The 144,179-nt window shown below is 34.5% G+C and overlaps 11 protein-coding genes and 1 long non-coding RNA gene across 13 annotated transcripts; 9 read left to right on the top strand and 3 right to left on the bottom strand.

Moving 5' to 3' along the window:
• Positions 1 to 2,969: 2,969 nt before the first annotated feature.
• Positions 2,970 to 5,257, bottom strand: LOC145317842 (uncharacterized). The gene is made up of 4 exons (XM_080159114.1): positions 5,027 to 5,257; positions 4,729 to 4,806; positions 4,425 to 4,495; positions 2,970 to 4,112 (listed from the first exon to the last, which is right to left on the bottom strand). The coding sequence occupies exons 1-4, from the start codon at positions 5,041 to 5,043 to the stop codon at positions 3,865 to 3,867; spliced, it is 414 nt and encodes a 137-aa protein (XP_080015240.1). The 5' UTR covers positions 5,044 to 5,257; the 3' UTR covers positions 2,970 to 3,864.
• An 11,157-nt stretch (positions 5,258 to 16,414) lies between these two features.
• Positions 16,415 to 17,629, bottom strand: LOC145318383 (uncharacterized). Its single transcript, XM_080159677.1, has 2 exons — positions 17,102 to 17,629; positions 16,415 to 16,865 (listed from the first exon to the last, which is right to left on the bottom strand). The coding sequence occupies exons 1-2, from the start codon at positions 17,189 to 17,191 to the stop codon at positions 16,545 to 16,547; spliced, it is 411 nt and encodes a 136-aa protein (XP_080015803.1). The 5' UTR covers positions 17,192 to 17,629; the 3' UTR covers positions 16,415 to 16,544.
• A 7,094-nt stretch (positions 17,630 to 24,723) lies between these two features.
• Positions 24,724 to 27,205, top strand: LOC145317840 (uncharacterized). Its single transcript, XR_013879131.1, has 4 exons — positions 24,724 to 24,816; positions 25,047 to 25,114; positions 25,543 to 25,659; positions 26,451 to 27,205. It is a non-coding gene; the product is annotated as an uncharacterized LOC145317840 (long non-coding RNA).
• A 41,793-nt stretch (positions 27,206 to 68,998) lies between these two features.
• On the top strand, positions 68,999 to 71,428 carry LOC145317838 (tRNA wybutosine-synthesizing protein 5-like). Its single transcript, XM_080159112.1, has 5 exons — positions 68,999 to 69,485; positions 70,015 to 70,268; positions 70,507 to 70,643; positions 71,097 to 71,165; positions 71,254 to 71,428. The coding sequence occupies exons 1-5, from the start codon at positions 69,163 to 69,165 to the stop codon at positions 71,410 to 71,412; spliced, it is 942 nt and encodes a 313-aa protein (XP_080015238.1). The 5' UTR covers positions 68,999 to 69,162; the 3' UTR covers positions 71,413 to 71,428.
• LOC145317833 (uncharacterized) lies at positions 71,427 to 74,054 on the top strand. The gene is made up of 3 exons (XM_080159107.1): positions 71,427 to 71,554; positions 72,064 to 72,313; positions 72,568 to 74,054. Exons 1-3 carry the CDS (start codon positions 71,462 to 71,464, stop codon positions 73,980 to 73,982), a joined length of 1,758 nt encoding a protein of 585 aa, XP_080015233.1. The 5' UTR covers positions 71,427 to 71,461; the 3' UTR covers positions 73,983 to 74,054.
• On the top strand, positions 74,025 to 88,806 carry MED17 (mediator complex subunit 17). Its single transcript, XM_080159106.1, has 8 exons — positions 74,025 to 74,330; positions 74,864 to 74,952; positions 75,516 to 75,879; positions 84,169 to 84,956; positions 85,297 to 85,471; positions 85,949 to 86,145; positions 87,140 to 87,256; positions 88,336 to 88,806. Exons 1-8 carry the CDS (start codon positions 74,075 to 74,077, stop codon positions 88,363 to 88,365), a joined length of 2,016 nt encoding a protein of 671 aa, XP_080015232.1. The 5' UTR covers positions 74,025 to 74,074; the 3' UTR covers positions 88,366 to 88,806.
• LOC145317835 (isocitrate dehydrogenase [NAD] subunit beta, mitochondrial-like) lies at positions 88,745 to 104,627 on the top strand. The gene is made up of 6 exons (XM_080159108.1): positions 88,745 to 88,897; positions 89,841 to 90,059; positions 90,767 to 90,937; positions 91,315 to 91,525; positions 94,933 to 95,124; positions 103,765 to 104,627. Exons 1-6 carry the CDS (start codon positions 88,806 to 88,808, stop codon positions 104,017 to 104,019), a joined length of 1,140 nt encoding a protein of 379 aa, XP_080015234.1. The 5' UTR covers positions 88,745 to 88,805; the 3' UTR covers positions 104,020 to 104,627.
• scaf6 (SR-related CTD associated factor 6) lies at positions 104,570 to 109,752 on the top strand. Its single transcript, XM_080159105.1, has 9 exons — positions 104,570 to 105,098; positions 105,627 to 105,830; positions 106,130 to 106,344; positions 106,590 to 106,782; positions 106,884 to 107,049; positions 107,407 to 107,822; positions 108,460 to 108,578; positions 108,731 to 108,875; positions 109,364 to 109,752. Exons 1-9 carry the CDS (start codon positions 104,622 to 104,624, stop codon positions 109,448 to 109,450), a joined length of 2,022 nt encoding a protein of 673 aa, XP_080015231.1. The 5' UTR covers positions 104,570 to 104,621; the 3' UTR covers positions 109,451 to 109,752.
• On the top strand, positions 109,720 to 114,343 carry LOC145317836 (GPN-loop GTPase 1). Of its 2 annotated transcripts, XR_013879130.1 has the most exons (8): positions 109,720 to 109,932; positions 110,287 to 110,419; positions 110,851 to 110,917; positions 111,330 to 111,428; positions 111,716 to 111,873; positions 112,223 to 112,579; positions 113,895 to 114,095; positions 114,221 to 114,343. XR_013879130.1 is itself a non-coding variant. In XM_080159109.1 (7 exons), the coding sequence occupies exons 1-7, from the start codon at positions 109,751 to 109,753 to the stop codon at positions 114,024 to 114,026; spliced, it is 1,128 nt and encodes a 375-aa protein (XP_080015235.1). In that variant the 5' UTR covers positions 109,720 to 109,750; the 3' UTR covers positions 114,027 to 114,275. The 2 variants fall into 2 exon arrangements, 1 of the variants encoding a protein (XP_080015235.1); XM_080159109.1 differs by having other exon boundaries at positions 113,895 to 114,275.
• Position 114,344: 1 nt separating this feature from the next.
• Positions 114,345 to 116,083, top strand: mRpS16 (mitochondrial ribosomal protein S16). The gene is made up of 3 exons (XM_080159113.1): positions 114,345 to 114,706; positions 115,527 to 115,657; positions 115,965 to 116,083. The coding sequence occupies exons 1-2, from the start codon at positions 114,391 to 114,393 to the stop codon at positions 115,610 to 115,612; spliced, it is 402 nt and encodes a 133-aa protein (XP_080015239.1). The 5' UTR covers positions 114,345 to 114,390; the 3' UTR covers positions 115,613 to 115,657; positions 115,965 to 116,083.
• On the top strand, positions 116,057 to 121,612 carry LOC145317837 (uncharacterized). The gene is made up of 10 exons (XM_080159110.1): positions 116,057 to 116,214; positions 116,525 to 116,698; positions 117,273 to 117,343; positions 117,752 to 117,832; positions 118,703 to 118,754; positions 119,225 to 119,418; positions 119,777 to 119,836; positions 120,085 to 120,190; positions 120,824 to 120,977; positions 121,346 to 121,612. Exons 1-10 carry the CDS (start codon positions 116,118 to 116,120, stop codon positions 121,431 to 121,433), a joined length of 1,077 nt encoding a protein of 358 aa, XP_080015236.1. The 5' UTR covers positions 116,057 to 116,117; the 3' UTR covers positions 121,434 to 121,612.
• Positions 121,613 to 126,645: 5,033 nt separating this feature from the next.
• Positions 126,646 to 140,237, bottom strand: LOC145317828 (uncharacterized). The gene is made up of 6 exons (XM_080159102.1): positions 140,047 to 140,237; positions 130,386 to 130,757; positions 129,575 to 129,667; positions 127,989 to 129,174; positions 127,753 to 127,891; positions 126,646 to 127,146 (listed from the first exon to the last, which is right to left on the bottom strand). Exons 1-6 carry the CDS (start codon positions 140,089 to 140,091, stop codon positions 126,864 to 126,866), a joined length of 2,118 nt encoding a protein of 705 aa, XP_080015228.1. The 5' UTR covers positions 140,092 to 140,237; the 3' UTR covers positions 126,646 to 126,863.
• Positions 140,238 to 144,179: the final 3,942 nt, after the last annotated feature.

Genomic DNA, 144,179 nt, shown 5'->3' with positions numbered 1-144,179 from the left:
CTGCAGGATGTGTGACCAGAAGTGTCCGGAAGGAATTCAATTACGGAGTTTCAGAATTTAATTTTTACAACTTTGAGCCGTGGGGCTGGTGCTGGATAGTCTCTTCTCCCCTCTTTATCTCTTCAGGCGTAGGCCCTGCGTTAGAGCACCGACAGGTATTCTTAAAACGTTTTCAGTATGCCGGCTTCAAACCCGGTTAATATCCGCTGGTTTAGAACCGGTTCTCAGCCATACATAGCCTCAAATTACAGACAGTTTACCACGAATAATAAAATAAAATCAATGTCAGTTTTGTAAGCCTTGTCAGTTCTATTTATTCAATATTGACAACCCAACCAGGGCTTCAGAAGATTTAATATGAAATTTGAAAGTTGGTTGGCTGTTTCACTATGAATATCTAAACTGTCTCTGTCTCTGAAAAGTTAAATATCACAACTTGCTAGATATTTATTCTTTTTCTTCTTTTGTTTCTATATTCATTCTATATTCTATATTAATACCTTCTATAGAGTAACTGTTGAGTTGCACTATAAAACTGATTTTTCTAAATACTTTATTTTCAACGTAGCAACTCTTTAATTAAAGTGAGTGTCAAATAAATTGGTTATTACTGTATAACACTTTACTTTTATCTATCTACATAATAGTACTTGATTTTTTTCCCTATCCTAAACTATAAAGAATTAAGTTGTACGTATATATGATCAAAAGAAAAAATGTTTAGATCGAAGTTTGGTGCCCTTCCAGGGCAGGTTTTAAACTATTTGACGAGTCGATTCTCCATCCCCCCCCACTCACTTAGACAAATGCACATACGAGAAAAAATATAAAGTTTATATTCGCCCTGTAGCCTCCCCCCTTTTCTTGTTAACATTTCGTTTTAATCACCCAAAACCAGAGGTTTTGCCATCATTCGTAACTTAACCCAATCTTACTGAAATACTCTGAGCTATACAATAAATATGTTTTTATTCTGAAGTTGAATAATATCAAATTTGGACAAATTTTGTTTACATTCATTTCTTTGTTTGCTTCTTCCATTTGTTGATGAGGTTACTTTGACGGTCCAGTTAGAGTCAGAGCCGTATTATTTGTTGATATGGTTACTTTGACGGTCGAGTTAGAGTCAGAGCCGTATTATTTGTTGATGTGGTTACTTTGGCTGTTCAGTTAGAGTCAGAGTCGTATTATTTATTGATGAGGTTACTTTGACGGTCCAGTTAGAGTCAGAGCCGTATTATTTGTTGATATGGTTACTTTGACGGTCCAGTTAGAGTCAGAGCCGTATTATTTGTTGATGTGGTTACTTTGGCTGTTCAGTTAGAATCAGAGCCGTATTATTTGTTGATGAGGTTACATTGACTGTCCAGTTAGAGTCAGATCTGTATTATTTGTTGATATGGTTACTTTGATGGTCCAGTTAGAGTCAGAGCCGTATTATTTGTTGATGTGGTTACTTTGACTGTCCAGTTAGAGTCAGAGCCGTATTATTTGTTGATGTAATTACTTTGACTGTCCAGTTAGAGTCAGAGCCGTATTATTTGTTGATGAGGTTACTTTGACTGTCAAGTTAGAGTCAGAGCCGTATTATTTGTTGATGTGGTTACTTTGACTGTCCAGTTAGAGTCAGAGTCGTATTATTTATTGATGAGGTTACTTTAACTGTCCAGTTAGAGTCAGAGCCGTATTATTTGTTGATATGGTTACTTTGACTGTCCAGTTAGAGTCAGATCTGTATTATTTGTTGATATGGTTAATTTGACTGTCCAGTTAAAAAAATTCAGTATCAATAATGCGGCCCTGGAAAATGATATTATATCCGTCCCCCCCTCCATTACCCATCCGCACGCACACACATACATACACACACAGAATCATCCATACAGGGATCTAAAGGGATGAGACAAAGACCAATAAATTGATGCAAACCCCTATTGATAATACACACAAATTTATCCCTTTTGTAGATTACATTTAGTGGTTGAAACGATTGCACACTCAACTTAATGAACCAACTAATAATTTTTTTTAAAAAGTCTCCAAAATTGTTAGTCCAACGAATAAGAAGAAGTTATTTTAAAACTTTGGGGACTAGAGTAATAAAGAGCCCAATGTCCCCTCCCTCCCTGAATCCTACATATATAGAATGGAAATTTGAAAGTCTTCTGGAGAATTGGTTTTATTTTAGTTTATGGTCAGCAGACAACCCTACAGGGTGAACCCCAAAACACTCCCCAAATACACTGCAAATCATCAGGGAATTGTCATCATTTTGTGGGACACCCAGTATTTATGCTCTCTCGGTGCGGAGAAAATTTGGTGGCCAGCGTCGGAAATAGTTTGATATAAATGATCTGTCACAATGGAGAATCCCAGTATTTACTAAAAGTAAGGCGTATAGCACAAGTCAAGGGGATGGGGGGGGGGACTGTTCAGACTCCCCCCCATTTCAAATGTAAGTGAGACTACTATTCGTTTTTCGTATGATCCGACAAAATAAGAATATAATTTTATATTTGTATCTATTCTTTTTTTTACAGCGAGACTTTTTACATTTAGGGTTTTATTTTATATAGGCTGAAAAAAAGTACGGGCCAATTTGCAAAATAGTACAGAAAATAGACTGAAACCTTCAAAAGAATGAAATATGGAAATAAAATAGACTAAAACCATCACAGGAACCATGTGAAGCTCACCTGAATTAGAGACACAATTGGTTCAGTAGTTATTGAGATCATAATCTTCAGACAAAAATTTCTTTCCACTTTATATAATAGGAAATATCAAATAAGATAGATCTACCCAGGTTCTAATTAATACCATAAAAACACCTAGGTTTTACCACCTTTATGGTAAAATTTTACCAGCCTATACGATTTAAAAGGTGGTAAAATTTTACCGTAACCGTGGTAAAAACACTTTTTGTGGTACTCTCTGACGCTTTTTACCAGCGATTTTTACCACAATTATCGGTAAAATTTTACCAGATTTCCGGTAAAATATTACCATTTTAGGACGCAAATTTATACCAGATTTTGACCAATTTTTACCACTTTTTTGGTAAAATCTTACCGCAAATTTCTGTAAGATTTTACCGAAAAAGTGGTAAAACTGTTCAACACCTGGTAATATTTTTGCCCTAAATTGGTAAAATTTTACCAGAAATAGGGTAAATATGGTAAAAATTTACCAAAAATTGTGGTAAAAACGGGTGGTAAAAATCACGAGAAAGTGGTAAAAAACGACTGACCTTAATTATAGAAAAACATCGCACGTATAAATCGCAAAAATAAAAAAAAAATTGTTTTCATTTTTATCTTTATTGATTGAAACAACACTTAAACATATTTTTTTACATAATGATTTACATAGGTACGATAGCGCGCTACTATATAGGTATATATTCACAGAAATTTTCTTAATTAGTCTAATTCTAGACGTGGTTTAAATGACCAAATATTACATAGTTTTATTCAGATACTATAACTGCATGTTTAATCGGTTTAAGCTGAGAAATTAACACAAATTATACATAGGTTTTAAGCTGAGATCTGGATTCTAATTGTACTTTATACTAGAACATTTTTATACACAAGAAATAAATATATTACGAAGTTACTTTCCATTAATTTAAATTTTCAAAAATTTGCTATAGGAATAGCGGTTTCAAATAATATTATATGAATATTCTCATCGTCAGAACAAAACTGTCAAAACTGTCATATAGATTAATGTACGTACAAATTAAAGGTGGTTAAACATATTTTTGACTCAAGATATCTTGATATATATCACTTTTTTATCACAAATAGTTTTTACGCGTATGCATATATGATCTGACTGGAAGGACTATTATACATCAGCTTACTTTTGTCCTTCTTTTCTTTCCTTTTGCCTCTTGTGAAAGAACACGCGGCAGTCAGCACACAACCAGGTGCATTCTATGAGTCTTGTGTTCGTTGGCAGCTCGCTTCGGGGACTGCGTCCATGGGCGCAGGTCTTGATTTTCCCCGGTGTTGATGTTCTTTTGCGCCTACTCAGTTTTGATGCTGGCGGGATTGTAGGAGGGGGTGGTTCAAACATCTCCTGCTCATCATCTGACACTCGATACACTGAAATTAAAATATTTTTTAAAATTATTTTTTTGTACAAAAAAATAGTTCAATTTTACAATAGTTTTTTTTTCTAGCCTAACCTAACCTAACCTAGTGTATTAATAGAAAGAGTAATATTTCTAGTTTTAGCCTAACCTAGCCTACCTAACCTAGCCTAGCCTAGCCTAGCCTAGCCTAGCCTAACCTAACCTAACCTAACCTAACCTAGTGTAATAATACAATGTATTACGGCATTTTCTTAGTGCCTAGTACAGAAATGTTTCACTATATGCTTTGGGCACAGTCGCTAGTATAAATATTGTACTATACCTGGGCTTTTTGGTCCTGGATTCTTTATGTTCTCATAAATGATATCAAAATCCGGTTTGTTTTCCATATCCCTGAAATTAAACAATCTATACTACAAAGTAAAACGATTTTTGTTTGTATGTAGCGAAGGATCTTGCTAACCGCTGAACCGATCGGGTTCTTCTCATAGGTACCGGCAAGGGAAGGGAGTGGCAAAAGAAACTTTAAGGATATACTTCATATTAGAGGGTTTAGCGTACAGAAAAATCATTTACAACACAGTCGCCAGGATAAAGTAGTAAAAACAATTTAAAAAAAATCTTACTTTGCTGGTGTTTCCATAACAGTGATTTCCTTAACCTCGTTCTCATCCGAATTTCCTGGAGAGCCAGCTGTTTTGTTCCTGAATTAAACAATATATATATAATAATCTATTTAAATTAAGTAGTCAACTTTTTGGTTCCACATTTACCCCTTCCACCTTACCCAGCTAGAGGCGTACTTGCTAGTACTTGCTTTTAATAAATAAAGGAACACGTTGAATTTGTCTTTACAGAAAAATCATTTACAACACTGTCGCCCGGATAAAGTATGAAAAAAGAATATTAAAAGAAATATCTTACTTTGCTTCTCCTTCCATAACAGTGATTTCCTTAACCTCGTTCTCATCCGGTTTTCCTGGAGAGCCAGCTGTTTTGTTCCTGAATTAAACAATATATATATAATAATCTATTTAAATTAAGTAGTCAACTTTTTGGTTCCACATTTACCCCTTCCACCTTACCCAGCTAGAGGCGTACTTGCTAGTACTTGCTTTTAATAAATAAAGGAACACGTTGAATTTGTCTTTACAGAAAAATCATTTACAACACTGTCGCCCGGATAAAGTATGAAAAAAGAATATTAAAAGAAATATCTTACTTTGCTTCTCCTTCCATAACAGAGTCTTGTCCGACCTTCTGGTCATCCTTTTTTGCCGGACATCTCTCGGATTTTTCCCTGAATTAAGCAATCATTATTTTAATTAAATAGTAAACTTCTTTTGGTCCAAATTTACCCCTCCCACCTTACCCCTAGAGGCATACTTGCTAGTTTTGTAATATATAAAGGTGAATTTGTCTGTACCGAAAAATCATTTACAACACTGTCGCCCGGATAAAGTATGAAAAAAGAATATTAAAAGAAATATCTTACTTTGCTTCTCCTTCCATAACAGAGTCTTGTCCGACCTTCTGGTCATCCTTTTGTGCCGGACATCTCTCGGATTGCTCCCTGAATTAAGCAATCATATTATAATTAAATAGTAAACTTTTTTTGGTCCACATTTACCCCTCCCACCTTACCCCTAGAGGCATACTTGCTAGTTTTGTAATATATAAAGGTGAATTTGTCTGTACCGAAAAATCATTTACAACACAGTCGCCCGGATAAAGTATGAAAAAAGAATATTAAAAGAAATATCTTACTTTGCTTCTCCTTCCATAACAGAGTCTTGTCCGACCTTCTGGTCATCCTTTTGTGCCGGACATCTCTCGGATTGCTCCCTGAATTAAGCAATCATATTATAATTAAATAGTAAACTTTTTTTGGTCCACATTTACCCCTCCCACCTTACCCCTAGAGGCATACTTGCTAGTTTTGTAATATATAAAGGTGAATTTGTCTGTACCGAAAAATCATTTACAACACAGTCGCCCGGATAAAGTATGAAAAAAGAATATTAAAAGAAATATCTTACTTTGCTTCTCCTTCCATAACAGAATCTTGTTCGACCTTCTGGTCATCCTTTTGTGCCGGACATCTCTCGGATTGCTCCCTGAATTAAGCAATCATATTATAATTAAATAGTAAACTTTTTTTGGTCCACATTTACCCCTCCCACCTTACCCCTAGAGGCATACTTGCTAGTTTTGTAATATATAAAGGTGAATTTGTCTGTACCGAAAAATCATTTACAACACAGTCGCCCGGATAAAGTATGAAAAAAGAATATTAAAAGAAATATCTTACTTTGCTTCTCCTTCCATAACAGAGTCTTGTCCGACCTTCTGGTCATCCTTTTGTGCCGGACATCTCTCAGATTGCTCCCTGAATTAAGCAATCATATTATAATTAAATAGTAAACTTTTTTTGGTCCACATTTACCCCTCCCACCTTACCCCTAGAGGCATACTTGCTAGTTTTGTAATATATAAAGGTGAATTTGTCTGTACCGAAAAATCATTTACAACACAGTCGCCCGGATTAAATAGAAAAAAAGAAGTGAAAAAAATTTCTTACTTTGTTTGTGTTTCCAAACAAGCGATCTCCTCTTCCAAAGAAGCAATTTTTTGCTTTGCTGCCCCAAGGTCTTGTTTTAATTTCTGCATTGTCAAGCTTGGGAACTTATCCCATCCATCGTCGTCCCTGAAAAATAAAAAAAAATAATACTAAAGTAACAGGATGTCCGTGTTTATGTACCGAAGGATCTCGCTAACCACTGAACCGATCGGGTTCTTCTCATAGGTACCGGCAAGGGAAGGGAGTGGCAAAAGAAACTTTAAGAGATATACTTCATATTAGAGGGTTTAGCGTAGCTGCTAATTTGAAATATCAGGGGTGTATATCCTATATGGGATCCCCTGTTCAGGTGGTGGGGGGAAAATAACTAAAATATGTGTGGTAGGAGGTATTAAACCAAAAAATTTTAGTTCTTTAAATATTTCTCCATTTCCGTCCCTACTTGGTGAGATAAAAATAGGTGGGAAAAAAATACAAAATTTTGTACCACGGGAACAAAATAAATCTTGTGCGTAATGTACACCCCTGAATGAAACTATAATTATTCGCCATAACAATAATGTTTATCCTACTCTTTTCAATCCGGCTACTACCACCTTCCGAACAGAAATAGAATGGTAATAAAAATAAATAAACTTACGTAGTGCAATCCAAAGTTAGGTTCAAATCTTCTGTATCAGACGATTTAGGAGGGCTATCAGGCAGGTCAGGCAGCTCAGCAGGCAGCTCAGGCTCAGACACACTCATTTCGTTCTTCTCTTTTTCGCTATCACTGAAATATATAAATATATATTATATATCCCAGGTAATCGGACCTTTGCCCAAAGAAGTAATTACCAAAAAATATGTAATATGTATTTATGTAATTATGTTGTGATGGATTGTCGAATCCGATTCGATGAATGGTTACCAAAATATAGCTAGGGACGGACGGACGGACAGACAGACAGACAGACATCATTCTACTTCGTTTTATACATATTAAAATATTACTCACCCACTTGTGGTTTCCGGCTTCTGTTCTTCGTGCTGTTCGTCTCTCTCTAAGTCGGCTGCTGCGGCTGACATGTCGGACATTCTATATTAAATTTGAAAAGAAACAAATTATCACTGGTAATTAAATTTTCATGAATAAAAGTCCAAAAAACTGACGTAGGGAATTTTAATATAATAGGGTCCAGCAAGATCACATATTGGTATATCTTATATTGTAAACAAGTATATAGACAAATTTCATTTACAAAAAGTTAATACAAATTTGAAACGTTCTCTTTTTTAATTACAGCACATAAACCTTACGGATTTTACCATGGAAATCTACCACCCTATTAATTAAAACATTCCCTACGATAACTGTTATATATAATATTTATACAAAATTAAACAAATATATAAAATTAACAAAAGCTAATTGTGAATAGTTTTTTTTCCTTAGTTTAGGGGGTAAACTACAACTGCTATATACTGAATTACAAAAAATGCAACAGATTATACAACAAAAAATTTTCAGTTTAAGCTCTTAACTTTAAGCTCATTAAACTTAATTGGTGGAAAGGGGTAGTTTCACAAAATGCATTTGAACTTAATTTTGTGAATTGCATATTTTTCTTTGTTAAGATGGTAAAAGTACGTGGTAGAAAATTTAACTTTCTTCAAATTTATGCCATATAAATAGAGTTTAAACACATTTAAACAGGTTAAAATATACGGTTCACTAAATTAACTTCAAATGCATTTTGGGAAACTACTCCTTTCTAGATATTATAAAAAAAAGTTTAAGATGAAACTTATGAAATATAAAAAAAATTACATATAAATATATATATACGTAAAGTCCTGGAATTATTGGGATTGACTGGGACCTATCAGGTCTTCGTCTTGTTCTTCGTCTTGTTCTTCGTCTTGTTCTTCGTCTTGTACTTCGTTTTCAGATGTTTCTTCCGACGTATAATACTTGTTTCCATTCTGCGGTGCGCAGGGATGTATATTCTACATGGTTCGGATGTGTAATATTTTTTCCAATTCTGCGCAGGGATGTATATTTCATTAAATATAAATAGATGGAGGAAAGAAAAAAAGGTAATAATTAAGAAAACTGAAAACATTTGTAAATTTTAAAAATTTTTAGCCGTGGACAAACAATATTTCTTGTGCAGAATATACACCCCTTTCCCGAATCAATGTAGCTGCCAAACAAACTGTAATTGCTTATGTTCTGAGCACATTGTTGAGAACTTGCTCTCTGTGGTGGTCTGGAGCTTGATCTTTTCTTCTTCTCTAACTCAGCATCTTCAGGCCTATATCCCTGTTCCCACAATCTTTGCTGCTTCATGTTGGCCTTTACTAGTTTGTTGGTATCTCTTCTTGTCCGAGCCTCACCACGCTGGCCGAAATCGGGCAAATGTGTATTTGTTCTGTTCAACATTTGCTGCATCCTAATTTTGTTAGGTTGCTCACTGAGTTGACTATAACTACAACCTGGCTCTGGACTGAGTTGACTATAACTACAACCTGGTTCTGGGTTTACGTCTTCATCAGGATTTGATGTGCCTGCGCAACTTTCAGCATAATCACGGCTTGAATTTTGTGCTCTGCTCGTGCTTGCTCTGCTCTGGTTTCTGTACAACACCGCATCAATTTGATTCCCAGATGGAAATGTTGTTTGTTTTCTGGGACGTTTAGGAACTTCTTTGGTAGGCTTTGGCTTTTGGGCCACTTTTGCTTTTGGCCTGCGTCCAACTTCTTCTTCTTCACTACTACTACTGCCAGTTCCAGTGTCTGGGTCTGATTGATGACCTTGATCTGTATCATCACTTTCTGGTGCTTCTTCTTTGATGTCAGAAATTAATTCACCTTCTTCTCCATCTTTCCGCCACGATGCTTTTTCTCCTACAAAGAAATAAAAAATGTTAAAGCAAATGTACATAATTGTAGCTTCAATATTATTTCCATACCTATATGAACATTAGTTACTATTAATCAGATTCAAATGAAAACAAGCAATATTTTTTACCCTATATTTATATGCCAATCAAAGATAAAAGGGGGAATTTTGCATTGGCAGTTGCTTTATAGGGGTACAATATGGAACTGTGAAGAAACGGCGTCGCCACCGCCGAGAACCGCCAATAAAAGCCCCAAAAAAATTCGGCTGGTTTTAGTTTTGGTTTCAAAAAGTGTCACTTTCGCCCACCCCCCCCCCCCCATTTATTCCATTAAGACCTGTAACTTACCTACAATGTTGATGAGTTCTAAAATTTCCCTTTGGTTGTGTATAGAAACATTTGAGCCTACTGCAACAACCTCATAATGACCCAGGTGGTTTTCAATTATAATGGCAAGTTTGGGTAATATTATTCCACATGGATGTATCCGAATTTCCTTACTTGCGTTGCCGTCATTCTTGCCCTCAATTCTCTCAACCTCCAAAATTTCGTCACTCTCGTTTCTGTCATCTTCGTTATCCACCTCGAATGATGGTTCATTTGAGTCCAGCTGTAAACTTCTCTTGGTTTTTGCTTCGGCTTCCAATGCGGTTTGCCTTCGCTCCCGGTTCTTCTGTGGAATGATCGGCACATCATCTAAATAATTATTATAGTCATTATTTCAAATAGTATAAATGTTACCCACCCCCCCCCCCCCCCCCCTCCAAGAAAATAGCTTAAAATCACCGCAGGACCAATACACAGAAGAGTAGAATCCGATCCCCAGGACACAATTAATACCATAAAAAACCTAGTTTTTACCACTTTTATGGTAAAATTTTACCAGCCTATACGATTTAAAAGGTGGTAAAATTTTTCCGTAACCTCGATCGATTCAGTGGTTACTGAGATCTTAAGCTTCTGACGGCCGGACAGACATTAAGCTACTTAGTATTATAGATAGCGGCTGCGCCCATACAAATTTTAGCCTAAAACCCTGTCAGGGCCTGTACGAAGTTTCCCTTAAAACAAAATTAATGCACAGGGTTTTTATCTAAGACTACTTCTCAACTAAAATATTAATAAACTTAAATTTAGGTGATACAGTTCCTACGTTTTTCAAACTATAAATAACAATACCTTCGGCATCCTCATCATTCTCATCACTGCTGCTTTCCTCCACGACACTTGTTGCCTTTCCAGTCACCTGTCTCTCGTTACTGTTGCCTGTAAATAATTAATTTATACATTAATTTTATACGTTTCCAAACAAAAAGCAAACTGAAAACATTTTTTCCACCCCCCCCCCCCCCTACTTGGTGAAAAAAAAATTTTAAAAGGAAATGTGTTGTAGGAGGGATAGAATAAATAAATCATAGAGTTCTTTAAATATTTTTCCATTTTCCCCCTACTTGGTGAAAAAAAACTAGGGGGGGGGGGAAGAAAAATTTAAAAAAAATTAGTAGCAGAGGAAAAAAAATCTTGTGCAGTATATACACAATACGAGGAAAGATAAAACTTATAAATAATAATTAATGTTCAACAAATATGTACCTGTGATTGAATTATTTCGTCCAGAAAATTCGTTCTGTCTTTGCAGTGGTGGCAAGTTTGGTGGTGGTTCATCATCTTCCATTGGCACGGTGTCATCAAGATTTTCCAGATTTTGGGCCTCATCGTCTGTTTCACAAATAATTATCTTCTTCGACTTTTTCGTGCACTTTCCTTTTCCATGCTTCTTCCTTTTGGAGCTTGTGAGGTTTTCAAATAAATTTACAAAGGATTTATTATTGGACTGGCTGTTGACCATTGGATCATCATATAATCTACGTGGCTTTACTGGTTGCTTTACTGGTTCTGGAGTTACTGCTGGATTCTCCGCGGGTGGTATGCCAAACTCATTCCCAATCTGATCATCATTTGAATTCATTTCAACGTCGTCGTCGACATTGCCTCTTTCATCAATTACAAGCTCACCATTGTTGCTTTCTTCATCAGCAATGTTTTCCATACCATTTTCTTCAACAGCATTGCCTTCAGCATCATTGTCTTCAACAGCATTGCCTCCACCATGATTGCCTTCACCATCATTGTCTTCACCATCAGTGGATTCATCAGCAGTGGAATCATCAGGAGTGGAATCATCAGCAGTGGATTCATCAGCAGTGGATTCATCAGCAGTGGTGTTCATTCTTCCCAACTTTCTTTTTCTGGAAATTACTGCTGCTTTCTCACTGGCATTGTGAATCTTTGTCTGTTCTTCACTCATTTCTGGTTTCAAATTTTGTGTGGCGTACGTATAATACATTACAGCTCTTGCTATAACCTTCGAATTACTATGGACTGTCTTGAAAAATTGCTTGGGGTTCTTTGCTTTCTCAATGTCAGCATAATTTTTGATCTGATATGAAGTACTCGACCTGTCATTGTTTCTTTTCAAGTAAATCTGGTTCTTTCCTTGAACTTCGTGGGGTAAGCAACCCATTGAGTAGCCACCTAACATGTAGTAAAATTTCTTGTCTTCGGCTGTAACACCTGGTGTTGAAGTTGTGATTGTCTTCGGTTTAATACGCCGCTTAATTCTTTGTATCTCTGCAGGGGCCAGATACAATCCACACATCTCTAAGGCTGATAGTTTCTGTGGCTTTTCCTTCTTGTCTTTCTTGCCTTTCTTCTTGCTTGTCTCCTTGCTTGGCTTGAGTTCAAAAACCTTTTCGAAATTGTAGATGGGGTATGACAATACGCGTTCTTGTTTTCGCGTTACCAGCGCTCTAAATAACCTCCAGATGACAGGATCATCATTATCAATCATATAATCTTCGGCTCTCTTCATATTTTCACAAAAACCATTCGCGTCCTTGGTAAAAGTGTGTTCGAAATTGCGCTTGAACCTAGATAAAAAAAGGGTTTATATCAAAACAGTCTCAATATATAACATATATCAAGAAAAGATGAACTAAAAGTCTTGCCACATAAAAAAATACATGGTACAAAATTGAAATTCTTTGAAACATATGCCATAGAAATGTAGTTTAACAATTTAACAAGAATACAATATGCAGTTAACATTTCGTGAAACTACTTTTTTAACTAAAGAACATTGAAATGCATTTTGTGAAACTACCACTTTCACATTTAATAGACGCGGAATAGATGCGATAAATAATTGAATTACCTACAAGCTTGTACGTGGTTCCTCACTCGAAAGATGTCGCTTGAAGACACATAGGTTCCTGTTCTCCACAAATTTGGTGGGATAGCTTCATGTAGGTACGTGGTGTTAAGCACTAACTTACAATGATCCAAGAAACGTTCCACTGAAATAATAATGAAATTTTGAATTAACTATGCATAGGTACATGTTTATTATTGTACCAGGGGTGTATATTCTGCACAAGATTTATTTTCACAAATAAAATATATATATAAAAAGATTATTGTACATGGTCACCTGCTAGCAAGAATAGGAATGCCCCTTTTATTTGGTTTATTTCCCTTGCCCCCACCTCCCTTCTCCCTGTTTTACACGTTTTCTCATCATGTCAAATTTATAAAATAATATTTACTTACCAGTTTCGTCATCAATAAGTTCCGGAGCAGTCCAAAAGGCAGCGGTGATGCGGGCGTCAAAGGTGAACTGCTCGAACACGACATATATGAAGGTGATGGTGTCTCTGCATACTTTCAGTAAGGTTTGCCAGTCTTTATGCACTTTCAGTGGGTCATCGAAATTTTGGATGAAAAAGACAATTTCTTCTCTTCGCATATAACCATCTTTTTTCAAGGGGTCATGGTTCTGTATTCTTTCTTTGTAAAATTCTGGTGAGAAAATACGGTCCACGACAACATCCTGATTCTCACTAGGCCCTTTATTCGCCTCCTCCTCAAGTTGCTCATCCACATTGGTCAGTCTTCTTAGATCAGTCACCAAGGTTTCCACTATTTTTCCGGTTTTCTTCATGACTGTTGTCAGCGTTACAGTATTTTCAGCCATATCTCTTGATACACTGTCTTGCAGGTCTTTGATGTCATTCTTTAGTAATTCATGGTTTGTCGACGATTTGTTTGCCAAGTTTCTGATGGACGCATTAATGGGCTCTATTTGATTTCTTAGGTGTGAGGCGAAGTAAGTACGTAGCTGCTGAAATTGGTTCTGAATTTGGTTCATAACGGCCCTGGTCAACAAATCCTTAAAATTAAACATATTAAACCACATATTTTCAAGTCTTGGTATTTTAAAAACTACGTGGTAGAAAAGAGGACTATCCACAAACAAGAGCAAGTGATCCTAAGCATCTTCCATCATTTTTGGACTTTGACAAACAAAAAAACTTGGTAAAATTTGACCAACTTTTTGGTAAAAATTGACAAGGTAAATTTTTAGGCTAAGTCCAGATTTTTGGACTTTGACCAAAAAATCAACTTGGTAAAATTTGACCAACTTCTTTGTAAAAATTTACAAGGTAAATTTTTATTGGTCAATGTTTACCAAAAATTTAGTCAAATCTTACAAGTTATTTTTTCCAGGCTAAGTCGATATATATCCTAAATAATTGTAATTTGTATCCTCTGGATGACAAAATGAAATAAAAATAATACCTCGCTTTCTACCATCTCTACGGTTCTACCAGAAGGGGCAGATGATCCCTGGGGTCGTGATGACTGGGACTGGGGTCGTGATGATGTTGCAGGAGGAAGTACAGCTCTCTCGGTCCGTTGACTCGCGGAGGGGGGCCGTGGCCGTGGAGATGGAGGTGGGGTAATCCTTATTGGAGATGTTGTGGTTCTAGTTGTGTTCTAAAAATAATATAGATAATTATTGTAAAGCATTACTTACCGAGGATTATAGTTTTAAACAACACCGGCATTATCCTGTTAGGAATTTTTTTCTTCTATTTTTTAAAACTTTACCCTCCCCCCCCCCTCTCCCGACAAAATGACTGTGTTAGGTTAGGCTAGGTTAAGTTATATGGTTAGAGGGACCCAATTTGTTCAACGGTTAACAAGATTTGTTGGTACAAACCCACAAACAGACATCATGTTAGTAAGTTTAGTATAACAACAAAACACCAACAAACCAAAAACCGATAACAATAAAACTTAAAATCCTACCTTTGCTGTTGTACCTTTGCCACCTCCAGTAGATTTGTTACTTCCAGGTTTGGAAATTCCAGGTTTGGCACTTCCAGCTTTGGCACTTCCAGCTTTGGCACTTCCACCTCTGGCACTTCCATTAGGTTTGCCACCTCCAGTAGGCTTGTTGTTCTAAAACAAGAAATAATTGTTGTATTTACAATGCATAATAAGATATTAGATAGCAGTGGCTACGCCCCTAGAATTTTAATTACTAATATCAAATGTTAAACACACTGTGGAAAATTAATAAATAATTATACTTGGTCAATAATCTTTTGTGGTCTGTTAAGCATGAACCAATAAGGTTTTCCTTTCGATCCGGTAACATGCGAATTTATAAGTTTTAAGAGCGAAGGGTAGCAGCAATTTGTACAATAGTAAATTAGGCCTTAAATATAATTTTTACCTTTCCAGAACTAGCACTCTTTCCAGTCCTCGTCATTTTGGGATCTAGCTTGGTCAATTGCCAGTCGAAATTACGCTGTTCTATCCAGGTCGTTGGCATGGGCAATTTGCATAGTTTTAAATCTGAAATGTGTAGACAGAAATTAAAATTTTATGTAAAATTAAATTAAATTGCAAACATGTACTCTTTCAAATTACAGACTAGACTTATAACACTTTAACTTCATACCCATCGATGGCCAAAAAGGTAGGGTTTTGCTAAATTAAGTTGAAATGCCTTTTTTAAAATTAGCTATAAAAAATAATTTTAATGAAAAAAATATTTTAAAGTACATTTCACATAAATTCCAAATAAAGAGGGAAGGGCCTTCAGTTGAATTTTACAACATTTTACATACATATTATAACAAAAGGGGGGGGGGGGAAGTGACACTTTTTGAAACCAAAACTAAAAGTCAAAGGAACTGAACTAAAGAAACAGTTACAGATCTGACATTTTGCATGGCAGTTGTTTTATAGGGGTACAATATGGAACTTTTAGTTTTGGTTTTAAAAAGTGTCATTTCCCCCCCCCCCCCCTTTCTCTGCTTTCAATGTACAAAATTAAATTCCGATAGGAATTACGATGGAGACATCTTGATGCAACAGGTGTACGGAGATACATGCTACTCTGTACTTCAGTAGGTTGGAGGCTAGTTGTGTTGGAGGATGGCTATAGTCTTCGGGATCGTCAGTCTTGCCTACTCCTAATACCAGGGGTGTATATTTTCAGTGTTTAAAACCATAAAACTTAATTCATATTTCCTAGACCCCCCCTTTACCACACTCTCCTCCTGGCATGATAAGGGAATTACAAATAAATTGTGGTAGGTTAAAAAGGAATTAGATGAAATGTATAGTTCATGAAATATTTCTATACAACAATTAATCATGTGCAAAATATACACCCCTACCTATTATTCTGGAATCTTCAGGAAAGGTGTATGCCGGAAAAAATGTCCTCACTTTGTGGACCAACCATACTGTTTTATCACGACGGCAGTCTGGGACAAAGTAGAGGTCTTGGCAGTCTGTATAGAATTGATTACTCTCGAACTTTCGTTTGTTGGCATTCCTAGTTCCGCTGACAGCCAGCTTTTGATTTATGTACGGTTTCACTGTGTGAAATATCAACAATCTAAATATGTCATTTATGTCATTAATGGCTGTTAAACGGAAAGGTATGTTGCTGGTGAAATCGTTATAGCTTAAGTGTTTGAAGCAATACACGGAAAGAAAGTTATGTTACATTTTTAAAAATTACATTAAAATTTGTAAAGAGTGGGGGGGGGGGAGAAGTGACACTTCTTGAAACCAAAACTAAAAGTCAAAGGAACTCAACTAAAAAAAAATAGTATTACCTGTTTGAAACCTCTTTAAGGCCAAAATTATAGCCGTGGATGTAAGTTGATATTACATGATTGGCACTTTCGAAAGCATAACAACTGAACGCCATGGATGGTCCAAATCGGCGGACATGTTCCGGCATATGGTAAAGCATGTGAGTATTGTAACTCAAGCACGATTCGCCGTACATCTCCGCCAATTTTGAGTTCAGGACCATTATCATGGTCTTGAGCTCAGCCACACGTTCAGTTGTTATATGCTCTTCGAGACTGCGCAATATGTGGAATAAAAACTTGCATATCAGACGTTGTTCATCTTTAAGATTTGCCAACTGGAAAAAAAAAACATTGTAATAATTTAAGGTAAAACTAGCTGTTTCGCCCCTAGCCTCTAGGGGCTTCGCCCTATATACTTATTGGAAGTCCACCCTCCTCAATAGAAATATATATATATATATATAATATAGCACACGTGCGCAAATTTAAAAAGAATGTTATTGCTATACAATATAATGAAACTGAAATAAGCTTTAAATTCTAAAAAGATTATAATATGGTAAAAACCTACCTCTGCATAAAATATCATATGGTAGAAGCCCAGTACTTTGAATTCAGAACTTTTCAAATTGAGGGCTAGCTTCTTCTCTGTCAGGCGCATGATGGACGTACGGGGAACGCGATCAAAATCGCCAACAAGCTTCAATTGATCGTTGATTTCATCTATAATTGGAGTTACTGCAGTTCATGGTAAAATATGGGTGATAAGGAGAAAATTTTCAAAATTTAAGTTCTTTAAACTTTTCAAACTAACACTCTTTTAAGCGGCATAACAAGGCGTACAAATAATGTGTAATAGACATAAATCCAAAACTGCAGAATTTTATCGCAGTGCCGAGAAATGCGCGAAGAAAACACCTATTTTACGCGTCATTTCTTTAGTCAAATGCAGTACATCCCTGTAATTCTCTCCATTTGAACTAAGTCTTCTTCTTCCAATTCTGGATAACTATTACGTCCTTTCTTCAGGTACGTCATCACTTTCTTTACATAGCCCAGGTGCAACGCGTGCATCGGATCACTGGGGCAATCTTGTATTAAATCCAAGCTTGGGTCAAGGTCAGAAAAACTGGTTTTCATGTTCTGATTATTTTCCTCTAACTTGCGGAATTTCTCGTCAGACCTCGGCGTACCCATATTTTGACTGTCACTGGGGTAAAATACATTCATTGATTCGAACAATACCAAGTTCTTTTGACGGAGATAAGTCTGTGAAAAAGCCATCCCTGGAAGGTCACAGTGTGGGCATCCATTTTTTGATCCATGGCCAAGAAGGCCGAATACATCGGCTCTGGCAACGGCATCGTGGATGATGGTTCTACATTGAAAGGTATGTCCAGGTAATCCTTCTTGAATTAGTTTGTTGATGAATCGGGTAACATTATCCAGAAAGTTGTAACTGTAGGGACGCTTCCTCGTCTTCTCAAATATGCTGACTGGCAATATAACACTGAAATCTTTGTTGAAGAATAACCTGAAATAATAAAGAAGAATTAATAATAATAGCATTTAATACCTTAGACTTAAAATTGTAGTCACTGATTTATAAAACGTAAAGGCTGGTAAAATTTTACCGTAAAAGTGGTAAAAACTAGGTTTACTTATGGTATTAATTAAGTCCTGGTATACAGTAAGACAGATTTTTATATATGAATGCAATAGAAAAAAGTATCAATTGTAAACTTAGTTTTCTTTCTTATTTGTTTATTGAATGGTTTCCTAAACTTTGGCTTTAAAAATCTGGGCTGTCAATTGATGTAAAACAAATATTTTGATATCCTTTGAAATATAGGCTGCCAATCCTAAAAAATACCTTTTCGAGGGTCATGCTGTATATGAAAAGAACTTTATCCCAACCCAACCCTTTCAAATCCACAATATATTAATTACTTACCTAATCCAGACAGTATAATAGGAGATATGAGATCCCTGAGCTGCTTTCACTCCGTCGCCCGAGATGTCAAAAGTTATATGATCATCAACGGCCTGTTGTCCATTCAACCGTTTAAAGTCTGTGATGGCGTCTTGGAGGATCTCATAGGTAGGGAATCTGGAAAAAGAAATATATTTTTAACTAAAACTTGCATAATTCAAAGAAATTTTGCACCATCGGGCTCCAAATAATATTACGATGAAAAGTAATGGAACAAGGATGACAACATCCATAAAAACCAAAGCACTGAAACGGTACGACAAACGGACATTAACAATTGTGAAATATCTGAACTGAATTTAAAAATATTAAAGTCGAACCAAAATTGTATGTAAGTAAATTTGTTAAAAAAAAATGCTTGAAGAAGGATAAGGTTTATGCACATACTTAAATTTTAAGGAATTAATTATAGAGTGGCTTCGCTTATAATATTGTTCTGAAGTTGTCGCAGGAAGCAATATACCAAAGAATGATCAAACTGATAATTAGAACACTTGAAAGTTTGTTGTTAAAAAAGGAGAAAAATCGACATGTTTAAAATGGACGTACGGAAATTCTGGTAATGATTATAGAAATGCTACGCTTTCTAAATCGTATATAAACATACCTGCACTCAATCAGTGAACCAGGAGCATTTGTAGGATTATATTTGTTTTCTTTGATTTCAACTTTGTATTTGGGTTTGAATAATGTATTATATGACGGAAATTTGAAAATACACAAGCGTTTCAGAATCGCCAGGATGATTCTAACTTTGTTGTGAGAGATGGGGTTGTCTAGAACACAAACGCTTCTGAAATCATTAACAATTTCTTTCTCAAGTTCTGTAAGATGTTTGAAGGGATCCCCGTCATGATCGCCATCAGGTTCGCCATCAGGTTCGTCATCAGGGTCATCGTCATCATCTGGGTCAAAATAATCTTCAGGTATATCAAACAATTCGACGTGTTCCCAGTCCTCGGCATCTTGAATGCTGTCATTGTCTGCATCATTATTATCGTTGGTATTATTGTTGTTAATATTGTCTACAACAATATTAATGTAGTCCGTTTCTTCAGGATTGTTATTTAATCGCTCCAAAACTTGGTTTGCGTAGCATTGATAACATATACTTTCGGTTTCCTTTGTGAAGTTGGTAATGCAGCCTGTACAAACTTTACCTAAAAAAATACGATGTTAAACATGATGTTTTATAGTTATAAACCTTCCCGGGACCTATGTGAAGATACCCTGTAAAGGAGAACCCAATCGGTTCAGCGGTTAGCAAGATCCTTTTGAACAGACACACAGACATCCTGTTACTTTAGTATAAGGATAATGCCGTAAAGAAAAACTAGTCAAATTAGAAAGTTAAAAAATTAAAAATTCCAGAAAAAGTAGATAAATGTAGAGAGTGGGTGAAGGTGGGTTAGGTTAAGGGATCCCATGTAGAATATACACCCCTGGAACAAGGATATCTTGAGACAAACTTAACTAACGTTTGATCAAACCAATTGTTTGAAATTTAGATTGAAAGGAAAATAAAAAACAAAAATTGGGAGACAATGTTTGTGGGAATTTGGACAAACAAACAACAAACAGACAGACCGACATCGTTCTACTTTATATTACAGATATTGTAGGTTACCTTTTGACGATGCAGTTTCGTTCTCATATTCCACATCCATCAAATCCTCCTGCTGTTCTTCTTCTAGTAATGGCTGACTGTCTTCACTTTGTTGATGTTTCTTGCGCCAGTATTTTCTGTTTCTCGTTGCATTACAGAAGAGTTTTCTTATGGACCTCAGTTTATGCTGCAACTGGAAAAAGATTACATAATTAGTGAATTACTTATTTAAAATAATATAGGGGAGTTGTTATGGATCGTTATTTGGGCAAGCTACACGTGTCAATTGATTACAGTACATATGACTATACTGGTGTAAGAGCAAGCATGTTTATAGTGCGCTGACTGCAAGTGAAAAATAGAAATTAAAGTCGAGCATAGATTATACTTTAAGTACAGTAATGAAAAGTAAGGTCTCATCTTAAATATGTAGAAATAATTAGTTGTAAAAAGTCACCTGTACATTTTTCCTCTTATCTCCACTTCTTATACGCTTCAGTAGAGCTTTAGAGAGTGTACCAATCAAATTGTCTCCCATTTCAATAACGTCTAACAGGGGTGTATAGGTAACTCCTGAAATAAGAAGTATATGTTATAATCAGGGATGTATATTCTGCATGGGATCCCCTGCTCAGGGGGGGGGGGGAAATAAAAAATAAGTGGTTGGAGGAAAAAAAAATGTAAAAATTAAGAAAACTGAAAACATTTTTTCCATTTTGCCCCCCTCCTTGGTTAAAAAAACTAAAAAAATGTGTGGTAGGAGGGATAAAATAAATGAAATATAGAGTTCTTTAAATATTTTTCTATTTCCCCCCCTACTTTTTCAGAAAAATCTAGGGGGGAAAAAAAATAAAAAATTTTGTAGCAGGGGAAAAAAAATAAATCTTGTGCAGAATATACACCCCTGGTTATAATAATAAGGTTATTACTTGTTTACATATAACGAAAGAAGGAGAAAGTAAAAAAGGGGGGGGGGGGAGTGACACTTTTTGAAACCAAAATTAAATGTCAAAGGAACTCACAAAATAAAGAGTTAGAGTTACAAACATAAGAAAATACCCTTATTTATTCTTTGATTGTCTATAAAATTAATTAAACTTACCTATCAAAATTGTGATCCAATTATACATACGTCATCCAGCGTTGGTCTGACATTTTTTTACTTTGAAAAAAATAACTATATACAATATACATAAAATTTTGTTTGTTCCAGTCCTGACCTGGATAATACCTATATAAATTTCCTGCCTTCCCTGAAAAGCCGACGAACGCATATATAATCGAGCCCCACTGGTCGTGACTTTTGCAGAATTCTGCAGTTGCATGGAGTTTTATTATAACAACAGTGTTGAACCCAGAAAATTTGTTAATTTGCTATAAAATAAATAATGTAAAACAACGAAAACAACATAACAAAAATATTAAAAAACAAAAACAAAAAATAAAACATATCAATTAAGATCTCCTAGAGAGCTATAGCCAGAAGCTTAAAAAACTGTACACGTGCATACGTAATCGTCGGCTTTAGGGGTAAATAATGTTTATTAATGTTTATATGCAGGAAATTATATATCTGCACGACCAGTGGGGCTCGATCACTGTCACCATGGGTACTTAATTATAAAATATATGGGCGCTGCAATCAAAGAGAGGTTAACGTAAATGTTCTGAAAGAACAAATTGATGTTATCCTCTTAGGAAATACCCCCCCCCCCCCCTAGAAAAACGGCCCCTGGCCTCTACCTAGCCGTATAACTTAACCTAGCCTAACCTAACCCAGCAATTTAGTTTGGGGGGGGGGGGGGATGGGGAGTTAAATAATACAAACAAAATTTTCTAAGAGGATAACGCCACAAATTACAATTAAAATTCGCTTTCAGCATGGATATCCGGAGGCTGGATGAAATCGCCGGCGGCGAGCTCGGCTTCTCCTAGCTTCTCCTTTCTCTTCCCTGAAAGGAAAGAACATTGAATTAAAAATGAGAAAACTAAAGCGTTTTTTAATGAAGAAACTCAAAGAATTCTGAAACATTTTTTGGTTAAAAACAATTTTTTCCCCTGCTACAAAAGACAACTAGCCATGAACAAGAGCAGGTGATTTGAAGCAACTTCCATCATTGATCCACTTATTTCTTTTTTCCCCCTCCCCCCCCCCCCCCGGAGCAGAATATACACCCCTGCAATAATTTCGTAGTTTTTACCTTTCCTTATTCTTTCCTGCTCGTCAGAATGTGAAGAACTCATGGTCTTGAATATTATCAGGGCCGAGCAGGTTAATCTAAATTAAGAAAAGAGATGTGTTACTATGGGTTTTATTTAGAAAAAAGGGCTGACGTTGGTGAGGAAAGGTGCACAGTCGGCTTCATGGTCAATGACATATCTCTCGGTATCATCCAGGCGGGGTCTCTCGTTCTCGTAGAGATTCTCGGGCATAGGTTCATTCTTCTTTAAGTGTGTCTCTACCCAACCGTGATGGTATAACAGTTTTACTATTTCAACAGCGTCATCAATGCCACATGATTCTTCTTGAACTCGAATATTTAGCTTGGAGAAGAGTCTCAACATCCTAACCATGAGGGCGTCCCATCTGTCATGCAGCTCGTGGTATTCGTATGGATTCATCCTAATTTGAGGAATGATTATTTTGTTTGTCTTGTTTATTTTTGGGAGGGGTGTGATTAATGTTTTTTAACTTTCCGGTATTTTATTTGTCCTTAAACAAGGGGGGGGGGGAAGGCCTGGAGCTCCGGAACCTGGAGGCCTATCCAAAAAATCTTAAAACTTGGGAAAATTCATCATATAAGAATGATTTTATCCCTAATAACCTATACTCTCAGTCCAAAGATAAAGCCTATACTCCCTGTTTACGCAAATGTGTCAAAACTTCCCCCCCCCCCTTATTTATTTAAAACAAATTTTGTAGCAGGAGAAAAAAAATAAATCTTATACAGCTAATATACACCCATACCTGTTATTATGATGTACGCGTACCCAGGTGATTGACTTGAATAGCCTGTTATTCAGAACTATCTGAAAAGGTAGAATATTTAAGAAATAAAAAATTACAAAATAAAATTAGCTCGTATTCATTCGAATCCGGTGGATAGGAACAGGTGTTCTCATTCATACGCAAAAAAACTAGGTAACTAGCATATCGTATTATATCCATGGTTTTCTACGAATATAAAAATCTAAAAGCATAAGATTAAAAACAGTTATTTTTAGCCAGTGCCTCCGGCACCTCTGGGCAAAAAAGTAGTTTCATTCTTATAATTGTACTCCTATATTTGCGAAAATCCGTTTATACTACGATGCAAGAAATATATTTATTAATTTTACATTTAAAAAAGTCCTGTATATTACGTAAGCTAAAAAGAGTCCCAAAAATGGGAGAAAAAACGAATACGAAGAATATTTTACAAAGAATTCTCAATAATTAATGATAAAATTTGAATTATAAAACAGAATGTTACATATTAACTTAAAAATTCACTGTAATTTCACTAAAAATGATTACTAAAATACAAAAATGCACCGTAGTCATATAGTGCAGTTGAATATTGCGCCGATGGAAAGTTACGGTTGCCAACATACAGATTGAATAGGTGGCAAAACACTTTGCAAGACAGTTATATTTTTAATCGTAAAAATGCAACGAATAATAACATTTCATGAATTATATAAGTTATGCAGTTTTAATTAATTAACCGGTAAAATATTAAAATGATATTATATACATAAGGTGTTTTTTAAAGTTTGGCAACTTTGTCGAGCACGCTGATTTGATCTTCTGAAAACAGGGTTACGAAAGTTAAATTAATGTAAATTTTTTTTAATGTGAATGTAATATATTTTTGCAATGACTTAAATGAAATATCATCGATAAAATATAAAAAAATATATTGCAATGGATATAAAAGAAATATTTTTCAATATAAAGTTGTATACCTGTACAGAGCATGTGCATGAATGCCGCTATACCGATTGAAAACTATTGTAAACAATGAGTGTTATTTCAAGTCTCTTAGAGAAAATACGTGTTATATCCAAGTATGATTGACAGGAGATGGTCCATCTCACAAGATTTATATGAATGTCATTTAAGAATTCTAGAGAGCTGATATTCAGAAGTTTAAAAAAGTACGTGTCCACCTTCAGTCTTGGCTGTTAGTATATGGACCCTGCAATCAAAGAGTGGTTTGCGTAAAAGTAAGTGTTTAAATAATTTTAATATAAAAACATTAATAATATAGGACCTTGAGCGTACGGTTTTAGGCTGCCTTCGATTAACGGTTTAAGTTTTACTAGCGGCTATGCCCCTTAGAAGCCTCTAGGGGCACTTAAAGTAGGAAGAGAAAAGTCGAGGCCTCATCCTATTTTTAATTTGAGTTTCAGCTATAGATTAAAATAAATAAAAAGCTTCGTTGTAAAAGAGAACAATATTAATATATTTATATAATAGGATAATTGTTTTAAGCCTTTTTTAAGCCTTTTTGATTTGATCTAAGAAACACTTTTTATCCTATTCATAATATTAAATAATTCTTTAAGGGGTTTAATATATATAAATGTAAAAGAAATATTAATAAATTATATTTAAATTGAATATTGTTTTTCAGGTTCAGCAACACTGATTCATCAGAAATAACTATTTGGGCGCTGCAATTAAAGATTGGCTCACATAGAAGTAAGTGTTTAAATAATGTAATAAAAAAATCAATATAATATAGGACCTTACGCATGGTTTTAAGCTGCTTCGATAAACTGTTTGTTTTATAATTTTTTAAACCTTTTTGATATATGATATAAGAACGACTTTTTATCCTATTCTTAATATTTAAAGTATTCTACTATTAATATATATAAATAATAATAGAAATATTAACAAATTATATTTCAATTAATATTGTTTTTCAGACTTAACCAGGAATCAGATTCGTGAGAAAATATATGGGCGCTGCAATTAGTGAATGGTTTACATAGAAGTAAGTGTTAAAATAATTTTAATAAGAACATGGATATTTTAGGCCATGTTATTAAGACTATCCTTTAACGAAACCTTTTTAATTCAACCTTGCTACGAAGCCTTGTGTGATGGTAGAGTGTTTGAGTTCTTAGGGAACCACACTAATTACATAATATTATCTTGAGTTAGACAGGTTTTATAAGCTGTAAACAGACTAATACAATTAGATATGTCATTATCTTTAAATTATTTATTATAATCTATATAATAGCACCTTTGAAATAAGCTCATATTATATCCAACCTATATTCGCCCTTTAAGGTTTATGATTGTTTTAAGCGTAACGAATTTTTATACCCTTAATAGAAAGATATTATAAGATGTGTTTTATGTAAAATAATATTGAAAATATATATAAATTATATTTCAATTAATATTCTTTTTCAGGTTTAGCTTCGCACACAGCTGGGTGTATTCTCTGATTATAAGCTGACCGCAATTCGATCGTGGAACATTTCTTGCACCAACATGAAGCTGTTGCCATCAGAAATTCATCCGTTAAAAGTAAGTGTTTAATTTTAATTATTTGTAATAAAAGATAGTTGGAATAATCCTACACGCAACTACGGCAACACCTCGCCCCCAAAAGGTAGTTTCCATGTATACAAGCGTAACAAATATGAAGTTAATATACACAGACACACATCGAACAACCTTCATGAAACTGTATACTAAATTATATTAACAATTAAGCTATTGATAAATTTATTAGATAGATATTAAACTGGTTAGACAAAAGTTAATACATAAAAATAACGTACTAGATAGGTAGCTATTTAAAATTAGATTTTACTACTTTATATTATTGAAACAGTACATTCAGGATATTATTAAAATCTAAACAGCATTACATTCATCCTCGTGCATGTTTACTTCGTGAAGAACAGCTGCCAGTTCGGCAGCCTGGGCAGCGGCGGGCAGCAGAGGGGAAGGACGGCAGCAATTAAGATGTGTAGTAATCCATCCATGCTGATATAACCTCTTACAAACCTCCCTCTGGATCTCGACATTGTCAGTTCTGGCTCTAATCTCTAGACTCTCTCTTAAAACTAACATACGACTATTTAATTCATACCATAACTCCAAATTCCCGTTATAAGACATTCTTAGTTTCTCTCAGTCTGGTTATGTATTGATAACTGAATTAAACTTTCTCTAATAAGCAGGCACGTACACAAGCTGTATCTACTTTCTCCATGAAATTTTCCCAAAACAGTTAACTTTCCTTTTTGTAAGGCCTTTTTGATTTGTTAATCCTTTAATTGCTTAATTTAAAAATGAATATTCTTTTTCAGGATTTTGGAGTTGAACCAGTTTTGAAGTGTGGAGCTTTGCAGTTCCATGGAGAACAACTTGAGTTCCATCTCAACATGTAACAGTCACAGATTATACAAAAAATTTCATTATTTATTATGACGACAATGTTGAACCGAGAAAATTTGTTAGTCAGTTAAAATTAACAAATAATTTACAGAACGATACTAATAAGTTTTATTATGACGACAATGTTGACACCAAACATTCCACAAGCTAAAATTCTAAAAAATATTGACTTTATTAACAAATAAAGCGTATTGATTACAATCCGCCCAATCAGTGTTTATTATGACAACAATGTAGAACCGAGAAAATTTGTGTCAGTTAATTAAGTTCTACTCGAGAGCTCCAAACATTCCACAAGCTAAAATTCTAAAAAATATTGACTTTATTACACATTTGACAGGTGTATGGTATGTTATTTACAGAAACGATACTAGTAAGTTTTGTAGTTTCAGTATTGACCTGGATAATATCTATATGACCTGTTATGTTATAATATGAAATAAATTCTAAATAAAATCATTATCATCATATTTTATTAATTTCATATTCCATATAACGAAAGCAAATAGTGCTGAGTAAAAGGATGTTTGTTTGGAAAGTATTAGGTCTGAATATTTCCTCATTATATTTTATTTGCGATTTTTATCATTAAGTAGAAGGATGTTTGTTTGGAAAAATCTGGACTTAGCCTAAAAATTTACCTTGTCAATTTTTACCAAAAAGTTGGTCAAATTTTACCAAGTTTTTTTTTTTGGCAAAGTCCAAAAATCTGGACTTAGCCTAAAAATTTACCTTGTCAATTTTTACCAAAAAGTTGGTCAAATTTTACCAAGTTTTTTTTTTTGGCAAAGTCCAAAAATCTGGACTTAGCCTAAAAATTTACCTTGTCAATTTTTACCAAAAAGTTGGTCAAATTTTACCAAGTTTTTTTTTTTGGCAAAGTCCAAAAATCTGGACTTAGCCTAAAAATTTACCTTGTCAATTTTTACCAAAAAGTTGGTCAAATTTTACCAAGTTCATTTTTTTTGTCAGAGTCCAAAAATCTGGACTTAGCCTAAAAAAATACCTTGTCAAATTTTACTAACTTTTTGGTAAAAATTGACCAAATTGCGTTTTTTTGTCTAAGTCCGAAAATTCGGACTTAACCTGAAAAATAGAGTTGTAAAATTGACCACATTTTTGGTAAAACTTCCAAAAGTGGTAAAATTAAAAAAAAAAAAAAAAAATTTAAATTTAGGCTTCATTGTATAGAAGTCATTATTTTAAAGTACTACAACTGATTATGAAGAGCTGTTTTTAATTTAAAACACAAAAAACGGGTTTTTTTGTTTCGTCAAATTTTACAAAAAAAATGGTAAAATTTGACTAATTTTTTGGCTAAACTTTTTGCTGGTAAAATTTACCACGAAACTGGTATATTTTACCAGGTTGACCAGCTTTACCACTTTTCTGGTAAAACGATTTTTTTTTCTGGTATTTCGTAGAACCTGGGTAGGGTTAAGCCTAATTGAAGGTTTTTGTTAGTAGCTAAATACAAGGATCACACAAATTTATAAATGTCAGGAATAAATAGTATAACTATTAAGTGTAAATAATCTATTTAGCTTAACATGGACTTATTAAATGTATAATCATTTACTTGTTAAATGCAAAGCTTTTCTATAATAAGGGCCGGTCCGGTAATGTTTAGCTCTTGGTAATTTAAGCATGTTAGAACTGTACTATCATTTTCAAACTTGACATGGTGATTTCTGTAGTAGTTAGGTAGGATTTAAAAACGTAGCAATTCAGTAAAAGTTACTGTGTGTCCATTTAAAAAATGGTGATTTTTATTTCTTTTAACATCAATTGTTATGTGATATAACTATCCTATTTATCTAACCTTTGGTTACTAGCCAAAATAAGAAGACTTAATATTTTATTTCAAAAAGAAATTTATTCATCTTATTTTTTTTTATCTCATTTTAACACTTATATATTTTGCTATAAATTAATTTTATCTTTAGCATTTAAAATAAATTTTTTTTTCATCTATTCCCTTAATTCCTTGGAAAGGGTTAAAAAGGGTTGAAAGTTCAGCAATATGCTTCAGACACAAAAAAGGATCTCATTTACATATTAAAGGTGGAAGGGATCAGGGATCTAAAGGGATAAGATAATGGCTGATAATTTGATGTACATCCCCAATGATAATACACAAAATTATCCCTTCTTTAGAATACAATTAGTGGTTGAAAGTTTTGGACACTCTACTTAATAAACCAAACAAAACAAAACTCATTAAAGTCCCCAAAGTTGTTAAGCCTACAAATAAGAAAACGTTATTATTAAACTTTAGGGGCTAGTGTACTAAACAGCCCAATGTTACCACCCTCCCTGACTTTTTATAGCACAGAGGGAACTGGAAAAAAGGGCTGGGAGGCCAAAAAAGTGTGCATTTGAATGGAACCATTTTTTATCGTCATTGAAATGAAGTTTTTGTCTGCTTTTTAGACCTCCCCCCCCCTCACAACCCTTGGGTAGAGAGGAACGGGGTAAAATATAATCATTAAAAAGGAGTGGGTTTATCATAGCAAATACTTACAAAAATATTCATTAATCAATAATAAAAAATTTAATAACAGACGCATGAAAAATAAGTAATAATATAAAGAATTATAATTTCTTTTTCAGTATTGCTTCGAAACCGATTAATATCCATTGATTAAAACTGGTTCTCAGCCACACTGAAAAATCATGTATAGCTTCGTATTACAAACAATTTTCCACGAATATTAAAATAAAACTCATGAAAAAATTTTCATTTTCAACAAGAACCCTCGGCTTTTCGGGGCTAACAAAACTGATTTAATCTTATAATTTTCATTTTAATATCCGCGGAAAGCTGTCTATAATACGATGCGATAAATAACTATTCTACGGATAATATTTTGCTGTGCTAACCCATGGCATGAAAAAAGGGTTAAATGGAAGAATATTTTAGGAACTCTAAATTTACATATGATAAATAAATTTCACTTTTATAGTACGCAAATTATGCGTCAAGTTTTAAACTTTGAAATATCTTCAAAGTTTGTTTCTGTGATTTTATTTTGTGCAGTTTTATGGATTAAACTTACTTACAACATTTTAAAAAACCAAGCTTTTATATAATTAGGGTCGGTCCCTCCGTCCGTATCGGTTAGCTCTTTTCGTTTAGACATGTTATAATTGTCCTACCGATTTAAAACTTTGCATGTTGATTCCTAAAACAATTATGTATAATAAAGAAAGCGAAGCAACCTTATAGTATTTACCAGAAAACCATTTTTAACCCAATTTAACAATTTTTAACAATAGAAAATCAAAGTTTATACTATATAATGTATTTTTTTCTTCAATTTATCCTGTCTGTAGTTTAAAATTTCGTTAACTACCTGAACCGATTGAGTTCTTCATTTTGGCTTCAAATTGACCCCAGGATGGTTTTAGGCTATTGTTTTTTAGTTTCTTTCTGCTTTCCCTACAGAGCCCCTGGATACTAGGGGCTCATCCACTAGTTACAGATAAAGTACCCTTACTAATAGTTCAAAGATTATCAAGGAATCTAGATAAGCTCACATAAATTTTCATTTTTTTAACTGTTAAACAATATAAATAATAAAAAAATTAAAACCATTATGAATTTTTTAAAAGGAACTTTTTGTGTTTTTTAATGGCGTTTTACATGATAATTGACCTTCAAAGGTTACTTTTTATTGTTTTTTTTTTAAAGAAAATTTACATTAAAAGCACATTAAATTGGCATTGAAAGTTATTTTTGTATCATATACTATCACAGAGCGCGTTTTTGTGTGTTAAAGGTTTGTGGTTAGTGCGTGTGTGTGGGCCGCCGATTCAGCCAATCAGAAACGACTTTGTTATGTGAAGCAACCAATAGGATTACAGTATTTTGCACTCTACGCAGCTTGCATAGGGGGTTGAAGATTTTTTTTACATTGGCATTTTTTTTTCAATTTACTCAGTTACATTTTGGCTTTTGGTCTGCAAAGATATCATCATGTAACAGACAAAAAAATTTGAATTTAAATTAAATAAAAAAAATTGTAAGAATAGCTATAATATAGGTTATATTTGGTTATTCAAGGTTTAGATGAAGTTATAGATAGTGGTTAGTTAAGCTATGATAAGTTTTAGGCTACCTGCAGCGGCTTTGGTGCACTTTTATTAACCATTTATTAACTCAGTTTCTCCAAATTTTCTGTCATTTTGCCAAAACAAAGATAAATAAAATGTCATACACTGGTTTTTAAAGACTTGCTTTTTCAAATGTTAAGCTTAACTTAAAATATAAGACTTTGATATTAGACTGAATTCTAACACCTCCCCCCCCCCCCCCAATCCAAAAAAAGATATTTTGAAAATGTAAACATTTTACTAACTCCTTGTTTGGGTTTGAAATAAAAACGAAAAAATAATTTAAAATTTTCTTCCCAGTACGGCATTTAATTACAGACAATTTTCCACAAATATTAAGGGAAAAAGCATAAAATTGATACCAGTTTTGTTAGCCCGGAACTTCGGTTCCTCGTTGGATTTGAACCATTCTCAGCCATACTGAAAAGAAATTTATAAATTACATTGTATTGCAGGCAGTTTTCTATGAATATAAAAAAAATCTTGCTATAATTTTATCATTTTTTATTTTATTATCCGTGGAAACCTATCTATAATACGATGCGATAATTATAAAACTTTTTAAAAATCCGTAAAATTATAATTTAAGTATTTTGAATTCTCGTTTTCTGTGCGTAATAATATTGATTATGTGTCCAGAGCCCGTACACATTTCTATTGGGGGGGAAATATGGACCAAAATTAAATGAAGTTTGGGGGTAAGATGGGAAGGGGGTGGGGGGATATTACTTTGTAAAAGAGCTGACCATTAGTGAAATATAAGATATAAGATCGGGGGAAATTTCAGAAAAAAGAGATTGGACTATATTTTTATTCTGAAAAAATACCGAGATCTAAAGGGATAAGACAATGGCCGATATATTGATGTACATCCCTAATGATAATATACAAAAAAATTCTCCTTCTTTAGATTACAATTAGTGATTGAATCTTTTGGACATTGAACCTAATGAACCAACCAATCAAAATTCAATAAAAGTCCCCGGAAAAAATAATATTTATTCAGCATACAAGTGTTGTTTTATTAAATTATCAATTATAAATCCTAAAATAATAGGATAAATAAAATCTGTAATTTGATATTGACTAAACTTTGGGGCTTTTATTGTATTTTGACTGGCCGGTTCATTAAGTTGAGTGTCCAAACGTTTCATCCAATAATTGTAATCTATTGTTCGGAAGTTTTTTATAATCATTGGGTATGTACATCAATTTATCAGTCATTGTCTTATCCCATTATATTCCTGCCTTTTACCTTAGAATTACAATTGAGGAGTAAATTGGAGGCGGGAGAAAAGATGTAGTTTTTAGAATGAGTTCTATTGGTCTTATGGCTGAAAAAAGTTGGAGGGGGGAGGGGGTTCATTTAGCTGACCACATTAGATTCTGCAAAGAAGAGACATAGAATAAAATGAGTAGAACCCATATTTGTGGGAGAATGTTTGTTTATTGCAACGTATTATGGACAAGACAGCTTTCCGCGGATATTAAAATGAAAAATTATAAGAATAAAACCAGTTTTGTTAGTCCCAAGGGGCTAAAGACTCTGACTAACAAAATCAGTATAAATCTTATGATTTTATTTTGATATTCGTGGAAAATTGTCATGATTTTTCAGTTTTGCTGAGGACCGGTTCGAACCTAGCGAATATTAATCAGTTTCGAAGGCATACTGATAATATTATTATTTTGAATATCTGAAAACTTTTAATCTTGTACAAATGGTGCTGTTATAAAACTTCACAATAATGACAAAAGATAGTAAAGTGTAAACATATGATGTACAGACAAAGAGAGTTGTAAAGCAGAAACAAAATAGTTTTTATTTACAGACATATTGAACAGCAAAAATTGTAAAACATTCAACCATCTATCATATATAGCGGCTGAGAAAAACAAATATTTTCGTCAGAAATGACCACCATTGTTTTACTGACGGACAGACGGACAAAAGAATTGTAAACTGGATGCTCATTTATTCACCCCCTAATGGTTTCATACCCCCCCCCCCCTGATGAATCTCTGTGCAGGTGTCTGATTTTATCTGTTTTAAAACTTTATTTCTACATTATATTATTCAATGTGAAGTGAGTTATTCATGTTATGAAATGATATTGGTAAATATATGTACCAGAGAGAGAGTACAATGGATAGTAAAACCATGGATGAAAAACACCATAATATATGTATACGAAGCTTCACAAAATGTCTAAAAAAATCAGCCACGTGACGTCATAAAAATGAGGGATTATTATCTCTTTTTTTATGGATTTTCTTTCCCTCTTCTCCTCTTATCGCTCATTGTTATGACGTCATATAGCTGATTTTTTGAGACACTTTGTAAAGCTTCTATAGGTATCAGAGAGAACAATGGATTGTAAAAACAAGGATGACAATATCCCTAAGTAGCGAAGCACCTTAAAACTAAAGCGCTTTATGAAATAAAACATTAATTTTCATTTTTCAAATTTTAAGCTTCAAAGTTTTGGCAATAATTTAACAAATCTTTCTATTTTTACTAAAATGTATAAGAATTCAACTAGTTTTCTTTAAAAATCTTTGCATGAAACCAACCAGCAAATACCAAAAAGTCACTAAAACTGACTGACATAGAAAATTATATAGTAGAAGCGCATTTATCCAAGGATTATTGATAAAAATCTTCAAAATCAGATTTCTTATATAAATTACATTTTTAAAGATTTCAAGGTTTTTAATAGCGAAGCTTTTCTATAATTTAGGGTCGGTCCGTCCGTCACAAACGGATAGCTTTTTTAGTTAATTTAGGCATGTTAGAATTGTCCTATCGATTTCAAACTTTGCATGGTGATTCCTTTTAAACATGTTGATTTTTTCACATTTTTTTTACAAATTTTTATTTTAAACATGTTGATTTTTTTACATTTTTTTTTACAAATTTTTATGTGATTTAATCATCCGATTGATCTGATTTTTGGTAGGTTGATTCCTGGGACAACAAAGTATAATATTATAAGCAAAGCAACTCTATAATCAAGTTTGATTATTCAGTTCTGACACTATATACGTGTTAATATCCGTTTGTCCTACCGTGTCAGTGCTTCGCGTTTATGGATGTTGTCATCCTTGTTTAAAAACAGATTAAAAAAATTTGGGTTCTAACAATGTTTTATCCATAAATTTATTGCATCCAATACCGGAGATATTTTATAAATTGTCCAGTCGGAGGGGGAGGGGGGGGGGCAAGGGTGGTGGTTGTATTATGTAAAAAAGGGGATATTATTATCTGAATACTGACCACCAGGGGGAGGGGAGGGTGGTTGTTGTATGATGTAAAAAGGGGATATTATTATCTGAATACTGACCACCACATCAAGGATGAGTAATACGGAGCCAAAAAAGATACTGGGGGGGGGGGGGTATATAAAGGGGGGTAAGTGAATTGGATGGGGCAATAAAAGAGAAAAAAATACGGGAGCGTTAATGGTCGCCGGGGGGGGGGGGGGTGGAAATGGAGGGAGGGGATAATTATTATCTTTTAGAGAGAAAAAATGTTTGGGGGGGGGGGGGGGTTGAAGAGGGGGTCTCGGACAAAACAAGGAAAAAGTTGAGTATAAGATTTAGGACAATGGAAAATGAATTAATATTCATCACGATTGGCCCGCACAAAATTATTACTTTGGTAGATTGTAGTAAGCAGAAAGATTATTTGCAATTTTTTTTGTCCAATTTTAACTTTCCTACAAAAGTTAAAGTTGGTAAAGACTGAATATAATATATATAAGTTAAAGAGAAGTTTTATTCACCACTTAATGTCCAATTTTTCTACGAAAGGAGATATGTTTTTTTTTTAAGAAAGATAAAACAAAAACAGAATAAAATCTTGTCAGTTTTAGTTACAAAATTAAGTTTTTTGCTATTTTCATAATTTTATAACAAAGCTTTGAATTTCGAACGGTCGGATTTAATCATCCTAACCTAGAATTGATTATATTATTTTCTGGTGATAATTTAGTCACCTACCTACCCAAAGAAAAGATATCTACTGATCCGATACCGACTTTAGCAACATTTGTTTAGCTAAAAAGCTTAATTATTTCAAATAAACACTCTTCCACAAATTTTAAGAAGTTTTATTTTATTATATATACCAGCGGCCACGCCCCTATCATCGAGAAGCTATGTATTCGAAGGAGTAACATTGTTCTAAAATAGCTGAAAACCAAACTCATATTCAAGAAATAAATACCCTAAAACCATTCAGGGACCTGTAAGAATCTTCCATAAAATGGAGAAATCAGTCGGTTAAGTCGGTAGTAATCAAACTCTTAAACTCCAGACAAAAAACTAAGTACTTAATATTATAGTATTTGAGCCACATTCTTAAGGAAATAAATCACCCTTTCCCCACTCTCCCAAGAGTTTTAAGGGTCCTAGAGGTTAGGTACGCAGCCGCAAGGTAGTTTTATAAAATCTTATTTTAACTGTAAAAGTGGTGGTTAGTAAAATTTGAAATAAAAGGGGAAAATATGGTAACTTACATACAGATATTCCAATTTTATATACAGAAATAAAGGCTGGGTTGCACACAGCAAAGAACCTTTATCCTCATCCTAAAATAAAAAGTAGTAAGCTTTTTTTTGTCTGTAGATTAAGATTTCAGTAACAACTGAAACTATTCGGTTCTCCATTTCAGGGAAGCTTTACCTTGTTTACTGGGATAGTTTTAGGCTATTTCATTTTACATATGATTTTTAGGATGGTTTTAGGCTATTTGGTTAAGGCCTTTCCTATAATACATAGTAGTTTTAAAATGAAAATAATTAGAACAATTCGTGTTCAAATATTTTTATAAGGTTAATGAAATTAAGAATAACCAGGCTCATTTTTAACTAGTTTTGTCAATAAATCACGGAGTACGACATTTATATTAAAAATCATATTGGTTTCAAGCATTTTGTCTTTCATTTTTTTTAAAGTTCCGTCATTAAAAAAGAAGTATACATTTAACTAATTTACTTTAAAAATCAGCATAAAAATTATAAAAAAAATCAGGGAAACTTTAGCGTACATGAACCAATACCATAAAGAGTTGAAATTTAGAGAGAGATAAAGGGGTAATTTACTCTGTGAGGTTTTATACAGTATCGGAGGTGGAGTAATGTTTTGGGGGAGGGAGGGGGGGGGGATTTTAGTAGGGGTGGGGGGGGGAGGGGGAAATGTATAAACAACTACGGACTAAGGAAAGGTAATTTTTGCAAAGAATACTTTTTGAACATCTTTTAAAAGTATAAATAGGCTTTTTTACTTTTACTAAATGATTTTTTGTATGTAGTACATTTTAATTGTCATAGTTTAATTTGATAGAAAATAAATTATGCATAATATGAAAGGTATGAAATATGATGTCTGTCTGAATCCAGTTTTTTTTCAAATTTATTAATCCTTACCTTTTAGGGAAGCTTTTTACTGCCAAAATTGTATAGTTTATGTCAACATAAGTATGTAGTTATAAGTCTATTCTTACCCCAGGGGAAAATTTTTTTTTTATGGAGAGGGCGTATTTTAAAACTTTTTCTTGTAAAAAGTATAATAAAAAAGGGGGATGGGTCGAATTCAACCCCCTCCACTTCTAGTATACCTAGAGGCCTCTATGGGCGTAGCCTTTAGTTACAAAAATGTGACTACTCTACAAATCGTACTCCATGGTGGTGAACTTCATTGGTATGAAATATCATATCCATCGTAATGGAAAGGTTTTATTGTAAGGATTGGATTATTTGGATTCCCGCCAAGGGATTGGGATATGCTCAAATTTTTATATCATTTCAAGTCAAATTCAGGGACTCAGGGGAATAGATAACAGTATGGCTTCGAAACCGATTAATATCCAGGCCTCGGGGCTAACAAAAGTATTTTAATCTTATATTTTTTTATTATTATAACCGCGGAAAAATGTCTACAATACGATGCGATAAATAACTATTCCATAATGCTAAATGTTACTTTGTAAGCTTATATATGTCCCCCACCACCCTGAACAAAATTGGACATGTTTAAGAATTCTTTGCACAAGTATTTATATTGGTATATGCATTTACTATGATAATGGATATATTATTACATGGATGTTGCACCAGATTTTCATGTACTCTGATGAAGTAATACTTGCAGCTGGCTAAAATACCTCCCTTTACCACATTCCCTTCCCTTCTACTGGATGAACGAATTGACCAATAAATGAGGTTCATATTAGCAAGCTAAATAGAAGACAAATTTTCCACTGTCAATATATCCACGTATATTCTATATCCATTTTACTAGGATAAAAATCAGACTTGATAGGAATAATTGGTGGAATAATATAGGAGTTTGTTAGGAGTAAAGCTTTTCTATAATTAGAGACGGTCCGTCCGTACGGCCGTCGGTCCGTGACGAATTGTTTTTATCGTTAATCTAGGCATGTTATGAATGTCCTATCGATTTCAAACTTGATATTTCCTGCAGGGACGTCCAAGGGTGATTAAAGGGGTGATCCCCCCCCCCCCCAAAGAAATTTGAGGGTTCCGTAGGATTCCTGTAACAATACAATGTATTTTTTTATAATTATTATAAATCATCTATAATAATTATAAAAAAAAATTTAAATCAGGCACCAGAATCTTTCTAAAACAGTATAGTGTATCTAAGTAATTATGCATTTAACTAACATAAATTTTGTTTAGACTTATAAATAAATATTTTGTTAATTAAGTTTTAACACTCTATGAGTCTACAAGTATTATTGTTCGTTCGCCCTAAGCTTTGCTTATATAAATGTTGCCATCCTTGTTAATATAGTTATACAATATGCATATTTACTGTTTTAGTAAAGATTTGTATAACCGTTAATAACTCGTTAACCACTGAACCGAAGTTCTCCAATGCGTGGGAAATCTACACATAGATCACAAATTGTATTTTGGGATGATTCTAATCCACGCTTTTTAAAAAATTATCATGCTTGTAACATTTAGTTGAGGTTAAAATATGTGGTATTCAAATAAGATTAGCCAAGCAAAAACTTGATAATCAATGCAAAAAACGCGAAAATTGAATATTTTGAGCGTTAAAATGTATACAGCTGCATATGGTTATTCTCACTTTAAAAAAGTATTCTTTTTTTACGGCGAGATTTAAATATACGAAATTTATATATGACATATCAACATACAAAGAGAGGGGTAGGTTTCTGGTAGAATCCGTAAAGGTGTGTGTTTTAAGGCTTAAAAATAGTCAGGGAGTAAGGGAGGGGACAATGGATCGAATATTCAATTTTTAGGAGTCTCAGACTTTGGGGACTGGCTTAAAGGGAACATGCAAGAATTTAGCAGTTTCTAACCAATCTTGGGGACCAATTATGAATGACGTCACGCAAAATCATGCATAATCTCGCGGCAAACTAGCGCGTCAACAAAAAGACAAACAATAACAAGCAGACAGAATATTTTGATTTTGAAAATTATTTTGTAAAATGAATCATTACATTTTTTATATCTAATTCTTGTTTAATGTTAATTCATTCCGATTAGTGCGTTGTAGAAAGAAATTATATTAAGATTATTAGTTATTATGAGCAAAGCCTTCCTATAATTAGGTCCCGCACATTTGTACGTCCGTAACAGTTAGCTCTTTTCGTTACTTTAGACATGTTAGATGTTTCTTATTGATTTAATGTAAAGGCAAAAGTTTTTTTGTCTTTAGCTTAATATTTCTGTAATTAATGATCCGATTAATTTCAAAATTTTAGGGAAAATTCACGACGTCCTGAGTTGTTCAAGGTTTGTTTATCATTAAAATCTCAAGATGGTGTTATTTTATTTTTCTGTCCTGGATGATAAGAGCGCAGCTACCAGTTATCCTAAGATATGTTACTTAAACCTTAAGATCTTTAAAATTAAGATGTACTTATGTTCTCAACTATTTTATTTATGTAGTATGAAATTTTGATGCAAGGTATCTCATTTTTATTTCGTTAAATGAAATAACTTGAGTTAAAAGTTCTGTAGGAAGGTAATTGTTTTAGTAAATTTTGTAATATAATTATTTAAAGGCTTTTTCATGTCTAAGCTTTTTAATAAATACAATAAAAACATTTGGGTAAAAGATGTTGTAAAAGTAAAATGGTATGTTTTCTTAATTTTCCGAAGTTTAAAGAATAACAATTATGGAAATGAATTGTAAACAAGGGCTTTGATCTCTAGAATCAAAGGCTTGTAGTAATGCATCAGTTTAAGGATGGTGCATTTCGAATTAAAAACAATTCAAAAAGTCAAAAATTTCCACTAAAGGTTGCTATATTGCAAATACTTGTTTTATCTGGAAATATCTGAGTTTTCAACCTTAAAGGGTCACAACTATAAAATTGAATTAACTGCCCATTGTCCCCTCCCTTACTTCCTGAAAAATAGTAGTGGAACGATAATATTCACTAAATATGTGTATTTCTTATTGAAAAAACTATAGACAAAATTTTTTTTTTAAAGTTAACATATCGTTCTACTACTGTTTTTAGCTTATAACACATAACCTTTACGGATTTTACCAGAAACCTACCCCTCTCTTTATTGTTAGCGTCCCCAGCATCTACACATTGAGGAATAATGTACCTGAATGAAGTTTAACTGTGTTGTTCCAAACTCCAATTTTTCAGTCACTAAAAAAAACGTTGAAACGTTTGTCTCCCAACCAACCAATCAAACGTCAATAAAAGATCACAAAGTGGTTAAGCCAACGATTGTGAAAACTTGATTATTGAACTTTGGGGATTAGTATAAAAAAACAGCCCAATGTCCCCCCCTCCCCCCGTCACTGAATATGAGCTCAGAAGCTCAGAAGCTAAAATCTTTGGATAGAATATGATTTTCATAAGTGTGTGTCATCACATTTGTTTGGGTAATGACTTGTAAGCCATCACCATCCAGGGAGGGAGGGGACATTGGGCTGTTTATTACACTAGTCCCCAAAGTTTTATAATAACGTTGACTTAACAACTTTTGGGACTTTTATTTAACTTTGAAGGGTTGATTCTTTACATTGAATGTTTAAACGTTTTAACCACCAATTGTAATACACAGAAGTATAATTAGGAATGTACATCAATTTATCGGCTATTGTCTTATCCCTTAAATCCCTGCTTGGAAACTCTCATCCTCACTCCCTACAATTGTAAGTGGTCTATCACTTCCCCCCCCCCCCCTTCCAATTTTTTTAGTAACAAACAAAAATGCCCAACTGTCTGTCCGTCTGAAAAGTTTACGTTAAAATATAAACTTCTCCACAGATCTTTAAGAAATAAGACAGATTTAATGTGGTTATTTCTCCAATGCGTTTAGTCCATAATTTCTTAGCTACTATTAAATGAATATAACAATTAATCATTATCGTATTGTCAGTTTAATGGATATACACTATACAGTATTTGAATCTCATCTATGCTAAAATAATATTTTAAGCCAATGAAACATGCAATTGCAATAATTCATTTAATAATTTGTAGGTAAGACAATTCCGCGGATACGATCAAACACCATAGTTATTATAGTGGAACATAGACGGAACATTTTTAACTTTAGAAACTAAATTGTTTTATATGAAAAGATTTTTGAACAGTTTTTAGTTCGAAGATTTTTTTTCTCTCAATATTTTCGAAAACATTTACAAAAAAATTGAAAACCTAAAACTTCCTAAAACATTGAAATCTCAAAACATTGGAAACCTAATCTTCATGGAAATCGTTAAAACATTCTAGTGCTTATAAACTGGCGCAACTTTTTACCATGCACAGTTAGGGCTTCTCAGACAAAGGTCGTGCTATAAAAGGGTTGGTTGTCTGTTGGATGTTATCTTAATACTTATTTGTTAATTGGTACTTTTATTCTAAAAATTGGACAAACAGACTTTTTTTGTGGCATTTTTCTTGACCTTTAGTCAGTTATACGTAAATATAAATTTTATCATAAGTAATAACAGTTTTTAAACACATTTAGAAATAAAACTTTATTGCAATCATATACAGTTAAAGAGTGAGAAATAGAGAGAGTGAGTGTGTGTGTGAGTGCGTGTGTGTTAGTGTGTGTGTGTGTGTGTGGTTGGTGTGTGTGTGTGTGACTGTGTGTGTGTATGGGTTCATGAAATGTTGAAAATAATATTTCATATCTTTCATGTCCATATAAACTAGAGGAAATATAGAGTAGACTAAAATATTTTTTGTACTTCCATAGTTTTTGTTTGATGTGTTTACGCCGGTATTCTTGGTAGCTATCAAAAAGTGGGTTAAGAAATTACTTTAAAGGAATGTCATTATCCTAACAAAATTTCTTTCAGTCTCCTAAAGAAGATAAAAGTGTACTAAAGTTTCAATATTATGAAAAGTATTGATTTTAAATTTTTAGAAGCACTGCAACTCTATAATAAAGGTCTTCTATTTTTCCGCCTGGCCAAGTGTATTGCGTAAATTTGGATTTTATTTTTAGCAAAATAAATTTAATGGGGTAAATGGGGTGATTGTTGTTTTAGACAGCTACAAGTTTTACTTTATTAGAGTACATGATAATCTGGTATAACATCCAAGAATTTATATAACCATTTTTGTGATTATCAATAAATAAAGTTTGCTTTACATGGTCTAATAGGTCCTTATATATAAGTGGAAAGAAATAAAAAGGATAGAAGAGAAAAATGCGAGGCACTTTAGAAATAGCTATAAAAGAGAAACAGAAAAAAAAGAGAGAAAAAGAAAGAGATAGAAAGGAAAAAAATTTTTTTTGGTTTTCAAAGCAACGAAAATGGTCAAGATGTTTATTGATCAAAGCACATATTTCAATAAAAAAAATTGTATTCTTATTTTATTCCTAATAGTACTGAAGCATCTTCATGAACGAGTATAAATGAAAAGAAGAAAATGTTAGAAAATTTAGCATCGCGTTGCAGACCATCCTATTTGAAGACAAATGCGCTAAAATTACCCGATGTTATAACATTATTAATGTTTTTTGTTAGTAATGGAATCATTAACATTTTTACAAGCAAAAGAAAGTTTGAGCGATTCCCATGAAGATTAGGTTTCTCATGTTTTTTTCTCAATGTTTTTGAGAAAAAATCTTCGAACTGAAAATCATCGAGAAAAAAATCTCTAATATAAACATTAAATATTATTAATGTTAATCTTTCTAGTGTTCCGTGTAAAAACATAAACTATTTATGCCGATTTTTTAACATTAAAATTCCTTTAATAGCCAACAATAATTTTTCTTTGCTGTTTTATTAAAAAGTCTAGAGATTATGTTTGCATAAAATTCCAATATTGGGCAGTTTCAAAACTCTTACCACCTCTCTGGGAATGGTTCCACTAGAATTGCTCCTATTACATAAAATTCCAATATTGGGCAGTTTCAAAACTCTTACCACCTCTCTGGGAATGGTTCCAATAGAATTGCTCCTATTACATAAAATTCTAATATTGGACAGTTTCAAAACTCTTAACACCTCTTTGGGAATGGTTCCACTAGAATTGCTCCTATTACATGAAATTCCAATATTGGACAGTTTCAAAACTCTTACCACCTCTCTGGGAACGGTTCCACTAGAATTGCTCCTAGTACATAAAATTCCAATATTGGGCAGTTTCAAAACTCTTACCACCTCTCTGGGAATGGTTCCACTAGAATTGCTCCTATTGCATAAAATTCCAATATTGGGCAGTTTCAAAACTCTTACCACCTCTCTGGGAATGGTTCCACTAGAATTGCTCCTAGTACATAAAATTCCAATATTGGGCAGTTTCAAAACTCTTACCACCTCTCTGGGAATGGTTCCACTAGAATTGCTCCTATTGCATAAAATTCCAATATTGGGCAGTTTCAAAACTCTTACCACCTCTCTGGGAATGGTTCCACTAGAATTACTCCTATTACATGAGATTCTACCAATTATTTGCACCCATTTATTTCTCTGGCCTCTACAGGGAGCCTATATTTTTTTCAGGGAGGGAGGGGACATTGGGCTGTTTATTACACTAGTCTCCATAGTTTTATATAACGTTTTCTTATTAGTTGACTTACCAACTTTGGGGACTTTTATTGAATTTTGATTGTTTGGTTCAATAAGTTGAGTGTCAAAACATTTTAAGCATAATTGAAATTTACAGAAAGGATAATTTTGTATACATTTATTGGGATTGTATATCAATTTATCGGCCATTGTCTTATATCCCTTTAGATCCCCGATAAATTTCAAATCCTATCAAATACTTATACAAAATGACTAACTATTACTAACCTTACTTAACCTAAACTAACATCTAAAATACAAATGTGTTAAATGGATGCAAAGGGATAAGACAATAGCTGATAAATTGATTTACATTCCCAATGCTGATACACAATTTTTCCCTTCTCCAGATTACAATAAGTGGTTGAAACGATTTAATATTCAACTTAATGAATCAACAAATAAAAATTCAAGTAAAGTCCCCAAAAGTTCTTGATTCACCTAATAAGAAAGCGTGATATTAAAACTTTGGAGACTAGTGTAATAAACAGCCCAATGTCCCCTCCCTCCCTCTGGGTGCAATATCTTGTATGGGTGTAATTCTGAGTAGAATCTCTAGGTACATCTGGACAGGATTACCTACACCACATTATAACACCAATAAAATTGCTCCCTTGTCCACAGAGCTCCCATTTACACCTACTCTCACACACACACACACACATACACACACACACACACACACACACACACACACACAGAGACAACACATTATTTTAAAACCAGGGCTATTATTCCCTATGGAAGTAAGATGTCTATTGTATATGGGTCAAATATAAATATCAAAGCCTTTTATTTTAATAAATTAAGGGAACATCTAAACCTATTAAAAAAGTTTAGGATTTATTTAGACAAAGTACATATTTATGTATTTCTTTACAGTTGTCAAATATTCGTAAAATACAAAAAGTAAAAGAGTTCAAATATCATAACCAACAAACTAACAAACAAACAGGTATTTTCAAGGAGGGAGGGGACAATGGGCTGTTTATTTCACTAGTCCCCAAAGTTTTATAATAACGTTTTTTTATTCGTTAACTCAACAACTTTGGAGACTTTTATTTTATTTTGATTGGTTGGGTGTCCAAATGGTTCAACAACTAATTGTAATCAACAGAAAGGATAATTTAGTGTATAATCATTGGGGATGTACATCAATTTATAGACCATATCCCTTTAGATCCCTGCTTAAAAATGTAATTTATAAATAAAGTATCAAAAAAATAATTTGTTGATTCAAATATTTTTTACTTGCATAGTACCTCTTTAAGTCACTAATGTTTGCATGAATACATTCTAAAATTCTTATATTTTACCATGGTGTCTTTAAAATTTCCCCTGTTATTCCACGGTGTAAGTGATGTCATCATTGATTTAAAAACTACTCCAAATTTCCACTGTCTAGTTGATGTCATCTTTTACTGCCTTTAATTAGATACCTTTACTTTAAATTATTGAGAAGTGCTGTACACGAATTAGAATTGTAAGATCCAAAGTGCCTAGATGTCCCCTTTGCAAATCTAATAATTTACTAATGTGTCTTTAAAATATCCCCTGTTAATCCACTGTGTAGTTGATGTCATCTGAATCTAGTGTTATCAAGAAAAATTACATCTCAGATAGATCTGAATTGGTATGTTAAAGTCTTAAAGTGCCTTTATTTAGAATCCTTTACTTTATATTATTGATAAGTGCTATAAACAGCTGAAAATTGTAAAAGCTAGATATCACTTTTACAAAGCTCATTATTTACCATTGTGTCTTTTAAATTCCCCCTGTTATTCCACTGTGTAGGTGATGTGTTATGAAGAAAGATTACATCTTAGATAGATCAGAATTGTTAAAGTTTTTTACTGCCTTTTATTTGACATCTTTTTTTGTAATTGAGAAGTTCTATACAGAGCTTTAAATTGTTAGATTCTAAGTGCCTAGATGTCATATTTACAAATCTTAATATTTACTATGGTGTCTTTAGAAATTCTCCCTGTTATTACACTGTGTAGTTGATGTTATCTGAATATAGTATTATGAAGAAATATTACATCTCAGATAGATCATAATTTTTAAGTCTTTAACTGCTTTTCTTTACATACCTTTACTTTATATTATTGAGAAGTGCTATACACGAATTAAAATTGTAAGATCCAAAGTGCCTAGATGTCCCCTTTACAAATCTCATTATTTACCATAGTGTCTTTAGAAATTCTCCCACTATTCCACAGTGTAGTTGTTGTCATCGGAATCTTGTAATATGAAGAACAATTACACCTCAGATAGATCAGAACTGTTAAAGTCTTTAACTGCATTTCATTAGATACCTTTACTTTATGTTATTGAGAAGGGCTATACACGAATTAAAATTGTAAGATTCAAAGTGAATAGATGTCAATCTCATTATTTACCATTGTGTCTTTAGAAACTGTTATTCCACAGTGTAGTTGATCTGAATTATAGTGTTATGAAGAATGATTACACCTCAGATAGATCATAATTGTTAAGTATTTAACTGCCTTTCTTTACATACCTTTACTTTATATTATTGAGAAGTAGGGTTGGGCCGGATACTTTTTTGGCCGGATACCGGATACCGGATATCCGGCTGATTTCAAACGCCGGATATCCGGTAACCGGCCGGATATCCGGTTATCCGGCCAAATTACCGGATATCCGGCCGGATAACCGGCCAAATTACCAGATACTAAAGTAGCAAAAAAAATTTCTTCAAAAATCTTTTATAAATTTACATAAAGTTAAACTTGTTCAGAAAAAATGTTCTTCTAGCTTCAATAATAAGAAAATTATAGCCATTTAAAATTTTAAAAAGCAGAGATTTTTGGTGTAAAGTATAAAAAATTTTAGAGCCGGATATCCGGCCGGATAGTTTCAATATCCGGTATCCGGCCGGATATTGAAAATGGCCGGATATCCGGCCGGATATCCGGCCCAACCCTATTGAGAAGTGCTGTACACGAATTAAAATTGTAAGATCCAAAGTGCCTAGATGGCACCTTTACAAATCTTACTATTTACTATGGTGTCTTTAAAAACTCCTCCAAGTTTTCCACTGTGTAGTTGATATCATCTGAACCTCAGTGATCTAAAGGGACAAGATAAAAGCTGGTGTATTGATGTACATCCATAATGAGGCTACACAAAATAATCCTTTCTGTAGATTATAATTAGTGGTTGAAACGCTGGGACATTCAACTTAGTGAAACAAACAATCAAAATTCATTAAAACTCCCCAAGTTGCTAACCAAACAAATAAGAAAGAGTTATTATAAAACTTTTGGGACTAGTGTAATAAACAGCCCAATGTCCCCTCCCTCCCTGTCTGAATCTAGTGATATGAAGAAAGATTACATCTCAGATAGATATCCAACCAGAGGATAGGATTCACAAACAAACACAGATTATCCAGCGGTATAATGGATTTAAAATATACGTGGATATTATGACAGGGGAAAAAATGTTCAATTTAGGTGGCTAACATGAACATCACATATTGTTCAGTTCAGTGATATACAGTAGAACTGGAGGAGTGGGTAAAGTGGGTGGATCATATAATAGTCAGCTACAAGTTTCACTTTATTTCAGGACATGATAATCTGGTTTAAGATCCAAGTAATAATAAATCCATAAGCAGTATCCATTCTTGAATGGATTTTACTTGGTACATTTTTTGTTTGCGGCTTTTGAAATGTTGTTTATGAACTTTTCTTTTTAAAATTCACCTGTGTGTCTGTATGTCAGTAGCTTAGAATTTCTCTAACCACTAAACCGATATTGTTTTTTTTATAGTGAAGCTTTCTGTAGGCCCAGGGAAAGTTTATTACTTTTTGGTGGAGGATATTTCCATCTTCAACGAAGAATCTGGAAAAAAATACTTACCCCCTCCACAGAAAGATTTAGTTTTACTTTTTAAAACTAAAAAAATCGAAAGAAAAATGTCGACTTGCCCCCCACCCCCTTCTCTAAAGTCCTCCTAAAGGACTGTAGGGGCGTATCCTCTAGTATTTTTTTAAAAGGAAGTATTTTTGTCTGTTCTTTTCGGGGCTAAAAAAAGATGCTGTGAGTATTGGTGCAAAAAATATGACGTAACAAAAAATATTAGCCAATGAGAGGCCGTTATTGACCAATGGTAAAATTTATAGTGGACTCTCATTGGCTAATTTTTTTTGTTACGTCATATTTTTTGTACCAATACTCACAGCATTAAAAAAATGGTTTTAATCTTATAATTGTACATTTTATATCCGCGGAAAGCTGTTTATAATACGATGCGAGAAATAACTATTCTATTTTCCTTTTTTTCATTCTCCTTCATTTTTATATTGTTTTATTTCTTTTAACTCTCTCTCTCTGTGTTTTTATCTCCTTTATAGTCAGTGATGTTGGTTAGTGTGTTCTGTGATAAATGATCCGTCAGAGTGGGCCCAGCAATACCACTAACAGGAGTCAGTGTGGGCCCAGCAATACCACTCCCAAGAGTCAGTGATGTTGGTTAGTGTGTTCTGTGATAAATGATCCGTCAGAGTGGGCCCAGCAATACTCCTCACAAGAGTCAGAGTGGGCCCAGCAATACCACTCCCAAGAGTCAGAGTGGGCCCAGCAATACCACTCCCAAGAGTCAGAGTGGGCCCAGCAATACCACTACCAAGAGTCAGAGTGGGACAAGCAATACCTTTCACAGGAGTCAGTGATGGCCAAAGGGCCAAGCAATACCACTCCCTAGAGACTTTACCTTTACTCTCTCTCCGTACCCCCCAGAGAATATTTCTAACTTTTAACCCATTCTTATCTTTTTTTTCACAGTAGAAAATATTTGGTTCTAATTGGAAGTACTAGAAACTACAATTTCAAATTAAATTTGTATAAATTTGAAAACTGAAGACTTTTTAATAAAAGTGGGAAATATAGATATGAAAATACGAAACAGGTACTAAGTTTCCTTCCTTCCTTTTTAGGGGTCATCGTAATAATTCTATTTCTTTAACCTTCCAATTAATAGATATCACCTCTAGTAAAATTACCCCACAACCCCCCCCCCCCCCTCAATTTTTTTTTAACTAGAACAAAATATTTAAAGACCCTCCCTCCATTTAAACTGCATCTTAGAGACCAAGTGTAACTTGTAGAGTAGCTTCACCAAGGGATCCAAAGGGATAAGACAATGGCCGATAAATTGATGTACATCCCAAAAGATGATACAAAATTACCCCTTCTGTAGATTATAATTAAGGGTTGAAACGTTTGGAACTAGATGAATCAACCAATCAAAATAAAAGTCCCCAAGGTTGTTGAGCCAACGAATAAGAAAACGTTATTGGGGATTAGAGTAATAAACAGCCCAATATCTCCTCCCGTCCTGAAGTTTTCCACTGTGTAATATGTTATATTGAATCGGTGGTGGTCAAGAAAATGAAAATTGTCCGCGAAGAAGAAATGAATATTCTAAATTGGATGGATGATACTTGGGATTGTATACTGGAAATGGCGTATAGTACTATGTTTTTACAGAAGAAATTATCTGTAATATTAGGAATTGCTTTTCCAGTATGGCTTCGAAACCGATTAATATCCTCTGGAATAGAACCAATTGTCATCCATACTGAAAAATCAAGTATAATTAAAAGAATTGATACCAGATACTATATATGTGTCCAGGTTTTTGTCTATTTTGTTACAGAGGAATGAACGTGGGGGTCTGATTTAATAAAGATTAATTATTAGTTATTTATTGCATCGTATTATAGACTGCTTTCCGCGGATAGTAAAAATATAATTGTAAGTTTAAGAAGGCTCGGGCTAACAAAACTGTGATAAATATTATGATTTTTATTTTATTATTCGTCGAAAATTCTCTGTAATCCAACGCTATACATAATTTTTCAGTATGGCTTAAAACCGGTTCTAATCCAGCGGATATTAATCGGTTTCGCAGTCATACTGGAAAATTATTTTCCATTTACAGATGTTGACATAATTTATTCTCATCCCTCTCTGATATTTCCATGTCTTTAGAGATAAACTTTTATATGTCTTTCTGTGTGCTAATGTGGTTATGTGTGTGTATGTGTGTGTGTGTGTGTGTGTGTGTGTGTGTGTGTGTGTGTGTGTGCGTGTGTGTGTGTGTGAATGGGTGGGATCAAGGATTCTATAACAACTTGTCTTCACCTTCAACAAATGACCCTTCCGAATTCCAATAAGAAACAAATTTTCATTTCACATCCAAAGCCACCCCCCCCCTCACCCCCCTTAATGGCCCCCTTGGACATGCACCGCCTTCCCTTTTGGGTAAGGACCGAGAATAACACCTCCTCTCGGAGACCCCCTCTTGTTTTGTGTCAGGGATTTAAGGATACAGTTATAGAAGAAATTTTTTAGCTTTCAAAATATGAAATCAAATTAAGATATAATGAAAGTTTTTCATTTTCAGACATCTAGAAAATTTTTTGAGACAGCGCTAAATTGCACCAAAAAATGACGTCATACGATAAAATAACTAATGAAAGCCGAGTATAGGCATTTTTTACCATTTGTCAAGTACAATGTATACTGGCCAATCATTGGTATTTTGTATTGTATGACGTCATTTTTTATCGGACACTATACGCTGTTTATCTTTTATTTTCAAATATCTTAAAGAATTTTTTTTAGTCAGATACCTTGTCCCCTTTATTCTGTATTTTGTAGTGAGAAAAGATATAGAGATATTCCATTTGTATTGGATAAACTCTTAACTTCACTAAGTTTGACATGAGAAAAGATATAGAGATATTCCATTTGTATTGGATAAACTCTTAACTTCACTAAGTTTAACATGAGAAAAGAAATAGAGATATTCCATTTGTATTGGATAAACTCTTAACTTCACTAAGTTCGACATTAGAAAAGAAATAAAGATATTCCATTTGTATTGGATATACTCTTAACTCCACTAAGTTCGACATGAGAAAAGAAATAAAGATATTCCATTTGTATTGGATAAACTATTAACTCCACTAAGTTCGACATGAGAAAAGAAATAAAGGTATTCCATTTGTATTGGATATACTCTTAACTCCACTAAGTTTGACATGAGAAAAGAAATAGAGATATTCCATTTGTATTGGATAAAACTCTTAACTTCACTAAGTTTGACATGAGAAAAGAAATAGAGATATTCCATTTGTATTGGATAAAACTCTTAACTTCACTAAGTTTGACATGAGAAAAGAAATAGAGATATTCCATTTGTATTGGATAAACTCTTAACTTCACTAAGTTTAACATGAGAAAAGAAATAGAGATATTCCATTTGTATTGGATATACTCTTAACTCCACTAAGTTCGACATGAGAAAAGAAATAAAGATATTCCATTTGTATTGGATATACTCTTAACCTCACTAAGTTTGACATTTGAAAAGAAATAAAGATATTCCATTTGTATTGGATAAACTCTTAACTCCACTAAGTTTGACATTAGAAAAGAAATAAAGATATTCTATTTGTATTGGATAAACTCTCAACTTCACTAAGTTTGACATTAGAAAAGAAATAGAGATATTCCATTTGTATTGGATATACTCTCAACTCCACTAAGTTCGACATGAGAAAAGAAATAAAGATATTCCATTTGTATTGGATAAACTATTAACTCCACTAAGTTCGACATGAGAAAAGAAATAAAGGTATTCCATTTGTATTGGATATACTCTTAACTCCACTAAGTTCGACATGAGAAAAGAAATAGAGATATTCCATTTGTATTGGATAAACTCTTAACTTCACTAAGTTCGACATGAGAAAAGAAATAGAGATATTCCATTTGTATTGGATATAATCTTAACTTCACTAAGTGCGACATTTGCAAATGTAAGTTATGCTTAAAGATATAGGGTGGATGGGTCGTCCCATCCAAGACAATTTTTCCATTTCCTTTTATTCTCTAAATTTTTTTTCTCAATTTATTTTTTTAAAAATATTTTGTTTTTCACATAGGGGGTATAATATACAATATTTACCTTTTGGGACATAGCCCTTAAAGCCACTATTCTATAATACTAACCAGAAAAATTTATGTTTGCCTGAAGCTTAAGATCTAACAACTCAACTGACCAGTTTGTGTTCCTTTCAGGGAATATGTGTGGAACAGTCTGATGTTTTTTAAAAATCTTCCCTCCAACTAAAAAAATTTTTTTGTGGAGAATTTAAAAATATTAAATCATAGGAGAGGGGGAAGTGGCATCTCCCATTCACCTGCAGGTTAGGGACACACCAATAAGTATCAAATAAAGCTTTTGAAAATTATTTTTAAATGGCTAGTGCCATGCCTAAGATATTCAATAGTATATTCTAAAGATATATTTATACTTCTTTACATACAATTGTTGTCAGGGAAGCTAGGAGAGGACATTGGGCTGTTTATTACACATGTCCCCAAAGTTTTACAATAACGTTATCTGATTTATAGACTTAACAACTTTTAGTAACTTTCGATTGGTTGGTTCATTAAGTTGTTGTAGAAACAATTCAACATCTAATTGTAATATACAGAAGGGGTAATTTTGTGTATCAATTTAGGGGATATACATTAATTTATCAACCATTGTCTTATCGCTTTAGATCCTTGTATTGTTGTCGAACTTGAAACTTAAAAACTAAGTTTGCCAAATCATACTGTCTGACACAATTAGGGCATATTTTTGCATAAAAAGAAGTAGTTGTATATCTATATATCTAGATATACTGTATAACAAGGATGACAACATCCATACAGGCAAAGCTCTGAAATGGTAGGACCATAGACGTCCAAGCTTTTTTTGGGGGAGGTAAAAAATTTTAAGAGGTGGGTAATTCGTATTTGGTGGGGGTAAAATGGCGCGCGAAGCGCGCCGAAATTTTTTTACCCCCCCAGAATTTTTACCCCGGGGGTAAAATTTGCTTGGGGGGATAATTACCCCCCCTGAAATCTGTTGGCAGGGGTAAATTTTGTTTACAATGAAAAAATGGGGGGTAATCACCCCATTACCCCCCCCCCCCCCTTGGACGTCTATGGGTAGGACAAACGAACATTAACATTTGTGTCACAACTGAATGATCAACATATAAATGTTTAAAAGTCGAAACAACATGTAAGTCAATTTGTTGAAAAACTACTGAAATACAGGATAATATTTAAGGACATACCTACATGTTTAATACTTAATCATAGAAATGTTTCGCTTATAACATTGTACTTTGTTGTCCCAATAATTTATATTTCAAAAATCAGATCAATCGAATAATTATATCACATAGAAATTAGTTGTTAAAAAAGATAAAAAATCAACATGTTTAAAATGGACGCACGGACATTCTGGTAACGATTATAGATCTGCTACGCTTTCTAAATCGTACCTAACTACTATAGGAATAACCATGCAAAGTTTGAAATCGACTGGACAATTTTAACATGCCTAAATTAACGAAAAAAAGCTCTCCGTTCCAAACGGTCGGACGTACGGACCGACCCTAACTGTAGAAAAGCTTTGCTTATAATAATATATATGCTATATATCTAGATATAGTATATCTCTGGATCAAATGGATTTAACAAACAAAATAGATGTACATTATTATAAGGACAGGATATTAAAGTTAAATATTAAATAATGGGCAAAAAAAGTTTTAAAAGGATAAAATTAACAATGAAATCATAGTTATTTATCGCATCGTATTAAAGACAGCTTTCCTTCGGCACCTGGGGGCTAACGAAACTAGTTTTAATCTTATAATTTTTGGAAAATTGTCTGTAATACGACATGCTATACATGATTTTTTCAGTATGGCTAAGAACAGATTCTAATCCAGCGGAATTCAGGGGCGTCCAAGCTTTTTTTTTGGGGGGGGTAGAAAATTTTAGGGGGGGGGGGTAATTCGTGTTTGGGGGGGGTAAAATGGCGCGCGAAGCGCGCCGAAATTTTTTTTTACCCCCCCCAAAATTTTTACCCCGGGGGTAAAATTTGATTGGGGGGGGTAATTACCCCCCCTAAAAGTCTGTTGGGGGGGGTAAATACTCCCCCCAAATCTGTTGGGGGGGGTAATTACCCCCCCCAAACTAATTTACCCCGGGGGTAAAATTTTTGGGGGGGGTAATTTAATTATGTAAAAAAAGCACCTACCTAATCTATTAAGTTAATAAGTACTATCTTATAACATAAAGTAGTAAGTAAGGTTTATTTGACTATAGCTTCAGATTTCATTACTTTTAATACTGAGTTCTCCTTTTTAGGAAAGCTTCACATAGATCCCATGATGGTTCCACACTATTATAGGTCAATCCTTTGAGTGGTTTTAGGCTATTTTTCTCCTCCCTTTTTACCCTTTAGAAAACACGAGTTCTTAGATGCTAAGGGCGCCACTACTATTCAAATATATAGTAGTATCTCATTCTTTAGAACATAAAAATACAATAATTAACTCACTAACCAATGAACCAATATGATTTTACTTTAAAGTGAAGCGTCTTATAGGTCCTGGTAAGTTTTATAACTAGTTTTGAGACACCCTGACATCCTCCCAAAAGAAATCGCCTATAGAAATTCTTTTCATTATTTAATGAAATATTTAATTTAGTTAGGTATCTATTTTATGGAATCTTCAGTGCTTTACAATTACATCATAGATCCCCGGGATGGTTTTAGCCCTTATAAAGGCCCAAGCAAATAAAACATGATCAAACTATTAAATTTTTTGTTATCATGGTTAAGAACTTTTTTAACTGGTTGGACAGTAAAATTTTTTTCTTAAGAACATTCAATTTGGGGGGGGTAAATACCCCCCCAAAAAATTTTTTTTTAAAGAACATTTATTTTGGGGGGGGTAATTACCCCCCCCAAAATGGTTTGGGGGGGGTAAATACCCCCCCCAAAATCGTTGGGGGTGCCTACGGCACCCCCAAGGTAGGGGTAATTTTTTTTGGGGGGGGGTATTGTTCACAAAATTTTGGGGGTGCCTACGGCACCCCCAAAATCGTTTGAGGGTGCCAAATGGCCCATTACCCCCCCCCTTGGACGCCTATGCAGCGGATATTAATCGGTTTCGAAGCTATGCCGGATAATGATAACCAATGGTTTTTAAGGGGAAACTAAAATATAAATATTAAATAATTACTAAGCTTAATTTGCTTGTAACTTAATTTTCTATCATAGGCGTCAAATCAAGTCCTTATAATAAAGTAACAAGATGTCTGTTTGTCTGTACCGAAGGATCTCACTAACTGCTGAACCGATCGGGTTCTCCTAGCTTCTCATACGTCCCGGGAACTATTTTTGGGGAGGGTATCACCACCCTCCCAAGAGAAATCACAAAAAATCTAATTTTTTTACATAGAGACTTGAGTGCTACTAGAGGCCTCTAGTGGCGTAGCTGCTAGTATAAATATAAATACATACAAGCTCTAAATACATAAAGCTGCCCTACTAAAAAGACAATTAATCAATAAAAAACGTATATACGTGTTACTTACATGTTGTATATGTTTTAATTTATAAATTCATTCAGCATATTAAAGATAGAATACCATTTGTACAATGTGCAATGTCGTAGTATAGGCCAACATATTAACAAGGATGTAAATAAAACATCTTTCGGGGCGCTTAAATTTATAAATGTATACTTCTATTTGTTAAAGATTCTGTTTTTTTTTATAATTAAGCTTCTTCAATAATGTTTAATTACTAATGTAGTTATATTCTTTAATAATGGTTTAAATATGATCTCTATAATGGTTAGACAAATGATCTGTACTATTCCGGAACGCGTTGCATTGGTTCCGGCAAATTGTTTGTTTTTTTTTAATGAAGGGGAGGGGATAAATCATCATATTTTCAAAATTTTAGATCATATTAAGATACTAAAGCAAAGCATGTAGATTGTAGAAGGGGTGTGTCAAATTCACATTACCTCTTTAAATCCTGCGAATGCCACTGTATTGAAGACATGGATTATATAGTAGCTGCGCCTTAATACTGGGCAAATTATCAGCGACATGTCTCAGGGAAGGAGGGGATATTTAGCTGTTTATTACACTAGTCCTCAAAGTTTTATAATAACGTTTTCTAATTCGTTAGCTTAACAACTTTGGGGCCTTTTATTGAATTTTAATTGGTTGGTTCAGTAACCACAAATTGTAATCTACAGAAGGGGTAACTTTGTGTATCATGATTGGGGATGTACATCAATTTAACGGCCAATGTCTTATCCCTTTAGATCCCTGTATATATCAGAGACATGTCCGCATGAATTAATGGCAAAAAAAACAGAATCAATTAATTTTAATCCCAATCGATATAATATTACTGGATTTTGCACCAAAGTTTCAAGTACTCTAATAAAGTGAAACTTTTAGCTGGCCAAATTGATGATCTTTACCCCATCCCCTCCTCTTCTACTGGATGAACGAACTGACCAATAAAGAGGTCCATATTTGCAAACTAAATTGACGACAAACTTTACCCTATCAATATATCCACGTATTGTCCTATGTCCATTGTCCGCAAGAATCAATGGCAAAAAAAAAACAGAATCAATTAATTGTAATCCCTATGTCGGGTGATAGACGTTAATGGAAGCGCAGCTACACTACACTACTTGGAGACCGTAGTCATCTACACATATCTTTATCAACTACATTTTCCCCTCTTTTAATGCATTATCCGATTATATAAAGCTTTTTTTTGTCTGAAGCTTAAGATCTTATCAAATACTGAACAAATTTGATTCTTTGTTTTAGATAAGTTGACATGATTTATGTAATGGTTTTAGCCTATTTCGTTAGCTCCTCTTTACCCCTTCCAATACAAAGCCCCTAGATGCTAGAGGCGTAGCCGCTAGATAGTAATAAATTAAAGCAATTAAGAATTACATGTTAAGGTTTTAAGTTTGGATAAAGTTAGGTTAGGTTAGCCCGGGGATTGTTGGTTTATGCTCCCTGATATGCAGAGGCTTTAGCGCATTTAGTCGCTGAAATCCCGTTTGGTTCTTATACTAATAAAACTCCTTTATGCTTTGTCCCTAGCACCTAGGAACTGTATATTTGAAGGAAACATTGTGCTTATAAATAGCCTAAATCCTTCTTATAGAAGATTCAGTCGATTCAGGGGTTATCGAAATCTGAATGGAAAATAAACTAACTATTTCATATTATGGGTAATTGTGTGCATTTTTAAGAATAGATATGCAGTATGTACTATGTATGTATGATGCACAGTTAAAAAGGTTTGATATCATTAATATGAACCCTCGCCCTTTCCCCCACGGCACTACTACAACCCTTGACATTTTTCCTATTCATATGATAATTACTTTCCCTTTTTGTGACCCAACCTATGGTCTATAGCCTTTCTAACCCCTTGCACCCCTAAAGCCCTTTTTTCGCTCCTACACCGGAAAAAGGAGAAATTATAAGTTTCTAAAATTAGATCTTATTTCATCTGAAGTAAAATAGCCCAAAACCATTACAGGCCTATGTAAACCTTAGAGAACCCAAACAGTTAAGTAGCCATTGAGATCTTAAGCTTCAGACAAAAAACCTTACTACATTATATGGTAGGATAAGAAGTACAACAAATAAAATAATCTAGTGATTAAATATACCTTTTTAATGGCGAAAAATTTGTTCAAAAATTATTTTTTTTTTCATAAATTTTTGTTGAATTAATTCATCCTTTTTCTCTGATTAATAAGGTCCCCAAGCCTCTCCCACTGCTTTTTTTGCCTGTACTGCTTTAATTTAAATTTCCCCTTGCTTGGACACATTTCAATGCACATTTGTGTGTGTGTGTGTGTGTGTGTGTGTGTGTGTGTGTGTGTGTGTGTGTGTATGTGTGTGTGTGTATTGGTGATAATATCAAAGGGTAAAATTGCGGTGTTTTTAAAATTTCAGCTACCATGCATGGTTAGTTTTATATGTTATAAATTAAAGTAACAGGATGTCGAACTGTCTCTGTGTTTGTATGTCTGTACCAAAGGAACTCGTCAATAAATGAATCGATATGGTTCTCCTTTACAAGGTAGCTTTTCATAGTTCCAGGGAAGGTTTAAAACTAATTTTGGAGATTGTACCACCCTCCTAAGAGAAATTGCCTCTAGAAAAATTAAACCTCCAAACGAAAGACTCTAATGTCCCTAGAGGCCTGTTGATTTTCAATATTATTTTTGACTGTTTGGATGTCAATTTTAATCTATATTTAGTCTATTTAGATTTTTATTCTGTCGATTCAAATGAAAAAGCAAATTTCTTGAATTGTATGTGTTTTTTTTGTGTTAATATAAAATAGCGAAAAAAACATGCATGCTGTGAAAAGTCTAAAAATTCATGTTGAACTCAATAATGGAGCAGGAATAATTGATAAAAAGTGGCAGTGTTCAAAATTTTAATGTGTTCCATAGTTGGGTAATACCATGACAATCAGGCATAAAGGATCAGGTTTTGGGTGCCAAAGTATACCTTAAGTTATCAAAATATAGATAAACTAGCAATGACGCCCCTAGAGGCCTATTAGGAAAGAGAAGAAGTAAAAAAATATTTTTGGCGGGTTCATTTTTTCACAGGGGCGATTTCTCTTGGGAGGGTAATGGTACCCTCCAAAAAAGGATCAGGTTTTGGGTGTCAAAGTATACCTTAGGTTATCAAAATATAAATAAACTAGCACGTACGCCCATAGAGGCCTCTAATAGAATTTGGTCGACATCCCCACTCAAAATTTTCATGTTTTAAAAATCAAAGTAAAAAATTTCTAGGGCCGATTTTTCTTAGGAGGGTAGTCCCTCCCCTAAAATAGTTATAAACCTTCCCAGGACCAGGACCAGGTTGAGTAGTTAGCGAGATCTTTCGTTAAACACAGACAGACATACATCCTGTTAATTTTATATAAGATTATTTAAGAAAAATTTATAATGTCATATTGATGAAATAAATTTTATGGATGTTGGAGCTGCTATTCCCTCACCTCTCCACCACAATAATAGCCTTAAACCTGACCAAAATATATCAAATACAAAACTTCACTGAAAATTATAGACCTTTCTATACAATTCCAGAATTTTACCAAACACATACAGACAAACATCAAACTACTATATATAGGTGATTCAAGGCAGAAACTCTTTATAGTGCCTATAAAAAAAGGGATAAATTTAAAAACTTTTGGCCGAGATATCCTGAATGACGTCATATTAGAATAGTCCATTATTCTAAAATGATTGTCATTCGGGATTTCTTGGCCAAAAAATGTTAAATTTACCCCTTTTTTATAGGCACTATAAAGATCTTTTTCAAGGCACATTTTTGTTTCCTTTGATTCTTAAAATATGTGCATATTACTGAGCCTACTGCATAGGATGCTACCGATAATCTACTGAATTAATTAACTTTTACACTATAGTAGACACACTCAGGGATATAAAGGGATAAGACAATGGCCCATAAATTGGTGTACGTTCCCAATACATAAAACTCCCTTTTCTGTAGATTACAATTAGTGGTTGAAACGTTTGGACACTCAACAAAAAAAATCATTGACAGTCCCCAAAATTTTAAAGCCAACGAATAAGATAAAAACTTTGGGGACTAGTGTAATAAACAGCCCATTGTCCCCTTTCTTCCTGAGACACACTACAAACAAGAAAACTTTTGTCGAAAAGAAGCGCAGCAATATAAAGCTAATAAATTGAAGATTGGTATAGATATTTATCGAATCGTATTATAGACATATTTTCTTGGATATAAAAATGAAAAATAAAAAGGTTTTAAACTGGTTTAAATTTTATGATTTTTACATTAATATGAAAAACTTTTAAAAAGAAAATGCTTCACATGATTTTTCAGTATGGCTGATAATCAAATTAATCAGTTCCGAAGCCATACTGGAATATCCGTTAACGTTTCATCAATTAGGGTTAAATTTAAGTGGTGGATAATCTTGGTGCCAATATTCTAGCACTGAAACTAAACTTAGGTGATATTGTTGCTATAGATTAACAATGCAATAGATTAGTTCATTAGTTTAAGTAATAAAAGATTACTAATAGAAGAAGTTTGGAAAACTCTATTAGAGTATTATTGTTATCAAGTATTAATGCACAAATCTTTGAATCTGTACATAATGGATATAGAATGTACAATGGATATTGTCGTCAATTTAAGTTGCTAACATGGACATCAACTATTGGTCAGTTCGATCATTCAGTAGGAGGGGATGGGATGTGCAAAAAGGAGGGAATGGGCATTATCATTATTTTAGCCCGCTGCGAGTTTCACTTTATTAGATTACATGAAAATCTGTAGTAAGATCCAAGTAATAATACATCCATTTTGTACATATACAAAGCTAAGTTACATCATAAAAACTTGAATTTCAGATAATTTATAAAAAGTATATTTATTGAATAAATTATAAAAATACACATACACAGTATATACTAACAGGGATCCAAAGGGATAAGACAATGACCGATAAATTGATGTACATCCCCATTGATGATACACAAAATGACCCCTTCTAAAGATTACATTTAGTTGTTGAAGTGTTTAGACTCTCAACTTATTGGACCAACCAATCCAAATTCAATTAAGTTGTTAAGCCAACGAATTAGAAAACGTCATTGTAAAACTTTGGGGACTAGTGTAATAAACAGCCCAATGTCCCCCCCCCCTCCCTGGTATATACCACACATTGATAGGAATATTTTTTTGTAGTTGTCACATTTAATAATAGGATTTCAGATAGGTTTTTATGCTTTGTGGGAATTATTCAGGTTTTTTAAAGGCGAAGCTTTTCTATAATTAGGGTCGGTCCGTCCGTACGTCCGTCCGTCCGAGATAGATAGCTTTTATTCGTTAATTTAGGCATGTTAGAATTGTCCTATCGATTTCAAACTTTGCATGGTGATTTCTGTAGTAGTTAGGTACGATTTAGAAAGCGTAGCAACTCTATAATCGTTACCAGAATGTCCGTACGTCCAGTTAAAACTTTTTTAACAGTCAATTTTTATGCGATATAATTAATTGATTGATCTGACTTTTGGAATACTGATTCCTAGGTCAACAAAGTACAATGTCGTAAGCGATGCATCTCTATAATCCAATCATAAAAGTGTATAGTATGTCCTTAACAAAATCCTGTATTTAAGTTTTTTTCCCACAAATTTACTTTAAAATGTTGTTACGAATTTTATAAATTTATATTCTGATTTTTTAGTTCTGACACTCTGAAGTGTTGATGTTCATTTGTCCTACCATTTCAGAACTTCGCTTTTATGGATGTTGTCATCCTTGTTTTTTTTCTAAATTTAATATATGTGGGAATTACATAGTTTTATAATTTTATGATTCTAAAATAACAAAAAGAAACTTTTTTTGTCTTATTATTCTATCTCTAAAAACAGAATGATATCCTTTTTTAAAAAGTAGTAAGAATTTTAAAACTACTGAACTGATTAAGATCTTCATTTCAGGACAGCTTAGAATAGTTCCTTGAATGGTTTTGGGCTATTTTATTTTTAGATTCAAAACCTTCAGACGTTTTAGGCTCTTTTCTGAATTCTTCTTACCCCGATAAATACAGGGCCCCTAGATGTTAAGAACGCAGCTGCTAGTTTATATGTAAAGTACTTTATGCATGACATAATAGCTTAAAACCTGCCCAGAGAAAGTACAAAGCTTTTAATAGAAGTTGTAGTTATTTATTTTCGAGATATTACTGGACAAGAAACTTCGGGTATAGTCCTTTCCACGACATCCCTCCATAAGGAGCGATTCTTAGTAATTTTCACAGTAGCTTTTCTCCTATTTCTAGCCCCTGCGGGGGGCTCTAATCCTGCGGGGCCAATTACCTAACCCTGTGGGACAATCACCTAACACAATATAACCTAACCTAACCTAAAATAACCTATAAAAAGTCATTTTAAAAATACGAAGAGTCGCTCCTTATGGAGGGATGTCGTGGAAAGGACTATACCCGAAACTTCTAATAGCTATACTTCACAGGGAGGGAGGGGACATTGGGCTGTTTATTACACTAGTCCCTTAGTTTTATGATAACGCTTTCTTATTCAGTGGCATAAATACTAACACAGGACTTTTCTTGAATTTTGATTGGTTGGTACATTAAGTTGAGTGTCCAAACGTTTCAACCACTAATTGTATTCTAAAGAAGGGGTAATTTTGTATATTTTTGGGGATGTACTTTAATTTATAGGCCATTGTCTTATCCATTTAGATCCCTGTTATGATATGCTGTATACTATTTTTGTCATTCTTGTTTTTTACCAAGTAATTTAGCCCTGATTTTGCTGCCCTAAAACTCAGAGATCTGAAGGGACGAGGCAATCGACGATAAATTGTTGTATCCCGCATTTATGAAAAACAAAATTACTCCTTATATAGATTAAAATTATTTGTTGAAAAGTTGAAACACTGTTTCTTTTTGCAAACTCTAAGTTTTTCATCTAGAATTAAGTGGCACTATGAGTATATAAATTTTGAGGGGTTACATCATTTAAAGTCGATTGTCCCCTCCCTGTCTGCCTAAAAAACTACAGAATCATTCCATGACTAGAACATTTTTCTGAATTTCAATTGGAAAGCTTTGAAAATCTTTTAGACGGTGTATAGTATCCTTTTCAGAGATCTGATAATATATAGATTTTAAAAATAATAGTGGCAAGACCCTAGTCTTAAAATGCATCGCCCAAAGAGCTTTAGGATCACCTCCCCCCCCCCCCCACTCTTAGCTCCAATATTAAATTTTAAAGAAATAATACTAAACTTTTCTTAAAAATTCTGAACAATCGGCAAACTGTTTTAAATATCTTAGCTGACATGTACAAGGGTTATATAAATAGTAAACAGTGAAAGCAATGAATATTACGAGACAAAATAAAGACAGTTGTCTGCAGATAAGAAATTGAAAAACGATTGGATGAGTTTCTAGTTTGTAGACCCTGAAGGGTTTAAGGTTTAAGAAGAACAAGTGGATAATTTCTATAAAACTGTACGAAACATGTGTTTTAATCAGGGTTCAGAATAGTTATTTCTCGCATCGTATAATAACAGCTTTCCGCGGATATAGAATGTACAATTATAAGATTAAAACCAGTTTTTATAGCCCCAAGGTGCCGAAGGCACGGACTAAAAAAACTGGTTTTAATCTTATGATTGTACAAACATTTTTATATTCGTAGAAAGCTGGATATAATACGATGCTAGACAGTAGACATAGTTTTTTCGTATGGATGAGAACCGGTTCCTATCCACCGGATTCGAATAAATACCAGAAAAAGATATTACGCTAAATTATTGTGAAGATTCCTCAGACCAATGACCATCAAACGTTTCAAATTTCGATAACTCAGAACCGATTGACTTCCCCATTTTATGAAAGCTTCACATATGTCTAGGGGTGGTTTTAGGCTATCTTATTTATATATTGAAGTTTTCAGATGAGTTTAGGCGAAAACAGTAAAAGTGTCTAACTATGACGTCAGAAAAAATTAACAATTAACCAATAAGAAGCCAGTACTCACTGTGGTAAAATATATAGCGGCCTCTCATTAGTTAATTGTTAATTTTTTCTAACGTCATAGTTTGACACTTTTACTGTTTTCAGTTTAGGCTATTTTTCTGATCTTCCCTATTAATTAGAAAAAGTCCCTAAATGCTTTACAAATATAAATTAACATTTTATAATTCTATGATATTAATTAATCCATGAAAAGTATAATAATAATATTCATTAAAGTTATTATATTGAGTAATTCTGTATAGAATGACAGGCCAGATTTTTATAACCCTTTTGCTTACAAACAATGGATTTATTAATATTTGGATGTTACACTAGATTTTCATGTTCTATAATAAAGTAAAACTCGTAGCAGGCTAAAATAAAGTACCCGCTTTACCCCATCCCCTGTTCTCCATTTGTATGAACGAACTGATCAATAAATAATGTCCATATAAGCAACCTAAATTGACGACATTTTTTTTTATTTGTCATAATATCCACGTATTTCTACATCAATTCTTACAAACACCATCAAGGGTGTGATATCGCATCTGAAATTTTTAGATTGCACTTGAAGACGTATCTGTATATATGGGATTTGAATCGATATATTATAACTTGGATGCTCGTAGCTGGCTAAAATAACGATACCCCTCTTCCAGCCCTTTAACCCCTCTTTCTGTACAAACGAACTGGCCAATAAATGAAGTCCATATTAGCAACCTAAATTACACGGCAAATTTCCCCCTGTCCACGTATATTCTTTAAACATCCTCTATCACTATACTACCTTACTAGCGGATACGCCTCTAGAGGCCGCTACGGGCACTTATAAACCTTCCCAGGACCTATGAGAAGCTACCATGTAAAGGAGAACCATATTGGTTTAGCGGTTAGCGAGATCCTTCGGTACAAGCAGACATACATCCTGTTACTTTATTATAAGGATAGGTATTTTTTCTAAATCTGCAAAATTTAAATAACTTTAAATCTTGTAAAAATAGTTTTTTTTAAAGAAGTATAAAAATAGGAAAGGTACTAGAGGAGTAGGAACGCTGTAATAAGGCATCCAGGGAGATAAGGGACAATGGACATTGGACTGTTTATTACACTAGTTCCCAAAGTTTTATTATAACTTTTCTTATTCGTTGGCTTAACAACTTTGGTAAATTTTATTGGTTGGTTCATTGTAATCTACAGAAGGGGTAAATTTGTGTATTGTCATTAAGGATGTACATAAATTTATCGGCCATTATCTTATCCCTTTAGATCCCTGGTTATGAAGCATTTCTAGACATTTCCTCTCCTCCCAGCCCAGCCCAGCTGAGCTAGGTTTGCTAGGATATCAAATCCAAGACCATTGAACAAGACAATTTATCAGGACTCAAACATCATTTATTTAAAGACTAAATGTAACCAGGATTTGTGAAGAGTTTGTGTGTGTGTGTGAGTGTGTGTGAGTGTGTGTGTGTTTGTGTTAGTGTGTGTATGTGTTAGTGTGTGTGTGTGTGTGTGTGTGTGTGTGTGTGTGTGTGTGTGTATGTGTGTGTGTGTGTGTGTATGTGTGAGTGTGTGTAAGTGAGAGAATGAGAGAGAGAAGAAATATTTCTAGCTGTCAGGGGGTAAGATGATAAATTGAAGTAAAGACCAGAGATCTTTTACTACTGTGAATTTTAGCAAGAACAAGGATGACAACATCCATAAAAGCGAAGCACTGAAACGGTAGGACAAACGGACATTAACACTTGTATAGTATCTGAACTGAAAAAGCGGAACATAAATGTATAAATGTCGAATCAAAATTATAGGTAAATTTGTTAAAAAACTGCTTAAAAGCAGGATAATGTTTATGGACATACTTACATTTTTGGACTTGATTATAGAGTTGCTTCGCCTATAATATTGTTTTTTGTTGTCCCAGGAATCAATATACCAAAAATCAGATCAAACGGATAATTAAAACACTTGAAAATTTGTTGTTAAAAAAGTAGAAAAATCAACATGTTTAAAATGGACGTACGGACATTCTGGTAATGATTATAGAGTTGCTACGCTTTCTAAATCGTACCCAACTACTACAGGAATCATCATGCAAAGTTTGAAATCGATAGGACAATTTTAACATGCCTAAATTAACGAATAAAAGCTATCTATCTCGGACGGACGTACGGACGGACGTACGGACGGACCGACCCTAATTATAGAAAAGCTTCGCTTTTAAAAATATGAGAATTGTATGAAGAAAGGAGATAGATAGATACATAGACAAAGATCTAAACAGAGAAAATAAAAAATAGAAAATACGAATACTTAAACTTAAAAAGATCAGGGATCTAAAATGATAAGACAGTGGCCACTAAATTGATGAACGTACCCAATGATGATACACAAAATTACCACTTCTGTAGATTACAATGAGTGGTTAAAACTTTTGGAATTTCAACTCCATGAACAAATAAATCGAAATTCACTATAAGTCCCCAAAGTTGTTAAGCCAACGAATAAGAAAACGTTATTATAAAACTTTGGGGACTAGTGACATCCTAACGTCCCCTCCATCCAAGTATAGACATACAGTATTTTATAACGAAATAATTTCCTCCAGGCTACATCTATATTAACAAAATTCACCCTTCCTACAAAATGGCCTAAAACCTGGTAAATATGTCCGAAAGTTGTTGAACAATCTGCGCTTATGTATCCAAGATCTTATTCGACATACATTATATAAATATATACATTTGAATGCCTAATATCTCGAAAATAATTTAATTATATTTAAAACTTTGTTATTAAAAAATATTTAAGTTTGTTTTCTAATTAAATTTTTTTTACATGAAATGATCAAAGTATACAAAAATTAACTGAAAATAAAAGTTTAAAGAATTATAGCAAGGAAGATCTTGAGGTCATATTAGAGAATTAATTCCATGTTTGTTAGTATAATAACAATGGATATAGGATATCATGATAGAGAAAAATTTGTCGTCAACACAGCTTGCTGATATGGACCTCATTTATTGGTCAGTTTGTACATCCAGTTTGAGGGGAGGGGATGTGGTAAAAGGGATGGATTTTTCCCCTCTAACACTGCTTCGCTTATAATTGTCCTTGTGATTACAATAAATTCAGGGATATAAAGGGATAAGACAATGGCCGATAAATTGAGGTATATCCCCACTGATGATATATACAAAATTTCTCCTTCTGTAGATTATAATCGGTGGTTGAAACACTCAACTTAATGAATAAACCAATCAAAATTCAATTAAAGTAAAGTTGTTAGGTTAAGTATAAAGAAAACGTAAATATAAAACTTTGGGGACTATTTTAATAAAGAGCCATTATCCCTTTCCTTCCTGAATAAATGACATATGCAGAAAAGTTCAATACAAGCACAAATTCAAATCTATGTACATATTGAATAATTTTTCAATACACATTTAAAATTTATTAAAATTCAAAACTTATCATTATGGCTTTATATCAACATGCTTGTTCAAAAGGACATCCTGAACTTTAGTTTTTTATTCGTAAAAATATTTATATCTTTTCTTACCGAGAAGTTTTAAGTAGGGCTCGGCAACGGTGCGTAAGCAGCCTGTGACCCTCAATAAAATGAACTGTTTACAATTTTAAAATCTGTTTAAAGTCTAAACCTGACCCAAATATGGCTTACCCTCTATTCAAACATTTTTTTAAGCATCCAAACGGGTTTAAGTTTGAGGCTTAGTCGCAGTTGACTCGCGGCTGCCGAGCCCTGGTTTTCAAGAAGTTCTTAGATGGTTAAGAAAAGCTGATTTTTAAAAAGAAATTGAAGTTCTTTATCTTCCAAACAAACCAGTTTTGTTGGCCATGAGGGCCGAGGGGCCGAGGGACCATGCTAATATAACTAGTAATAATTTTATGGTTTTTATTTTAAAATTCATGGAAAATTGTCTGAATTACGATGCTTTACATTATTTTTTTGTATGGCTGAGAACTGGTTCTAATCCTGCGGATATTAATCGGTTTTGAAGCCATACTGGAAAAAAAAATTCGAGTGTCCTTTTGCACAAATACTTATGAATATTTTATTCAAAAGCAGTGAAAATTGCATTGATTTGCTCGCTCTACGTGATTGAGATTATATGAATGAAAGCGTGGCCCCGTTTATAATCACCATGAAAATTTCATTTCAATCATTTTAAATTTCCAAAAGATTGTTATTAAAAACATGAATTATTGAGATGTGTGGATTTTGATTAAATAATTGATAATTTCTTTTCATATTAAAAATCTATATTTATGAAGTTTGAATTTGAAGCACAGCTTTTTTGCAAGACATAAACGCTCGCTGTCGTTAAGGTGATAGGTTTGATTCTCGGTCCGACACCACGTCATAATTAAAGACGTTTAAAGTGGTTCCTACTGCTGCTACGCCAGGTGAGTGCGACATTAATAGTTAGAGTAGGGTGATTGCCCTTGCACAAAACAGGCGTAAGTCATAACCTTGCAAAATTAGGACTTCCAAAAGATGGTCATGCAATCAAAGGGTTGGTTGTCTGAAGGACTTTTGACCTTATGACTATGCACATCATTAAACAAGGTTCGGTACAGAGATAAACGAAAATAAGTTCCGTCCTAAAAAGGTTGTATGTAAGGAAATGAGAAAAATAAAGAATGCATTGATGGGATTTCCACTATTCGTTGCAGGTATAATGGTAACTTTGAATTTTACTGATCCTGTCTGTAGACAAATATAAAAAAACTGAGTGAAAACATTTATGATATTTATTGAAATTGAAGTATTCAAAATATCATTAAATCTTTTTATTGTTATCTACCAAACATAAAAAAAACAAGGATGACAAGTTGACTAGATGCATTTAAGCGAAACTGTAAAACGTCAGGACATAATAACATTAACACTTGTAGAGTGACAGAGCTGAATAAATAGAATATAAATGTGTATGTTTTAAGAAAATAAATTGTAAAATACTTTTTAAGGTCATGCTTACATTTTTAAGGACTTGAATATGGATTGCTTCGCCTATAACGTTGTACTATATTGTCCAAGAAATCAGTATTTAAAAAATCAGATGAATAGGATAATTATATCACATAAAAGTTGTTGTACAAAAGTTAAGAATTAACATGTTTTTTTATAGACTACTGACTTCCTGGTAACGATGCTTTCTAAATCGTACCTAACTGTTTAAAGAATCATCATGCAAAGTTTGAAATTAAATTGTTAGGATAATTCTGACATATATAAATTAATTAAAAGAGCTATCCTTATCAGACGGACGGACTGACGAACCGACCATAATTATTGAAAAGCTTTCTTTTAAAATCTAATATTATATTATAATCTATTTCAAATGTTAAATAATCCAAAAATTAATTTGTGTTACCTATGGACATAATTGTGCTAGTTTAAAGGTTTATTTTCTTTTTTTTAGCAATCGAAAAAATCCCAAATGAAAGAAAATTAAAAAATCCCTCTTTTCCGTAAATCTGCCCAAAACATTGTGTTTATCGAGCGCCAAAATGGTTTGGAATAATTTTAGTCAATTTAGGGAAACTGTGAGAAACGCCATTAAAAATGCGTCGCTACTATTATTTAGGGTTGGGATACAAAATGACATATAGAGGTGTATAACAGTACATGACTTTCCTGACACCCCTCGACAAAATAAGTCCTTTATTGACTACTAGCCACTGCGCCTCTAGCATCTAGGGGCTCTATATCGAAGTAATATGGAAGGGCAGAAAAATAGCCTAAAACCATATCTACCCGGACTTTTCATAAAACTTAAAATAGCCTAAAACCAACCCGAAACCTATAAAAAGAGCTTCACTGTAAATGAGGACCATATCGGTTCAGCGGTTAGCACGATCCTTCGCTACAGACAAAAAAGCTTACTACTTTATTTATTAGGATTGACTCTGGGGTGTGGTGACGCTTCGGATACAAGACCTCTCCACGTCACCTCTGAACATAATCTGTATTTTAAATTGCAATTTAACGTGCTCAATCGCCTAGGGTATCAACACCCATCAGGCAACCAATCCTTTGATTGCAGGACCTTTGTCTGAGAGGTCCTAACTGTGCATTGTAATGAGTTGCGCCTGTTTTGGGCTAAGGTATGCACTCTACTCTAAGTATTTATGTTGCGCATCTGACATAGCAGCCGTAGGAACCATTTTAACGTCTTTAGTTATGACTCGGTGTCGGATCGGGATTCGAACGGATGCGCTACGTGTTGAGCCACGGTCGTGGGTAAATACGTTCTTTATAAGGTTGTTCTTATTAATAATATTGGCTTTTTTAATTTACCAAGCAAAAAAGAAGAAAAATGGGGAATATAAATATTGATGGATGTATGACAGGGAAAAAACAGTCAATTTAGGTTGCTAACATAGACATCACTTATTAGTCAGTTTTTTATCCAGTAGAAGGGGATGGAGTAAAGAGGATGGATAGTGGATCTTGATTTTAGCCAGCTACAAGTTTCACTTTATTAGAGTACATGATTAAAATCTGATGTAACATCCAAGAAATAATAAATTCATTTGCATATCATCAGTGATAAGGTCAAAAAAAGATTAGAAGACACATCATATCTGAAATTTAAATATTTTTCTATAATAAATTCATATTTATATTTAGTTTTGAAAATAACCTTATTGGAACTATTTAATTGTTTTGAATGTACTTTCCTTATTTAAGTAATTTTAGAAGACGACATTTTGTATAAAAATGTGCGTGCGGCATTCAAATGGTCGACTGCGCGCCATGCCGAAATATAAACAAACATTCTTTAAATTATGTTTTTATATCGATTTAATAACAAAAATCTATGATTTCTATGTTTGATTTTGATTATTATAATACTTTTTAAGATATATAAGTATTATATACAATGAACAGCTCTGGAGAAAGTGAAATATTAATCTTTGAAGATGAAACGAAATTTAAAAATTATCTTGAAACAAATCACAGGCCTGCTGTTTTAAGAAATGCTAACCTGGGGCCTTGCCTTGACCTCTGGAAAGATGATAAATATCTTCAAGAAAAGCTATCTGGTCACATGGTTCGCGCACATGTAGGACAAAATAAAAATCTTGATTTCCGGACTAAAAATTTTTCTTATTGTGATATTGATCTCGGAGTATTGGTTGACAGAGCTAGGAAAGAGATGAACGAGGAGCATTTCTTTGCCCCAGATGAAATTTATTACCTAAGGTAAGTATTTTTAAATGTTGGAAAATAAAGAGAGTGGTAGGTTTCTGGTAGAATCCGTAAAGGTGTGTGTTTTCAGGCTTAAAAATAGTATTAGAACAACAATATTCACTAAATATGTGCATTTCTTATTGAAAAGAACTTAACTATAAACAAATTTTTTTTTAAAGAGTTAACATAAATTTTTATCGTTCTACTACTGTTTTTTACTTATAACACATAACCTTTACGGATTTTACCAGAAACCTACCCCTCTCTTTTAGTATGCTTCTCTTAATGGATTTATTATATATTATTTTGATTTACACTTATTTTCCCCCAAAAAAGTGAAACTTGCAGCGGGCTAAATTATTTCCCACTCCACTCCCTTTACTCCATCTCTTCCCCTTCATTGAATAAACAAATTCACCAATAAACAAACACCATGTTAGCTAGCTAAATTGACGAAAATTGTTCCCTTGTCATATTTATATTTTACATCTCTTTTTCATGTGAATGATTTTACCTATATTGCTAAAAAAAAATTTATTAGAAGCGTGAGCGGCGATGGAAGGACCCCTCAGGTGTCGAATTTAAGTACAGATTATCCACAAATATCTCAAGATTTTCACCACCCCAAAGTTTTCGCGGAGGAACAAATGTTTTCTTCGGTTTTGCGGATATCCTCGGCTGGTGTGCGGATATGGACCCATTATGACGTCACAGATAATGTTTATTGTCAAGTTGTTGGGCATAAAACTGCAGTGCTCTGGCCTCCTTGGCAAGCAGATAATCTTTATTTACAAGGTACCTAGTTTAATTTCTTCTTTTTTTCTGTTCATCTGATTTTTTAAAAGCAATATTCTTTAAGGCCTTCCCTCCCCAAATAAACTTAGATAAAAAGTGTAAATCCCTGGCCTATTCCAATAAAAATGTTCCCAAAAATGTTCACCTAAAAGTTTATGGTCTCACAGGGCAAACTTACTTTTAGCCAAGATCTTTAGATTTTAATAAACAAATTGTGTTATCGTCTACTTTTTTCCAGGTGATAAGTCACTAGTCACAGACATAGATAATCCTGGACCAGAATTTCCCCTGTTTCCCACACACAACAGGCTTAGTGTAGATCTGCAGCCTGCTGATGTTCTTTTTATTCCTGCCCTTTGGTTTCACAATATGAAGGTAACACCGTTGCATCTTTACAATTAAGATTGTTGCGTTGGTTATAGTGTTATCATATTTAGGAATGAGATATTATTATAGAGTTGCAATAATCCTTGTTTATGAATGGCAGTTATCTTAAAACTACTTTTGATTTTGTCAACTACTCAGGCGTGGGCAAAATCTTAAAGTTTATTTTTCTAGTTTTATATTATTCTGTTACACTAAAATTACCTAGTTACCACCAGAATTGTGGGTCAGCTTCTAATCAGGGTCTGCTATTCAGACAATAAATTCCATTCGAAATTGCCAAAAATTTGTTTTTTTTTCTAAAGAGGATGTGGGTAAGAAGGGGAGAAAAAAAAGAAAGGGGTTAAGGGGAAATTTTCACTTAAGAGTTGTTTGTCAAAATCACATTCCCTTTTCCCTGCACCTAATAAATTCATAATAGTTTTAATCAAATAAACAATTTAGGCTAAAGATTTCGGAGTAGCTGTCAACGTTTTCTGGAAAGAGCTCGAAAATAAGTTCTACGATCCAAAGGTGAAATATTATTTGGATGCTTAAATGTTTTTAAAATACTTAGGTGTATATATTATTTCAATATGATTAATGTTATTTTTCATTTCAGGACTCCTACGGAAATAAGGACTTAGTTCCCGGTGCAAAAGCTTTGGCCATGTTGGATAATGTGATAAAACAGCTGAAACTATTACCACCAGAGTATGCTGACTTCTATGCGAGAAGATGTGTACAAAAAATACAAGATAAAACTTACCTAAATGAATAATATTTATATTTTCAGATTATATACTTATGTAAAAGAAAATAATACAAAAATGCCGTTTCCTTTGGTTTGTTATGATGTGGCTAGCGGTTCGGAAAGTGAGACTGAGGATTGTAAAGATGATATTAAACCTGTAGTTATACCGGTTAGTTGATTTTTTTGTTCTAATCGATTTCTCAAATCGCTTCAATTAAACGAAGTGTTTTAAAATTTCAAACTATTTAGCACAATAATTTATCTACCTACATAAAGCCAAGTCTTACTTAATAATTAAGAAAAAGGGACTTTTATTTATATTGTTAAGTGCAAGAAGTAACTTTGTTTGATAAAAATGCAGAAACAATGGTTACAAAATTCATGAGTAGCGAATAAAAAAATTCATGGTTGTACAACTGGCGAAGTCAGTTATATACCTAGCAGATGTTTAGTGTCATAAAAAATAAATGTATAGAAAGTAGAAAATCACGATTTTTAAAATAAAGTATGTACAGGTCGTTTGTAACACGGCCGACGGACCAAGTAAATTATATTCTGGATGCTCAGGGAATCTTTACTAAAATGTAGCTGTGTATTTTATATATCGGCCGAGAAATTCATGTTTATTATATATTTTTAACTTGTGTTTACAAATAATGGAAAATATCTATTATTTAGGTGGAATACAGCCCCTCTGAAGTAGTTTCATGCATCCTAGAGGAACTCATGGACAAAGTCCTCTTCGGGGGAGCTACGGACTTCTCAGACATGTACATCAAGGAGGAGCCTGTGGTGTACGACTCCGAGGAGATGGAGGATGCTGGGTTCGACACTCAGGAGTACAGACAGGATGTCAAGATTGAGATTAATTCAGATGACTCGGATGTTGAATCTATCGATGGTGGCGAAGAATTGGAAGATAATTCAAGTAAGTTTTTTTCATCAATATTGATAGATGAATGTTTAGGTACCTAATTACGTGTGTTATATTTCAAAAAAATATACCTAAAAAATGAACAATTGCCATAAGAATGCTTATTCTTTTTCAAAATCTTAATCGTTTCTCTATGACTCATTGCATTTGTTATTTAATTGTATATAGTAGGCTTTTAGTAAAAGTACAGGGTATTTTTTTTTACTTATCATGAATGAATAGGCACTAAATCATAATTTTTATTTTAGAAGGGTCTAAAGATCCTCCCCGAACCAAGAACGAGTTGCGGCTGTGTGATCTACCCCCAGTTAAGGAAGTGGACGCCAGCGTTAATGAATCCGAGGTGACCAAGATTGGTATTGTCAGCAGCTGTGTCAACGAACTGGTCGTTGTCGAGTCACTGCCGGGCAATCCTGCCATTGATATTGATTCTGTTCTGTTTTTGGATCAAGGCCAACGTGCGCTCGGACAAGTATTCGATGTTATTGGACCCGTTGCACAGCCCTACTACTGTGTTAGATTTAATTCCAGGGAGCATATTGACTCAAAGGCCATTACTAACGGAATGGATGTATACTATGCACCTAAGAACGATACGTTTACATCTTATGTATTCCTGGAACAGCTGATGCGTCTGAAGATCAGCGACGCCTCGTGGCGTGACGACGAGGAGCCGCCCCCACAGTTTCTTGACTATTCTGACGACGAAGAAGAAAGAGCGGCGAAAAAGGAGATTGTCATAACCAAGATGGTAAAGGCGGGAGCTAGTGAGGAGGAAGTGGCAAGGAAACGTGCCAGGCTCCATGGTGGCAATAGAGACCAATCAAATAACAGACGAGACCAGTCAAATAACAGAAGGAACGGCAATCCACGTACAGGTGGAGTTAATAATCTTAACCATAATGGTGCGGACAATTATGACAATGGCAATATGCACTTTAATGATCAGCGACATGATAACGGAATATACAGCAGACAGATGAATCCGTTTTATCGTCAGCAGCGCAACTACAACCCGCGTGATCAAGGTCCTATTACATGGGGTAGTTTCAATCCATCTCCTTCTACGTCATCACATCAACAAAATTTGCAGCAGAGAAACCCCTGGTCCCAAAATATCAAGTCTGAACAAAATTACAATTCCGGGCGCCCGTACAGCCCTGCTATGTCAACATACAGTACCCCACCTCCAGCACCCACCCCTCCCCCACCAGGACATTATGATTATCAGCCAAGTTCCAGCTATTCGTCACACAGCGCCTCCAGTTCTGGGTATGCCGACATGCAGAGGAACACATTTAGTCCAGCATTCACCACTAACATGCAGAGAAACGTTCAGCCGCCACCATTATTTTCGCCGGCCCCTCCCCCGGCAAGACAGTTTGATTATCAGCCTTCAGGTTCAGGATATTCACCACACAGCCAGAACAACGCGTCTAGCAGCTTAGGATACGCAGATATGCAGAGGAATACATATAGTCCAGCATTTACCAATAGAAATGTTCCGCCGCAACCACAATTTTCACAGCCGCCGCCGATGTTTATGTCGCGAGGTCCACCTCCTCCACCTCAGCATCAGTCACCGCAACAACAGCATGATTATCAACAACGCCAACAGCAACCATCACCCTGGGAACGGGATCAGCCACGAAATTTTTATTGATTTGTTTTGATCACCATAAAAAATAGTCATTATTTTTTTTCTTTACATATAGTATATACATTTTTTTCAGAATCAAGTTTATAACATTCACAATGGCTACTATCCCGGTACGGATTGAGCCGCCGGGTGAGAATCCTCTGCTGGAGGTGACCTATGACGGCCAAGAGATTACTCAGCCTCCGCTGACCATGTCGGAGAACCTGTCCAAGTTGGCGCACAAGATTGACTTCACTGATGATGATATGATGACTGGTGCCGGTACTCCACCAGAGGATATGGAAGTTGATGGGGAAAGCAAGGGGGCAGATAAAGATGACGATGAAGATATGAAATCTTTTAGCCAACCAGGTAAAAACTTTTATTTCAATCTATGAAATGTTTCGCTACAGTGAAGAAGTAGACAAATGATTGATTATTCCACTAGTCCACAAAGTTTTATGATAAGGTTTTCTTATTCGTTGGATTAACAACTTTGGGGACTTAAATTGGATTTGATTTTTGTTTCATTAAATTAAGTGTCCACACGTTTCAACCAATAATTTTAATTTTCAGAAGGGTTAATTGAATATTTCTAGTATGTCTTCGAAACCGATTCGTTGGGTTAGAACTGGTTCTCAGTCTTACTGAAATAATCATTTATCGTATCGTATTATAGACAATTTTCTATGAATATTAAAATGAAATATCATATATTAATACCAGTTTTCCTACAGTCCCCTGGGGATAAAAAAACTGGTATAAATCTTAAAATTTTCATTTAATATTCGCAGAAAGCTGTCTGTAATACGATAACTGGTATTAAAGTCTTTAAATCTTGTTTATTAAAAATACCTAGGTAAATGCTTTAAATTTCAACATTAATTTAATGATAATTATTATAGTTTGGCCCTGGGAGTCAGTAAGAAATAAGCTGAGAGATGCTTTGACAGAATTATGTGTTGCATCAGACGTTCTTTCTATTGCAACAAAGGTACGTGGTCTTTTATCTTATTCGCCCCTAGCCTCTAGGAAAATAACATAGAACCAACTTAAGAAATATTTAAAGACCAGAAGTTTTCGATATCTTTTTAGGTTCGGACAAAATAAACCTTTATACCTATGCTTTATATTATTTATAGGATATTATTCCTAGCTTTTTAAAAAATCAAATTATTTTCAAATCCTGAAGATCAAAAAGAAAACAATAAAAAATCGAAAAAAAATCATAAATCCAAACTAAAAACCGTGAGTCATATTAGGTACTGATTTTTGATTATTTTTAATCGTGAAGCTTTTCTATAATTCCAAATGTCCGTTCGTAAGACACTAAGTGGGGGAAACATGATTTTCTCGGCCGGAATAAAAGCTAGACAACTGATTTTTTACAACCTTTACAACATTATGGAGCATATTTAAGAATATAACATCCGTAGCTGTCCGACTGCTATTAAGTAGCTTTTTAGCCGCTTTTATTTTTTAATAATTTTTACATTCTTCGGTGTTAATGGTCCTTATCTGATAACTGATACTTCATCTTACATAATATAAATTCAGGATTGCGGCAAAGACCCTGGCAGTGGAAACCCTCGGCGCTACATGGTTCTGGACGGTCCTGTCCAGGTGGAACAGCATGAACCTAAACCCTTTGTCCTCCTACTCGCCATGAAGAAGGCACTGGAGGCACCCAGCAAAATTTTAATCCAAGGCGCGGAGCACCTAAAAAATCTTCAAAATGAAACAAAAGGTGCTCGGGCGCCGGAAGACTTTCACATTGAACTGCTGCGGCTGCGACAAAATTGGCGGCTGAAGAAGGTGGGCAATTCTATTCTGGGTGATTTAAGTTACAGGACGGCGGGAAGTCAGTTTAAACAATCTGGCGTGTTTGAGGTGACCAAGGCGGATGATGCTGATAACCAAGGTAATACTTTTTGATTAGCTGTACAAAGCAGAGAGGGGGGGGGACATTTGGCTGTTTATTACACTACTACATACATGCAGTACTTTCCAGCTCCTCAGTTCCACTAGGTGGCCCCTCTCCTCCTTATAGAAAAATATCCTCTTATAGGTCTGCATTTAGGTGTTAAAAAAATTTTTTGGCGCTACGCGCCAAAAAATCACTAAAAACAATTTTTGGCGCTTCGCGCCATAATAACACTAATACAATGGTAATTAATTTTTATTAGAATTAGATATTATGCTGAAGACAGTCAAAGAATCCCCTTCTTAACAATCTTAAAGCAATTTTATAGTTTTTTGTGAGAAAGAAATATTTACAATTTTTTTTTAAAAATGAATTTTGATCAATTTGATTGGTTAATTAAAATGATTGATATTTTTTACTTATTATTACTTAGGTAGTTATTTTTTAGACTTCAAGAAATATTTTTGTATAATGAATATTAAAGGGGGACGTAACTGAAGCTTTTTTGATGCAGGGGGGGGGGTTTCTCAGGAACCACTTGATGAACCGTGTAAATTTTTTGGACTTAAGCTTTTATGGGTATGAACATCTTATGGTTTCAAAGTCAACCCCCTACCCCCACCCCCTAGCCCCCCAGGGCTCAAAAACCCCCTAAAAATGAACCTAACCTTAATTTTCTCAGAAACCATTTGACCAATAGGGATGATTTCTTAAACTTAAGCTGTTATGGTTATAAACTAACTTCTATTTTAAAAGTTACTCCCATGCCGCCAACCCCTAGCCCTCCCTGGCTCCAAAAAACCCTAAAATGAACCTATCCTTAATTTTCTCAGAAACCATTTGACCTAAAGAGATGATTTCTTTAACTTAAGTTTTTATGGTTATAATCTAGCTTTTAGCTTAGAAGTCACCCCCCTGCCGCCAACCACTTGCCCTCCGGGGCTCAAAAAAAACCCTAAAAATGAACCTAACCTTTATTTTCTCAGAAACCATTTGACCAATAGAGATGATTTCTTAAACTTAAGCTTTTATGGTTATAAACTAACTTCTAGTTTAGAAGTCACCCCCCTGCTGCAAACCCCTAGCCCTCCGGGGCTCCAAAAACCCTAAAAATGAACCTAACCTTTATTTTCTCAGAAACCATTTGACCAATAGAGATGATTTCTTAAACTTAAGCTTTTATGGTTATAAACTAACTTCTAGTTTAGAAGTTACTCCCCTGCCGCCAACCCCTAGCCCTCCAGGGCTCAAAAAAACCCCTAAAAATGAACCTAACCTTAATTTTCTCAGAAACCATTTGCTCAATAGAGATAATTGCTTAAACTTAATCTTTAATGCTAATAAACTAAATTTTGGTTTAGAAGTCACCCCCCTGCCCCCAACCCCTAGCCCTCCGGGGCTCCAAAAAACCCTAAAAATGAACCTAACCTTTATTTTCTCAGAAACCATTTGACCAATAGAGATGATTTCTTATACTTAAGCTTTTACGCTCATAAACTAACTTCTAGTTTTGTAGTTACCCCCCTGCTGCCAACCACTAGGCCTCCCGGGATAAAAAAAACCCATAAAAATGAACCTAACCTTTATTTTCTTAGAAACCATTTAATCAATAGAGATGATTTCTTAAACTTAAGCTTTTATGCTTATAAACTAACTTTTAGTATAGAAGTCACCCCACCTGCGCCAACCCCTAGCCCTCCGGGGCTCAAAAAAACCTAAAAATTGACCTAACCTTATATTTTTCAGAAACTATTTAATCAAGAGAGATGATTTCTTAAACTTAAGCTTTTATGCTTATAAACTAACTTATAGTTTAGAAGTCACTCCCCTGCCGCAAACCCCTAGCCCTCCGGGGCTCAAATAACCCTACAAATGAACTTCATTTTCTCAGAAACCATTTGATCAATAGAGTTGATTTCTTAAACTTATGTTTTTATGCTTATAAACTTACTTATAGTTTAGAAGTCAACCCCCTGCCGCCAACCCTTAGCCCTCCAGGGCTCAAAAACCCTAAAAATGAACCTAACTTTAATTTTCTCAGAAACTATTTGATCAAAAGAGATGATTTCTTAAGCTTTTATGCTTATATACTAATTTATAGTTTAGAAGTCACCCCACTGCCGCCAACCCCTAGCCCTGCGGAGCTCCAAAAAAACCCTGTAAATAACCTAACCTTAATTTTAAAAATCAGCATGTTTTAAATGGACATTTGGACTTTCTGTTAATGATTATAGAGTAGCTACGTTTTTTAACTTGTACCTAAATGCTATAGAAAGGGGGGGTTTTTTAATGCAACCATCTCGTAATCAATGTATAAATGGCACTTAAAATTCGAATTTTGATCTGAAATTTTGCATGAGTAATCCTTGGTAGGTCTATTTTCCCTAAATCACACAAAAAGTTGGAAAAGTAGCGGCTAACGGCTGGCGGCTCATCCGTTTAGCCATTTGTTGGGTATTTTCAAGCGAAATCCATCACGAAACCTCTCCACATAATGCTCTTTTCCGATCCAAAACGTTTTCAAACGGTTCTAGCCGGTAGTTGCTGGTACTAGAAATCTAAAAAATGTTTTTTTTTTGTATCACTTCACATGATTTAAAGCAAAAATATGTTTCAAAAAGTTGATTTCTACGTAATTTATGACAGATTTGCCCTAAAAATAGCCAAAAAACGGCTAAACGGCTGAGCCGTTAGCCATTACTTTTTCAACTTTTTTTTCGATTTAGGGAAAAAAACCTACCAAGGATTACTCATGCAAAATTTCAGATCAAAATTCGAACTTTAAGTGCCATTTATACATTGATTACGAGATGGTTGCATTAACCCCCCCCCCCCCTTATCATGCAAAGTTTAAAATCAATAGGACAATTAACGAAAAAAAGCTAACCCTCACAGACCAAACCTTATTAAAGAAAAGCTTTGCTTTAACAAAATTTTTAATTAACAAAGTATAGAGTCCCAACTCTTTTTCCCATAACAGCTTAAGTCCAAAATATCTGCATTTAATAATGCGGTTCCTGAGAAAACTGAGGTTAGGTTATTCCTCTGAAAGCCTACTAAAAAAAATTTACTAGAAATTTAAGCTAAAGTATATTTTTTAGGGGGTTTTTGAGCCCAGGGTGGCTGACTTCTAAAATAAAATTTAGTTTATAACCATATATCTGCCAAACAAAGTAGTTTATACACATAAAAAATCATCTCTATTGATCAAATGGTTTCTGAGAAATTAAGGTTAGGTTCATTTTAGGGTTTTTGAGCCCCGGAGGGCTAAGGGTTGGCGGCAGGGGGGTGACTTCTAAACCAAAAGCTAGTTTATAACCATAAAAGCTTAAGTTTGAAAAATCATCTCTATTGATCAAATGGTTTCTGAGAAAACTAAGGTTAGGTTCATTTTTAGGGGATTTTTTTTGAGCCCCGCAGGGCTAGGGGTTGGCGGCAGTGGGGTGACTTCTAAACTAGAAGTTAGTTTATTAGCTTTATAGATTAAGTTTAAAGGACGCCTGCAAGAAATAACATGCTTTAACTACTGAAAGACTGCCACAAGAAGACCCAACACTCCAAATTTAAAGCCTTCAGCTTCAATAACAAAAAAGTTCTAGGCATTTCAAAATAGCATTTTATGTACAATGGAATTTTTGAAAGATTTCCAATGCTCATGAAAGAAAAAACAATATTAAATTACGTTGCCTAGACATAAAATTATAACCTTATCTTTGTCAAAAACTTAGATTGCCTGTAACTGATTACATTTTTACAATACAAACACCACATTTCATAGTCAAAATCTATGAAAAAATTCGACTTGAATTGCATTTTTAAACGAAAATCATAGCGGAAACAAAGGGGTAAACTAATACAATCTTAGCTGTGATTGGTTGTTAAGCTGATTCAGCCTTCTGATTGGCTACAGTACATTCAGTACAACGCAAGTAAAACTTAATTTTTTAAAATTATTTTGACTATAAAAATGGGTATATTTATTGTAAAGATATAATTAGTTACTGGAAACCTAAATTTATGACAAAAATAAGCTTATAATTTTGTTTCTAGGCCACGTAGTTTAATTTCAAAGTTTTCAACATGAGCATTGCAATTCTTTTAAAATTTCCATTGTACATAAAATGTCATTTTAAAATGCCTAGAACTTTTTTGTTATAGAAGCTGAAGGCTTCAAATTTGGGGTATTTGGTCTACTGGTGGCAGTCTTTCAGCAGTTAAAGCGTGGTATTTCTTGCAGGCTTCCTTTAAGCAATTATCTCTATTGATCAAATGGTTTCTGAGAAAATTAAGGTTAGGTTTATTTTTAGGGTTTTTTTGGAGCCCCGGAGGGCTAGGGGTTGGCGGCAGTGGGGTGACTTCTAAACTAGAAGTTAGTTTATTAGCTGTTTAGATTAGGTTTAAGCAATTATCTCTATTGATCAAATGGTTTCTGAGAAAATTAAGGTTAGGTTCAATTTAGGGGTTTTTTGAGCCCCGGAGAGCTAGGGGTTGGAGGCAGGGGAGTGACCTATAAACTATAAGTTAGTTTATAAGCATAAAAGCTTAAGTTTAAGAAATCATCTCTATTGATCAAATAGTTTCTGAGAAAATAAAGGTTAGGTTTATTTTATAGGTTTTTTTTGATCCCCGGAGGGCTAGGGGTTGGCGGCAGGGGGGTGACTTCTAAACCAAAATTTAGTTTATAACCATAAAAGCTTAAGTTTAAGAAATCATCTCAATTGGTCGAATGGTTTCTGAGAAAATTAAGGTTAGGTTAATTTTTAGGGTTTTTTTGGAGCCCCGGAGGGCTAGGGGTTGGCGGCAGGGGGTGACTTCTAGACCAAAAGCTAGTTTATACCCATAAAAGCTTAAGTTAAAGAAATCATCTCTATTGGTCAAATAGTTTCTGAGAAAATAAAGGTTAGGTTCATTTTATAGGTTTTTTTTATTCCTGGAGGGCTAGGGGTTGGTGGCAGAGGGGTGATTCTAAACCAAAATTTAGTTTATAACAATAAAAGCTTAAGTTTATGAAATCATCTCTATTGGTCAAATGGTTTCAGAGAAAATTAAGGTTAGGTTCATTTTTAGGGTTTTTTTGAGTCCCTTAGGGCTAGGGGTTGGCGGTATGGGAGTAACTTTTAAACTAGAAGTTAGTTTATAACCATAACAGCTTAAGTTTAAGAAATCATCTCTATTGGTCGAATGGTTTCTGAGAAAAATAAGGTTAGGTCAATTTCTAGGGTTTTTAGAGCCCCGGAGGGCAAGGGGTTGGCGCAGGTGGGGTGACTTCTATACTAAAAGTTAGTTTATAAGCATAAAAGCTTAAGTTTAAGAAATCATCTCTATTGATTAAATGGTTTCTGAGAAAATAAAGGTTAGGTTCATTTTTATGGGTTTTTATGGGTTGGCGGCAGGGGGTTAACTACAAAACTAGAAGAAGACTTTGAAACCATAAGATGATCATACCCATAAAAGCTTATAGCCTAGTTCACAAAAGACATAGGTCGATCTATGGAAATATTAGGTCGACCTCAAGAAGCTTTAGGTTGAACGATTTTATAAAGGCATTTGTTAGTTGGAATTGTTTAGGTTGACCTACAGAATAAATCGGTTGACCTCTAAAAGTTGTTTGTGAACTGGGCATAAGTCCCAAAAATTTACACGGTTCATCAAGTGGTTCCTGATAACCCCCCCCCCCCCCCTGCATCAAAAAAGCTTCAGTTACGTCCCCCTTTTACTCATATTAGCAACTATTGAAGCTTCATGAAGAAATATGTAAAAAAAATCGTAAAAAGTTAGCTTTTTTTGTGTAACACAAGATAAATAAATTGTTAAAAGTTAGCTTTTTTGTTTAACACAAGAGAGAAAAAATACATGATGTCAAGTTCTTATTTCTGTATACAAACTTTAAATGAAGATAGCTAGACTTTGAATAAAGGTAATAACACAAAATCAAATTTTTTTTTTGAAAATTAGGTTATTGTTGTTTATATCTGTAAAAAAGGGGGGAGGCGGATGTGCCACTTTTTGAAACCAAAAGTAAAACATGCATGATCTCAGCCCATAAAAGAGTTACAGCTCTAAAATTCAGCTCAGCAGTTGCTTTTGTGGAGAACAATATTGAATTGTGAAGAAACGGCGGTGGAACCGCCGCTCCTGCCAATTTTTTTTTCATTTTTTCGCCAAATTAGACAGTTCTCAATCATCTGAGATAAACTTTTTTCTCATAAAGTGTAAAATCTTATAAGTGTCAAGGCAAAAGAAATTTCGGCGGGAAACAGCGGTTTTTGGAAGGAGCGGCTGTTCCGCCGCCGTTTCTTCACAGTTCCATTTTGTTCTCCACAAAAGCAACTGCTGTGCCGAATTTTAGAGCTGTAACTCTTTTATGGGCTGAGATAATGCACGTTTTACTTTTGGTTTCAAAAAGTGTCACATCCGCCTCCCCCCTTTAAAACATGCATTATAAGTGTCCTATTTTACTTATACTAGGCCTACCTAAAAATACCGGGACTCGAACTGGGCGCACCTGACGCTATATTCTTTAACACAAACTTTGTTTGCATATAAGAAATATTTACATAGACGTTGATTTTGCTAAAATATTCCTATCATAACTAAAATTATGATAATTTATAGATTTTTTAAAAAATAGGGTAGCTTTGCTCCTCCAAAACAGCCAGACGTGCTTACCAAATGCACATTAGAAGTTAACAGAAGCAAATTTAAGTTATTTCCGAGCTTTAGCAAAAAAATTACATCATTTCTTCAAATACAAGCCTAGATATTGAAGTTTACTTTTGTCTAAAGATCGCAATGTGTAGTATAGAGAACTAAAATTAAAGAGGTTGCTTTTTTTTTTGGAGGTTGGCCCCTCCTTTTTAATGTGGTGGCCCCTCCTTTTTAATGTGGTGGCCCCTCCTTTTCAAGATTATAAGACCTTAAAATAGAACATAATTCTAATCTATAATACAAATTAGAACGATGTCTGTCTGTTTGTCTGTCTGTCTGTTTGTTTGTAGAGAAGGATCTCGCTAACCGCTGGACCGATCGGGTATTCCTTTACAGGGTAGCTTCTCATAGGTCCTGGGAAGGTTTATAACTATTTTCTTGGGGGGTAAGACACCCCCCAACCCCCCCAAAAATAGTGGGGTCGACTACCCCCCCCCAAAAAAAAAGTCTCCCCCCCCAAAAAAATTTTTTTTTTTAAATTTCCTTTAAATCTAAAATACAAAAAATTGGTTTGATCTAACCGCTTGGGGCAAAGCCCCTAGAGGCTAGGGGCGAAGCCGCTAGTTATTTAATAAAGAATCATAATATAAAGAACTGAAATAAGAGGTTGCTCCTCTTTTTTAGAGGTTGGCCCCTCATTTTAGGGGGGTGGCCCCTCCTTTTTAATGGAGTGGCCCCACCTTTTCAGGGTTAACACCTCAAAATAGAACATAATTCTGATTATTTAATAAAGAATCATAATATAAAGAACTAAAATAAGAGGTTGCTCCTCTTTTTTAGAGGTTGGCCCCTCATTTTAGGGGGGTGGCCGCTCCTTTTTAGGGGATTGCCCCACCTTTTTAGGGGGGGTTGCCCCTCCTTTTTAATGGGGTGGCCCCTCGTTTTCAGGGTTATAACACCTTAAAATAGAACATAATTCTGATTATTTAATTAGGAATCATAAAAAGAACTAAAATAAGAGGTTGCTCCTCTTTTTTAGAGGTTTAGCCCTCATTTTAGGGGGGTGGCCCCTCCTTTTAAGGGGATGGCCCCTCTTTTTTTGGGGGGTGGCCCCTCCTTTTAGGGGTTGGCCCCTCCTTGCGAAGAGGTTGGCCCCTCCTTTTACTAGGGTGGCCCTTCATAAGGAGGATAAAAGTTGGGTTCCAGTTGGGTTCCAAGAACCCAACTACTGCATGTATGTACAGTAACACTAGTCCCAAAAGTTTTATAATAATGTTTTCTTATTCGTTGGCTTATCAACTTTGGGAACTTTTATTGATTAGTTGAGTTTCAAAACGTTTCTAGGTACCATTTATTGTAATATAAATAAGGGATACTTTTATGTATAATCATTGGGTATGTACAACATTGTACATCAATTTATCGGCCATTCTCAAAATGTTTGTTCAAATTAACCTAATTAGACTAATAGAAGAAACATACCATTTTCTTTCATTTTTCGAGAGAGATTTTTAGAAACTATTAGTCTTAAATTGGTTTCGCCAATTTTTGTCAAATTAAAGATAAATGATTTTGGTACCTATCTAACTTAAACACAATGGGAAAAATGTTTTTGTTTCATACATATTTTATTTGTAGGACCAAGTAGCGCAACAAGTAGTGGAGTTGCACCCGGCTCCTCAACTCCTGGAGGGGGATCTACCACACCACAACAAAAATTCACCTCTGCCTTAAAAGTTCGCGTGCCCAGTGAACTAGAGGGGGTGGCCTACATCCAGGTCATGATACAAAGGGACAATGAACAGTTAATCTCTGCCACAATTGGTCAATTTTCTGGGCTAGCACAGACCTCGGAAACCATGGATTGGAAGGGAAAACTGGAGGCCGCTCAAAATGCACTCTTCTGCAAGGAGTTGTTCAGCCAGCTGGCCAGAGAGGCTGTCCAGCTGCAGGCACCCATACCGCACATGGTGGCGGGTTCACACATCATTGCCAGCTTATTTCCTGACATACAGCTGACAATATCCCTCTGCCATTCCTCAGCTGGGGATGGACGCAAAAAGAGCTCGGGTGCGGCACCACCTTCACGTAATGACCACAGTGATGTTTTAGAACATTCGCTGTTTCAGCTGCTGCGCAAAGTCCAGGCAGCTAATATTAATCCAGACGGTCCCAGCCTGAGCTCGGCACCGATTGGAATACCAAAGAAGCGGCGGGAGGCGGGACCCGAAGCCGCCGACAAACATTCCTTACTTGAGATGGCGTCCTCAGAGACGTTGTTGGAGCAGATAGTGAGGCAGGCACAGCATGTTGTACTCAGGTTGAGGACCATCTATGTGTTGGACACCCTGGCCAGAGAGTTCAAGGATCCTCTGATTACGTCACATTGGTCGACTTTGTCTTCCCCAACTTGTAGCAGCGTTAGGGTAGGTTTTTTTTACTTCAGTAGAATTTAATCCTTATTATAAAGGAACAGGATCTGTATGTGTTTACCGAAGAATCTCATTAACAACTCAACCGATATGGTTCTCCTTTACAGCTTCTCATAGGTAATGGGAAATTTTATAACTATTTTTAGGGGAAGGTACCACTATCCTCTCAAGATACCATATTTATTAGGACAAAAAACAAGTTTGATCGGATTTTTTATTAGGGAGGAAGAGGACAAATGACGGTTAGTTGAATCTAAACATATTTCTTCTAGCCATCAAACAAAGAATTTCACAATTATGATTTTTACGTAATCAAAAATGATATTATATTTAGGTGAGTATATTAAGCGCTGGGTACGACATTATCATGAAGACCCAGCTGGTCATCCACGTGGGTGAGAAGATGCAGAGAGTCATCTGCAGGGATGGAAGGGTACTCAACTTCAGCTATGAACCACAGGAACTCAGGGATTTCATATTGTGCCAACTTTCACAACATCAAATTTCAGGTGCTTTTGAAGTTTCGTGATAATGGCTGGTTTTTGGGATCTGACTTAGTAGTGTATATCAATAACGACATTTTATGTGACAATCAAATTTTATTCTATTTGTTTTGATTGTTGGTTATGCTTTTTCCTGACATTTTATCTCAGAAAAATTTAGTTAAGGGCAAATAAATGTAAGAGTGTATGTAGAAATATATAATCCAGATAACTACATCGATCCAATGTTGGGGACCTTTTTAGTCTGCTAGCAAATTGCTTTTTTTTGCGACTTGTCTTTGTCATTATTTGCAACGCTATTGGCTGATATTCCGAGACCCAACAAAAAGTCGGCACAGGGGTCCACGGGGTGGGTACAATGTACATACTACATAGGATTATGTAACTCCTTCCCACTCTATTGTTTTAAATTAACAAACAATATTGTATTTTTTTCCTTGAGTGAAAGCTCAAACACACAAATGAACAAATCTTATATTTTAGGAGTTCAGAATCTGGCCAAAGTTATGGGCTGGCAGGTTCTCAGCGCCTCCAGCTTCCTTGGCAACGGGGCAGTCGAACCGCTGGGCTCCGCGGCCGGCTGCCTGCTGTCAAATGCAAAGGCCGACAAGTTTTTGGCTGTGAGACATTGTCCTCAGTGGCATTGCCAACAATTTAATTATACAGTTTATATGGCTCAGGTTTGTCTTCATTTTGCCCATGTATAAAAGGGAAATAGCTTAAAACTTTCCTAGGATCAGATACATACCTATAGCTTTTCTTAGAATATTTTAAAAACAAAGGGGGGGGGGGGTTTAATGCAACCATCTCGTAATCATTGAGCAAATGGCACTTAGAATTAGAATTTCGATCTGAACTTTTGCATGAGTAATCCTTGGTAGGTCTATTTTCCCTAAATCGAACAAAAAGTTGGAAAAGTAACGGCTGGCGGCTCAGCCGTTTTTTGCCTATTTTCAGGGTAAATTCATCATTAATTACGTAGGAATCAACTTTTTAAAACATATTTTTGGTTTAATTCATGTTAAATGATAGCAATAACCATTTTTAAAACTTCTAGTACCAACAGCTACCGTCAAGAACCGTTTGATAGCGTTTTGGAGTGGAAAGGAGTATTATGTGGAGATAGGTTTCGTGACTAATTTGCAATATAGATATCCAAAAAATTGCAAAACGGCTGAGCCGTTAGCCCCTAGCCGTTACTTTTTCAACTTTTTGTTCAATTAAGGGAAAATTGACCTACCAAGGATTACTCATGCAAAAATTCAGATAGAAATTCGAATTCTAAGTGCCATTTGCTCACTGATGACGAGATGGTTGCATTAACCCCCCCCCCCCCTTATTAAAAATATTAAATTACAAAAAAATATTTCCTCAAAGTTTCAGTAATTCAAATCCATTCTATGTTATTTTAAATCAAATTATAATTATGATATTGTAACTAAATTGCCATTAGTAGCGAAGCTACTCTACAATTCGAAATGTCCGTCACGTTTTGGGGGAATTGTGATTTTTTCTGCTCCTATTCAAGATAGATGGTTGAAACTTCTTGTAAACATTCCCAATATTATTAAGCATAATTTACTATAAAACATCCATGGCGGTCGGACAGCTTATAAGCAGCTTTTGGGCTGCTTTTATATTATCACATATATTTATCAAAATGTTATTATTTAGGCTCCAAGTGGGTCCACATTAGATTCTGTGATAGAGGATAAGAAATGGGATAATCTACCATCAATATTCAAGGAGGTCAAAGTTGATAAAATGGATGGAAAAAATCTTCTTAATAAGGTATTTGAACCAGCTCATACCAATAACGAAATTAATTCGGAAAAAAATCACGAAACCTATACGTGTTTTTCAGCTGTCGTTGGGGGGCAACACATCGTAAAATTGACGACCTCTCCATTTGCCCCCCAAATATTATTTTAGATTTAATTCCCTTGTTGGTTATACCTGATTCCTGTAATTGAACTATAATTACACCAATGTCTAGTTTCCAAAGTTCAATTTTATGTGTTCATTCAAACCATTAAATGACAGGGAGGGAGGAGACATTGGGCTGTTTATTAATTAAGTCCCCAAAGTTTTATAATAACGTTTGAGGGCTCTTTATAGAATTTTGATTGTTACTTACATTTACTTAAGTGTAAAAATGTTTCAACCACTAAATGTAATCTACATAAGGTATAGTTTTGTGTATCATTATTGAGAATGTACATTAAGAGAGAGGTCATTTTCTAGTAAATCCCGTAAAGGTGTGTGTTATAAGGCCTAAAAATAGTAGTAGAACGATAAGGTGCTCTATATATTTGTATTCCCTATTGAATAGAACAATAGGGAAATTTTTTTTTTTTTTTTGATAACCGTACCTGGAATATCTTTTAAAAATACGAAATTTCTATCAAACGCTTTGTTTGGCTCAAACTGACAAAAATTAAAAAAAAATATAATTATAATAATAATGTTTTCTATAGGTACAAGGTAAAGGTTAAGAACAATCTATACCATTAAATAAAGAAAGAAGCCATTCTTTACAGGTTGATTTATTATAATTATATATTTTTTTAATTTTTGTCAGTTTGAGCCAAACAAAGCGTTTGATAGAAATTTCTTATTTTTTAAAGATATTCCAGGTACGGTTATCAAAAAAAAAAAAAAAATTTCTTCCCTATTGTTCTATTCAATAGGGAATACTAATATATAGAGCACCTTATCGTTCTACTACTATTTTTAGGCCTTATAACACACACCTTTACGGGAATTACTAGAAAATGACCTCCCTCTTTATCGGCAATTGTCTTATCCATTTAGATTCCTGTAAAGGGGTACATGTCTGTCTGTTCATATAATCTGATTATCTGTTTCAGCTTGAGTTGTTGATGGCAGCCCTATCCTAACCAAACCGGTTGAGCAAGAAAAAAGTTCTCTTGAATTGAGTACCTGTTATTAACTTATTACCATGCCAAGATTATCTATTTTTAATTTTTGTGCTAAACAATAATCAACTTATCCTATTATGTAAAGTAGTAAGGTTTTTCTGTCTGAATCTTAAAATCTCGTTAAATACTAATCCGAATTGATTATACTTTTCAGGGAAGCTTTTTAAATGTCTGGAGGTGGTTTTGGGCTATTTTCGGACCTCCCTTAAGGCTAGGGGTGAAACAACTAGTATGAAATACACCATTGAGTTAAAAAAAGAAGATTATATGAATTCTCTCTGAATTTATTTAGTTTTCTCAATAATTGTATAAAAATTGTATTTAGTTACATATGTTTTTATTATGTAATACTCTACTAATGTAAACCTTGCATTGCAATTTGTTGCATTTCATAGAAAATGTCGTCCAACTTGGTCAGAATTTTAGGCAGAGCGGCCCTAACCTCCAGGGGAAAGCTGGTGGCTCCATCTATACACAATGGATTAAGCAGGTATATAATGTAGCAATTTTGGCATTATTTTCTTTAATCTTGAAATTATTACAGAAATGATTTGATAGTTTCCAGTATGGCTTCAAAACCGATTAATATCCACTGGATTAGAATCGGTTCTCAGCCATACTTAAAATCATATATAGCTTCGTATTACAGACAATTTTTTACCAATATTTAAATATAAGAGTCATAAAATTGATGCTAGTTTTGTTAGCCCTGGCCTTTGGCCCCTCTGGGTTAAAATCTTATAATTTTTCATTTTGATATCCGCGGAAAGTTGTCTATAATATAATAACTACTATCACCCACTGAATCTTCCTTCCTTTTTAAAAGCGAAGCTTTTCTATAATTAGGGTTGGTCCGTCCGTCCGTCCGTACGTCCGTCCGTCCGTCCGTACGTCCGTCCGTCCGAGATAGATAGCTTTTATTCGTTAATTTAGGCATGTTAGAATTGTCCTATCGATTCCAAACTTTGCATGATGATTCCTGTAGTAGTTGGGTACGATTTAGAAAGCGTAGCAACTCTATAATCATTACCAGAATGTCCGTACGTCCATTTTAAACATGTTGATTTTTCTACTTTTTTAACAACAAATTTTCAAGTGTTTTAATTATCCGTTTGATCTGATTATTGGTATATTGATTCCTGGGACAACAAAGAACAATATTATAAGCGAAGCAACTCTATAATCAAGTCCAAAAGTGTAAGTATGTCCATAAACATTATCCTGTTTTTAAGCAGTTTTTCAACAAATTTACCTACAATGTTGATTCGACATTTATACATTTATGTTCCGATTTTTCAGTTCCGATACTATACAAGTGTTAATGTCCGTTTGTCCTACCGTTTCAGTGCTTCGCTTTTATGGATGTTGTCATCCTTGTTTTCATTACCATTTCTATCATAACCCTACCTGTCTTTAATTCTTATTCATTTTAGAAGCCAGTGTCTAGCCGCCTATTCCACCTCTGTGATGCCCAAGGAACGTGTGACGGCCACTCTCATACCTGGCGACGGTGTCGGCCCGGAACTGGTCGACTCTGTCGAGGAAGTGTTCAAGGCAGCTGGCGTACCCATGGACTTTGAAGTCTTCTTTCTCAGTGAAGTTCATTCAGCCCTCTCCTCGCCCATTGACACTGTTGTTGAGAGTATTGCCAGGTAAGAACCAGGTAAAAGGGAATGTGATTCTGACAAACAATTCTAACTAAGTAAAAATTTTCCCTCAACCCCCTTCCCTTTTTTCTTTTCCCCCCCCTTCTTACCCACTTCCCTTTCAGTTACACCAAAAACAAGTTTTACTCCAACCTTACTTTAACAAAATATTTAATTTTCGGCAATTTCAAATGGAATAAATTTACTGAATAGCTGCCCTTGGGTAAGAACAATATTCAATCCCTCAATTGGAATAATTGTAACACAGTGTAGGACCAATCTGAGCACATAATTGGGTATAAAATTTTCACATCTTGGTCAGAAAGGACATTTTTTCTAAACTAAACTAAAAAGTCTTATTTCGTAGGATAAAGCTTTCAAAGGGAAATTATAAAGTCCAAAAATTTCGTCGCTCGTATTATAGGATTTAATAATTTAATCTTAAGTAACAATCTTTTATTTTGACGATTAAGGTAAATCACATTGGTTATATCTAATGGTAGGGTTGACTATCGTAGAATTAAAGGACATTTTAGATTTATAGATAACACAAAGGTCAAAACTGTAGATAAAAATTCCAAGAAAATAGTTCAGTACCTAAGTATAATTTCTTAATATAAAAGTGAAGTTTGATGGGTCTTAAAGACAGCGAAATCTCAAGAGTATAAGAAATGAATATATACTTTCTCTTATTAAAGATTTTGTTAATTTAGAAATGGAATGTGTCTGAAGGGAATCCTGCAGACTCCTGCCTATTCCAACGAGCGCGAGACCCTGAACATCAAGCTCAGGAATGAGCTGGACTTGTACGCCAACGTGGTGAAGGTGAAGAGTATGGAGGGGGTCAGGTGCAAGCATAACAATGTGGATCTGGTCGTTATTAGGCAAGGAGTAACAATATCATTTGATTAAGGATTTTTAACACAAGATGAGGATTAAATTTGAAAAACGTAAATTTATTACAACAAAAAGAAACAACTTTAAAACTAAAAACTGTCTCAAACCAGTGAAACCAGTGATAAGAAAATGGCCGATAAATTGATGTACAATCGAAATTCAATAAGAGTTCCCAAAGTTCCAAATAATAAGAAAACTTTAATATGAGACTAGTGTAATAAAAAGCCCAATGTCCCCTCCCTCACTGGGCTGAAACCCTTAACAAATCTTAATATTTTTACAATTTTCCAAAGCAAACAAACCTCTGAACATACTTTTGTAAATAATAAAAATATACAAATGTAAATTGTTCCTTGACGACTAGAGAGCAGACTGAGGGTGAATACTCATGCCTAGAACACGAGTCTGTGCCAGGAGTTGTCGAGTGCCTCAAGATTGTCACCGCCGAGAAGTCCTACCGCATCGCCAAGTTCGCCTTCGACTACGCGACCAAGTTCAACAGGTCCAAGGTGACCGTGATTCACAAGGCTAACATCATGAAGCTTGGAGATGGACTTTTCCTGAAGTGCTGCACGGTAGGAAGCGTTAATTTTTTAAAAAGTGTTTATTTGTGTACATTACAAATAAATTAATTCCATTTTTTTTGTACATTAGGGTAGTGCGGGGTTAATGCGGTCATCGGGTCAATTCCGGTCAAACGACCAACTTTTTTAAAACCGTTTTTAACGGTGTTCTAAACGTTTGCGAGAGATCTTCAGAAAAGCAAAGTTGTAGTTTATTGCCTATACTTTCATTTCTTACTTCAGCAAATCTTTGTCAGATCACTCCTTCTATGATTTTTTTGCCCTCAAAAAGTTGCAAAAAATTTGCAAAAAAAAAATTTCAAAATAGGCCATGTTCAATCTAAAATAGTGAAAAAATGGTAAGCCCTATCGACCCCCGGGATTTTGTAAAATGAAAGATATGGCATTCATTTATCATTTGCAATTGGAGGCGTTGTTCTAACTTGATTTTTTCATAATTTTTTTTTCGTCTAAAAAAAATGGTCTATTCCGGTCACTTTTTTTACTTTTTTTTATTACTGTATTTATAAATGTATAATACCCTAATGTTTTTTTCAGGTGATCTGGAAGCATGAACAACCTAAATGCATGACCTAAGCTTTTATCATTGCCTTGCCTGTTGTTAGATGTACATTATTAGTCATTTTACTGCTTGTATTATGTCATGTTTTGTTGCCTAAGCTTTTCAATTTGTAAAGACATTTAAAATTTTTCAGACACATTTTTATAGTAATGGGAAGAGTATATCACCCAAAGGCAGGGATGGCAAAATAAAAACCACGTGGTTTTAATCAAGTGGTTTAAACCAAAAAAAAACGCTAAAAAAACCAAAAAAAAACAAGGTGGGATGGTTTAAATGGTTTTTTAATACAAAGGCCTATCTTTCCAGTTATATCCTTATAATAAAGTAACAGGATGTTTGTATGTGTGTTTGTGTGTTTGTATGTTTGTACCAAAGGATCTCGCTAACCGCTGAACCGATTGGGTTCTTCTTAACAGGGTAGCTTCTCATAGGTCCCGGGAAGGTTTATAACTATTTTCTTTGGGGGTGGGACACCCCCAACCCCCCCTCCGAAAACCTTTTTTTAAAAACTTTTTAACTAAATTCAAAAATGAGGGGGGGGGGTTGCCCCCCCCTAAAAAAATTTTTTTTTTTACTTTTCTTACAAAATATAAAATAAAAAATCAATTATTAAATTCGACTCTCTCCTCCTCAAGTGCCCCTAGAGGCCTCTAGGGGCCTAGCCGCTAGTCTTTTTATACAGTCAAAAACATAAATACCTAATTCAAAATTCTTTTAATAGTTTAAATCTTTATACTAAAGGGGTATTTTCACGAAATGCATTTGAACTTAATTTAGTGAACCGCATATTTTTTCTTAGTTAATGGGGTAAACTACATTTAAATAGCATATATTTGAAATAAATTCAATTTTCTACCACGTAGTTTTTAAAATATCAAGACCTGAAAATTGTCTTTTTGTGATATATGCAATTTAAAAAGACTATTTTCAAGTCTTAATATTTTAAAAACTATGTGGTAGAAAATTGAAATTTTTTGAAATATATGCCATATAAATGTAGTTTAACCATTTAACCAGGATAAAATATGTGGTTTACTAAATTAAGTTCAAATGCATTTCGTGAAACTACCCCTTTATACTAAATTAGAATACTTTAATTTAAATATTATTAAAAAAAACCAAAAAAATTATTAAAAAAACCAAAAAAACCTGGTTTTTATTAATAAAAACCAATAAAAACCGGTTTAAACCAAATAAACCACACTGGTTTGATCTTTTTAAAAAAAAACCTGGTTTTTTCCCATCTCTGCCCAAAGGAACGCCTTAAATATTTGCCTGAAGATGTATCAGCTGCATTGGCTCATGTAAGAAGGGGTATGTCTATTAGAAAGACCGCTAGAAGATTTAAAATTCCATATGAAACCCTTGCATCTTTTTCGTATAAGAGGGTGTTTGCGATTTTTGCGCGGTTTGGATTTTTTATGTCAAATTGGCTAGGATTAAGCTAGAAAGGTGTTTAAGATGTCTATAGAAAGCTCTTTGCATGTCCTGACAAAAACTCCCCAGGATATGGGTTCTATCTCCAAGATTTAGAGTACATATTCAAAATTTTGCATTTTCAAAATTCCTGTTGCATAAAATGTGTTGAAATATTAGAGTTAGACCCCATATCATTTCGAGTTAATTGTCAGGCATGTAATTTTGTATCTTTAGACACCTTAACCACCCTTGTAGGTCAATCCTAGCCAATTTGAGACAAGAAAAAATGTATCAAAAACTGCTGTCAAAACTGGCAGGATTTTTAAAATTAAAAATTTTTGGGGAAAAAATCTTTTTTTTCAAGAAATTCCAAGACCTGCGAATCAGAAATTGCCTCTAATTTATGTATAAAGCTTAAAAAAACATAATCATCTATAATACAAAGTAGAACGATGTCTGTCTGTCCGTCTGTCCGTCTGTCCGTCTGTCTGTCCGTCTGAAGCTTAAGATCTCGGTAACCACTGAACCGAATGGGCTCTACTCTTCAGGGAATATACCTACTGGTCCTGTGGTGGTTTTAAGATATTTTCTTGAGGGGTGGGACACCCCTAACCCCCCCAAAAACAAAAAAATCCCCCCCTTAGGGGAGACTTCAACGTCAAATAAGGTGGTATCGTACATAAAAAATTAAATTTAACAAACAAAAACATTTAAAGTGCCACTAGAGGCCTCTAGGGGCGTAGCCGCTAGTATAATAAAAAGTATGATTTATTTTTAAAAGTTTGCATGAAAAAAATTTATGTTTTTTTTTGCGATTTTACCGACTTTTTTCAAATGGGGAAAATGTGGTCAAAAAATTGTCTGATCTGCATGCGACTAGTACCGTTAGAAAGCTAATGACCTCAGCTTTCTACTCATAGTTTAAAATGTTAAAAAAAAATATTTTAAGGGGGTGTTCCACCCCCCCAAAGTCAACTGACCGAAATAGCCCCACCGGTGGGGTTATTCCGGTATAGGCCAACCGCCGCCCTTTAAACCGATTTTTGACCGACTTCTAGTTGCGAGATCTTAATGGGACCAAGACAGGCTTCTTTGTTATTGCCATATCGTTCATTTGCACTCTTAAAAACCGGAAAAAGTTTTTGGGAAGTGTTTTTTTTTTAAGTTGAAGCAAAAAATTGACCGGAATTACCCCGCACTACCCTATTATGATTTAAAGTCCCTTTTTTAAAAATGGAAGTTTGTTGTTAAATGTAAATATAAGATTGATCAAATGCAGTTCACACTTTAATGTTTCTGGTAACGATTATCTCCAAAAATCTGTGAACTTTAAAGGCTGCCAGCTGCAAAATGCATTTTCCCCTGAACTGCACTATAGAAGATCTGATTATTTTTTAAAATGTCCCTTAAATTTCAGGAAATTTCAAAGCTCTACCCCAACATTGAGTTCGAGAGCATGATCGTGGACAACGCGTGTATGCAGCTGGTCGCCAAGCCACAGCAGTTTGACGTGCTGGTGATGCCCAACCTGTACGGCAATATCATTGCCAACCTGGCCACAGGTCTGGTCGGTGGGGCGGGTCTGGTTGCTGGCGAAGGTTACAGCCAGGTTTGTTAGGTTTTTGTTTTCTACTAGACCAATTATCATTTGGGTTTATTAGATCTCCGTGTATGGTTTTTATTATTTTTTTATTTACAGTGAAGATTCTTACAGGTGAGAAGTTCTATAAAACTGGTGTGACTCACCGCGTGTGCACACACAATGTAACTTTAGGTCTAGCTGAAACCAGTCATTTCATTCCTCTCTAAAATACACAAAATAGCATTAGTGTGAGCATAAAATAAAACCCCAGAGATGTACTGGTAATCCCTCTCTGGAATTGATAAGACATAAAACAATAAGTAAATACATAGATAAAATATATTTGACAAATATTAATTTTGGTCAGTGATCACTGTTATCAGAAGAATCCATTGTTTGGTCATTGATCATGTCTTCTTCTGCTAACTTCTATTGCACACATTTGGCAACTTCTTCTTCCTCAATCTCAATTGGAGCAGCCTGCTCTTCAGCAGCATCAACTTGGTCAGCTTGTTCTACAGCAACGGCCGCCGCCTCTTGGTCTTGGTTCCCCCAGACTGGCCTCTCATCAGTCCTGCTTAGCTCTTCAATCCAGTCGTTCATGGCCCTCTCCCTCTCAACCTTGGTCCAGCAGGGGTTTCTTTTGTAGATATCCCATCTTGGCCATCCTTCAGGTCTTCTCTCACTCCAGGTAAGATGATGTCTTCTGGCGCCACCTGTTGATGCTGGTCTGCCCGTCAAATTTCTGTCCTCCAATTCTTGACGGTAAAACGCATTGTACCTGTAGCCCTCTGTCTCAATTAGTGGTGGGGGAATTTTTACCCTAACGAATCTTGATCTTCCCTGATAAGCTCTTGGTGAAAAAGTGTTGTCAAATGCGTTTAGCAGGTAGCTCTTGATCTTTATACATCCTTCAAAACTGGGATTATGACCGAAGCCAAGTCCAGTCTGGAACTCGACAAATGAGCAGCCTCTGACCCTCAGGGTCTTGTCATATTCGGAGATAGTGGTCATGCCCATTTTGTGAAGGCTGACAGGCGGCATTCTCAACCTCTCATTACACCACCTGATCTCATCATTAAGCGCTCCGACTTGTGGCCAGACGGAGGAGCTGTTGGGTAAGAACATGGTCGAGCTGAACACAACTTTGTTCTTCTCCTGCTTCTCGACTTCCTTAATGATCTTGTCAAAGCATTTGGTCAGCTTGGACTTCTCGACAATTCCTGCCCAGCACTGGTAGGCAGCGATTATGATGTTCTTTGCTTGTGTTTGGTCACGGATGGAATCAATAATGATATCTGTGACGGTTTCCATATCATAATTACGGAGGGAAATCCATCGGATTCTGGTCAGCTTTTCATCCCACACCCTCTCAGGCATGGAAAACCAGCCGAAAACGATGTCTTGCACACGGCTCATGATTATTGCACTTGAAAATTTGTCTGAAATGAAGAAAACATCCATTAATAAATGCCATAATTTGATCTTTTGCTAACGATGAGAAAAAATATAAGGGAGACGTTGGAAATAATTGGAAACATGATTTGTGGGGTGTTAAAAACTTGTAAACTGATGAACTAAATCCATATTTTGATCATTTATGATTGCAGAAATAATGTTTCGAAGAAAAACAGGGCTTTGTTGACAGATTATAAGAAGATTGATGGACTACAATAAAAAATGGTTTTTGATGTGTCACTTGTTAAAACTTTTTGGTTCCGTACGTGCTTCGTAAGATAAGTACGCAATAAAATGAAGAAAAAAAAATTCCATAATTTGATCTTTTGAAACAATTTCGTAGTATATTGGGCAGAAATTTTTTCAAATGTTGATTTATGTGTTGCGGCGTTTGGTTTGGCAGATTAATCACGCATTTGCGCTGAATGCCGCGTATACGATTCTTTTCTGGGATCGCTAAATGTGTGTTGTTGGCTTTCAAAATTTACGGGATCGCTTGTTCTTATCGGATGGTGTTGCCATCTTTTTGTTTATTGATGGCCAAAGTTCTGAAACTTTGATTATTTTATTTTTGTACATATTTACATGATTTGATGTTCTGGAATTAATACAGAATTAAATCCAGAAGTCTTTGTGGCATCTTACCATTCTGGATGACGTCTAACAGAGCGGCCTTGTTGACTCCACGCTTGGTGAGAACGTCAGCTAGCATATCTTTCCCAGCTACCCAGCGTACCTCCAGAATTCTTCCCTCTTCAATCATATCTTTCAGAATGGCAATATCTGCTCTCAGCATTCTTTCTTGAACTTCGGATTCTGAGTAGATGGCAGCTCTGGTAGATTCATTATCTGTAATAGCTCTGACTTTTAGGTCAACTTTGCCATTAGTCATTTCTTTGATCTGAGTTTTAACTCCCAGCGCTGCATCAATTCCAAGCGAAAGTACTTGTGCTTCAGCTCCTAATGTGCTGTGTACTTTTCTCCTTAGCTTATTGGCCTTCCATTCAATCACTGCAGATTTTCCATTCTTAATGTTCACTAAGAAAATCACAAAACCACCACAGCTGTCAGTGTTTTTGTTCAGATTCCGGAAAGCTGCATCTGAGAACATCCAGATCTGACAGTCATTCAGGTTCTCCAGATCTGAGATTCTGACTGCAACTTTATCTTTCTTCATTCGTATCGCACATTTTTGTGCTTTGACCAATTCACTTAAAGGTCCACCTTTGAAGTTAGTTGACAAATCCACGCAGTCAAAGGCTAGGTCTGGTCTTGTAGCCCTTACTGTCCAGTTCAAAACTCCAGTGATCTGTCTCAACATGGTCAGCTCCTCTTGTGTCATGTCTCTGTCTTTGTCTTTGATGTTCTTTGCATTTACATCAGGAATGTTTGCTGAATCGATGTATTTGTCTTGATCTATGGTTATACCTGTGCTATCTTGTTTGAAGTGGAAACCAGTGTACATGAATTCTGTTGATTCTGATTTGCCAACTTTGAAGATATTCAGTACTTCTGGCATGATCTTTTCCATGAATTCTTTGTTTCCTGCATAGAAAAAGTCATCCACATGTATACCTACCATACCAATCAGATTGCCATCTTTGATCAAATAGAACATACCTTTGTCCAGTGGGGATTTCTTGAATCCTAGTTCTTTCAGCTTAGCCAGAATTCTCATATACCATTTGCGGCTAGCATCTTTCAGGCCATATAAACATTTTAGCAATTTCCATAGCTTACCTTTCTGATTTGCTTCTTTTGGAGGTTCAACAAAAACATCTCTGTCCATCTGGCTGCCTTGAAGAAAAGCTGAGGAAATATCAGTTGTGTGTATGGTCCATTTATTGGCAGCTGCAATTGCTGCTAACAGTCTTATTGATGCTTTTTGTACTGTTGGACTGTCTGTGGGAAAATCTGTATCCTCTTGAAACCCTCGTGCGGTGAGTCTTGCTCTTATATCATTTCCTTTTTCAGTCAGAACCCAGGTAGTTGTTATCCTGTCTTGTCCTTTGTCTTCTACTATTTTATATGTATCAAAAGCAATCAGTTTGTTCAGTTCCTCAAACTTGGCTTGCAAGCATTCTGGAGAATTTCTTTTCTCTTTCGGTACCATAACTGCTAGGATCTCTTCACAAATCATAATAATCGCAGTTTCTTCTTCTGCTTCTATCCTGATCTTTTGCTTGTCTATGTCATTGAATTTTAGGCTTTTGCCATTATCCAGTTTTATTACGGTTAGTACTTCGTCATCTTCGACTACCTGTTCAGCCTCTGTTTCGTACCTGATGTCTCTTTTTGTAACTTCATCATGAAACACTTCACCATTATCCAGTTCTATGTTAAACCATCCTGCGTTTCTTCCTCCAACTTTACCTCCATGACTGAGAATCTTTCCTTTTTCCCATTTTCCTTTCTCCAAGATTTCAATCCGGTCATTTCTTTTCAGCACGTTCATTGCATTTTGTAGTGTGCCATCTTCATTGAAACAGGGTGTTGGCTTCTGACTTACTTTTCTTCTTTTTCTTCCTTTTGAGTTGTGCAGTGGAATTTTTGTACTGTCCTTTTCAGAGGTTTTGTCTTCAGTAACTTTTTCATTATGTTCATGGTCATCAACATGATTTTTAGTTGATTCTTGAGTGTTGATTGATTCTTCACTAGCTTTTTCATTTTCCTGGTGTTCAAATATTGTGGATTTGTATGGTATTGTTGTTGCTGGCGGTTCTTGTTGTTCTTTGTTTACTTCATCAGTATCATCTAGATTGTTGTCTTCATGATATACTGTAGAGAATGAGCTTTTGTTGAGTGTTCTGCTGCTTGTCTGTTCTTGCTCGTTCAGCATCTGATCAATCTCTCTCTGTCTACTTCTTGTGTGAGGCTCTTTGTTAGTTGTTACCTCTTCATTGTCTGTTTCATTTTCATCATCATTGCCTTCATTATTGTTGGTATTTTCATTCTCTTCTTTCTTTAGTATATCTTTTGCTAGCTCATCTCCTGCTTTTATTAGTCTGTTGGCACTGACTCTATAGTATATACTACCCACTCTTATGAATATGACTTTGCTATCCTGGAATACAACCTTAGCAGGACCTTTCCAAGATTCTTCTCCCTCCTTTTTGAAATAGACTATGTCTCCATTCTCGTATATAGTGTCAGCTATCCTGATCTTAGCTTTTAGTGCTTTTCTTATTCTCTCGCATCTTTCTGCCTTTGTATATTCAGTTCTTGCTTTATGTAGAGCATCTAGAGTTTCTAAAAGAGATTTGCTCTTTGTTGGTTCTTCCCAAGCAGGTGGGGGATCATCCAAAATGTTGGGAAGTTTGATCTGTCTGCCAAAAACAAGTTGATACGGAGAGAATCCTCTGACATTTGACATGGAGTTGACAGCTGTTATTGCCCATGCCAGTGCTACCTCTAGGCTCATTTTTGGATAGTCTCTCAGTGTTGCTTTTACAATGGAGTCTGTGATACCATGATTTCTCTCATTTATGGGGTTTTGCCAAGGGCTATTGGCACCCGTTGTAAGAAGTTGTATGTTCAGAGCACTTGCAACTTCTCTCATTTCCTCATTGCAGAATTCTGTGCCATTGTCTGATAGAATCTTTTCTACTCTACCAAAAATGGGCAGCCATTTTAAAAGAAGAGTCTTTACTATCTCTCTTGGTTCTTTACTTCTTATAACTGAGGCAACTTGGATTCTGGTGAATTGATCAATCATATACATAATGTATATTCCTTTGTTCATGTCCCAGACTTTCAGATCCAAAGTGAGTATTTGTCCGAAGTCATTTGACATTGGTGGAGCTACAGCTGGTCTGTCTGGAGTTCTGCGCCTTAACAGGCAGCCTTCACATTTTTCCATGATCTTGTCTATCATTGGAGAGAATTTTTCATTCCATTTTCCAGCCTCCTTCAAGATGGTGACAAATACTTTCTTAGGTCTATGTCCAAACTGTTTATGCAGTTTGGACAAAGCCTTGCTTTGTTCTGTTTCATTGTCAATTTCAAGTTCAGCAATATTTACTGCTTCAAGCATTTCACTTTCTTGTAGAAGGTCAACTATGTAATGACCTGCTGCAGTAGTAGCCAGAACAAGTGGTTTTCCATTGATTGTACCACTGTCATCTTTCATGTTTAGTGTTATTCCCAGCTTTTTCATTTCACTTTTTGAAAGCAGTAGTGGAATGTCTGACTTGATGATATCCAAGGTAATTTCATTGTCACAGCCTCCAATTTTTGTAGGAATAGTGTATTTTGCCGTGGATTTTAATTTCCCTTGATTACCAAAGATGAACTGTTTAGTACTCTGTGTTGGTCCTTTTACTTTCTGTTTCATTTCTTTGGGTAGTGATTCCAGGTAAATCCTTAGCCATTTTTCTCCAGCAACACTTGACGTGCAACAAGTGTCAAGCGCAGCCATGTTCAGTGCTTCAGCGGTGAAGTTGCTCATTTCTTCTTTATTGTCAGAACATAGTCCAGTACAATGTACATTTTCAATTTCTGTCTTTTCTGTCTCTGAATCTGAGCATTCTTTAAGAATTTCTTTTTCTTCTCCAGCTTCAGTAACTATCATCACACTTTTGTATCTTTTTGTTTTACCTACTTTTCTTATGTTTTCATATGCATCTGGACACTGTTTTACAAAGTGCATAGTGGAACCACAAATGTGACATTTCATAGGCTTACCATCTGCTCCTATGGGATTTTTTGTTCTTGGTTTTATCATTGTATTTGATCTGCCATTGTTGCTATTATTCTGTCCATAGTTTGATCTGTTTTGCGCGTTTTGTCTAAAATTGCGATTTTGGCCCCCTTGTTGTTGTTTAGGTGGCAACCATCCTTTGGCTAGGTATATTTGATCAACGTTATTCTGAATGTCGTCTTCCGCATTCGAGCTTTGTGTAAAAAATGTATCTTCATTATTTTTATTTTGTTTTTCATTCAATCTGCTGCATACGTCGCGTAATTTTCGTTTTACGGTTTCATAATGTTTTCCGTCTTTTGTTAGAAATTGCACTATGCCCCTCACTACTGTTTCTTCTGTTGGATCAAGGTTTGCACATTCAAATAGTGTTAGTGCTAAAAGGCGATCATTTTGTATTTCTATCCCTAGTTGTTTGGCCTTTTCATGTAGATTATCAAATTGGATAATGAATTGATTTATATTTTGCCCGCTTTTCCGTTTTATTTGTGACATTTGACGTTTCACTTCAAATATTTCTTTTTCTTCATCTACATAGAAGCGGGTTCTAAGGAATTTTAACACGAGTTCGACACCATTATCATTGTTAATTAGTGTATGGGGTGGACAAGCTTTAAATAAATCTTCCCTCAGAGAATTACCATATCTGTCGGAGTCTTTTGGTAAGTCATTTGCAAGAACATATCCTTGCTTGTAGCGCGGCAACTCTGTAGTTTGTTGCCATGCTAAAACACAGGATTCCCAGGTGGAAAATTCGCGAAATTCATGTAGGAGAGGGGTGGGTATTGTATTTCTTCCTTCCCCTCTATAGTAATCTTGTCTATTCTCGAACAATCTGTTTCCCTGCCTTGGGTCATCCTCAAATATAAATTGTCTCTGTCTGGGAATGTCTTCAAATATACTGAGTCTTGGTCTTTGTCTGTCAGTATCATTGTTTGTTCTTGGCCTAGCCCCGCCATAATAATCACCATTTTTTGGTCTATTATATTCGCTACTTGTATTGTTGTCATCCCTGTTATTCATTCCCCCATAAATTCCATTATTTGGTCTTTGATATGTGCTACTTGTGATGTCGGCATCCCTGTTATTACGGACATTGTAGGGATCGTTATTGTGCATACCATTATTTGATCTATTATAATTGTATCCGCTTCGATTTTCAACGTTATTTGTAAATTCGGCATCCCTGTTGTTGCGAGAACTGTAATAATCGTTGTTGTACCCCCCATTATTTGGTCTGTTACTATTGTATGCGCCACTTCTGATGTTGTCTTCCCTGTTATAGGGATTATTAAAAAATCTGTCCATATTTGGTCTATTGTTATCGCGATCGTTGTAAAAATTATTGTTGTTGTTGCTACTATTGATATTGTCTTCCCTGTAAGAAAGAAAACCATTTTCTGCTCCGCCTCCAATACCATAATTTATTCTTTCATTAAGAAATTCGCTATTTGGTCCGCCTGACCCATCTTTTGGTCTTTTATTCGCTTCTGTGTTTGCCCCCTCGGGCACGCCCTTAGATCTCTCAAGATCTCCGCTAAATACGCCATTATTTGTTCTTTTGTCAGAACCGCCGTTACCGTTATCATTAGATGTATTAACATGATTTGGTCTTTTATTAGTCGCATCGCTAATACCGTCGTCATTTAGTCCATCTACATGATTTGGTCTGTTGTTTAGGACTTGTCTGTCGTCCCCGCCTCCTACTGCTCCGCCTGCAGTCTCATTTACACCATTTAAATCTCTCTGATTATTGACCCCGTCAAAATCATTCCGCCCGTTACTTCCCATTTTTATCCCCGGGGTTTTTATGCTTTATTCCAGCTTTGGTCTTTTGTTAACGTCAGTTGTTATGACACAGTTATTATTCAGTTTATTTGTAGAGAGTTTAACAAGTTTAAGCTAGATTTTTCGTTACATTGAGTCGTAGATCTTTTCAAATGTTGCCAAAAACTCTGGTACCATTGAGAAGTTCTATAAAACTGGTGTGACTCACCGCGTGTGCACACACAATGTAACTTTAGGTCTAGCTGAAACCAGTCATTTCATTCCTCTCTAAAATACACAAAATAGCATTAGTGTGAGCATAAAATAAAACCCCAGAGATGTACTGGTAATCCCTCTCTGGAATTGATAAGACATAAAACAATAAGTAAATACATAGATAAAATATATTTGACAAATATTAATTTTGGTCAGTGATCACTGTTATCAGAAGAATCCATTGTTTGGTCATTGATCATGTCTTCTTCTGCTAACTTCTATTGCACACATTTGGTCTTTGATCACATCATAGGTACCTAGGTAATAACATATAATTGATCAGTTCTCACAACAGGTCAAGGGAGGGTTTACACCTATATTTGGAGAGAGAACTCCTCCACCCACATGAGAGAAATTGTCCTCCAAAGAAATGAAATTTTATTTTTTGTTACCAATACTAAAATTGAAAGTAAAGATTTGATCTAAACCCCTTTCTCCTAATAAGGCATTAATTTAAATTACATTAGGATTGTGTTGTATTTGAGCCCGGAGCACGTCACTCCTTCACCGAGGCTGGTGGCAAGAACGTGGCCAACCCCACGGCCATGCTGCTGAGCTCTGCCAACCTACTGGACCACGCCAGCCTCCACCACCACGCCAAGAACATCAGGGAGAGCGTGTACAAGGTGCTGAAGGCTGGTAAGGTGAAGACTAAAGATCTTGGTGGTTATGCCACCACTAAACAGTTCACTCAGGCTGTCATCAATAATTTGAAGAAATAAACTCAAAATATTTTTTAACACTAGGTTATATAAAATAAAGAATAATTTTTGCACCAACCAAAAATATAAAATTGAATCATAAAACTTTATCATACCTCTTAATAGTTTTTTTTCTGAGTTATAAAGTTTATTGATAATTCTAAGAAATCTCACATTTTTTTGTATGTTAATCCCTTGGCACTTTATTCAAAGTATTAGTGTTATGTACCTAGTTAATACAATAAATTATCTTGATCATAAGAGTAAACAATCACAAACTATTCAATTACTTTTGATTTTAGACGTGATTTGTTTATTTCTAAAGTAAAAAGATCATTCCAAATATTTTTTCTGCATTTATCTTGTTTTAAATTGATTGATTGAGATTATTAAGATAAATAATATGACTTTTAGACCATGCAAATGTTTATCTCTTTTCAATCAATTTATTCAAATAGAAGTATTTAAGCTTTGTTAATTGTTATAGATGTGAAATCTTTTGTTAATACTTGTACAATAATGTAAAATGAATTATATCTTGTTTAAATGTCAGTTTCCTCACCAAACCCGTTGTTAAAATCTAGTCTATAAAAGATTGCAGATTTAAAAAACTAAAACAAAAAATGGAACCCCCACGGCCACCGGATGACATAGAAATGAAAAATATTATCGACAAGCTGGCCCAATTTGTGGCCAGAAACGGGCCTGAGTTTGAGAACATGACCAAGTCCAAACAGGAGAACAATCCCAAGTTTGCCTTTCTGTGGGGCGGACCCTACTTCAACTACTACACCTACAAGGTGACCACTGAGCAGACGTTGCTGCGCAGCAAGGGCGGCGGCGGACTGCTGGGAGCCGGGCCGCCAGGAGCGGGGGGCCCGCCTCGTCCTCTCATGGATATTGACTTTGGGCGGGCACCTGTCGGTGGCAATAATTGGGGAGGTGAGCCCCCCGAGCCACCAAATACGACGCATATAACGGATGCTATTGCAAATATAACGAACCAGCAGACAACTATGAGAGAGCAGGTGGCTCAGTCGGAACAGAACCTGGCGGCACAGTGGGCGGTACTGCAACAGAATAATGAGGCTATTGCATTGGTAAGTTGTATTTTTTTTGTAGATGTTAAGTAGTTGGATATTTATAAGTAAATCATTCGTTATACGCAGTAATTTGATTTCTATTTGCCAAAGCAGTAGGATGTTTGTATGTGTGTCTATTTTTATGAAATTTTGTGCGTATCTTTGCCATTTTTCATCAGATTTTCATTTTTTTTGGACTAAAAGTATCAGAAAATAATTTCCAGCATTGTTTTGAAACCGAATGATATCCGGCGGATTAGAACTGTTTCTCAGCCATACTGAGAAATTGTGTACCTGTACCATCGTTTTATATCCAGTTTTCTACGCATATAAAAATGTACAATCATAAGATTAAAACAAGTTTTTATATCCGCGGTATGCTGTTTATAATACGATGCGATAAATAACTATTCCAAATTATCTATGGGGTCTGTATGTTTGTACACGAAAGGTCAGTAATATCCCCAAAGATTAATCTTCTTCTAAGTTATTTTTCTTTGCACCTTCAATCTTCATAGTAATGCTCAATTTTGATGTATTATTCAGAACACAATATTGAAAGCTAAAGAACAAGAGTTGGAGGACCTGAGCCGTGCCACAAACATCTCCTTGTCCATCTACGACTCTGTGCTGGAGCCCATCATTGAGACCTGTACCAAGGACTCCATCAGCAACGGCAAGTCCTGGATCTTCCAGAACAGCAATAGCAAGGAGTGTAACAAGCTTCTAGCCAATTATCTCAATTTTAAGGTAACTTCCAAATAATGAAACTATGAATCTTATGGTTAAAACCAGAATGAGAGGGGACATTGGGCTATTTTTACACTAGTCTCTAAAGTCTTATAATAACGTTTTCTTATACTTTGGCTTAACAACCTTGGGGGCTTTTATTGAATTTTGTTTGGTTGGTTCATTAAGTTGAGTGTCCAACCACTCATTGTAATCTGCAGAAAATTTTGTGTATTACCATTGGGGATGTACATCAATTTATCGGTTTTATCCATTTAGAACCCTGGGTTAAAACCTAAAAATCTCATATTTTTTTTAAGGTAACCGTAGTTGATACAGAATTCACTACCAAGCTGCATCTCATCTACCTCGTCAACGACGTGTTGCACCACTGTGTCCGCAAGAACAACCACGAGCTCAAGCTTGCCTTCCAGAAGGCGGCGCTGTCCATGTACTGTGCCGCGGCATCCTGCGCTAGCGAGGAGCAAATGCCCAAGTTGGGCAAGCTGGTCACCTTGTGGGAAACAAAAAGCAGGTTTGTATAAATTGTAACTATGATTATAGAATATACGTGGATATTATGACAGGGTTAAAACTGTCATCAATTTCGATTGCCAACTTGCACATCACTTATTAGTTAGTTTTTTCATCCAGTAGGAGGGGAGGGGAGGAAAGGGGGTGGTGTAAAGGGGTCGTTTTATATCTAGCTTCACTTTATCATAGAACATAAAAATCTGTTGCAACATTCAAGAAATAATGTATCGACTATTCTAAATTCAGGTTCTTTGATGACGACACCCTTGATCAGATGAAACATTTCGACGACACATTCAAGAAGTTCAAGAGCGACCTTAAGAGCTACTACGAGGATGAGATAGCTGGTGCTATTAAGGCTGGCAATGAGACATACGAGGGTTACAAGGATCAACATGAACAGTTTGCTGTACATGTCCAGACAACATTGCAACAACAGGTAAATCTTATTTTCCAATATGGCTTCGAAACCGATAAATATCCGTATTTTGACACTCAAATTCTAACATAGATACCTAACTAATCATTAATATTTATTAGGATAAAGAATTGGAGAATTTACAGCAGCAATTAAGAAGCATAGAGGCTGAGCATCAGGCCAGGATGGCCGCCTGGAACCAACATTCTGCAAATAATGTGCACCAACAAAATATGGGCGGAGACTCGGGGGGCAGGAAGAGCAGATGGGATAAAACTGCTCCTGTTGGTAAGTTTTCGGGAAGTAAGAGTTAAAAATAGGTCTAAATTGCGGTTTTTACCTGATATTTAAGCTTTTAAAATTGTTCATCGAAGTTATCTTTGAAGTATTGGAGCTCTGGAGCGATTGTATTTTTACGTACTTAATGAATGTGATTAAAACTTAAAAACTGGTTACCTACTTATTTTTCTCTTTAAAAATTTCTAAAAGTAATGAATACCTTAAACTTTCTCTAAGTGGTTTTGTAGTTTTGTTGTTTGAATATCTATGCAAAAGAATTTTATCTGAAATTTTACATATTATCATGGTTGGAATTTGAAAATAAGATAAATGTTTATTTTACCTATTCATGGCTATGATTTACAGGTGGCCCAGCCCCGCATCAAGGATCTCCAGCAAACATGGGCGGACACATGGGCATGGGAATGGGCAACATGGGTGGGGGGCACCCACCACAAGACATGAGACACTTCAGCGGACCCCCGCCTGCCACCATGTCCGAGGGCACCATCCCCACAGTCCCATACTATGATCTGCCAGCAGGACTTATGGTTCCTCTCATTCGATTTGATGATAGCGAGTATAAGCCGATTGATCCGTCAGCTATACGACTGCCACCGCCGCAGCCGCCCAGTGAGCGGTTGATGGCGGCTGTTGACTATTTCTACGCGCCGCCGACACACGACCGCCCAAGAGATCCCGACGGCTGGGAACGGCTGGCCTTGTACGAGTGGAGTAGGGAGAAGCAGTTTGCTATTAAACAGAAGAAAAATGACATTGAGGTATACAAATATATCCCTAGAATTTCCTGAATTTATTGTCCTTGATCCTATGTTAAACCATACCTAGTTACAGTTTATGTACTGTACATTTTTACCAAATATTTTTTTGTTGCAGAAATTCACGCTACTACTTAATGCTTATTTCTGTTTATTTCGCATTTATGCGTTGAACGAACACGAATCTAATGTAATCCTTATTGTATAAAGTAGTATTTTTTTTGTTTTTAGCTTAAGATCTAATTAACTCCTGAACCGATTGAGTTTTCCATTTAAGTAAAGCTTCATTCATATCCTAGGTTGGTTTTGGTAACTTTGTTTTTAAAATAAAGTCCTGGGATGGTTTTAGGCTATTTTTCCGCTGTACCCCCTTAACTACAAAACCACTAGATGCTAAAGGCGCATCCGCCAGTTTAATATATATTATTACTTGGGGATGTTGCACCAGATTTTCATGTTCTCTGATAAAGTAATACTCGCAGCTGGCTAAAATAACGATACATCACATACTCCCCCTTTACCTATCCTCTCCCCTCCTACGGGATGAACGAACTGGCCAATAAATGTGGTCTATATTAACAAGCTAAATTGACAACAAATTATAATATTCTCCTGTTAATATATATTCCATATATTTTAGAGTGGACGTCGTCCAAAGTCCGAAAGTCCCAGTCCAATCCGCCGAAGTAGATCCAACTCGCCTGATCAAATTGTTCCTGCAGCCTCTAAACGGCGGTCCAGAAAACATTCAGGATCCAGGTACTTAAATTTTTGCGCAGATTATTTTCTTAGTGTCATAAACGTTTAGATTTTATATAAGAGATAGGTTAGATAATAAAACATAAATAATAATTCATATTAAAGTTTTTATATTATTGTCCAAAAATGTAATAAAAATATTAAATTCTTAGGTCTAGATCCAGGTCTCGAACTCGTTCTCGTAGCCGTGGGTCGACACCGCCACGGAGCAGAGGCTCAACCAAGCACTACAGGGACAGAACTAGATCTAGGTCCCGGACACGCTCCAGAACTAGGTCAAGATCTAAGGATAGATCGGTAAGTGTATTTCTTTCAGGGATCTAAAAGTATAAGACAACTATCGATAAATTGGTTAACATCCCCAATGATGATATAGATTACTACTAGTGGTTGAAATGTTTGGACACTCAACTTAATGAACTAACCAATCAAAATTCATTAATTGTCCCCAAAGTTGTTGAGCCAACGAATAAGATAACGTTATTATAAAACTTTGGGGACTAGTGTAATAAGCAGGCACTTGTCCCAAGAGTGATTAAATCACTGCAAATCTCTAAATTATACCTAACCAATTAAATTTTGAATCGCGGTAGTCAAGCATTTAGTAATTTAGAATTACAAGATTCTCTTCCTCAAAGTGCCAGGCAATCAAGGACCTTATTTTCAATTTAATTAAAAATATGGGAATGGAGGGGAGGGGAGGGGGGAGCTGTCCTCGCTAGCAACTATGAGGGAAACTTGTAAAAAAAAACAGTTCTTCCTATTCTCTATATTTGAAATTTCAGAGGAGCAGATCCCGCGAGTATGACCTACCCCGTCACCTCACCAAGCGGTCACCATCCCCCGTGGCTAGAGCTGGATTCAAATATTAAAATTATTGTATCATTTTCTTGTTATATGTGAAGCATTTTGTAAAGAAGATATTTGTTTGAAACACTAATGATAAAAAATATTTTGCTCCTAATTTTTCCTCAAGTAAACAATGACAGCTTCCTTTTAAAATCTTATTTTTAATCTGAATGGTATTTTTTTCAGATTGAATTTCCCTTCTTGTGATAATTCCTTTTAAATTTTGTCCAATATGTATTTGTAAACATTTTTACATTCTTAAATAGACATCAACAAACAAGCATAAAAAATCAATTTTCAAATATTGTTGCAGACATAAAAAAATGGCGGAAAGTGGAGGAGAAACAATGCAAGATGGCGGACAAGCAAAGACGACAAGTCCTACTTGTATTATTATCCTCGGCATGGCTGGCTCTGGGAAAACTACATTTGTTCAGCGGCTAACTGCTGAGTTGTATCAGAAGAATAAACAGCCGTATGTGGTCAATTTAGATCCAGCTTGTAGGTTTGTATTTAAATAACAAAATATTTAAAGTCTGCTAATTTGGACATTAATGTTAATTCTTAATATTTATTGATGATACGTTTGGTTGATTTATTTTATAGTTTTGCATCGAAACCGATTAATATCCGCTAGATTAGAACTGGTCCTCAGCCATACTGAAAAATCATGTATAGCATTGAATTACAGACTTTTTTTCCACGAATATTAAAATAGAAATCATAAAATTAATACCTACAAAATTAGCGAAGCCCTTAGGTCCCTCGGGGCTTCTAATCTTGTAATTTGTCATTTTAATATCCGCGGACAGTTGTCTATAATACGATGCGATAAATAACTATTTATTTATCTTTTTAGAGAGGTTCCCTACCCTGCCAATATAGACATACGAGACACAGTGAATTATAAAGAGGTTATGAAACAGTATGAGCTAGGACCCAATGGGGGCATTGTCACAAGTCTCAACCTTTTTGCCACTAAATTCGACCAGGTAATTGTTAATTATTACTTGGAAGTCATATATTTGCAAGCTAAATTGACGTCATGTAAAAACCTTTCTAGAGACACCTAAACCAGGTTTCTAACCAAAATCCTAGCAAATTTGGCATAAAAAAGATAGATCTGTCAAACTCTAGAAATGAAAATAGATAGCCGTATTTTTTCAATGTTTGATGGAAGCTTTTCATATTGATGCAAAATTGGCAAAAATTGGGTTATAAATCTGGTTAGGGTGTCTATAGAAAGATCTTTACATGCCCCTTCAAAAACCTTAAAACATAATGAAGCCTATCTCCAAGATTTCAAATACTTAAGACGGTTTTAATTAAGCGATTTTTTTTAACATCAGTCACTTAGTTTTTTTTTTAATGAAACCACTATAAGTTAGGTAGGTATATTCTAACATGAATATATTTTTTTTAGGTTTTGGAACTGGTAGATAAAAGAGTGAAAGAGAAGTCAACAGAATATGTTATCTTTGACACTCCAGGTTAGACAAATTTTAAATCATATCATATGATCAATTCCTTTTTTGTTGGTCCCTTGGTGCCGAAGGATAAGAAAACAAGAAAGCAATTAATATTTTTTTCTCCGTGGACAATTAAATAAAAGAGATACTTGTGTTTTCAGTCTGATTTAGAACTGATTTTATCCGTTGATGTGGAAATATTATACAGGGAGGGGTTATTTGGCTGTTTATTACACTAGTCCCCAAAGTTTTATAATAACTTAGGTATTTGGGGTTGGTTCATTGGAGTTGAGTGTCAAATCGTTTCAACCACTATATGTAATCTCCAAGGAGGTTTAATTTTGTGTATAATTGGGGATGTATATTAATTTATGGTCATTGTCTTATCCCTTTAGATCCCTGTAAAAAAACCTACTTATAAATATTATTACAGGTCAAATTGAAGTATTTACCTGGTCTGCATCTGGAAATATAATAACAGAAGCCCTGGCAGCCAAATATCCAACTGTTATTGTGTATGTCATGGATACAGGTATAATAATCTATTTAATATTCATAGGATGTTACACAGGATTTTTATGTACACTGATAAAGTAATACTCGCCTCTGGGTAAAATAGCGATCTCCCCCAACAATCTCCAATACCCCATCCCCTCCCCTCTTACTAGATGAACGAACTAACCAACAAATGGGTTCCATATAGGCAAGCCTAATTGACGACAATTTTCCCCTTTCATTATATTCTCATTTTCTATATCCAGTTTCCAGTTTATATAGGTAATAATATTAGTAGATGTGAAATCATAAAATTATTTTTAGTAAGATCCACGAAGCCAGTTACCTTCATGTCGAACATGCTCTACGCCTGCTCCATTCTGTACAAGTGCAAACTACCCTTCGTGGTCACCATGAACAAGGTCGATATTGTCAGCAACAGCTACGCCGTGGAGTGGATGAAAGACTTTGAAACTTTTCAGGTAAGCAAAAGCATTAGGAAATTAACGAATCTAGTACATAATAGTACACAAAAAAGGTCAATGTGTTTCGTAAGATAATTCATTAGTTTGCTTGCATAACCCCGGGAAGAAAGGGGGCAATGGGCTTAATTAGTACACTAGTCACCAAAGTTTTATAACAACATTTTCTTATTCATTTGGGGACTTGAATGTTGATTTGTTGATTAAGTTGAGTGTCGAAACATCTCAGCAACTAATTGTAATCTACAGAAGGGGATTTTTTTTATTATCATTGGGGATGTACATCGATTTATCGGCTATAGTGTTATCCCTCTAGATCCCTGCTTTAACCTTATAAAATTATTTTTAGGATGCCCTCTCCGGCGAGACAAGCTACGTCTCCAACCTGGCCCAGTCCATGTCCTTAGCCCTGGACGAGTTCTACACCAACCTGAACTGTGTGGGCGTGTCCGCCATGACCGGCCAGGGACTGGCAGAATTCCTGGATAGCGTAGCTACCGCGCGCCAGCAGTATTTGGACGAGTATAAGCCAGAGTATGAACGGCTGTTGCGGGAAAAGAGGGAAGCTGCCGGTCAGGTGGCGGTAAACAGTGGGGAAAATGCGGGAAAGAGTGAGAATAAATTGTGTTATACCAAACATGAAGAGGTTGAGCTACCTGCCAATATTGCTCAGGATGTGTATCTGCGCCATCCTGGCGATGATGAGGTAAAAGAATACAATACTATTGACAAAATTATATGTTATCTATTTTTGCAAAATTTCTTAAATACAGAAAACTGTTTAAGGACATACTTAAATTTGTAGGACTTGATTTTAGAGATGCTCAGGGATAAGGGATAAGAAACCTGGCCATAAATTAGGTCTCGGCCTGGTTTTGAAAGGTATCATGCAACTTTTACCATTTGCCTAATTTAATGACCTTACTGGCGGACGGCTCATATTGGCTACCGCTCTAAACCAATAAAGTTCTGTGATTGGTTGATACAAAACAAGCCCAAATCACAGATGGCGGAAATTTTAGAAGCAGACAATTCTAGAAAAAATAATGATTTCGTCTGCTACGAAAAAATAAATATAAATGGTGTTAGATCACATTAGTTTAATTATTAAATCTGCTTAGAGTTAAACATTAAAAAAGGGCCATATAGAAAAAACAAAAATAACGGGATTATTTTTTTGGAAAGAAGGTAGCTACGAATTTTCATTTGGTAGTTTATAAATTAGATGTTGTATTTTGAATTTTAAAAATTTAGTACGGAATTGATACAACACCTTAACCCTAATTTTTGTACAATACAACACAGTACAGATATATCATTACATTATAGTATCCAAAGAACTTGATAGAATGTTACCCAAGTGCATATTTATTTATTTATTTTGAATTTTAATTAGCAATGAAATTTTCAAATAAAATTTTTACTCATTAATAAAAATGCAAATAATACAAACTAAAATCTGTCTGAGGGAAACCCAACGATAGCTTTCTGACAGTTCAAATTACCAAAGTAAAAGATAAAACATTTTGGGAGAGAAAAAACTTCATTTTAACAAAAGCCATTAATATATAGGTTTATAAAAAGTTATGTTTTTTACTTTAAACTAGCTACCTGAATTTGATTCTATACTTTATCTACACACACACACACAGCTTTTTCAGTAGCGTTTAGGACGAACCACTGCGTCATCCCAAAGCTGGTTTATTAGGCCTAGGCTTGAAATAGGCCTGAAATAATATTTTCCTACGTTTCCCATCCCTTATCCCTGGAGATGCTTCGCTTAAAATACTTTACCTTGTTGTAATAGGAATCAGTACTCTGAAAATCAGATCAATAGGATAATTATATCTTACAAAAAGTTGATCGACCCTAATTATAGAAAAGATTCGCTTAAAAAAATATGTAATAACAATTGAAACAGTTAGATTTGACTTTATCATTAACTTAAACAAGATTCTTTTGCTGTAATTTTCTCAACATAAACTTAGTTTGTCGCTTGAAGATCTTTAACCCATTTTCAGGAGGAATTTGTTGAAGAGGAATATGACAATGAGAAAGAGGAAGAAAGTAGAGAGGCGGACAGTTTCAACACTTACATCTCCTCCAGACAAAATAAATTATTATCTCAAATGAAAAACTCAAAACCATCATAGTTGTACCTTATTTTACAAGTAATTCAGCAAAATGATTAAAGATATGACAGAATAGTTATTTATCGCATCGTATTATAGACAGCTTTCCGAGGATATTAAAATGAAAAATTATAAAATTAAAACCAGTTTTGTTAATAATATGATTTTTATTTTACTATTCGTGGCAAATTGTCTGTAATACAATGTTATACAAGATATGGCTGAGAATTGGATCTAATAATCGGGTTTGAAGCCATACTGAAAAATGTTTTATTCTTGATTATTATTTGTTGAATTGATGAACTAAAAATGTGATATTTTCAAACTGGTATTATTCCCATGATCTATCTATCTATATAAGTATGTTTTTTTTCCAGAATAAAAAATGAGTCAAGCAGCAACTGGGGCTGCAAAATATATACGCTACTGCCTTCGTTTATCCCACTGGGGTTGCAAAAATCGTCCTTTTTATCACATAGTTGTGGCTAAAAAGAATTTTCCCAACAGACATTATATAGACCCCGTGGAACAGGTAGGGACATATGATCCTCTGCCTAATTCTAATAATGAGAAGCTGTGTGCTCTGAACCTGGAGAGATTGAGTCATTACATGGCTGGAGGTATTACCATTGAGGAGCCTGTGGCACAACTGCTTGGCCTCGCAGGATTTACACCACAACACCCCTCTACTTACTCACAGGAACAAACGTATACATTTATTATAATAACTTCACATGTTAATTTAACTATAATTCTTTTTCAAGTTTGGCTTCAAAACCGATTAGAACCGGTTCTCAGCCATATTGAAAAATCACGTATAGTACCGAATTACAGACTATTTCTCACGGAAATTAAAATTAAAATCTTAAGATATATACCTGTTTTGTTAACCCGGGCATTCGGCACCTCAGGGCTAAAAAAACTGAGTTTAATCTTACAATTTTTTATTTTAATATCCGCGGAAATCTTTCTATAATTTGATGCTTTCTTGACCATGACAGGGATTAGATAATTTAGCCCCAAGAAATTAAACAAGAAGTGCGTCTAGGGAGTGGGGATTTTTCTCATTTATAAATATCTATAATATAAAGTAGAACGATGTTTGTCTGTCTGTCTGTTTGTTTGTAGCGAAGGATCTCGCTAACCGCTGAACCGATCGGGTTCTCCTTTACAGGGTAGCTTCTCATAGGTACCGGGTAGGATTATAACTATTTTTTTGGAGGGTGGGACACCCCTAACCCCCCTAAAAAAAAAAAATTATTTTAAAAAAAATCTAAAACACGAAAAATTAGTTTAATAAAACCTCTTGGGGCAAAGCCCCTAGAGGATAGGGGCGAAGCCGCTAGTGTCTTTAAAAGGTAATACAATATTGCTAGTGTTTGTCATTCTAGCGTTTGTCGTATCTACTGTGTGACGTAACGAGGGTTTGACGTAGTAAAATATTTGACATACGTGACACTATAAGATAAAAATTACTCTTATCTCCCCACATCATAATAAATTGTTTATGTTGTATCTAGGCCTGGAGAAATAGACAAGCACTTGATGATGATCAGACCAGAAGAACAAATGTTATTTTAAAACAAGTTCAAGAAGAAACTAATTAATTTTATATTATAATAATATTTTGATAGAATCTAGTGCAGTTCACGGTAAAATGTTCCTGATAACGCTTAACTCGTAAAAATCTATGAATTTTTTAAAGACTGCTAACGGCCAAACAGTGGAACGTACATATTATGCTAGCACAAAATGTGCAGGCATGACATGTATGGCAGCTCTAGCAACCTATGAATTTTAAAGGCTTCTAGCGGCCAAACAGTGGAAGTTGGAACGTATTGATTATGCTCGCACAAAATGTGCAGGCATGACATGATGTATGGCAGCTCTAGCAACCTTGAAAGCTCATAGATATTGGAGGTAATCGTTACCGTAGCATTTTACCGTGATCTGCACTAGATCCTTTTGTTGTTATGATACTAGTCTCTTGATTCATCCTGTTATTAAAACAACTATTAAATTTATTGTACCTTCTTTATTTGCATTGGTCGAAGCAAAAACAATATTTGTATTTTAGATATATAATGCTTTAAAGATTGAGAGTACTTAATAATGAAGTCTAAAGGACAAGATCATGGGCCATCTGTACCTGGAGGCCACTACCCAGATCCTGCAATACAGAATCTCATTCAACTAAATTCTCAACAAGGTCAGATTTAATCATTAATGCCAACTATACCTTACTCTAAACTGTTTTGCAAGGTTTGTTAGTTACAGTTTGAGGGTTATATGGATTTAGGTGACAAGATTCTTTTTAGAATTTTATTGTGAATTATTTTTAATTTAATAATAGCAAGAAAAACAATAAAACTGTATTTCATAGTTTTTTTTTATTAATATGAACATACCTAATATTAAAAATTATAACAGAGCCATGTGTTTTGAATTTATTAACATTTTATCCGGAACCTACAGAGATTATTTATCACTACCTAGGTATGTTAAACCTTTTTAATTAGGTCAAAATGAAAACAGAGGATCAAATGTTGGGAAAGCCACCTCCAAAGCTGGAGCCTATGGAGGCTCTGAACTTGGATCCATGCTGGGTGGAGCTGTAGGACCTCCAGTAATTGGAAATATTATTGGTAATCTTGTGGGAGAGAAGGTTGGAGAGAAAGCAGTCAAGGATACAGGTTTAGTTTTCTTATTTACTTTTTTTACATTTAAAACAAGGATGACAAAATGTAATTGTAAAAGTACCAAAGCACAAAATAATCATGAAAAGGACTAACAAACTAAATGTTTTATATAGTAGATGTTCAGTTCTCAGTCAACAATGAACAAAAGAGAGAGAATATATGCCTAAACCCCAAGAAAATCACGAAACCTTAAAAAATGTCGATTACATCAGTATCACTGACAGACAGACGGAAAAAAACAATATATAGAGTAGATTCGCCTATGATATGGGAATTTTCACTATCATTTCAGCTGTCTTTAATATCAGCCTAGAAAATCACATTTCCCCAATAGCGATATGGACTGACTGACGGACTATTGGACTACCGGACAAAGAAAGTGAATTATAGAGTATCTTCGCAACTTAAAAAGACTTTAGTGTTAATTTGTAATATTTACCTTAAGTCTTTATACAATCAACCAATTTGATATTCTTACATGTGTCTAAACATCATCACCTTTAAAAGTTTGTTATGCCTGTTTCTGGGTCTATTTTAATGTCTTTTGTATGACTTTATTTTATGATAGGATTGGATGGAGTTGTGAGTAAGGCGGGAGATGAATTGTCCAAAGTTATCGGAAGAGACAGAGTTGAAAAGGTAACAAGTTTTTTATTTCATAATGGAAATAGATACCTATGGAACTTCAGTAAATTTTTTTTGTAATTTTATTTACCCTTAAATGAGTCAAAAATAACTGTGTATTTTAAATATAGTAGTAAATATAATAGAGCAAATATGCAGTGATCCAAATGGGTAAGACAATGGCCGATTAATTTATACCCATCCTCAAAATTACCCCTTTTGTAGGTTACAATTAGTGGTTAAAACGTTTTGACACTCAACTCAATGATTCAACCAATCAAAATTCAATTAAAGTCCCCAAAGTTGTTATTACAACGACTAAGAATACGTTATATAAAACTTTGGGGACTATAGTAAAACCAGCCCAATGTCCCTTCACTCCTTGGCAAATATGCTTAAACACGCATTTTTTTGTTTTTGTAGATACCAGAAATAACATTGACAGCCCTGGGATATTCTGAAAATGAGGAGTGTGTCTGTTGTCCCTGTTTACCAGCATCTCAGGTTCTCATTTATATTGTGAATTTGCGGCTAAGCCCCTGAAGGCCTCTAGGGACATTACAAGTAAAATGTTTTCTTTTCAATCTATGTAAAGATCAGTTGTTTACCTACCAAAATATATATTTTCGCCGCAAGATGGGGTTAGTTTGATTTTGCGATTTCTCATATGAGGATGGTGGTACCCTCCCCCAATATGGCTATAAACCTTCCCAGGACCTTAAGCTACATTGTAAAGGAGAACCATATCGTTTTATCGGTTAACGAAATCCTTCGGTACACACAGACAGACTAACTAACATACAGAGATCCTGTAACTTTATTATAAAGATTGGATTTTGTTGCGCTTTTTTGGTTGTCCAATATTCTTGTTTAAGATAGTTACTTGGTATGTGATTTGCTGTAATAGGTTATTACCTAAAGCCAAAAAAACTGGATACCGAAGGAGTAAAAAATCAATGAACTAGTTCTGTTGGATTTATAGTACTATAGAAATTTCTAAAACCGCTATTTTCAATGAAGACTTTGCCAGGCATCTTTTGGGATAAGACAATGGACGATAAATTAAAATTAATGTATACCCCAAGTATTGTTTGAAAAGTTTTGACACTACTGGTTTTAAACTGAGCAAAGAATAAGATTAAGTTATTATAAAACCTTAGGAAACAGTGTTATTTACAGTCCAATGTCCCCTTCCTCCTTTTGATTTAAAATCTTATAGAATCGACAAAAAAATTGTTGATTTTTAAAATCAATAATCTAGAGAGACATTTTTTTAAGATTCTTGTTCAATATGTACCTAAAATTAGCAAAAAAAAATTAACTATCAAAGCTATCAAATACTTTTATCAAAATGATTTTAAATGTATTGTTTAGGTTTTGTTATTTCTAGCCGTACCATTCTTCTTTTTCAATTTTTATAAATTAGGTAGGTACTATCATTTGGAGAATATTATATAGTACTTTTTTCATTACTACTTTTTATTAGTTAGAATTAAAAGATATTTTGTGATTTAGCGTCTGTCATATTAAACATTACTGAATAAAAATCCAATAATACCTACCTATTAATGAAATAATTTTAACTTTTTTTTTCATTTTTATAGGGAAAACAAATAGATTAGGACCAAAAATAGTTAATTATCGTATCGTATTATAGACAGCTTTCCGCGGATATTGAAATGGAAAACCAGAAGATTAAAACCAGTTTTGGTAGCCCCAGGCTAACAAAACTGGTATCAATATTATGATACGATATATGATTTTTCACTATAACTTAGTACCGGTTCTAATCCAGTGTATATCAACCGGTTTCAAAGCCATACTGGGAAATGTATTTTTTATTTTTAAACTTGTAACTTTAAGTGACACATTGTTAATTTGTATTTTGTTGCACAGGTATGGGTATATCCTATGACAGTAATTGCTCCAGCACCCCTCCTCCCAGCGACTACGTGTACAACACAACTGATAACATAACAGATATGTACCCGTGTGAGTTTGGGTATCATTACCTGGTGGTCTCTAGCGCAGTATGGATCGCCTTCTTGCCTTTCTGGATCTGTGGCCTGTTTGGCAACTGCTGGCGTCAGGTAATTAATTCAATTGTTTAGTATTAAAGAGGACGATCCATGAACGAGAATAAGTTATTTATAGCAGTTATTTTTAGTGTGTTTTGGTGAATATACCTACTAGGTTTATGTTTAAATAGTTATTTCAGCTGCAATTATAGGTTTCACCATTGTTTTATATGAAAAAATGAATTGTCATCAAAAATCCCCACTCCTTCCATCCCTATTACCCTATCCACTCCCTTTCTACTGGATAAACGAACTGACCAATGAATGAGGTCCATAATAGCAAGCAAAATTGACGACAAATTTTCCCCAGACAATATATCCACGTATTATATCCTATATCCGTTCTATCAGCTGTTATTTGTTTATTTAGTGTTGTTGCTGTTGCTGTGATCCAATAGTGCTCTGCTCAACAGCTTTTGATCTTCTCCAGGTAATACATGTAGCTTCGAATCCGATTTATATCCGCTGAATTAAAACCGGTAGGTAATAAGTCATACTGAAAAATCATTTATCTATTGTATTATAAACAATTTTCTACTTTGTGTAAATAAAACTGGAATCAATCATATAATCTTTAATTTCACTATCCGCGGAAATCTGTCTGTAATACGATGCTCTACTGTTTCATTATTGTCCTAAATGTTTGTTTAATTTTATTTGATTGAAACTTTTGATAAGAAATGTTGCTGTGAATGTGGAGAGTTTAAACTTTGTGATTTCTTGTGGATGATTCATTGTGCTTTCCATATCATCTGGTCCATTCTGGCCCTTGTGTGGTGGCTAGGTAAGTAAAGTACACTTAGATCATGGAAAGAAAACGAAGTAGCGGGTTTCGTCGTATTTTCACAGTAGCTGTTGATAGGGTAGGTTAGATACATGTTATTGATTGCCCCTCAGGGTAAGGAAAAAAGTAGAAAAGCTATTGTGAAATTACGACAAAACCCGCTACTTTGTTTTCTTTCCATGATCCGGACATTTCGTTGTTTTATTAAATGTTGTTATTGTTTTCTGTGATTTAACAAACGGGGAAATTCCATGATCGCTCCTCAGATTATTCTGTTGTCAAAAAGAACAGTTTTTAATTTTAATTCATCAATTTTTTTGCTTATTTTGATGATTTTTTTTTATTAGTAAAAGAGAGTTATTTCTTTTAGCTTATTTTCCATAAAGGTTCTTCTTTAAGACTTTTAAATAGAAGTAGAAAGCCAAAATTTAATATGGCAGTTGCTTTTATATTGTACAATATGGAATTATAAAGAAACGGCGGTAAAACCGCCACTGCTGCCGAATACCGGTATATCATGCAATTTTAAATCAAACTTTATTTTCTAATAATTTGCTCTTGACACTTGATCTTCAGGCAACAAACCTTTATTTCATTAATTTTTGAAGAAAAAAAACAATTTTGTATCTATAGGTCTTGAATCTGATGTTGCTTTGTTGAATGAGCGAGTAATTGTAAAGGGATGGGAGATTCCACGCCCTCTGATCAACACTGTTATTGCCTCCATAGTTTTGGATTTCATTCTGGCAGGCTCGGAACTATTCCATAGAATCAGAGTTAAGCACAGGTAATGAAGAATTTTACTATTTTACATTTTTTAAGGGGACTGTGTACAAACGTGAGCAAGTGATGTCAAGCACCTTCCAGCATTGATGTTCAACATTTTTTGTGTTGAAATATGCTAGATTTCTGTTTAATATGATTTAATCAAAGGAAGAAATAAAGTTTTTTTAGGGGAAAAAGTAAAATATAACAAGATATTTTCGTAGCTATCAAATGTTTTACTGAGTTCAAAGTGTATTTAAAATATTAGGACAAAAATATCTTCAAATGCTATAAATAATACCTTACCTCCTAAGAGCGGGATTCTCCTTCGATTTTAACCCTATTTAAACAGACAACAAGTATATCAATTAAAAATACTTTTAATTTAAGGCAAATGACAGGTGGCAACCAAGCAGAAAATGTAGAAATGAATCCTATAAACAATCCTCAACAACATCCTCCGGCCTACAACCAGTAATAGGGAACGCGGCATTATTGCGCACAAGTTACCCGCGCAAATTATATAACACACCATGACGATATTTTTAGAAAGGAAACATTTTTATGCCAAATATTTTTGCCAATAGTTGGATATTTCAATGGGAATTGAAGATGGATATTTTGATCTAAATCTAAGAAATTTACATTGAATCTTTTTTCAAAAATATACGAAGGTTGTAACTAGTGCTTTAATTTATCGTAATCTTTTATGTAATCAAGGACTAAAAGGATATATAAATTACTTATTTTTTCTTTCTTCGAAGTGATATCCATTTTTTCTGTTACAAAATTTACACAATTTTTAAAACTTTTTTATATGCAGCTTTATTTTAAATATCTATTTTATTTTGCTAAAAAACTTTGCTAAAATGCTCATTACAAAGACCAACTTTGCTTATTTTTATTTAACAAAATTGCCATGAATGTGACTTAAAAATAAAATAATGTTACTTAAACAAATAATTAAAGGAGGCCTTCAGGAAATATACCGTTCTAACTGCTGAAAGACTGCAAAAGTTATAGGCATCTCCAGGGGCGTCCAAGCTTTTTTTTTGGGGGGGGGTAAAAAATTTTAGGGGGGGGGGTAATTCGTGTTTGGGGGGGGTAAAATGGCGCGCGAAGCGCGCCGAAATTTTTTTTTACCCCCCCCAAAATTTTTACCCCGGGGGTAAAATTTGATTGGGGGGGGTAATTACTCCCCCTAAAGTCTGTTGGGGGGGGTAAATACTCCCCCCAAATCTGTTGGGGGGGGTAATTACCCCCCCCAAACTAATTTACCCCGGGGGTAAAATTTTTGGGGGGGGTAATTTAATTATGTAAAAAAAGCACCTACCTAATCTATTAAGTAGTACTATTAAGTACTATCCTATAACATAAAGTAGTAAGTAAGGTTTATTTGACTATAGCTTCAGATTTCATTACTTTTAATAATGAGTTCTCCTTTTTAGGAAAGCTTCACATAGATCCCATGATGGTTCCACACTATTATAGGTCAATCCTTTGAGTGGTTTTAGGCTATTTTTCTCCTCCCTTTTTAGACGTCACCGAAACTGTCCCAATTTTGTATAACTTTTGCGGAACAAGTTCCAATTACGTCATATTTTTCTTTCCCGAAAAAGGGAGGGGGGGAAGAAAATCTCTTCAAAAGAGATGGGGAAAACCCCCTTTTCTCCCATCTCTTTTTTCTTCCCCCCTTCCCTTTTTTTTCTTTCCCCCTTCTCTTTTTCGGGAAAGAAAAATATGACGTAATTGGAACTTGTTCCGCAAAAGTTATACAAAATTGGGACAGTTTCGGTGACGTCCCCTTTTTACCCTTTAGAAAACACGAGTTCTTAGATGCTAAGGGCGCCACTACTATTCAAATATATAGTAGTATCTCATTCTTTAGAACATAAAAATACAATAATTAACTCACTAACCAATGAACCAATATGATTATACTTTAAAGTGAAGCGTCTTATAGGTCCTGGTAAGTTTTATAACTAGTTTTGAGACACCCTGACATCCTCCCAAAAATAATCGCCTATAGAAATTCTTTTTCATTATTTAATGAAATATTTAATTTAGTTAGGTATCTATTTTATGGAATCTTCAGTGCTTTACAATTACATCATAGATCCCCCCCCCAAAAAAAAAATTTTCAGTAAATTTTTTTTTTAAGAACATTCAATTTGGGGGGGGTAAATACCCCCCCCAAAAAAATTTTTTTAAAGAACATTTATTTTGGGGGGGTAATTACCCCCCCCAAAATCGTTTGGGGGGGGTAAATACCCACCCCAAAATCGTTGGGGGTGCCTACGGCACCCCCAAGGTAGGGGTAATTTTTTTTTGGGGGGGGTATTGTTCAAAAAATTTTGGGGGTGCCTACGGCACCCCCAAAATCGTTTGGGGGTGCCAAATGGCCCATTACCCCCCCCCTTGGACGCCTATGGGCATCTCATAATGACATTTGATTGAGATAAAATTTTTCAGCTCTTACATAAAAAATTTCAATATTAGATTACACCAGCTAGAAGCATAATTATAATATTATTTTAGATACAAAGTTTGAGGGGTATAATTCCTGCAGACTTCCTTTAAAAATGTTTTAAATGTGTACTCAAATTTTATATATAAAATATTCTTAACATATAACTTATAACTTATGTATCTACTAGCTTTCAATGTGCCACTAATGCAAAATTATATTTTTTTCCAGTATGGCTTCGAAACCGATCAATATCCTCTGGATTAGAACCGGTTTTTAGCCATCTTTAAAAATAATTTATAGCATCGTATTACAGACAATTTTTTTATGAATGTTAAAAATAAAATTATAAAAGTAATACCAGTTTTGTTAGATTTCAAAGCCATACTTGAAAATAAAATTACTAATTATTTTTCCTTTATACTTGCTTTAAATATAATATAATGTATGCCAATTACAAAACATTTATAGAATTTTAACTACCTAATATTAAATAACTTAATCTATATTTTTAAAAACTAACAAGGGCTCGGCAGCAAAACTAACAAAATTATTATTTGCTTAATTGTCTGCACTTGTAGTTGACTATTTTTTCCATAATGTGCGGTTCATAGATGTCCAAGGGGGGGGGGCGATTACCCCCTCCCCCAATTTTTTTTCATTTTACCCCCCCCCCATTTAAAATTTACCCCTATCCTGGTAAATACCCCCCAAAATAAAAAATCTAATAAAAAAAATTTGCCATTTTATTCCCCCAAAAAACGAATTACCCCCGCCTTAAAAAAATTTTACCCCCCCCCCCCAAAAAAAAAAAAAGGTTGGACGTCTATGGTGCGGTTGCCAAGCCCTGTAACTAATACTAACCAGAGAGAGATGGGACAATGGGCTGTTTAATACACTAGTTTTTAAAGTTTTGTTATGATGTTTTCTTATTCGTTGACTTAACTGCTTTGGGGACTTCAATAAATATTGATTGGTTGGTTCCTCAATATGAGCGTTCAAACGTTTCAACCAAAAATTTAAATCTACATAAGGAGTAATTTTGTGTATCAACATTAGAGATGTATATCAATTTATCGACCATTGTCTTATCCCTTTAGATCCCTGATAACTAACCATTATTTACGGTCAACTGAATTTGAGTTGCCGATTGTGTACACAGTTTCCTCGGGTGTTTCCTCATCCTATCTCAATATTTACTACTAGCTAAAAAAATTCAAACTTCAATTAAAAAAAATCCAAAGGGGTAGTTTCACGAAATGCATTTGAACTTAATTTAGTGAACCTCATTTTTTTTCCTGGTTAAATGGTTAAACTACATTTATATGGCATATATTTGAAAGAAATTCAATTTTCTACCATATGATGTAGTTTTTAAAATATCAAGACTTGAAAATCGTATTCCATATATCACAAAAAAACAATTTTCAAGTCTTGATATTTTGAAAACTACGTGGTAGAAAATTGAATTTATTTCAAATATATGCTATATAAATGTAGTTTAACCCATTAACTAGGAAAATATATGAGGTTCCCTAAATTAAGTTCAAATGCATTTCGTGAAACTACCCCTTTGAATGTATAAACGATTTATTTATACATTCAATATTTTAATTTTACAAATTTTTCACATTTTTTTTGTAAGTTTGAAGGTTTTTTAGCTAGTTGTAAATATTGAGATAGGACTATGAAACTGTGTACACAATCGGCAACTCAAATTCAACTGACCTTATTTACAATACATTATGACATACAACGAATCTTGTCAATGATAAACCTCATATTATTTCATCTGTTACATAGCTCATATGTTAAAATTTTATTCATAAATATAATAATAAATTACGCTTACATCATAACGCAGTTCTTACTTTGTTAAAAGCGAAGCTTTTTTATAATTATGATCGGTCCGTCCGTCCGAGATAGAAGATAGCTTTTATTCGTTAATTTAGGCATGTTAGAATTGTTCTATCGATTTCCAACTTTGCATGATGATTCCTCTAGTAGTTAGGTACGATTTAGAAAGCGTAGCAACTCTATAATCATTACCAGAATGTCCCTACGTCCATTTTAAACATGTTGATTTTTCTACTTTTTTTAACAACAAATTTTTATTTGATCTAAATATCCGTTTGATCTGATTTTTGGTATAATAATATTGATTCCTGGGACAACAAAGAACAATATTAAAAGCAAAGCAACTCTATAATAAAGTCCTAAGAATGTAAGTATGTCAATTAACATTATCCTGTATCAAGCAGTTAATCAACAATTTTACTTACAATTTTGCTTCGACTATTATACTTTTATATTCTGATTATTCAGTTCAGACACTATACAAGTGTTAATGTCCGTTTGTCCTACCGTTTCTCTGCTTCGCTTTTATGGATGTTGTTATCCTTGTTTTACTCTAGAATAAGATTGGTCCAACGGTCAAAAAATAGATACTAATTATGTTCCGTGGGGTCAATTGAGGGGGTATAAAGTAGTAAATTGCATATTTCTGTGTCCGCTAAGATGTCGCAAACGTCTAAATGTTTATTAATGGTCTAGGGATGGTTTTAGACTATTTTAGTCTAAAACCTGGGATATAAAGCAGTATGTTTGCTAAGATCTCTTTAACTGCTAAAAGTATATAAATAAAATGGTGTTGGTTATATGGTATAGTCCCTTTCGTAACATCGCACCTTATGGGGCGATTCTTTGTATTTTTCACAGTAGCTTTTCTCCTATTTCTAGCCCCTGCAGGGGGCTCTAACCCTGCAGGGCCAATTACATAACCCTGTTGGGCAATCACCTAACCCAATATAACCCAACTTAAAAAAAACCCTATAAAAAGCCATTTTAAAAATACGACGAATCGCACCTTATGGGGCGATGTTACGAAAGGGACTATTCCCGAAACTTAAACTTAAGATCTAGGGCTAACATGAAGACTTTTGTTTGGTGAACATTAAATGTTTTGGAGACTTTATATATAAAAAATTCCTTTCTTAAAAATAATCATTTCATCCCCATTACCTTTTTAATTCTGTGTTTGTAAAGATGCGCCTGTCTGTTTGTGATAAACTGAATAAGTGTGTCTATCTATGCATTTATGACTGTTAGGCGTGTTGTTTATATTTTTTGATTTTTCCTCCCCTCATTCGTTCTTGCAATTTTGCATTTTCTGCTCAAAATATAAATCCGTCTGAAAGCCTTTTTTTTACTAATAAAAAAATTGTTAACACTTGTAATAAAAATATATTTTTTTAATGAAAACTATAAAAATGATTAACATCAACAATTGTAAATGTAAATTCATAAAAAAAGAACATTTGGCACTAAATTGGAAACACAAAAAAATAGCAGAATATAATCAATAAGAGGACTAGTGATGGAAAAAAATCACCTGGCCACTTTCCACTGGTTTACATTTACATAATATGGCTTTAATTCAATTTATATTGTAGTTGCAACTGATGAAAGTAACTGAAGACTGCCAGAGACCGCTGAAGCTGTCTGATGACCACCAGTGACCGCTGGCGATAGCTGTTGACCGCTGGCTAATGTTGTAACAACTGATGTAGTATTTGCATTATTTACATCAGAATCTTTGCTGTTTTCAGAAGAAGCGTTACTAGTTTCATTGTCACAAATTTCAGGTGCGGTGATGGCTGGATGTCCGGATTTCTTATGATTGTACATCCCGTACTTCGTGTCAAAATCTGTTCCACAAGAACATCTAAAAAAAAGTCACAATATATTCATCAAATATAAAAGTTCTAGGATGTTATTTATAAGGCTTTACAAATCTGGTCAGGTAATAGGCTATTTTAAGGATGCTAATTAAATCCTAGATATCCGAGGATTGGAAAATTGCTTGGTTGCCCCCCTTCAAACTTAGAAACCCCTCATTTTACCGTCCTCAAAATTAAAAAAAGTACATTTAATTTACCCCCTCAAACCTTTGAAACCTCTCATCAATTTACCCCTCTAAAATTAAAAAAGCTTGGACGTCTCTGAATTTAATCCTCGTTGTCTACCAATAAAAGTTAGAGGTAGATGAAGAAACTAATTTGAAGATATTTAGATTTTATACAATACTAGCGGCTGCGTCCCTAGTATCCGAAGGTTTTGTATTTAAAGGGGACAGAAAAATAGCTTAAAACTATCCGAAGAATCAGCTATAAAATGAACAGCCTAAAACCATCCCAGGACCTAAGTGAAGCTTCACTAAAAAGGAAAGCTCAATCAGTTCAGAGTTACATAGATCTTAAGCTTCAGACAAACAAAAAACCTTAGTACTTTATATAATAGGATATACATGTCACGTGTAGTTGTAGCTTACCTGTATGGCTGTGGACCCTTAGTGTGCATTATTGATGTGTGAGTTCTCAGAGTTGCAGCATCCCGGTACATTCTCTTACAGGTCGGACAGGGCCGGGGCTCATGGAACGCAAGTTTTCTATCCTCTTTCTCTCCCTTCTCTAAAAATATTCGTTCTTGTTATTTATTTTTTAGGTACAACTTTTGTTTTATACAAAAATCATCTCGAAAAGTCTTTAAAATATGAAAAATACTTACGTAATACAATGTCTGCCACTTGTTTAAGCTTGACAGCGGCTGACAGCAAGGTGGACAAGTTGTGATTGCCAGTTGGCAGCGCTCCCAGCAGTGGCAAGATTTGGTTTCCAAACACCTTCTCCCGTGAGTCTAGAGTCTTGGTTGCTAACTTGCCTCCTGTTGGTTTGGAAACACCTTCATTTTCTACTTCCGATAATTCATCATTCTGTCTGGTTGTGTCCAGAGTGGGGGAAACAAAGTTTTTAGAATTGGCAGTATTCGGTGCGTGCTTCAACAACACAGATTCTAGAAGATTACTTGAAAGTCTCAGCTGTTTGGAATTTGGCGCGCCATTTTCCACGTCCTCATCAGCTGTTTCTGTTGATAAAGGTCGTCGTAGCTGATCAATGGACAATGACTCAGCACTTACACTGCTGCTCTCAGAGTTGCTGGAATGTGGCCGTTTTGTGGCGGACATATTGTTTATGGTCTGCTGCTGATATGATGAATTGGAAGGTGGTGAAATGTGTTCTGGAGATTTGTAAAGGTTACTAGAGATAACTATTTTTGGTGGTTGGGTAGTTGGCAAGGGGACTGACTGCTGGACAGAGAGATCACAAGGTTCCAACTTTGTCAATCTCCTGAGTATATCAGCAGAATTTGATGATTGAGTTACATTTGTGGTCAAATTTTGTTGTGATAGGTTAATTGCATTGCAAATGACACTGCTAGCTGTTGATGGTCTAGGAAGCATATGAGTTGGATGTGGGGTAGGTCTTATTTGTTGTCTAGAATGTAGAATTGGGGTTGCTGCGCCACTGTTCAATGGTATTATTCCTTGTTGAGATAAATTTAATGGAGCATTTGATGACAATGATAATGGTGAGGATTGTAGCGCTGAACTTAAAACTGATTGTGTTGATGAAAACGGCTGTTGGGTTGTTGGTAATAATTGATGTTGTTGGGGGTGGGAAAAGGATGTTGTTTGATTTATTGTCGAAGGTATCGATGGGGAATAAATTTTATTAAAACTATTATGTGCAGTGGCTTGAATATGATTGGTATAAGCTGTTGCAGTGTGGTTGCTGCTAGTTTCAGATGTTTCAGAACACTTGTCAACATCATCTATAATCTCCTCAATGGTGGCAACAAGACTGTCAATGGATAAAGCTCTGGCAAGGTCTAGGATATCACCAATTCTGTTTACCTGAAATTAAAAATAAAATTAGCAAAAATATTATCGTTTTAGGAAAATCGGACGGCGACTGACGGTGTTTGAAACTTAAAAAATATACCTAATTGACAATTATCCATCTACTTTCGAACTAAGATGAAGTAAAATAGCTGCCTAAATATTAGTTATTTATTGCATCATATAATAGACAGCTTTCCGCGAATAGCAAAATGATAAATTATAGAATTAATTTCGCATTTGGTTATCCCCTACGGACCGAAGGCCCGGTCTAACAAAACTGGTAATAATCTAATGATTTTTCATTTCACTATTTGTATAAAATTGTATATTATACGATATGGTACATGAATTTTCAGTATGGCTGAGAACCGGTTCTAATCCAGTTTCGAAGCCATACTGAAAAAAAGTTTACCTGGATATTAACAGCTCCTGTGTAAAGAAACTGTAGAACAGCCATTAAATCCTCCTTGGCACCCTCAGGTATTATTATATCACTTCCAATAACCTGATAATAACAAAAATAATTTGAAAATATCAATAATCAGTTTTTGAATTTTTCTTTTTCTTTTATTTTGTGTTCTAATTACTAAAATATATAATGGTATCTTATTTAATTGTCTGTGTATTAAGTTATAGTTAAATAATCATTAAGCTTTGTACTGGTCCTTCATTTAATTTTATAGCAAAATAAACCTAAGAAAAGTCGAAATCACCCCCCCCCCCCACCCCCCTAAAAAAAAGACAACTGTGAAAAGTAAGAAAATTAAAATTCTAATAGAAAATCTTTTCTCGTATTCATTCGAATCCGGTGGATAGGAACCGGTTCTCATCCATACGAAAAACTATGTCTAGCATCGTATTATATCCAGCTTTCTACGAATATAGAAATGTACAATCATAAGATTAAAACTAGTTTTTTTAGCCGGTGACTTCGTTACCTCGGGGCTAAAAAACTAGTTTTAATCTCATAATTGTACATTCTATATCCGCGGAAAGCCGTTTATAATACGATGCGAGAAATATCTATTCTTTCATTGGTGTCGGTCCGTACGTTCGACCGTAACAGTGAGCTCTTTCAGTTTGTTCTGACATGCAAGAATTTCCCTATAATTTCAAACTTTGCATGAGGATTCCTAAAAACAGTTAGATATCATATTTAGGAACCATAGCAACTCTATAATCGTTACTAGAAAGTATTTAAAATCAATAATTTGCTTATATACCTGATTGAGAGATCTAAAGAAGCTAGACCCAGCCGCAAGCACCAGGTAGTGTGTGCGCACCCTGGACCCATCCCCCAGGTACAGCGTAGTGTCGGCCAGCTGGCAGGACGGGTCCCCACTTGGAGCATGCCTGCGCTGCTGGTAGGAAAAATCATTATTCTGTGTCGGCGACACAACTCGGTTTATCGTCAACTCTGATCTGTTGCCCAGCAATTGTTCGGCGGCGGCTGTCAGCTGGCTAATTTGGCTGGCGGCTGCGTTGCCTGTGGAAGAGGATGGAGACAGGTCGTTCTGGTTGTTCTGCCATGCATCCGTCAGGGTCTCCAGGGCGTTCTGCAGCATTATCGAGTGACGGGTCCATTTCAAACAAAACTAAACAAAATAAATAATGTTGATAATAATCCTTACAACAAAGTAACAGGGTCTGTGTGTCTGGCGGCTTTTGCTTGTATCGCTGAACCGATATGGTTATCCTTTACATGGTAGCTTCTCATAGGTCCTCGGAAGGGCTTAATTATTAATAATTTTAAGGGCTCAAGATTTCCCTTTTACTGACTATTGACTTTTGTTTACCTCCCCCCCCCCCCCCCCAAATAGAATGATATACCCGCCCTAGCCTAAAAATGAAACAGTAAAAATAAATGTCTCTCTTCTACTTATTTTTATCTCTTTTTCACAGGATGTCAAAATTACTCTCATACTAACAATTATGATGGCAAGAATGAAAACAATCAAAAAGAGGAAAAATTACTTATTTTTGTTGTTACAATAATTTTGTTGTTAATTATAATTGAAAAGGTATTTTCAAAATGGCTTCTAAACCGGTTAATATCCACAGCTCAGGATAAGAACCGGTTCTCACTGAAAAATCATGTATAGGCTCGTATTACAGACAACTTTCCACGGATATTAGAATAAAAATTCTAAAAATTTATACCATTTTGTCTGCCAGGGGCTTCGGCATCTTAGGGCTGACAAAACTGGTTTAAATCTTATAATATTTCTTTTTGATATCCGCGGAAAGCTGTCTATAATTCGATGCGATTTAAAATTAAAATATTTTTTTTTTAAAGAGGAAAGTTAAAAACAAAAAAGATCAAATCCGATTTAGAAGTAAAATTGATTTAACTTTTAATTTAAATTAAAGAATAAACTAAAATCTCTTATCCCATATAAGATTTTTTTTAAATTATCAAAACTCTAGTACTGGCGCGACAAACAAACAGGCTTTATTGAAAAAATCTTTGCTACCCAAAAAGAGAAAGAGTTAAATAGATAAAGGAAGTTTCAAGTGCCCAAGTGAGGTCTATAAAGAACCCATATTAAGATACCAATGTACAGCGGCTAAGCCTACAGAAAAAAATCCTTGAAAAAGATCACGCGCATGACGAGGTGATTTTTTTGCAAAAAAAAAAATAGGCACATTAGTTTATATTTGTTTTCAATTTTAATTGAGATATAAAAGGGCGTGTTTCACATTTTTTATGTTTTTTTTTGTATCATGCAATAAAATTATTGCAATGATAATGTAGCAAAATATCTAAATTTTTAAATTAATCTATTGTTTAATTTTGTGATCTTTGGGTAAAAACAGTCTCGCAGAATTTTTTGTTTTCAAACATTTGGACTGATAGTTTTGCATTTTGATATATGAAACTATTACTCTAATTTTTATATCCGCCTCATTGCAAAATGTTTTTTTTTCATTACTTTCAAGATATCTTTAAAATTGTATAAAACAAAGGGGAAGGAATTATCTAATGACTTAAATCTAATAACAGTGTAGAATAGCCTAAAACCATCCTGGGACCTAAATGGAGAACTTAATAGATTATCTGTGAGATCTTTTCGGACAAAGAGAAAACATTACCATTAAATATATTAAGAAACATTATTTTAATAAACAAAAAAGCATTTAAATGTATTTTAGAGATATATAAAATTAATTATATATTATCTTATGTGACATGGACTGATTAACATAGCTGTATAAAAAGTGCCTGGACCTTTTTCAGAGATCCTAGAGCTTGAGTTACAGCTACTAGTGTTTTGCGCCTAATCATGGTCGTGCGCGTTTCAAAGCACATTCTTTCGCTCAGGCGCTCACTCAGAATTTCGGCTCAAACACACACACACAAATTGACACATATCCCCACATACACACACACACACACACAAACGAAAAAACAGATATAGTTAAGCTGGTCATTGCTTTGCTTACTATATAGGGGCAGTTTTGGCAAATCATGAAAAAGTTGGTATACAAGTAAATACACATATATCAACTTAGATGTATTATACATATGTATATGTGGATAAACAAGGACGAGTACAAACAACAGTAGCGAAGTTATAAAAAAGGGAAGGAAAATCAGAAAAGAAGAGGTTCTTGGTTTAAACCAAGAAAAATAACATGAAATTAATGAAGAAGAAGTAGGAAAAAAAAGAGATAATACACACATATATTTTAGCATTGCAACTGTGCTTCTTTGCGACCGACCGACCGATGCAGCTCGTCGATGGTATGGCAACTGCAACCATTTTAATTATTTTAAAAGTATATTACATAAGTGATAACTATGAAATTGTAGGTTGATAGAGTGTTATCAATAATGAATATACGTGGATATTATGACATGGAGAAAATTGTCCTTAATTGTCAAGGTTGCTAACATTGACATTACTTATTAGTCAGTCCGTTCATCCAGTAGGATAGGAGGGGAAGGGGTAGATTAGGGATCATTATTTTAGCCAGCTACAATTTTCCCTTTATAATCTGGTGTAACATCCAAGAAATTGTATATCCATTTTAACAGTTCTGACAAGAAGGTGATTTGTAAAGAAGCATCGCTCCTAAGAATGGCAAAGTAAACTAAAGGAAAAAGGACAACTTGTCATCCTGTATATGTACACAAAAACTCACACACATACACACACACACACACACACACACTGTACACATACACACAAACACACACATCCACACAAAAAGAGATATATAGGTTTAAATTCTTTTGACGCCCTAACAGGACCTAGCATTTTTTTCTCACTCTTTAAAATTCCCTTAGTCATCAGACATAATAAAAGTAAAAATATAACCTAAATTTTGAAGAAAAAAGACTAATATAATGTAGCTTAAAAGCATCCCGAGACCCATGTGAAGTTTCTATAAATTGAAGATCTTGATCGGTTCGGAAGTTATCGAAATCTTAAGCTACAGACAAATAAAAACCTTACTACTGCTTTATCTAATAGGATAATTTCGTGCCTGAAGCAAAAGTTCTCTAAAACGACTGGAAAGATACTTTCGATAAAGCTATTGGTTTTAGGCTATTTTAATGAAGGAAAGACTAAATTTCTGGAGGTATTGACATAAAAGTTGGGGGAAAAAATTATATATTGTTTTAATTGAATAGTGAAAGTAAGAAGTTATTAACGCAAAGTATTATAAACAGCTTTCCGCGGATATCAAAATTAAAAATTATAAGCTTAAAACCAGTTTTGTTAATAGCCTGAGAGGCCGAAGGCCCGGGCTAACAAAACTGGTATTGATTTTAGGATTTTTATTTTAATATTCAAAGAAAATTGTCTCTATACATGATTTTTCATCATGGCTAAGAACCAGTTCTAATCCAGCGGATAATTATCGGTTTGAAAGCCATACTGTAAAATATTGCATACAACCCAGAATGAAAATAAAAATGGGCATGTGAACCTTGCACAAATAAAACTATCAATCATAAAAATTTTGCCATTAATCTGAGCCTAATGATACACCCGTATACACATAAATCTATTCACATACATACATACATACACACATACATACATACATATACTTCAGTTGGGTAGTTTAAACCATATCAAGTTTTTGGTGGTATAAATAAAATAAACAATCTCCCTTTCATGCCATTGTGGACTATAAAATCTTAATAATCGATATATTATTACTTGGATGTTGCAAGAGATTTGATATACTCTGATAAAGTGTTGCTCGTAGCTGGCTAAAATGACGATGTTCCCATCCACCTCATTTATTTCATCCCCTCTCACTCCTTAAGGATGAACGAACTAACCAATAAATGAGGCCCAAATGAGCAACCTAAATTTATGACAAATTTTCCCCTTTTAATATATCCACGTATTCTATATCCATTAGTAAAATTAAATAAATAATTTTCTTTCAAGACATTGTGGACAATTTAATCTTAAAATACCAGTATCGTATTTTTTTACTTTTTCTTTTTATTATCTCTTGAAAATGGGATGAAGTATTGAATAGTAATTTATAGCATCTAAGAAAACTGGTACTAATTTCATGATTTTTAATTCAATACTCATGAAATATTGTCTGTAATATGATGCTATACATGATCTTTCAGTATGGTGCAGAGCCAGTTCTAGTCCAGCGGATATTAACCAGATTCGAAGCCGTACTTGACAAACTTTTGATCAGCTAGGATAAAATCATCATGAAGATTAAATATCCACTACAACAAAATTGGTTTCATCCTCCCAACTGTAATACATACTTTAATGTTTAAAGAAACAAAGACAACGAATATACACACACACACACACACACACACACACAAGGACAAATACATTATGAACATGTATAGCTCAATCAGTAATATAATCACTTTAAGATATACTAGCGGTTGCGCCTTCAAAATTCAGGGGCTTGATATTCGAACGGGTAGAGAAGGACAGAAACCTAAAACCATCCCAGGACCTTTATAAAGCAAACAAAGTCATTCGGTTGAGTAGTTATTGAAATCTAAAGCTATAGACAAAAAAAGGACCTTACATAGTAGGATAAAATTTAGACATGTACAAAATATCAAAAATTACATTTGTTTCCAAACTTTTAAAATTAAAATTCGAAGAGCTTTCTTTACAAAAATTGAATAAATGCAACATTACGGACAAATTACTTAGGGGCGAGAAAAAGTTATTTATCTCTCAAAATTGTCCGTAATACGATGCTATACATGATTTTTCAGTGTTGCTAAGAACCGGTTATAATCCAGTGGATATTAATTGGTCTCGAAGCCCTACTGAAAAGTAAATGTTAACAATCTACACACCCCTTGTATACGTCCTTGGCCGACGAAAGGAAGTAAAAATTGAATTAAGATTATTATCTGTATTCCTTGTTAGATAAATCTTGAACCCTGGGCTCGGCAGCCGAGCGTCAGCCGCCTGTAAGCCGCAGAATAATTAACCTTTTACAATTTTAAAAAAATCAGCTGGAAGTCTAATTCTGACCAAGACAATCTCTGTTCTTAAAACTTTTTTCAAAGGATACTAACAACCGGTTTTAATTTAAGGCTTAATCGCGGCTGCCGAGCCCTGTCTTGAAACCCAGGAGACAATGCACACATTAAAAAAGCCATAATTAGACAGTAATAATAAGTATAAAATGAAATTATTAATATTTATGGCTTAGAATTTTTTGTGTTACTGTCTTTTCTTTAAGACATAAAGGGTGTGCAAAAAAATGCGGAATTTTTAAAATTGAAATTGCGTGGCTTGTGTAAATAGTAGAAAAATGTTACGCATACCGTTAGAACCCTATGAACTGTATTTTTGTAAATATAAGAACGGTTCCTGTGCTACAAATAATCCAGGAGCTAGGTGGTAAAATGTCCCAAAATTTACTCGCAAGTCAAGTTTTAAGTCAGTTGGGACATTTTAACACGTAGCTCCTAAACTATGCGTAGCACATGAATAGTTTTTATATTTCCAAAAAATAGACTTCTTAGCGGTTCTAACGGTATGCGTAGTATTTTTCTAATTAACACAAGCCGCGCAATTTCAATTTTAAAAATGTCCGCATTTTTTTTGCACACCCTTTATATGTAAATCATTATAATTACAGAAGCTTTACTAATGGAATTATTATTACTTTGAATTTACACCAGATTATCATGGACTCTAATAAAGTAAAACTTGTAGCTGGATAACATAACGATCCCTCCCATCCACTTCCTTTTCCCCTTTCCATCTCCTCCTACTGGATTAAAGAACTGACCAATAAATGATGTCCATGTTATAAACCTAAATTTACGACTTTTTCCCCCCTCTCATAATATCCACGTATATTCTGAATCTATTGCTGTATAATAATATGTATTTGTCGGTATTGATTCTTTATCCTGGAGGCAGTCTAGACTAAATCCAAAATCTAAGGGTCTTGAGGTTAAATTGAAATACACCCCCAAATATGATGAACAAAATTTTTCCGTCTGTAGATTAAAACTAGTGATGGAAAAGTTTGGACACTGCTTATTTGTATAGCCCAATCAAGAAAAGTTTCAATGTTTTAATCTTTTGATGTACTAATTATGGATAAACTTGTCCTTGTTTAGTAGCTCCAAGCAAAACAAGTATTCAGAATATGCCATAAAATATGTATTTAAAAGGAAATGTAATTAAATGTATTGATACAAATATATTGGATCAAAACTTCAAATCATTCCAGTTTTTGCTCTGATTTCATTCATGTTATAAAATCAATATTATAAATATTTCAGGGATCTAAAGGGATACGACAATGGCCGATTATTTGGTGTCACCAGTAATGTTACAAAAAGTTAAAGCTACGTTCTGATACTCAACTTAAAGAACCAAACAATCAAATTCAATAAAAGTTCCTAAAGTTGTTAAGCCAATTAATAAGAAAACGATATTATAAAACTTTGGGGACGAGTGTAATATACAGCTTAATGTGAAGGGGAAGGTGAAAAATAGCTTAAAACCAACCCAAGACACTGAATAAGAAAAAAGGGATCTAAATGGATAAGACAATGACCGATAAGTTAATGTATATCTCCAATGATGATACACAAAAAAACAATTAGTTGTTAAATCGTTTAGACACCTAATGAACCAACTAATCAAAATTCAATAAAAGTCTCCAAGGTTGTTAATCCAACAAATAATGGGGACAAGTGTAATAAACAGCCCAATGTCCCCACCCTCCCTGCATTTCAATATAATTTATCATTGCAAATAATCATAGAAACCAACAATCATGAGAATTTTTTTTTATTTTACTATTTATATATTTTTATGGTTTTATAGTTTTAATATTTTTAGAGATATATCTTTTAGTATATACGCAAAATATATTTGTCTATCCTATTATAAAAGGTAGTTTTTTTGTCTTAAGCTCAAGTTTTCAATGACTACTGAACCGATTTAGTTCTCCATGTAAAGGGAGCTTCACATATGTTTCAGATGAGTTTAGACTATTTTATTTTAGATTTAAGTCTTAGGATGGTTTTAGGCTATATTTCTACCATTTAACCATTCCATAAAATACAGAGCCCCTATAAGTTAGGGGCTCAGTCGCTAGAAAAACAAATAGAAAATATAAAGATTTGTTAAACATTAAATCTTTGGGTTTGTAGGCCTATATCAGTAAAATAAAACCCTATTGTAAAAATGTTTTGCTTTTTATATAAAAAAAATCGATCGATCTTCAGATTGTCTAATCTATATATAAAAAGTTTTGGCGTAAAAAAAGGTTGCTTTGTTTCCATGAAATTGCATTCTATTGTTTTTATGCCATTTACTCAGCTAGCTCAGGTCGTGACCTAAAATGGTTTAAAACAAGGGCATACACCGGTAGTTTTGAGGGGGGATGGGGGGAAACTAAATTGTATTATGTACATCATTTAACAGAAAGTGTAAGAATATTATATTTTATATAATAAAAATTATATAATTAAGACCAGTTTTGTGAGCCCCGATGGGCCGAATTCGAGGAAAGTTGACTGTAATACGATGCTTTACGTCATACTGGAAAGTAATTTTAACCTTTTTAGCAGCACAGGTACTATATACTTAAGGTTTATCTGTCCGACGTCATCACATTAGAGCCGATAGTTAAATTGACTTAATCTTAATTTATAAAACTTATTTAAGGTTTCAAGTTTCAACTGTTTTAATTGATTTTCTTGTTGATGTCATATTTAGTGATTTATTGTCAACTACAATTGAAATAAAGATTTTTTTCACATAGAAGTTAAAAAGATTTCAAAATAAAATAAATTTTGTTTAAAATATCTTTATTTATTCGGATAATTTGAAACATCTTCGATGCTACTCACTAGATACGCCCTTGTGTCGTTTCTCATGTTAAGTATGATGAATTTGTTGAGTGGTAGTGGGGGAGGGTGAGGGGGGGGTTGAGGAGTTTTTATTTTAGGCATTTACCACAATATTTCCTGTCTGTCTATTTATGATTGCTTCATAAGTAACCGGAGATTTTTTTTACAACTGGCGAAGTTTAGGTCTTATATTAATGGATATAGAATATACGTGGATATTATAACAGGGGAAAATTGTCATCATTTTGGAATGAAAACATGGAACTCATTTATTTGTCAGTTCGTTCATCCAGTAGGAGGGGAGTGGATGGGGGTATCGTTATTTAAACCCACTGCAAGTTTCACTTTATTAGAGTACATGATAATCTGGTGTAACATCCAAGTAATAATATATCCATTCTTAAAACTTTAAGAAAACAACGATAACTGAGTTTATTGGTAGCGCAGCTATAAGATTAAAATTATAGGGTTGGGCCGGATACTTTTTTGGCCGGATACCGGATATCCGGCTGATTTCTTATGCCGGATATCCGGTTCCGGCCGGATATCTGGCCAACGTTCGATATCCGGAAATTTAACGGTTAGCCGGATATCCAGTGTCAAAAATCAGCCGGATATCATGAAACCGGATAGTTTTAATATCCGGTATCCGGCCGGATATTAAAAATGGCCGGATATCCGGCCCAACCCTAATTAAAAACCTGGAATAATAAATTAAAATTTGGAAAGTATTATGTTATATTGCTATCATATATCTTAACTATACAAATATTTTGATATTTTTTTAGCTGGAAATAAAAATCTTGATTTGTAACAAAAAATAACTTATATAACGTAAACATGGACGAAAATATCTAAAGATGCGAAGGAGAACTAAAAAGGTGGCAGTTACTGAAAAATTACTTAAATTAATAAAAAATATTATTTTAATTATAATATTGCATTGTAAAGTTAGTAAAAATTTAAAATCAACAAACACAATCCATAAAAAGTTGCTGGATTTCAAAGCATCAACTTCAAATATAACTTCACTAAATTTGATATTTTATAAGGAATATTATCATCAATAGATAAATAAAGTTATAAAACAATAATGGGATGTGTATTATTACATTATTAAGTAACGAATCTTCATAATCTTTAATATATTTATTATTTAAAATTAAATTATTTATTCTGCCATTTTAAACATAAGCGTACAGTAGGGGGGGTATAGGAGGATGTCAAGAACCCCCTCCAATTTCAATTGGCAAAGCCTGCCTTCCTCTTTTTTGCCCCTGAGAAATACACCCCCCTCTGACAAAATCCTGTGCACGCCACTGATTTCATTTCAATAAGCAAACTAAATGCTGAACAAATTTACAAGAAATGCCTTAAAAAAGGTAGAATCTAACCTGACCTGTTAACAAAACCTGATATAATTTTACCCAGGCTTAAAACGTGATATTCAATATTCAGTTCACTTACAATTAAGGGCCCCTTTCAGAAAAAAGGGTTATTCTTTTTAAAAAAAGATATTTTTTGAGTAAATAATAACTTACCTTTTCTATTGGCGGATGAACATTATTATTTGTAAAATTCAACATGGCTCCGCGTTTTTTTTTATTTTCTCACAAATTTTCAGATTTTATCAATTATGCAATTAAAAATAGCTTAGTCAAGCCCTTGACTGACTGCCTGCCACTAGGAGGAGGAGCAGCACGTTATTTGAGGCAGTTAGGTCGCAGTCAAACTGAGTTTAAAAACCATGATTCTCTCATTTTCTGAAGAGAGCGGTAATTCAATCCTCTCTCTCTCTCTCTCTCTCTCTCTCTCTTTCTCACATATACTCTTTCCATCTTTCTCTCTCTATCTCTGTACTGTTCATTTCCCTCAATTCATCCCCCCCCCCCCCATCTCCTACTATTTTTGGTTTTCTGCTTTCGTGTTAAAAAGAAAAGAGAAGCGCGGGGCATGACAGGATAGAAAAGAGATTTCAACGGAATCATACAGAATTTTAAAAAAACTGTTAATTTTTCATGAAAAAAAGATTTTTCCCCTTTTAAAAATATTTAAAATCAACAAAATACAAAATTTACTGGGAAAGGGGGAAGTAATTTCGAAACATCATTTTGGAGAAAACCAGGTCAACCTTGGCTAACCCCTCTCCCCCCCCCCCCCCACATGTATCTCAATTTGTTGACAAAAGAAGAAGTTCAAGTACCCTCCCCCCCCCACCCCCCATCTCTCTACTCTTAAACTTCAATGTGGGGCGCTCACACGCACACACTCACAATGACCAGCGATTTTTGGTTTTCTTCACTTACATATATAAATACACTCTCGTTAGAATATACCGCTCTCTTTGCTTTTTAGAGAAAGAAAAAAAAATACATTCTTCTTTGTAAGGACAAAGAAGGCTGTTTTTCCCGAATCATTTTGTTGATTTTCAAGTACGTGAGTGAGAGTGCGCTACTCTTACACTGGGTCTTTTGTCCCCATTTTATCTTTATAAAGATATAGAATTATAGGTTGGTTTATAAGAGGAAGAAAACATGATGTTAAACTGTGTGGGAAAGGGAGCTACTAAGCCTATAGTTTACTATGACCTTATGTAAGGTGTGACCTAACATATAAGTGACTAGGCAGTGCAGAGGAGGGGGGGGGGGGGATGGAGTAGATTACTTTTATCATGGGGGGGGGGGGGGGGCTTGAATAAGAAGGGCATGGGGTGGAAGCTGGCTTACTAGACCATGACTAGGACATTTTACATCTTCATCTATTTTCTTCTCATTTTATCAAAATACGTGGCAATTTTAGAGTCTTTTTTGCTAGATTGAAATTTAAACCCAGCTAGTATGGCATTAATGGCAACTTTTATTATATCTGATGTAAATGTTTATATTGTAACAATGTCCACTTTTAATTATTAAAATAGTGTTGACGTTAATATCCGCATTAGAAAATTAGCCATGACAACTTTTAGCCGTTTTTTTAGCCAGCTGCAAGTTTCACTTTATTAGATTAATGCTAATCTGGTGTAAGATCCAAAAAATAATAGATCCATTGGTTGCATTGATATGGGAAGGGTAATACGGGGCATTGATCCTAATGGATAACGTGATTGCTTGTTGTCTGGAAGGTATCGGGTTCGAGTCTGAACATCGTTTCACATTTGAGAAGTTTAAACGGTATTTACAGCTGCTAAGCCTGGCACATACGACTAATTAGAAAAAGTGCAAGAAATGCCAGGGCCTGCAAATAGGCGCAGTTCATTACACAGTTAGGACTTTGAAAAAATTGTCGTGCAATCAAAGAGGGCGTTTTTACCTACTATCTGATATGTAATAGAAACATGACTAAGGCATCTAAAAATAAAATATATTTTGCAAGAACCCAAAGATTTTTTGCCTTTAAAAAGGGACATTATAAACCATTTGCTAATCCCTGTATCCAAAATTTATTAAACTAAGCAAAGGAAAAAATTCAATGATTGACATCGTAATATTTGTAGTTTTAGAGTAAAGCTATTCTATAGTTTAAAATTTCTCAAATTCTAGAATAGTTATCTATCGTATTCAGACAGCTTTCCGAGGATATTGAAATGAAAAATTTTAAGATTAAAACCAGTTTTGTTAACTCCGAGGGGCCGAAGTCCAAGTCTAACAAAACTGGTACTAATTTTATTTTTATCTTAATGTTTGTGGAAATTTGTTTATAATACGATGCTATTCATGATTTTTCAGTATGGCTGAGAACTGGTTATAATCCAGTGGATATTAATCGGTTTCGAAGCCATACTGGAAAAGTTAAGAATATTTCATGCATACTGGATAGGATCCAATCAACAATAAAAGCTGTTCAACGATACTTTATTTATCTAATCAGGAAAGTATTTTTTTCTATTCTTGTTCTTGTTCTTTTTTTTATATTCCCTTAGAGTACAAAATTGTTTACTGTTAAGGAGCTTGGCTCCAGGGATCTAAAGGGATAAGACAAATTGACAACGGCTTATAGATTGATGTACAATCTCAATGATGATACACAAAATCACCTCTTATATAGATTACAATTAATGGTTGAAACGTTTGGACACTCAACTTTATGAAAGGACCAATCAAAATTCAGTAAAGTCCCCAAAGGTGTTTACCCAACGAATAAGAAAACGTCATTATAAAACTTTGGCAATTATTGTGATAAACAGCCTAATGTCCCCTCCCTCCCTGGTTTGGCTCTTGTGTTGTCCCACCCCCACCAAGTATTCAAATATTGCAAGGGATATTTAGTTTGGTGTCCAAACCAATCAGCAAATAAAACTTCCTTACATTTGCAACAAAGATTAATATATATGGGAGGTTAATCTTTTATTGGAAGGGTAACTATAAGAAGCTTCACTGTAAATGAGAACCATATCGGTTAACAAGATTCTTCGCTACAGACAAAAAAAGTTTACTAGTTTATATAATAGGAAATAAGATAATTCAATATAAATTTTAAATTTGTGTTGCAATGTTGGCACATCACATTACTACTATATTATGCTGGATGTACAATATACGTGGATATTATAACAGGGGAAATAGTCGTAAATTTAGGTTGCTATTTCCCCTGTCATTCATTGGTCAGTTCATTTATCCAGTAAGAGCGAAGGGGATGGGGTAAAGAGGAGGGATCGTTATTTTAGCCCATTAAAAGTGTCCCTTTATAAGAGTACATGATAATCTGGTGTTAGATCCAAGTAATAATAAATCCATTATATTATGATACTCTCTTCTTCAACTTTGTATTGATTATACTTTTAGTTGTTAAGAATAATACAATTTTACATTCTTTAGTTTCTTAAACAACCTCGGCTTTACAAGTGATTGGAATATAAAATATCAAAATTGTTAAAAGCGAAGCTTTTCTTTAATTAGTGTCGTTCCGTCCGTAACAGTTAGCTCTTTTCTTTAATCTAGAAATGTTAAAATTGTCCTATAGATCCTAAACTTTCCATTGTAATTCCTGTAACAAGATTTAGGAAGCGTAACAACTCTATATAATTGCCAGAATTGTTATACGTTTATTTGAAAGGAGTGGGGACAAAACACCTAATTTAAAAATGCCTAACTAAAAATGCCTAACTAAAAACACCTAAGTTTAAAAATACCTAATGTTAAAAACACCTACGTTAAAAACACCTAATTTATAAATGCCTAATTTAAAAACGCCTAAATAAAAATGCCTAACTAAAAATACCTAATTTTAAAAATGTCTAATTTTAAAAACGCCTAATTTAAAAATACCTAATTCTAAACTATCTAAACGTCTAATTTAACAATGCCTAATTCTAAAACATCTATTTTTTTCACTAAAATACTTAAAATTTTGATAACAGTAATCCAATTGGCTGAAGGATCTTGCTAGTCATTGAACCAATATGGTTCATCTTTACAATGAAGCTTCCCGTAGTTCATGGTTTATAACCAGCTCATACCAATAACAAAATTAATTCGGAAGAAAATCACGAAACCTATACGTGTTTTTCAGCTGTCGTTGGGGGGCAACACATCGTAAAATTGACGACCTCTCCATTTGCCCCCCAAATATTATTTTAGATTTATTTTGCTTGTTGGTTATACCTTATTCCTGGTTTATAACGCTTTTGGGGAAGTTACCAACACCTTCCAATGAGAAATCGCCCTTTCCAAAATTC

This window comes from Acartia tonsa, chromosome 4, assembly GCF_053477335.1.
Source record: "Acartia tonsa isolate MP-2025a chromosome 4, ASM5347733v1, whole genome shotgun sequence".
NCBI lineage: Eukaryota > Metazoa > Arthropoda > Copepoda > Calanoida > Acartiidae > Acartia > Acartia tonsa.
This window is presented reverse-complemented; position numbering and strand designations above follow the sequence as displayed.

Excerpts from the sequence above, each read along its gene's own strand:
- LOC145317842 (XM_080159114.1), bottom strand. Across the intron at positions 4,496-4,728 it reads GTTATGGAAACACCAGCAAA|GGATATGGAAAACAAACCGG; the intron begins GTAAGATTTTTT and ends GTTTAATTTCAG. Across the intron at positions 4,113-4,424 it reads TCCAGGACCAAAAAGCCCAG|TGTATCGAGTGTCAGATGAT; the intron begins GTATAGTACAAT and ends TTTTAATTTCAG.
- LOC145318383 (XM_080159677.1), bottom strand. The coding sequence starts at position 17,191 with ATGCGCCTGACAGAGAAGAAGCTAGCCCTCAATTTGAAAAGTTCTGAA. Across the intron at positions 16,866-17,101 it reads ATATGATATTTTATGCAGAG|TTGGCAAATCTTAAAGATGA; the intron begins GTAGGTTTTTAC and ends TTTTTTTTCCAG.
- LOC145317838 (XM_080159112.1), top strand. The coding sequence starts at position 69,163 with ATGAACAGCTCTGGAGAAAGTGAAATATTAATCTTTGAAGATGAAACG. Across the intron at positions 70,644-71,096 it reads TTTGGTTTCACAATATGAAG|GCTAAAGATTTCGGAGTAGC; the intron begins GTAACACCGTTG and ends TAAACAATTTAG. Across the intron at positions 71,166-71,253 it reads ATAAGTTCTACGATCCAAAG|GACTCCTACGGAAATAAGGA; the intron begins GTGAAATATTAT and ends TTTTCATTTCAG.
- LOC145317833 (XM_080159107.1), top strand. The coding sequence starts at position 71,462 with ATGCCGTTTCCTTTGGTTTGTTATGATGTGGCTAGCGGTTCGGAAAGT. Across the intron at positions 71,555-72,063 it reads TTAAACCTGTAGTTATACCG|GTGGAATACAGCCCCTCTGA; the intron begins GTTAGTTGATTT and ends TCTATTATTTAG. Across the intron at positions 72,314-72,567 it reads AGAATTGGAAGATAATTCAA|AAGGGTCTAAAGATCCTCCC; the intron begins GTAAGTTTTTTT and ends TTTTTATTTTAG.
- MED17 (XM_080159106.1), top strand. The coding sequence starts at position 74,075 with ATGGCTACTATCCCGGTACGGATTGAGCCGCCGGGTGAGAATCCTCTG. Across the intron at positions 74,331-74,863 it reads GAAATCTTTTAGCCAACCAG|TTTGGCCCTGGGAGTCAGTA; the intron begins GTAAAAACTTTT and ends TAATTATTATAG. Across the intron at positions 84,957-85,296 it reads CAACTTGTAGCAGCGTTAGG|GTGAGTATATTAAGCGCTGG; the intron begins GTAGGTTTTTTT and ends TATTATATTTAG.
- LOC145317835 (XM_080159108.1), top strand. The coding sequence starts at position 88,806 with ATGTCGTCCAACTTGGTCAGAATTTTAGGCAGAGCGGCCCTAACCTCC. Across the intron at positions 90,060-90,766 it reads GTTGTTGAGAGTATTGCCAG|AAATGGAATGTGTCTGAAGG; the intron begins GTAAGAACCAGG and ends TTGTTAATTTAG. Across the intron at positions 95,125-103,764 it reads CTGGCGAAGGTTACAGCCAG|GATTGTGTTGTATTTGAGCC; the intron begins GTTTGTTAGGTT and ends AAATTACATTAG.
- scaf6 (XM_080159105.1), top strand. The coding sequence starts at position 104,622 with ATGGAACCCCCACGGCCACCGGATGACATAGAAATGAAAAATATTATC. Across the intron at positions 106,783-106,883 it reads AGACAACATTGCAACAACAG|GATAAAGAATTGGAGAATTT; the intron begins GTAAATCTTATT and ends AATATTTATTAG. Across the intron at positions 108,876-109,363 it reads CAAGATCTAAGGATAGATCG|AGGAGCAGATCCCGCGAGTA; the intron begins GTAAGTGTATTT and ends TTGAAATTTCAG.
- LOC145317836 (XM_080159109.1), top strand. The coding sequence starts at position 109,751 with ATGGCGGAAAGTGGAGGAGAAACAATGCAAGATGGCGGACAAGCAAAG. Across the intron at positions 110,420-110,850 it reads TTGCCACTAAATTCGACCAG|GTTTTGGAACTGGTAGATAA; the intron begins GTAATTGTTAAT and ends TATTTTTTTTAG. Across the intron at positions 111,429-111,715 it reads TGTGTATGTCATGGATACAG|TAAGATCCACGAAGCCAGTT; the intron begins GTATAATAATCT and ends AATTATTTTTAG.
- mRpS16 (XM_080159113.1), top strand. The coding sequence starts at position 114,391 with ATGAGTCAAGCAGCAACTGGGGCTGCAAAATATATACGCTACTGCCTT. Across the intron at positions 114,707-115,526 it reads CCCCTCTACTTACTCACAGG|CCTGGAGAAATAGACAAGCA; the intron begins AACAAACGTATA and ends GTTGTATCTAGG.
- LOC145317837 (XM_080159110.1), top strand. The coding sequence starts at position 116,118 with ATGAAGTCTAAAGGACAAGATCATGGGCCATCTGTACCTGGAGGCCAC. Across the intron at positions 117,344-117,751 it reads GAAGAGACAGAGTTGAAAAG|ATACCAGAAATAACATTGAC; the intron begins GTAACAAGTTTT and ends TTGTTTTTGTAG. Across the intron at positions 117,833-118,702 it reads CCTGTTTACCAGCATCTCAG|GTTTTGTTATTTCTAGCCGT; the intron begins GTTCTCATTTAT and ends TGTATTGTTTAG.
- LOC145317828 (XM_080159102.1), bottom strand. The coding sequence starts at position 140,091 with ATGTTGAATTTTACAAATAATAATGTTCATCCGCCAATAGAAAAG. Across the intron at positions 129,175-129,574 it reads CAGGAGCTGTTAATATCCAG|GTAAACAGAATTGGTGATAT; the intron begins GTAAACTTTTTT and ends TTTTAATTTCAG. Across the intron at positions 127,892-127,988 it reads AGTGGCAGACATTGTATTAC|AGAAGGGAGAGAAAGAGGAT; the intron begins GTAAGTATTTTT and ends GAATATTTTTAG.